Raw genomic sequence first — 134,658 nt, 5'->3', positions numbered from 1 at the left:
ATTGTACCTTTGGTTGGCTCTGTCTTATCCGGACGGTACATGGTACCGTTAGCCGAGTCCGGCGACTGAACTCGTCTTGGTCTCAGCTGAGCTCCCTCGTGGACTCGGCTGAGGACTCCGTGCGCGTCTTCTGATCGCCGCTAGTTAGCCCTTGGTTCTTGGCGCTCTCTCGACCTCGTAGCTGAGTTGCCTGGTCTTCTGGCTCACGCTAGCTCGGTACAACTCGGCTGATTGGTACAGTGTACCCACCCAGCCGAGTAGTACCGTCAGTTTCGCTTTTGGCTGTCTTGGTACCTTGTTCCACTTGGGTGCTCCACAAAACTGATGTTTCCTACACCACACTACACAGACCGTAACAACAAACACTCGGTCACACCACTCCCGGGTCGCGGCACCAGTTGTCGTGTAGGAATTCACGATTTTACGAGTCCTCGTCCCTCAGCCTCGACAATGGGACGAGTTCTACCAACAACACACGCTTCCCTCGAAAGGTCGGCGAAGATTGTTGGGATTAAACCTGAAGACCAGGCTCGATCCCTTACACCGGGCTGGAAATATGCCTTGTGTTGAAGTATCGGTCAGGTAGGTAGAGCCCACACACAGGCACCGCCAGCCACGAGCAACGGCTGGGGTGCGTAAATATAAACGCTTTCGCGCTAAACCCACTGTGGTCCCTCAGAAAGGAAGGGTACCGGGCCAGTCAAGGCCTTTGACAGGGGCGCCGAGGTGAAACCTCGGCCAAAGAGTCAAATGCACTGGGGGGCCACGCCACGCACCCAGGACAACGTACAAACGTACAGGGAGGACTCTCTACCTCCCAACACTCGGCCACTATCCACTCTTGGCCTTACCAGGGCGAACTCTCGGTCAATGTACCTTAAGCTCACCGGCAGACATACCCCGCGTCGGCCGAGCGTATCCAGACCCTACAGCTAAGCTAGCTAGACTTACCGTAGACGGACTTGACCCTGATGGCTTGGGGGGAATATTCTGCTCTGATTTAATAGTTAGAGGCGGTGAGGCCTCGACTATAATTAATCCCTAATGTCTATACAAATATCTAGTGTTGACCGAGCTTTCGGTCTGATCCTACAACCGGACGAGCGTTCGCCTTAAGTCCGGATTCCTAATAAGATGCAAAAGGGTATCCACTATGACTACCTGGAGAGCTCGGCGAGAATTTATTAGGACCCGCCGAGCCTCACAGTCACTAACTAGCTTTCTGTCACTCTGGCGCGGTAAATGTGAGTAGCCAATAGGAGACCTCGGTCATCTTCTCTCAAACTCTCGACGCCGTTAGACCACGGTCCGGTGGCTCCACTCCGCAGTCAAAACCCAATCTCACATGTACAATCCTCCACTCACCGGAACTTTTGTGTGTGGGCGCACAGTAGGGTGAAGATGATGATTTAATGATTGCTGCTTGTAGCATCTCGCGAACCCACGCTTGAATTGCCGCCCTCTGCTCCGGAGAGAGCGGGAATTGTTTTTGGTGAACAGGTGTGGCATCTGCAACTTCGATTGTGGCGTCCATGCCTTCGTGTCGGGAAGGAGGAACGTTAGCCAGTGTGGAACGAAACACTCGATCGCGGTATTTGCTGATGACAGGATAAGCGGGTGAGTTCTTCAGAGCACACCACGCGTCGTCAGCTTTCGATCTCGCTGTCTCAGACGCAGTAAAAAGACAAAACTCGTTGTCCTTCTCACCTAGTAGCTTGGCAATATCACGACTCTGAACAATTCGAGTTCGGCCCTGCGTACCATCGTGGCCGTGCTGAAAGTAAAATTGTATGAGTGCAAGATAGGAGAATGGTATCGAATTTGCGAGGAGCACTGTCCAGCGATGCGACGAGCTTTCTGCCGTGGCGCGCATGGCTTAAATGGCAACGCCTGCACCCCATGGCTACTGTCCGGTGTTGACCTTGGTGTAATTACTCGCTTGGACCAGTCGATTAAGGGATTGACCTCGACCAATCAAGGCATACCCAGTAATACATCTTGAGATTCAGGCACCTTTAGGACGAACGCCGTGAAATTATAGCGAGAAAATCCTGGAAGCTGTACGGACAGGGTGCATGTGCGTCGGGGGACAAATGAGACGCGGCCTGCTCCCACTTTTAACTTCAGGGGGTGGTTATGCTCCTTGACTTCAAGGTTGAGTTTCTCTGCCAGCGCGGGTGTGATAGCGTTGAAGGATGCTCCTGAATCGATAAAAGCGGCGACAGTGGTGTCATTCACGGATACCGACTGCTCCAAGTAACCATAAAGAGATTTTTTCTGACGACTCAGCACTGCGTCATCGCGCTCATAGGCGAAAGCGTGCTGAGTCGCAGAGGCTGGCTGTGGTGCTACCGTATGATCTTCGGTAGTGCAGCCTCTCTCGGCGGGGCGCCAGCCCGCCGAGATGCCTAGTTTTTTGCGCCAGTGCCCTTCCTCGGGCAGTCTGGCGACTTGTGGCCCTTTACGCCGCAGGTGAAACACGTTACTTCGGCACTTCCTGCGATCGGACTCTGGCTCACTGGCGGTGTTGGTCGGGGATGTGGGGACCCTCCTGCACTGGGCCCACGTCCTTGCTGCTGGCGACCACCCTGGCGGCCTATCGTGCTGGCGCCTGTCAATCCGGCCGAAGCGCGAGTACGACTTGGCTTTCGGGCATCTTCGAACCGCTGCGCGTGCTCAATAGTGTCTTGAAGGCTCGTCGGGATATTCTGGCAGATGTATGAGCCTGTGTCCGCCCGGATATTTTGTTGATAAAACCAACGTTTGATCACGTCGGGAATCTCGACGGAGGCTTGCGACAACAGGAGCATGAATTTCGACGTATACTCCTGCTGCGTCCCCGGCACTTGCAATTCATACATCTTCGTGAGCAGCTTGTACTCAAAATCACTGTCACGGAACCGAGCCCTAATATGTTCCTTGAACAAGGACCGTGTCCGAGGTGCTTCGCCGACCGAGGCTTTAAATTCTCGGTACCACGACATTACGTCGGGACCAAGAAAGGGGACCACCATATTAACAAACCGCGAGTCGTTACTTTCTCGCTCGGTCGTGTAGGCAGCGAAGTGCTCTTCGATTTGAAAAATCCACAACTCCAAGTCCTCGTCCTGCTGGCCGAGGAACTTGGGTGGGTTAGCTCGTTGCTTCTGCTGGTTTGCTCTCGACTGCTGTGCAAACATCTCGCTCTGAAAAGCGGTCTGCTGGACCATGAACTCCTGCATTTGCTGCTGGTTATTGAGAACCGTTTCCTGCATATTTTGTTGGCTCGCCAGCAAGGACTGCTGCTGCACCGACATCATCTGGAGCATCTAGGCCATCATCTACTCCATTGAGGGGGTCGGAGGAGCCGAGTTGAATGTCGGTGGGTTGGCCTGGGCTTGTTCCCCGGCAGGGACCTGCTCACTCCTTGCTCCTTGGGTCGGTATGCTCTGCTCTTGGGAATCTTGCTCGACGCCTATTGCTGAGTAGTCGTCGTTTCGAGGCGACCGTCGGGGCCGCATGTTGGGAGACTGATCTTCAGGGTATCGAGCGGTCTTCTTGCCCATCGAGGGAGTCGAGCGTAGTTATAGTCGGTTTCTTCAGAGTTTTCACTCTAATTTCGAAATTGTCACGTGCTCTGTTAGAAGACGACGTGGATGAGTCTACACTTGTGCGATAGTTGGAAAAATGAAGACTGATTGATGTTTAGAGTGGCTGCGAGCCTACAGCTGGAGCTACTATAAAATGTATAGTAAAAGTGAAAACCAACGCAGACCTGCGATTGAGCAGATCAGCGCCGAGGAAAAGCTCGTAACCTCCGAGGCCGTTGGCTCAGGAGTTGCGACGGCGTCTTGTCAATCCACGGGATTGTGCCCGTGACAACTTTTAAGAAGTCTCACCGATTTGAAGGCTTATTATGAGCAAAACCGTGAACAACGCAATATCGCGCAACTCTGTTCTTTAGCTCCTTGATGCTGGGGAATTCCATGCCAATGGCTAGCTCCACATCATCGCCTGCGTCCTCCATGACGTCTTGCCTGGAAGCGAAAATCTGTTGTGGAGCGGTGGATGTGCATCGGTTGCATGGGTGCACGATAGCTATTCTAATTTTAGGAGTGCCATAATTCTAAGTTCCGAAGTCCTGACTGATTAGCAAACGCCTGACCGGATTGCAAATTCCCAGTCAAACACCTGGCCAAATTGCAAATCCCCCCCCCCAAAAAAAAAAAAAAAAAAATCGGGTTTCAGCGCTCGCTGCACAGACACGCCCCCGCCTAATCAGAGGGTGTTGGAAACTGGTGAGTGCAATATGTGAGGCTCGCCCTCGCATAACTGAATGCTCAAATAGTTTGCTGCGACAAGTGCAAGACTCAACATAAAACAAAGTTGTCCTAATTCTGGGGTGTTCTTGTATTGTACAAAAGTATATGAACTTCGTAATTGCCGGATTCATTCTTTGTCGATTTCATATCTCTTCGAGGCTGCCGCTGTACTCGAGCGCGTACATTAACGACGCAAGGTAGAGCGAAAGTGCCAAATTCCTCGTCTTGTTCATTTACCGATGCATCCAAATTTGTTCTCTACTGTCGGGTTCGGTGTTGGCAAAGGTATTGCAGGCCGTGACATTCAGCAACGCATACTACTTACGACGACTTCGCTGCTGGCTTGCTACTAATAGACTTGGGCTTGGTGTTATTCGGAATCGTGAACACCGAGACGCCCAGCACATTCTTGACCTCCCACACGACGGTGATGACGATGTGCACGTACGCTGCGAGTGAGAGGAAGAAGAACTCGCGCACGATGAGCTCCTCGTTGATAGCGTCGTAAATCCCTTCCAGCATGCAGAAGGCACAGTGACCAGCCACGTAGAAGATCGGCACCAACGTCTTACGGAAGGGATGGTACTCCTCGCCACACAAGTGAGCCAGCATCAAGTGAAGCTAATCAGCGACGAACAATAGATGATCGTTAGAAGGCGCTAGTAGCAAAAATAAAGTGTTGACCTACCACCAACTTGCTGTTCAGCAGTCCAAGCATCCACAGGAACATCCGTGGGTGCGTAGAGAAAATATCCGAGGGTGAGTATAAGGCCCACAGTCCAGCCAGCGTGTTGAGAATAACAAACGGTAGGAGACGGGTGAATGCCACAAGAACCGAGTCTTGATTCAGGTGCACAGCATGCAACGCGTTCCGAACACTATTGCAAAAACAGAGCGATAAGTTAATGGCGATAAGTTAATGAAGTAACCCAAAAAGCGCCATGAAAAGAAGCGGGGGACATACTTGACCATCAGCGTGAAGCACGAGCTGATCATCGTCACGATGACGAAGAGCGAGTTGTTCTGCACTCCATCAATCGTTTCCTGGTTCCAGTAGTCGACACCAACTGATGCAGTGAACAGCTTCAGCGCAATGCCGATCAGAATCCCTTCCGTCGGCCCGTTAATGATCGGGAGTTCCAACGACCCGGAGTAGTACCTGCCGCAACATCATAACGTCAGATACGATCCTCTTCGTCAACATCATCAAACCACAAATCTTCCTAAACTCACTCTTCCCACGTGGCGAAGATGAACACAAAGTGCGCGCTGAGCACAAAGCCGAGCGTCCTCCAAGTCGTGCCCATCTGCAGAATGCTGGCCATAGTCATCGTGCCCACCGAAACGTTCAACGCGTCGCAGCCGTGGTCGAACAGCAGCCCCAGCGGCGACGACGACTTGGTGCGTCTCGCCTGCTTGCCGTCCAGGTTGTCCAGCGTCTGGTAGCCGAACAGTGCCGCGCCCGCGAGTGCCATGGCCCACCAGGGGGCGTCGCCCTCCAGCAACGGGCACAGGAACACGAACAGCGTGTGTGAGCCGCCCACGAGAATCAGCCCGATGAGCGTGATGAGGTTGGGCGCCAGCCATAGCGGCAGCAGCTCCACGAGGAAGTTGTTCATGGGCGTCAGCACGTGCTTGTACACGAGCGAGTTGTCGGCGCCGTGGTACTCGTACGTCAGCAGCTTCTCCGAGCCCTCCTGCGACACGTACTTGCCAAAGTACGTGGACTTGCCGTCGCCCGTGCTGCGGTGCCGCACGCGCTGCTTGAGCGCGTGGATCTGCGAGGCTTCGATGGCGGCGGGCGGTTCGTACGATGCCTTGGACATATTTCGGTGTTTGGCGAGCGGTGGGATCGGCGCTGCGGCGGTTGGGGGCGGTGAAAGGTGCGTTGGGTGCGCAAGACGCTGGGCTACAAGGTCGGCGGTGAACGAGCTCCGGGTGACCTGTGTGGGCAGAGATAGAGGCCAGCGAAACGAGAGCAAGGGTGTCGTGTCCTGCCACCGACAGCCACTGTATCGGAATGAGCGCCGACCGTCTCGACCAGGCACCGTTGGGAGCGGTACCGTAGGTTGATTAGCCTCGCTGAGCTAATATACCCGTGGTGCATGATACTTGTTCAGTACGATAGCTTGGCGTATCCACCGATACAATATCTATCACCAACTAGCCCCCTTGTTGGCTTTAGATGATCTGAATGATGATATCCTGTCTACATCTATATTTCTTGCGTATTTATTTCGAGGTGGTGATGACGCCTCTGCCGCTTAACGGCGCTTTATTGGCTGAAAACGCGTGAGACAGGTACAGTACTACGCTCTTCTAACTCCGAATTGTGTATGTCACACCACCCACCTTTTCCCTGAAAAAATCTCAACTCATCTTGCCCTTCTCCGTCCGTCGGCAAGAGGCAAGATGCGTCTCCGCTCCAGAGCTGCGCGCTCCAAGGCTGTGCGCCTCGCACCTCCTCCTCCAGCGCCTCCAGCGCCAATCTGCATGGAATCCGCAAAAATCACGGCGGGAGGGGTCGATCCGCCAATGGAAATTGACTGCGCGTCGGATTCCGCGGCCGACTATCCGTCCGTGCAGCGCCAATGCCCTCCCAGTCGCCGCGAACGCTCCGCATTGTGCACGCCAAGAGCTGCAATGTCCGCCAAGAAGCGGCGACTCGCAGGTGGAGAGGAGGACGCGGAGGAGGCCAAGAGACGCCGCCTACGCCTGCTGCAGGCGGCCTTCGGGCCCGAGGACCGCGTGGACGAGTCCAACTGGATCACGGGCGCGCTCATCGACCTGATGCTCTGGAAGTTCGCCACGTTGTACCCGGCCGTGCACTTCCTGCCCACCTCCTTCTACCACTTCCACCTGGAGGCGGCCATGAAGGCGGCCGACCGCTCTCCGTGGCGTCGTCGCTGTCGAGCGCACCGCTCCAAGAGGGACTACCAGGTGAAGGACGTCTTGGGACGACCCGTGGACTACGACGGCGACGCGCCGCTGGTGCTCATTGTGAACGTCGACTGCATCCATTGGAACTTGTTCCGCGTGCAGCTAGGCCCCACGCCCGAGCTGCAGCTCTTCGAGCCGATGGGGAGGCTCGCGTCGCGCTCCGGCATCTCGTACAGGTCGGTGCCCCGCGCGGTCACCGAGTGGCTGGACGTGTGCTACCCGCAGCACAAGTGCTGGATGCAGCGCGCGGTGAGCGCCATCACGAGCAAGCAGCAGGTCAGCGGGTTCGACTGCGGGGTGGCGTGCCTGCTGTACGCGGACAAGTGTGGGCGCGGGCACACGGGTGAGGAGATCAACGCGCAGATCGACCAGAACGCCATCACGTCCTACCGCAAGCAGCTACAGCTACAATTGCAAGCTCTGGGAGACGGCATCGACGGATAAACCAGCGCCCTGGCGACGGATATTTATGTGTTACGCGGAGAGCTGCAGAGCCGTAGGCATCACTGCGTTGTTGCCGTTGCTGCTGGCGAAGACGCTGGTGAATGAACAGTCAGGAGAGTCGTTTCGGGCTTCAACATACCTCCGAGACTAAATACGAGTCTTTGGTTCTTTATAGTGAAACGACGCGTAAAATCATGAGGTCTAGTGGCTGCGTAGCGAGTGGATACTAGGAAGCCTTGGTGGATCTGGAGCTTACAAGCAGGCGGCACTGCAGCATTATCCTCAAAGGGGCCGCGGCGCAGTCGCGCAGAGGACGCTCACATTCGTTCGCACGCAAGTTGTCCGGGTCGCTCGTGGCCTCAGTGAGCGAACCCTCGCGTCTGCGCACAAGTTTCTATAGAACTCGAGTTCAGCTCGTCACGCAAGCCGCGCCGTCCTCCTCTTGAGAGTTGAAGGCGGCTTGTGCAGCAGATTGCTAGCTCTTGACGAGCCAATCCCTGCGCCATTACTCGGTGCCTCGTTCAGTGATGCCATAATATGGCATATTATGCATGACCTGGGAGGCAGTGGCTGCGCGACTATTAAGATCCCTTGAAGGGGGCGAAGCGGCAGGCTTCGGTTTCGCGGTTGTTTCGGGGCTTTATTTTCAGTCGTGCTGGCGTTGGCTTCGACTTTACCGGCTTTTGCTCCCGCGGAGGGGAGGACGACTCCGGAGCACAGCAAAATCGGCATCTGGACAAGGCCTGCAGACAGCGCGCGGGATCCCATTTTCGTTGATTGAGACGAACCGTGCCCCACTTGCTCTTTTTTGGTTTCGAGGCAGTTGAGAGGACGAGGAGGGTGACGTGGTTGACCGGTTCGTGCACCAGTGGGGCCGTTGTGCTGATTGAGGGATTGAAGCTTTCGGGCCCCAGTGCTTCAGATCCAATTTGTCCGGCCAAGCGCAATCCCAAGGCGGTATTTTCGGCGATGGTCTGCATCGAGAAAAATGCCTCGCACTTCGTGATCAGCCCTTCGGTAGGCAGCACCAAGGGGTTTGATCCCCTAGCCAGCCTTCGGGTGAATTCTACCTGCATCACGTCGGGCAGGAAGAGGCGGCTCAGCGGGAGCAGTCCAGCTATTACCATGGGGCGGGATTCGTTCGCTCTACCTGGTACGACTGCTCAGCCGATTCACTACCAATACGAGTCGCGGTTGGCTGGGCTTTCAGATGAGAACGGCTGCAGCTATGGCAAAGCACTTCCGCATCGGACGGTCAAACGGTATGCCATACCTCTGTAGTCGATTCACCCAAATGTTTCCTTGACCATTAAATTGTCGTTCATTATTATAGATCCAAGCACATTTACAGCGATCGCTTCATCCCGTCTCGGCTTACGACGAAGTTGGACACTGGTTTTGGACTTGCGGCAGATTCGCCACGCCAAAACAGCAATCAGAATCGCGATAATGGCGCAAGCCGGACTCAGAGTGGCTCCGCGCCAGCCTCCGCGCCTGCCGCCGGCGTTGGCAGTACCGTGGACAGCAATCCTAAAGCCCAAGGAGCGTCTACTGGAACTTCCTCGCCGTACTCAATGATGCTGAAGCGCGAGTTGCTAGGCATGCACTCGCCAACGCGAACAAACTTTGGCGGTAGTCAACCCTCTTCTGCCTTGAGCGCGCCTAGTCACGATAGTATGAGCGCAATGTACGACCCACGATCCACGTCATGCGTTCGCACGTACAATGGCAGCACGGCGTGCATACGACCGAGTGGCAGTTCGTCCAGCAATATTCTGCGCTTTAAAGCCCCTCGGCAGTCCCTGTACGGCGACGTCAAGACATTCGTTCCCCACTCAGGACTCACAGACTCGACACAGCGATTCCTAGGTGCCGGCCTGCACGATGGAGACAATGGGCGCCGTCGTATCGGCCGCACACCCTTCAAAGTTCTGGATGCGCCATCCCTACAGGATGACTTCTATTTGAACCTCGTGGACTGGTCTGCCACAAATGTCGTGGCAGTGGGGCTCAGCTCTTGCGTCTACCTTTGGAGCGCCTGCACCAGCAAGGTCACGATGCTCTGCGATCTGGGACCTAGCGACTCGGTCACCTCCGTCAGCTGGAGTCAGCGGGTATGTCTCCTGTAATCTTGTCGCCCGCAACTAGCAAGAGTTTACCGATCCTGACCGTTGTGTGCGTTGATCCTGGTAGGGCACGCATCTATCGGTGGGGACCAACAGCGGTGAAGTGCAGATCTGGGACGTCAGCGCTGGCAAAAAGATCCGCACCATGACGTACGTCCGCCAGTACATCGAGCCCAATTCACAAGCATACTTGTATTCTGACCATGGCATCTTTGCGTGTTGAACAGCGGTCACTTGGCTCGTGTAGGGACTCTAGGCTGGAATGGCCAGTCATTGGCATCGGGTAGCCGTGATCGCACCATCCTGGTTCGCGATCTACGAACACAGGAGTCATTCCAGAACAAACTGGCAGGTCACAAGCAAGAGGTCTGTGGTCTGAAATGGTCATTTGACGGCCGGCAGCTGGCTTCGGGGGGCAACGACAACAAGCTACTCATTTGGAACGTGCAGTCGATGTCTTCGGGCTTGCGCAGTGATGCCACGATGCCGCTAGCACGCTTTAACGAGCACTCCGCAGCTGTGAAAGCTATCGCCTGGTCGCCACACCAACACGGACTTTTAGCTTCTGGCGGTGGCACTGCTGACCGATGCATCCGCTTCTGGAACACGCAGTCGCTGACGGCGTTGCCCTTCGTGGACACGGGCTCGCAAGTATGCAACCTCATGTGGTCCAAGAATGCCAATGAAGTCGTGAGCACGCACGGCTACTCGTTGAACCAGATCATCGTGTGGAAGTATCCGACGATGACCAAGTTGGCCACGCTCACGGGGCACACCTTCCGCGTGCTGTACTTGGCCATGTCGCCCGACGGTCAGACGATTGTCACTGGCGCTGGAGATGAAACACTGCGGTTCTGGAATGCGTTCCCGAGCACGAAAGCGCAGCGCGGTAGTCGCCTTGGGACGGACCTGATGCTGCCATTGAGTGTAGGTAGCGAGATCCGATGAATGAATGACAGGACAACATCTTGAACACTGGCGGCACATTTGCTCTGCCGAGATGACGAGGACAAAATATCTGAACATTTTCTTTATCGGTGGGTGTTTGGCATGATTGTTTCTCTAACTCCGCTTGCCGCGGCCTCCACGCCCACCACGTCCGCGACCGCCCCGGCCGCCGCCTCGTCCTCCCTTTTGCACGCGGCCAGCCGACTTGTATCGCTTCTCACCTCCTTCCTCGTCGTCGCCCTCTTCATCGCCGTAGCGTCCGCGCTTGGCACCCGAGCCGTTAGCTCCCGACTCCTTCATTTCAATGGTGGCGATACGCTGGGCCTCGTTCACGCGCTCCGACATGACCAGCACCGTTTCCTCCTCACACGGATACGCATCCAACTTCGTGCCCAACAGATGCTCAATACGCTGGTACAGCTCCACATCGTACTGCGTCACGAACGAAATAGCCACACCGGCGCGGCCAGCACGGGCCGTACGACCGACACGGTGGATGTAGTCCTTGCCGTGCGTAGGAATATCGTAGTTGATGACCACGTCGACACTCGGGATATCCAGACCACGCGAGGCCACATCCGTACAGACCAGAACGTTACGAGCCTTCGCCTTGAACTTGTTGAGCGCTCCGAGTCGGCTCGGCTGGGGCATTTGACCGTGCAGACAAATCGCCTGGAAGCCCAAGTTGCGCAACATCAGCGTCACCTTCTGCGTGCCGTTGCACGTGCTGGCGAAAATGAGCACCGACTGTCCGGCGACCTCGTTTAGGACGTAGGCCAGGTAGCAGTCCTTGAACTTGGCCGGGATAAAGAGGTAGTGCTGCTTGAGCGTCTCAGGCGTCGCGAACTTGTGGGTGATCTCGACCTTGACGGGGTCCTTGAGCGACGCGCGCTGCAGCTTCCTGACCTTGGAGGTCATGGTGGCGCTGAAGAGGTACGTGTTCCTGTCGGCGGGCATGAGCTGCACGATCTGGTTGATCTCCTCCTCGAAGTCCATGCTGAGCATGCGGTCGGCCTCGTCCAGCACGAGGAACTTCATGGTGCGCAGGCTGAAGCCCTTGGTGTTCTCCAGGTGGTCCACGAGGCGGCCGGGCGTGGCGATGACCACGTGCGGCTTGCGTGCCAGCGCCACCTGCTGCTGCATCATGTCGATGCCGCCCACGACGCAGGCGCACTTCAAGCCAATGGACGCGCCGAGTGCCTCGAACTGCTCGCCGATCTGGTAGGCCAGCTCGCGCGTGGGCGCCAGCACCAGCGCGTACAGGCGCTGCGGGCTCTGCAGCAGGCGCTGCAGGATGGGGATCACGAAGGCGCCCGTCTTGCCCGAGCCCGTCTCGGCCAGGCCGATGATGTCCTTGCCCGCCAGGCCGTGCGGGATCGCCTGCTGCTGGATCTTGCTGGGCGCGGCCCAGCCCACGGCCGCGATGGCCTCGCAGATGGCGGCGTCCACGCCCAGCTCCTGGAAGCTCTGGGAGCCGCTGAAGCCCGCGGCGTCCTCGTTGTGCGCGTCGGCGGGCGCCTGCGACGTGGCGGTCATGGTGCCTCTTGTGTCGCTTGGTGGTCAAGTGCGCGAGTGACTGGCGGCGTGACTGGAGCGCAGTTTGCGGCGCCGCGATTGGCTGTTATTGTTTTGGGCAAAAAGTGGTGTGGACCACATGGACGTTGGGTGGCCCACGCGAAATGGAGAGGTTGAAGTGAGGAGGACATGGCTACATTTGGACCTCCTAGCGGAGAGAGTGGCGCCAGCGCATTGGAGCGGCGAGAAAGCACCGGACTGATTTGGTGCTGAACTGCCTCGTCGCATTCGGCTCGACAGGACAACCGATGGGGGATGCATAGACCCGAAGCGAGCGAACGTGGGGTTTGATGTTCGCTCGAAACGCCAAAGCTGCTCGTCGTCGAGCCTCGCAACCTCAAAGTGCGCTCGCGTTTCCGATGCGTACGACGCGTGCGGCTCTTTTGCTGTCGACGAGCGAATGTTCTCCTTGGCGTTTGATCGTTCCCCACTACCAGTTTTGTCTTCCAAGACACATACGCACAAGCCTCCTTCTGCAATTTCTGATGGTTAACATCAACTTACCGACGTTCCACTTCACACGCCGACAAAATCCCAGGATTGATTCTCCTGTGCTTGCGTCGCCAAGACACTCTGATACGTCTGTAGCGCTCGACAAACACAATGCGTGTCAGTCGCACAGACTGACCTACATGGCTAACTTGCTTCTTTACGGCATCATCAACTCCATCCTGATCATCCCCACCATGTATGGCTACGCCGCCATTCTCTTCAGCCACAAAGACTTCGAAGACTTCATGCCGGCGCTCTCCAAGCTCGTCATCTACTCCAGTGCAGTCCACCAAGTCATGTTCACGCTCTTGAGCTCGCTGCCGTTCTCCATCGGACAAGTGCAGGACGCCGGTCTCATCTTCCTCAGCACTATGGCTACTTCCATCTGTAACTCGCTGGGCGACGACGTGCCAGTGGAGGCCAAGGTGACAACCTCTATCGTCACTATTGGCATCGCCACGGCATCGCTGGGTATCTGTCTCGTGGTGATGGGAAAGCTGCGGTTGGCCGCTCTCGCGTCGTACTTGCCGATGCCCGTGATCGGTGGCTATCTGGCCTTCATCGGCATCTTCTGTTTCTACGCCGGACTCGCTTTGTGTACGGGTCTGGTCGTCAACAACGTCGAGTCGATGCTCAACGTCTTCGAGAATGCGCACGATATTCTGCTGTGCGTACCTGGTGTGCTGGGTGGTGCGTTCCTGCTTGTGGTTTCGCAGCGATACGACAACTCGTTCATCTTGTCCGGGGCTATCATGATCATGCCGGTGGTGTTCTTCTTCATCATGCTGGTGGGTGGCATCTCAATGGACGAAGCACGCGACGGAGGCTGGGTCGACCCTGCCAAGGACCCTGCCACCATCTTTGATCTCATCGACCTCTTCGATTTCTCCCAGGTGCACTGGGGTCAGTTACCGAAGCAGTTCGGCACATGGCTCGGCATGGTTTTCATCGTGGCGTTTGGCTCTTGCTTGGATATCGCTGCTATCGAGCTCGACATGGGCAGCAAACTCGATTTCAATCACGAGCTCAAGACGGTCGGCTGGTCCAACGTTGTCAGCGGTGTACTAGGCGGGTACAGTGGCTCGTACATCTTCTCACAGACGATTTTCACCTATCGCTCGAAGACCAACTCCCGCATAGTCGGCGTGTGCGTCAGCATTTCCGAGTTTGGCGTCGTCCTAGCGCCCGTGTCTGTCATGAGCTACGTGCCGCGGTTCTTCTTCGCAGCCACGTTAATCTTCTTCGCCATCGACCTCATGATCGAGTGGCTCGTGCTCACCTACAAGAAGATGTCTCTGCGAGAGTACGCAGTGCTGTGGATGACCTTCATCGCCGTGAACCTCTTGTCGCTCGACGTCGGAATGCTCATCGGTGTGGGTATCGCGATCGTGAACTTCCTGTTGGGTTACGTGCGTTTGCCGGTCGTGAGTCGAAAACCCCTATCGTCTGGTGCGGTGCGCACTCTAGCGGAACGTCGAGTGCTAGACGAGAAGCGTGATGCCATCGCATACTTCGAGTTGAGCGGCTTTTTGTTTTTCGGCTCGTCGGTGCAGATCCTAAACTACGTCCAGAGGGGTGTATACGTCGTGAAGCAAGAACGGAACAGCATCTTGGGTGCTCGAAGTCAAGATGTTGGCTCACACTACCTTGGGGGTGCAGCTATGCCACTTACACCCGAGGGAAACAGGAAGCCAATGGTCATGTGCTTGGACGGGAGCCCTGCGCCCAACCCCGACGCAGTTGTTACTGAGTTCATCGTCATGGATTTCACTGCCGTCACAGCGATGGATGCAACAGCCGCGCGGGGTGCTTTCCTGATTTTGCAGAAGTACTGCAGCAACCACGGCATCACCGCGTTATACGCTGGGGCTCTCCCTGTGATTCAAAATCTGCTTGTGACGAATGGAATTGCGAAAAGCGGAACTATCTTTCCGAGAGCGGAGTCTGCTGTCGAGTTCTGTGAAAACAAGCTCTTAACAAGTGTAAGGAGCGAGAAGGCTGAATATGCATGGAGCCACGAGACACCGTCCACTGTGCTGCTGCAATATTTGTCGGCCGAACCTGACAAATCGCACGATCTGCTCCAGTATTTTCAAGAGCATGAACTTGCTATTGAGCACAAGATCTACAACATAGGCCAGCCCGCAAACAGCTTCTACTTTCTCGCTAGTGGTTGCGTTGCGATTTTTGTGAACGAGGATCCCGGGACAGTAAACGCGGGAAGTCGACAATCTTTTTCGCAGCACAGAAGCGTGTTACCCGGTTCCTTATTTGGCGAGGCAGCCTTCTTTAGTTTTCAACCGAGATATTCAACTGCGATCGCCACGGAGCCATCCGTCGTGTTCGAGATGAGTCGCACGAGGTACGAGTCACTAAAGGAGCGGTCCTCACCTCTGTGGGCCAGTGTCCATGACGTGGTGATGCAGAGTATGGCAACTTCGCTCGCCAGCTCTAGAAAACAGATCGTTCCGGGGCCTCTTGATGTCGTTGTAAAAGTCGACTCAAAAAGTTAATCAGCTGGCAGATTTTCCACAAGAGGTTAAACTTTCAATGTGCCGTGAATTACGGTTGCTGCGCTTTGGCTGGGACATATTTCTTTATGTAGGCATTTTATCAAGACACGCACACCGCATGCCCCTGAATAAAGGCTAACAGGCAGGCAGTATCGCGGAGCAGCGTGAGGAGCATGCCGTCGACAATAACAGCTTCTTCCTCAAGTTCTGCAAGCTGCCACATATCCGCATCATCCACTCGTCGCTCTACACCCACCGCTTGCCCGCGACCTCGTCCACCTGCATGCGCTGTGCGAACTCCTCGCCCGCCAAGGAAAGAGCGGATATCAGCTCGACCAGCAGCTCTGGAGAGGACCAAGCCAGCGTTCTCGATGCTGGCCCTGCTTGAAAAACAGGTCGGTATGCGGCCATCTTATGGTACATAAACTACTCGAGCGTGTCTTTCATGGTAAGAGTCTAGCTCTTGTTAGCTACCTGTGCACGACGTCTCGGTAGCGCAACGCACACTCACCTTCTGCTAGTCCTTGGACGGGCCTCCAGCAGGAGCGAAGTGCCCGCCAGGGCCTCGTCGCGCGCGGCCTGCAGCGCGTCCGTGATCTTGCGGAACCACTCAGTGCTAGCCTCGTTCGAGCCCACCTGCATCTTGACCGCCTGGTTCTTAAGCTTGGTGACTTGGGAGTGAATTCGACGTCGTTGACGCGCCACCGCCTTGATTGTCGACTCGCTCATGCAGCCCTGACATTTACCTAGCAAACAGTGCGACCCACGTGTCCTACAGTATTAAGACGGTCATCTACTGCACCCCGCAGCATCTACCCACCGAGCTGTTGTCGGCGACAACTTGTCGCCGCCGTGAGCATCTACGGCACTTCGCTGTGCCACTAATTATCATATTTCGATGCGGTCCGAATGCTACCTGAAAATTGGAAACATTTCGTGACGAATTAAAGGTTGTGGGGCTGCCAAACCACAAACTGGATAAAAATTGAGGATCACACCAGCAGCAAACGTGTCCCTATTTTTTTCGGAGGACAATATCTCCGCAACTATTGCGCATTTATAATAGCAGTGATGAAGACCTCGTAGCTCTTTCCAGTTGTGGATGTAACTCAAACTTCATCGGTGAAACATTTTGCAGCAGAGAATGGTTTGACAGCGAGGGGACGAGAATTATGATACATACCGCTGTGCATATCTGCGAAGCTTTCCCGAGCAAAATTCTAACGTTGTGCAGACTGTAATACGTACGTTGTGTCACATATTATGTGTACAAGTCGTGCTCTGCTTCGCGTGCATCGATCCTACAAAGGTACATACGCAATATGTATCCCCATGTGCAACAAACCAAGCTTGTGCAGGCAGCGGGGCGTTGTCTTTACAACAACTTGGTATACTGGCTCGACTAACACAAGTAAGATTCACGTCGGGTACTATAATGAACTGTAGAAGTGCATGTGCTGTATTTTTGCTGCTTGTCGAGGAAATGGCGAATGTCGCCTGTGTTCGGGCAGCCGACTATGACGTTTGCACGCTGCAAAGTAGATTACGAAGTGAGTTCATTTATGCAAGCATTTATCGATTCTCTCCTACTCGTGCCTGCTCAGCAAGGGAGGGCGGGCCCTGTATGGCAGCACCCTCCAGTTCCACAGCACCAACCAATGGCGCTTGAATACGCAGCGTCGCTGTTGATGCGGCGCCCACGCAGTAGTGTATGCAGTGGCAATGTTGACGTGGCCCTCAGGTGGCGGTTGCTGTGTCGGTCCAGCTGTCGGTGTCGGTGACAGCGCAGTGTCGTCGGCGCCATCACCATCGCCGCTGGGGTCGAAGTTGTCTAAACCAATACTCCACTCGGCGGGATATATTTGACTACCAGATAGTCAGAGTAGTAATTGTGAAAAGATAGCCGCAGCGATTCAAGCGCGAAAGTGTTTGTTCTGCTCGCGTCGATCAACGTTAAGCTTGCTGGTAGTGGTAGGGTGGTCCGTAGTTGTAGACAAAGGCACTCCAAGCGCTAAAAGGAAACGGGAGAATAGTACAACAATATGTCGAATCAACCTCTAGAAAACTGTATTGGTTGCGTTACTGGTTAAGGTGATATCACGTTCACGTTACCCTGTACTGGAGCAAAACGTGCAGTTGCCAATGATAGCGAGGGCGTTGACCGCATATGAATTTGCAGCAGCAGCAAACAGTTTTGTTTCCTCATATAAGCGGTTTTGGCAAGTATTCGGCCGGAGCAAAAAGAATGCAACGAAGTGCAGTGGAGGGAAGCGGATGGGTTCCCGGAAGAGGCAGAGTATCAATAGATCAGACAGCCAAGAATGCCAGGACGAAGATAGGAGCTGCTCAAGCGCAGTCAGAAAACACTTAGCCAGTTCATTTAGGAAGTGAGCAGCGTCTCCGATCCAGTGATCGACATACAGCACGGCGCTCGATCGCGAACTCACCCGCCACTTCCCTCGGACCAGTCTCTCGTAGTCCCTTGCGCCGCACCTCAAGTCTCGGCTCATACCTACGATGTCTCTCAAATGGAAACGAAGCACGTTACTCTACGGTGAAAACACGCATACAGGACACGCAGGGCTGCTGAGTAGCAGAGCATTTGGTGAGTCCAGTCACTATGAACTCGAATTCTACACCAAAGAGAGGTTTCGAAATTGCTCTTTCACTACCACTACCCTCAACCCGAGCTTGGTGATACCTAGTGAAAGCTGTGTCGAGTTTTTTAGTTTTCGGAGGTTCACTATCCTCACATTTTGCCTACCGGAGAATACTCAATAATAGTCTACTGTTCACTACGGTACGGTGGAGATGAGTGACATTGACAGAGTACTAAGCACACATCAGTGTCCGCGCGCTCGCCACATCTGCCCCAAGATCAACATCACCGGCGCAGCGCATTCGAAGCACCAGCGGCGTCGCTCTCCAGGCGCAGCACGCCATTATGCTGTCTCTGAGCGGGTATGGCGTTGCGTGCGTGTATCTCGATGCGCTTGACGCAGAGCGAAGCACTTGAGCTTCGCTCTGTGCCCGTCCAGTACGGGGAGGAGGATACATGGCTGGAGCTGGTGGCAGCCGGCGCCGTGCACGCACCCGAGCGGCCTCTGATCCCGGCTGTCCGGTTCAACTTACTCGCGTGCACGGACGCGAACGCTGAGCACGACTTTCGGTTCCCTGTGGACGGTATCTTCAGGCTGGTGAGGCCGCTGCGCCTACCGGCGGTCATCATCTCTGAACGCGGAGACCGCTTTTCCGTGGAGGAAGCCGAGTGCATTGTCGCGCGAGACTTCATCAGGGCGTCTGCGTGCTGCCACTTCTCCGTTACTTTGCCGTAGCCGCCCTTGTAGGGCTCGTCAGCGATAATTTGCTTAAGAAGAAGGGCATCATCGGCGTCCGTGAAGTTCTTGCGCTTACCGTCAACCATTGCAACACGTTCAGACGTGATGTGGTTCTGCTTGGAGAGCAGACCGCAAATATGGATGGTTGTGAGGGTAGTGAAAGTTGTCATCAGATTTGGCGTTTTCGCTGGGATTTTGTAGTGAAGGTTTAGGGGAAGTGGGTGGTGTTTTAAACAGCGCTTTTGGTGGTAGTGGTAGTGAAAGCGCCTTCGAAGCCTCTCTAATAGAAAACATGATTTTCATCACGTAGCATTGCTCTCTGAAAAAAAATACTTACTCGCTTGCATTGCTGGTCTTGCTTTTGACTACCGGGAAGTCAAAAATATCGTGGTCGGGATAAGTGCTCCCCTGCGTTCGCAGTTCCGGTGCATTTGTGCGTTCTGTTTCCCAAACGGGGATGCGCTGGCACTGGCGGGCGGATGAAAATGCTTGTCTCGCGGATGCAAGTTGGGATCGGCTATCCGATATCCGGTGCACTGTACTGTACGTTTATGTATGTTTCTCGTACACACCCATACAGCAGTCGGATTTTGCCCTCCCCCCCCCCACGAAGATGACAACCAGAATCAGTTCTTGGCAGCAGCCCCCACGTGACGAGGCGGATGCTTTGCCTTCAACTTCGGTAAGGCGGGTTTTTATCGCGCACCGCATGGCTTCAAGGCGGAGCCTAGATTAAAGGTGATCAGCGTAAACAATGCCTGATCCCTGATCGAGTGGCAGCTCCTGCAGCTTCGGATCTCCGAAGCCTCCGGCTCTGGTTCGTGAACGTTTAGAAAATGATACACTGAGTTGAGATGACGCGAAAGTAAAACCAAGAATAAATCGGCATTGAATATTTTGCTGCTCACAGTATTTTGGGTGCTCTCATTTACCATAAAAATAGTACATGCTCTGAGAATACATGAACAGCAACTGTTGTTGTTGGAATGCTTGACGTGGAAATTGGCACATACTAATAGTAATGTAATGCCATGTAACTTAAATAATAAGTTACCATATTAAATAATAAGTTACTATGGCATCACATTACTAATCAACGTGTTCAAATGCCCTATAATCGTCTGGTTCCGCACAGAAAGCTGTGCTTCAGCAACACGAAATTCGGGAATGCGAGGATACAGTTGTTCCCATCGCTCGTTGCACATGTACAGCGAGTGATGCGAACAAACGGGGCGCAGTCTTCCCCGATCCAATCGACCGGATTGGAAAACTTGCTGTGTCGTACACTCCCGAAGAGCCGGCATGTTGATTCTGACACATCGATGGGGACGATGAAAAGATCGTACCGTATTCCTTATGTGCTTGCTGACATGCATCTGCATGATTTGCAACTTGTCGTCCAAACATTGATCAACAGTAATCTTCGACAAATGCAACAGTAGACAAATGTAACAGTAGTCATCAAACGGAAAATTGTATTACGCGCTTACCACTCGTCGATCTCGTCGCATTTTGGAGCTCACGGGAGCCCCGTCCTTCCTCAGCGCGTTGATCCACTGCACCAGCTCCATCTCAGCGTCGGTGGGGAGGATGGTAGCGCTGCCGGTCGGGCGTATGTACTTTAGACTTGCTTGGCGGGGGTCGGCGCACAACTCTTCGAGTTGGTCGTGCTCCTTACGCCACTGGTACATTAGCTTTCTCTTCTGCTCTCTTGCATGGCCTGCCAGCTTAGGAAAGTATTTGTCTAGCGTAGCGTCGACTTTGTTGTTAGCAAAGAATCTTACTATCTCCAGCTTCTCACTCTTAGTGAAGGAGTCCCGAGTATGCTTCGGCTCCTTTCGGCCGGTGCCAGTCACGCGGCTGCGTCCTGGTGGTTTCCGCTTCATGCCGTCGGCTGTGCGCTGCTTATGTCGAAATTGCAAGTGAGAAATTTGTGGTTGAGCTGAGCTGTCAGCAAGCACATAAAGTAAAACTGTACAATCAACACTCGAATTTGATTGGCTACTTAGATTTGTCAGTAAAATGAATCAGTCAGCAAGCACATAAGGAATACGGTATAGCATGTCCAGTGCCGAATGGATGGCCTCTACGAAACTTTTAATCGATGAACCACTTCGGGCTATGCTCGTTCACGTGTACAGGCGCTCACAATGATTTTGCCAATGCGCCAGCAGTTCACTCCGCATTTTGCCACGCACACCCCAGAACACTTTTCAGCAGCTTTCGCTCAGCGTGCCTGGCTCGGTTTGCCATGGAATCCACACGTCACGGCAACAGCGTCTCTCGACTATCCCAGCTATCGAGGGTCTCGATCACGCAAGATAAACCGAGAAAAACCAACCTCGAGTCACCCTCGCATATGCTGCTACAAACCAATGGCAAAATGGCAAGTGCCGTTCACAAAGGCGGACAGCAGAACCTCGCCCATATCACGAACGCGGTCATGTATGGTATCATCAACTCCATCCTGACCATCCCCACCATGTATGGCTACGCCGTCATTCTCTTCAGCCACAAAGAGTTCGAAGACTTCATGCCAGCGCTCTCCAAGCTCGTCATGTTCTCCAGCGTCGTACACCAAGTCATGTTCACGCTCTTGAGCTCGCTCCCGTTCTCCATCGGACAAGTGCAGGACGCCGGTCTCATCTTCCTCAGCACTATGGCTACTTCCATCTGTGACTCGCTGGGCGACGACGTGCCAGTGGAGGCCAAGGTGACAACCTCCATCGTCACTATTGGCATCGCCACGGCATCGCTGGGTATCTGTCTCGTGGTGATGGGAAAGCTGCGGTTGGCCGCTCTCGCGTCGTACCTGCCGATGCCCGTGATCGGTGGCTATCTGGCCTTCATCGGCATCTTCTGCCTCTACGCCGGACTCGCTTTGTGCACGGGTCTGGTCGTCAACGATGTCGAGTCGATGCTCAACGTCTTCGAGAACGCGCACGATGTTCTGCTGTGCGTGCCTGGTGTGCTGGGTGGTGCGTTCCTGCTTGTGGTTTCGCAGCGATACGACAACTCGTTCATCTTGTCGGGGGCTATCATGATCATGCCGGTGGTGTTCTTCTTCATCATGCTGGTGGGCGGTATTTCAATGGACGAAGCACGTGACGGAGGCTGGATCGACCCTGCGAAGGACCCTGCAACGGTTTCCGAGTTGCTTAATCTCTTTGACTTCTCCCAGGTGCACTGGGGCCAGCTCCCGAAGCAGTTCGGTACATGGATCGGTATGGTTTTCATCGTGGCGTTCTCGTCGTGCCTTGACATTGCCGCCATCGAACTCGACATGGGCAAGAAGCTCGACTTCAATCATGAGCTTAAGACGGTCGGCTGGTCCAACGTTGTGAGCGGCATTCTCGGCGGCTACACCGGTTCCTACATCTTCTCACAGACCATCTTCACCTACCGTTCGAAGACCAACTCGCGTATTGTGGGCGTGTGTGTGATCATCTCCGAGTTCGCCATCGTGGTGGCGCCTGTGTCTGTCATAAGTTACGTGCCTCGATTCTTCTTCGCAGCCACGCTCATCTTCATCGCCATCGACCTCATGATCGAATGGCTCGTGCTCACCTACAAGAAGATGTCTCTGCGAGAGTACGCAGTGCTGTGGATGACCTTCATCGCCGTGAATCTCGTGTCGCTCGACGTCGGAATGCTCATCGGTGTGGGTATCGCGATCGTGAACTTCCTGTTGGGTTACGTGCGCTTGCCGGTCGTGAGTCGAAAACCCCGATCGTCTGGTGCGGCGCGCACTCTAGCGGAACGTCGAGTGCTGGACGAGAAGCGTGATGCCATCGCATACTTCGAGTTGAGTGGCTTTTTGTTTTTCGGGTCGTCGGTGCAGATCCTTGATCGTGTCCAGAAGGCCGTGTACGTCCGCAAGAAAATCCCGGGCTACGTTGAAGATGCTGGTGAAAACTATCTGGGTGACGGCGGCATGCCACTCACACCGGATGAAAACCGGACGCAGATTCCCCTGATCGAGTGCCTAGACGGAAGCCCTGCGGCCGATCCGGACGCTGTCCCGACCGAGTACGTTGTCATGGATTTCACTGCCGTCACGGCGATGGACGCCACTGCGGCGCGGAGTGCCTTCCTCATCCTTCAAAAGTACTGTAGTAACCACGACATTACTGTCGTGTACGCGGGGGCGTCTACCCAGATCCGACACGTACTGGTGAAGAATGAAATCGCCGGCGAGGAGAGCTTCTACTCGAGCGCAGAGTCTGCTCTAGAGCTTTGCGAAAGTCAATTGCTGAGCCAGAGTTCCGATGCAGTACAGGTTCGCACTAGCAGCTACCAGGACGAGTCTACGAACCTGCTGTTGCACCACTTCATCGGCGAAGACGAGGACGCTCAGCGGCAGTTCTTCCAGAAGCGCGAGGTACCTACCGGTCATGAATTCTTCACCATTGGGGGATCAACCGACTCGTTCTACTTCCTCGCCCGAGGTTGCGTCGAAGTCACTGCAGGAAATGGTGCTCGCAACAGAATTTCCCCGGGCTCTTTGTTCGGAGAAGTGGCCTTCTTCAGCCGCCAGCAGCACCAGTCAACCGCAACAGCAACAAACCCGTGCATTGTGTTCGAGATGAGTCGCGCCAAGTATGAGGCGATGCAGGAGATGTCGCCGGCGTTGTGCTCACGCGTTCGCGATGTGGTGATGGAGTCCATGGCAAACTCGCTCATCAGCAACCACAGCCCCGATGAAGTTGAAATTCGCGTAGCCCCCCAGTAGATAGAACGTCTAGTTAATTAAGAGTAATGAATGAGCACCGGCACACTTGTACCATCGTCCTCGCCTGATGTTCGATTCGTTTCTGGTCGCTATAGATAGGCGAGCAATTGAGTGTGGGCACAACCGCTGCATTCGCAACTTCGCTGCTCTGGGAAAATACAACACTAATACTACGCCGCACCTCCAAGCCGCGGGGTGGGCGAGCAGGTGAACCACCGCCAATACGCAGCAGATATGCTGGATCGGCTCGCAGAAATCAAGGGCAAGGCATCCCCGGCCGACCAAGTCGCCATCGATGTCCAGGTAGGCACTTTTAGCCTTCGAACCGCTTTCGTGACACGCAAAATGTGACCGAACTTCGAACTAACGGGCGCCCGTTCCTTGCTACTATCTGCCAGCCGTGAGTCTACCCGAGAGCAAGCCATTTCAATTCTTGCCAACGCGTCGGAGGTACTCATTTCGTATGCGTATATCATTTGGTTTAGACGGGGTGTCGTTCGACCGAAGTTCATGGAGCAGTTCTTCAAAGATGTCGAGGAAATGCAAATGGACCTCGCCAACATCAGGTACGAACGGTTTGCCGGACCCACAAGTTTGATCTCGCAGTGATTGATCCTGTTGCACCCTGCAGTCTCGCTTCGCAGCAAATTACCGAGTTGAATGGCAAGGCGATCCTCGCTACGTCCAACGTCGAAGAGCAAACCATCAGCACTCAGCTCGGCTTCGTGATCGAAACGACCAACAAACTCGCCGCCCATGCCAAGGGGTTGTTGGAAATGCTCAAGAAGGAATCTGCAGAGCGGAAGAAGGAGAAAGGCACGCCGCTTTCAGAGATCAGGTGCGCGATGAAGCTGGCGGCTTGGTGATGATGATGGTTGTGCTGACCGTAGCTGTGCCATGATGTAGAATCCGCGATAATATGTGCGCCACCCTCACGAAAAAGTTCATGGACTCTATGAAGGACTACCAGAAGGCCCAGCAGAAGTACAAAAGTGATATGAAGAATAAAGTGAAGCGACAGGTGCAGATCGTGAAACCTGACGCCTCCGAGGCTGAGATCGACGCTGTCATGCGATCAGGAGACCCCGGGTCGATTTATAAGAGCGCCATTCTGCAGGGCGGTGCGGCCGAATCCATCACCGACGTGTTTCTCCACTGTCAGGACAAATACCAGGACGTGCTCAAGCTGGAGCAGAGTGTTGCAGAGCTCCACCAAATGTTCTTGGACTTAGCGCTGTTAGTAGAGCAGCAAGGCGAACTGCTCGACCAGATTGACCACCAAGTGCGCACGGCCGCCAACTACGTGGAACAAGGCAACCAAGAAGTGCAAAAAGCCATCAAGTACCAGAAAGCTCACCGGAAGAAAATGTGCTGTCTGCTCGGTATCGGAGTAGCCATCCTGCTAGCAATCGTCATCATCGCACTGGTCCTCAAGAAAGCGTCGTAGAAACAAAAAGCATAACAACGATCGCGTGAGTAGCAAAACTATTAGCTGCAACATTGCTACCTCCTCTTTTTGCCAACGATCATTGTTCTGAGTTGTTGGCGTTTTGCTTCATTTCTCTCCAACGTGTCGGGGATAATCGGTCTACTCGATCGCCTTAGGTGCCTTGAAGACATCACCGATAGCGGACTTGAAGCAGTCGATGTTGTAATCAATGATTCCTTGCTTCATAAAGTTTTCAGCGCGCAGCAAACACACCAGAGCCAGATAGCTGCTCATGCAAAGTAAAACATGTCACAATGGGTGAGCTTAGCATTCCTCCGCATAAATAAGACTGTGCACGCCTTACTTGTTGACTTCACGGAGGTAAAGCACCATGCCATTGTTGAGCTTGATCACCGACGACGACTTGGAGTCGTACGCCAGGCCGTCTCCCTCGCCGTCATCTTTCATTCTGTCGAAAAGATCCGCACATCAGAATCTTATCCAAGTGCACTTCGGTACCTCGCAAACTCTACTCACCCATAAATGCAGGACACGTCAATGACCACATCGATCATGTCGCTGCACAGCTCATACGACTGCATGTCGACAGGGTTGCTGTCCGTTGCAATGTAGACCTTGCTCACGACGTCGAACAGGAACGACTTCTCCATGTTGCAGCTCTGAAAACAGACACCTCCATTTGTCAGCAGTCATCCCCTTCCAACAATCGCCATCAAGCTTAACGCACCGTGATGAGAATGTTGAGAAGATTCTCGAGCGTCGGCAGCTGCGGGATCAGCTTCTGCACGACCTTGCTGAACGCCTCAAAGATGGAGTGGTCGTAGATGCTGGTCAGGTAGAAGCTCATGTGGATATCCAGCTCCCCGTCGTTGATCTCGTCCATGATCTGCTGCTGAATCTCTCGCTGGCAGTCTGTCCGCACAACACACACCTTTGACTTCAGTATCTCGCAAAGATCCCCCCTCCCCGAACAACTCTCTAAGCCCCCGCCTACCGATCTTGTGGTCGTCCGACAGGAAGAGGTCGCCGTCCACCTTGTGGATGAACACCTCGAACAGAATGTCCGGGTTGTACCGGTGTGCACGCGTGACCGTGTCGTGCAGACGCGCCAGCGCCTCCGCGTAGGGCTCGTCCTGCGCGTCGATGACGAACACGATGGAGCCGCAGTTGCTGAAGATCATCTCCTCGTTCACGAGTTGGCCGCCGTACACCAGGTCCTCTACGGAAACCAGCCACCGTCAGCCACTGCCCCGCGTAGGTAGAATCCCCACCCTCCCCGTTCTACCTTTGAAGTCGTAGTCCCCCGGGAAGTCCCAGATCTGGAACTGCACGAACGAGTTGTTGGCGATGTACTTGATGTCGAGGCTGTTGGTGCCCTCGAGGAAGAGCGTCTCGTGGGGCGACATCTTGTGGAACACCACGCGCTGGATGCTGGACTTGCCGCTCCTGCAGAGGAAATTAGCGGTAGAACGAGGTAGAATGCAATGTCACGTTAGAAAAAAGTGGGTAGAACGCGCTCTACTTCGGCTGTATCGAACCTGCGCAGCCCCATGAGCAGGATGCGCGGCTTGTTCTCGCCCGTGAGCGCCGTCGCCTCGTCCCCGTAGCTGGTAGAACAGCACATCAGCTGCGGCGTCAGTCGCTGCAATGGTAGAACGCGGCGTAGAACGGCCCTACCCTTGGTTCAGGCCGTAGCCCTCCGAGTCTGCTCCACAGGCCATAGCGCCACAACCAGAGCGAGTTAGAGCGCGCCACAGGCGGCGCCAGCACCGCCGGCGTCTTGGGGACAAAATGATGCGGGTCACAGAGCGCGCGGGCGACTGCGGGTACAGATACAGAGGCGCACGTACAAGAGTTCTCCCAGCCCAGCTCCATGTTGATCCCCGCCGCAAAAAAGTTTTTTGTATTGTGATATTTGCGTTATAGCCCATTTCTAACGCATCTATTCTAAAAGATTTCTATTTCTAAACTCGGTCGTTCTCAGGTTCACAAACTTTCGGGGTCTTGTCATTCTGATTGGTTCTAAAATAGTAGACAGCTACTTTCTGGTTATCAACCGAAGTTTTTTTTTCTCTGAAGGACCGAAAAGGACGTCGCAAGCTTTGAGACTACGGATACAAATTGGGCCGATTTGTATGCCCAGAAATGCTAGTGCCCACTTGGGGATAGTAAAAAGACGGGGACATTCCAAATTACGTCCGTAATTTTGGACTAATTTCAAAAGACATCCGCAGAGAACTGTAATCACCATAAAAGAAGGTTTTGTGCACCAACGTACCTTGTGATAAAACTCACGTCTTCACCGTTGTCGCTGTCAAAAGCGTCGATGAACCGTTGGCAAGCGCTTTGTCAGCTCCCGGTTGTGTAGTTCTTAGAACGGTACCTTGGTCCCACGAAGGCTGCGAGTCATTTTACCGAAGGGATTGTAGAAGTAGTATAGTGGTGTGCATTTGGTCTGTGTGCTTGTTATATGAACGTCCATGGCATGAGAGGGAAGTCCGCGGTTGTAGGGTGCTCCTTCAGCGTCCTACTACTCCATCTAACAGAGGTTCTATCTCCTTTAGTGTACACCTTTTGTGCTGAAATGTGAGAGCAAGCTAGTGAGCGTCCAAGCTCAGCACGAGACAGCAGCAACAACCGGAATCACGGCACTAAACGACACTTGTTATATACTGGGCATATTCGAGACTGAGGCTCAGTTTCGATCTCCCTTGCCTATCCTACTTACAGATACTCCTGGCAGCGACTCTCTGCAGCATTCTGTAGCATTCTGTAGCCACACGATCTTTAGGTGCCAAAGGCCACGATTCCCAACACAAGATCTCACAGCGCTGACCAGCCCGTCGATGCACCAGCGTCATCCATATTTCAACACGCCCCTCTCAAAGAGAACAGCCTTGACCTCACAGAAGTATGGCAATGCACGCTGAGTCAGTCGACAGCTTTCATTCCAATCAACCGCGACAAAATTTCGAACCAAGCCTTCGCCAATGGCTTAGTGAACAAATCCGCAGGATTGTCCTCACTTCGGACTTTCCACAGGTACAAATGCTTCTTCTCAACCTGCTCACGAACAAAGTGCCACATCAACTCAATGTGGCGAGTTCGTCGAAGTTCGGATTTGTAGCCATTACAAACGATGATTGATTGTCGACACCAAGTGTCAGTTTGCTTTTCATCTCAGGCAGCAACTCATCCAGAATGTTCCTCAATGCGCTGCCCTCCATAGCAGCTTCATAAGCTGCAACATACTCAGCTTCTGCTGTAGATTGAGCTACAATTGTTTGTCGGCGCATCGCCCACGAGATCGCTCCAACTCCTAGTGTAAAAACAAACCCAGTTGTGCTCTTTCTAGTATCACGGTCGTTTCACCAGTCACTATCGAGTGGTCATCCAAATGCACTCCAATGTCACATGTATCTGACTTGTGATAAGTGATGCCCTTGCTAGTTGTACCGAAAACGTAGCGAAGCACCCTTTTTGCAGCACCAACGTGCTTCTCAGTTGGATGATCAACATGCCGACTCAATTGACTGACAGTATACATCAAATCAGGCCGAGTGCTGGTTACCAAGTACATTAAGCACCCCACGACCTCACGATATGCCACCTGACCCAAGTTGTGTTTGCACTCCGCACTATTTTTCTGCTCACACGATTCAAGACGTTGCGCTGTCTCCATCGGAATCGCACTGCTGTTTGACTCCTTAGCCAAACCAAATCGCTCCAATAACTTCTCAGCATAGTGCTGCTGGTCGATTGTAATTTCGCCATCTCTTTGGCGAACCCGAATACCCAAGTACTGATGTAAGAGCCGCAAATCTTTAATGCCAGTCCTCTTCCAACTCATTAAAGAAACTGCACTTGAACTCCTCAGAGTTTGATGCGCATAGCAAATCGTCTACATACACTAAGACAAATGCCCTCGTGCCATCCTTGCAGTAGAAATATAGGCACGGCTCCGACTTACACTGAATGAAAGCATGAGCCTTAAACCACTTGTCAAGCTCGTCATTCCATTCTTTGCCAGATTGCCTCAAACCATACAACAAAGCTTTGTTTACTTCGCACAAGCGTGCTCCACTAGGAAATCCCTCAATGTCCGTGATATACTGCTTGATTTTCAGATTTGCGTTGAGGTAAGCATTGTAAATGTCACCTTGCCATATCTTCCAGTCCAACTGAGCTGCTAAGGCCAATAGCAACCTGAACGACGAAAGCCGCACAACAGGAGAAAAGATATCGTCAAAATCAACACCTGCAATTTGTCGAAATCCTCGCGCAACCTGTCTAGCACGAAATCGGGTCACATACCCCATTTCGCCTACTTTTACATCAAAGACCCACTTAGTCGTAATAAGTGCTGCCCCTCGGGCAGTGCATCGATCTCCCTGATAACACCTTTTGCACGCAGTACCTCCATTTCCTTCATTATCGCTGCCTGCCATTCACGAGCTTGCTTCAACCGCATCGCTTGCCGAAATGTGCGAGGTATTTTTACGTCCTTCTCACGCCATCTCCGAAACATTGAACTCACAAATACCAATGTAGAGTTAACTACATAATCATCGAGGTATTTTGGCCGCTTTCGCTTACGGGGTTCGTAGCGAGGTCTCTTATCTTCATCATTACGGCGACTGCGCTTATCCAGTTCTCGACCACAACTCTTGCGCTTTGAATTTTGTACCGACACCGGCACCAAAGACCACAATTGATCTAACTCTGCAGTTTCGCGAGCTACCCTCTGCTCATCAGTTTCTGTTAACTCGTACATCTCAACTTCAATGGGTGTGGCTTCATTTTCGTGATCATCACTATCGCAGTTGGCACCAGTATTGTTTTGACTACCACCATCAATATTTGTAGTCGGACCATCATCAATATCACTCGGCACTTCAGAATCACTTCCAGCACTTAATTCTCCCTGCACAATGGACTCCCACGAACTGCTACTGCTAGAATTTGAATTATTTGCAGCTTCTGAACCCTCAGACACACTGCTAATATAGTCGACGTTGTCATCAACATCGCTGTCAGCACCGTCATGGACATTCTCCTCCTCGTTACCCGCGTTCTGACTAGAAATTGGCCCTGCTGAGCGTAAATGCATATGAAATCCGCCCGGACCAGGTCGGTTCAGCGGTCTCCTCACCGCCGTCGACCTCTGCGGCGAATCAGTGTCTTCTTCAGCCTCACTTTCATCGTTTTCAGAGCCAGATTCAGCATGTTCATCTTCCGAGTCCATTTCAGAGCCACTGTTAGCATCACTACTAGCATCCATGTCAACGTCGCTATCAGTATCATCTTCACCATCTGGTCCCTCCTCAACAGTGTCAAACTGTTGGCTCAGCGCCCAGCGAGAAATAGTTGAAGGCGAAATCTCTGCTCGATCTCGATACAAAATATCTTCATTCACTCGAACATCGAACACTACACGCGCAACATGATATTGCGGGAAGTATACCTTTGTACCTACGCGATCCTCTGCGTAACCCAGCGAGCACCCAATCTCACAATTGTTTGAATCTTCTTCCGCAGCTTACGAGGAATGTGTGCATACGCCAACGTGCCAAACATTCTAGTGTGGTGAACGTCAGGCCGCTTACCGAAAAACAACTCGTACGGCGTCCGTGACGCAATACTTCTGGACAGAACGCGGTTCTTCACGTATGTCGTGTTCTCTAGCGTATCAGGCCAAAGACTGTTGGGCAATCCAGATGCAACCAACATCGACTTCACCATACCACGCAGAGACTGTATCGCACGCTCTGCCAAATTTAATGAAGACGCACCAGGGGCAAGTTCTTCATATTCGATACCTATTAGCCCGTACCAGGCCTTCATATTGTCATTCGCGAATTCTCCACCGCCGTCAAAAACAACGCGCTTCACGTTGCGGTCCAGCTGGCGCTCAGTCCACGCAATATACTGCTGCAGCTTTTCGTTCGTCTCCTTCTTGTCTTTGAGAGGAAAGGTACGAATCAACCGCGAGAAACCATCCACAACCACGAGTACCTGATTGAATCTCGTTTTGTTGTGCTTGCCAGGGTCCATTAAATCAACGAAAATCTCATCGTTCGGGTCACGAATACCACAATCTAGCGAGTGCATGTGCTTCTTACGCTTCTGTTTCGCTAACTGGCAAGTCTCACATATAGGTAATTATCGTCCTTTCAGCATCATGCCATCTACGATGCGCTTGTCCGATATTGACTTCAAGTATTGAGCATTTGTGTGCCCAAGTCGGGCATACCAAACACGAATATCGGTCAGCCCATCCATCTTGGTGAAGTTCACAACTTCAGCACCGCGCGTCGCCTGCCGAGAGCCATCCTCCATGAACGAATTGTAACTACGGGAACGCCACGCATTATTCGGCTGCAGTATTGCAGATAACAGAAATCTATCACCTTAATACCGTTGTATGCGCCCGAAACCGGGTCCTGCACCTCTGTGAGACTTTACCCTCTCGCAATTTCTGCCGAAAACAAACTCCAACGAGCGCTCGGTACATATAGCACTCGATCCTAGGTAAACCTTTGCAACTGACCATTTTCAGACTTCGTCTCTAACTCAGCAACACCAACACCGACTGGACGCGTCAGCATGTTCTGTGGAAACCCACGACACGGACCCATTACCGTATCGAACTCCTCACAAGCTACGAAATACTCCATCGTGCCTACAATGTGTGCACTTGATGCCGTATCATAGTGCCACAACCCAGAGTCATAGTAATCCTCCAGCTCTTGGCGAGTAGTACGTCAACCTCCGACACCACTGGAGCCGTGAGTGCTGGTGCCACCGCGCAACTCACATTCTGATTCTTTGCACCTCCATTCCCAGTCTTCTTCTGGTTCTGACTGTGTTGCTTCTGCTGGTTCCTGTTACTCTCCAACTCGCACAGCGAATACCGTCGCTGGCTTGGATTCCAGCTCAGGACAAAAGCGCCTAATGTGCCCAAATTGATGACAATTATGACACTCAATCTGCGACCTGTCCTGCTTCTTCTTTTTTCACTTCTTCGCTGGACCTACACGCTGCTCCTTATCACTGTCTGTCTGCTTTGCCATTACCACTAGCAGGACCACGAGCACCAAACACGCCACCAGCTTCACCTTTAAGCTGTGCTTCTGCCACCAAAATCAAATCACGATTTTCTTCCGGTTTTGACTGACCTCCGATACCAAAGCGCACCATTTGTGCCAATTGCTGGTACTTTTCGTTCTCGGGCAAACTATTTAGCAAAGCGTCGACCATGTCGACGTCGTGAACGGGATACTACAGCACCGTGAGCTGATCCCTAATATTCATCATCTTACCGATATGCAACTGTGGCGAGGTGCGGGCAAATTCCCGGCTTTCCAGATCGAACCTTGAACAAACGTAGACCGCCGAACGTCGGACTAGAGCTCAGAAGGCTCAGAGTCTTGGGGTCTCAGCTGAAATACCTCAGCTGAGCCCAACGACGGCTCGGATGAACTTCCCGGCTCCGGTCCTTGGTCAGGCGCGGCGTGTGCACCTCCCTTGCGATCCCCTTGACGGTTCTTCCTAGGGCTACGCTTTGGGCCCAGACGTCAGCCAGCCACAGCAACCTTATTCCAACTTCAGATGTCTCCAGCGCTCTCCAAATGAAACCTGCTCCCCACTCAACAGGTCACAGCTCGCACGTGTCCAACCCAATCTGCCCCGGGTTTTCTCCAATACAAAACACGACACTCCACACGTAAGTTGTCCACCTCTTCCGAGACCTTGGACCTGGTCTCCGTAGCTTCTTCACTTCCTCCGGCGGCTCCTGCTGATGGCCGCTTCCACAGGTCTTCACTCGCCCCTCAGACCTAGAGTGGCCGCGAGAAAATTGGCTCGGTTTGAGCCTGTCCGTAGTCTGGGTTCTCGCTCTGCACCCAGTGTAACGGGGTTACACGTACAAGTGGCTTGCAGCCACTTGTGGATTTAACAGATAGGTTATCTGTTAAAAGTTTTGGATACTTCCTCACCTTGGTGTAAGACACACCAATGGATACATTGAAGTGGACCACCACAATGAGTGGTCCACACATACCCAAAGATCCTATTGGTAGAAAGCAGCATCTTTCTACCAATCAGAGATATGCATATTAGCGGGGCTCTGACAGCCAGCCGCTGCCAACCCCTATCATAGATGATAAACAGTTTTTAGCAGATTTTAGAGGAAGATCAATTTACAAACAATACAGTTCTCATTTTACCTAATCTAAGTCACTTGGAGTCCTATCTTACTTAACTTATATTTGTGTATTCAAATATAATTAACCTAAGTAATTACTAAGTACTTACGTTCCTCATACACGTTGCGCAACGTGTAAGCTAAAGTAGTGAGTCAAGTTAGACCCACTACAGTTGGTAGCACTTTGTAGTCCGTCCAACGACCGACTGCTTGACGTTCGTACGCGGTGTACGAACGCGGAGGCGAGAACCACATGAGCACGGAGGTGCCCATGGAGAGCTCCAACACGCCTGCAACGCATGTTGCACGCGCTGACGGCCCCCACCAGTTGGATCCAGAGTGGGAAACCCTCCAACGACTGTCAACAGTCATTGGAGAAGCGGCGATAGCTACGATGCCGCGTACGCTATCGCTGACGGAGCAACATGGTATTGCTCTGGGGTTCATCATGAAGGAGCAGCGTGATGCTGCTTCCTCAGTGACGGCGTCGTCAGGGACGACACCGCGTGCTCAACCATTAAAGTTGAGCGTAAGCAATTACGTGGGGAGAGAGGGCGAGCCTCTCCTCCGATGGCTTGTCGAGCTCGACACAGCCATAGCGGCTCGACGCATCGTCGACCCGCTGTCGAAGGTCGCGTTCGCCATGTCCTGTCTTGGCGGACGCGCAAGGAGTTGGGCGTATGGACGCCGACTCTCCGATCCTACGTGCTTCAGCACGTACGAAGTGTTCAAGAAGAGCTCAAACAAGCGTTTGAGCCCCCGCAAAACGAGTTCCGGTCGAGGGCGGAGTTCCTCGACCTTCAGCAGGGTAAGCATGACGTCCATGCTTACGCGCAGCGCGCACGATATTTGGTATCAAATATCGTGACTAACCCGATTGACGAGGCGACCAAGGTCGTCACGTTCATGAAAGGACTTAGAGATGGGCCCGTGAAGACCTATCTCTTCCGAGAGTACCCGAGTACTCTCGAAGCTGCAATCACCCTTGCCATGCAAGAAGAGTTTAGCCTGCGGCAGGCTAAACTCCATGTAAACGTACCGAGGCCGCAACCGCGCCCGGTAGCGAGGACGGGAGGTCCAGAACCAATGGACCTCTCGAACGCAACAACTGCCGGTTACCAGCAGCAGGGAGGCAACGTGCGATGCTTCCGTTGCGGAAGGATCGGTCACTTTGCACGGGAGTGCACAGCTCCCATGCCCCCTGGAGGTGACCGTCGTGGCGATGCTAGGCATCGCCGTGGACCAACAAAAAACGCGAACATCCAATAGGCGCGGGGCGCCCTACTGGTAATGCAGTCGCGCGTGCCGACATCAGGCACGCGACACTAAGGACTGCAGCCCCCAGTGAGACCAGCTCTCACTGCAAGAAACAAGATGACAGGCCAAACCTAGTCATCTTGAAGGTTTACTCGAAGAGAGCGAGTGACTCTCTTCGAGCTTTGGTAGATTCAGGCGCGTCGAACAACTCTGTTCGACTACGAAGCCTGCCGAAAGTGACCGCGAAGCAGACGGCCCGTCTGTTCGTCGACATGGTGTTCAAACACCATGGCATGCCGTCCGACATCGTGTCGGACAGAGATCCGCGCTTCACAGCGCACCTGTGGCAAGAAGTGTTTACACTTCTTGGGAGCCAGCTTTCCATGTCGACTGCGGATCATCCGCAGACGGACGGTCAAACGGAGCGCGTGAATCGCGTGCTCGTCGATATGTTGAAGAGCTACGCTCACTCGTTCCAATACTGGAGCGAGTGCTTATCGATGGCAGAGTTTGCCATCAATAACTCAGTGCATGCCTCGACCGGGCATACACCGTTCTACGTGAATGCCATGCGGCATCCACGTCTACCGAGTTTACTCGGAGTGATGGCTCCCACTTTAAGTGGGGGAGGATCTACGACTGCAATACAGCAGCCGCAGAAAACCGCTAACACTTGCACAGTGTCAGCTGCAACAATGGACAAACCACATGAGTCTGCGCCCTGCGCAGACTCCTCCACCAACAAGGCCAACGACCACGGGTCTGCGCAGGGCGCAGACACCGCAAAGAACCACGCAGAGGCCGGGCCTCTAGCGGAGAGCGAGCGGAATGACTTCAGCTCGGATGCAATCAGTTTCATCACCAAAAGACAAGCCGTGATTCGGTTTGTCCAAGACACTATAGCAGCTTCTGTTGATCAACAGAAGCTGAACGCAGACAACGCGGGCAGAGGCAACACAAATGAATTTAAAGTTGGTTCATTAGTTTTGTTAGCTACACAAAACCTGCCTAGACATGCAGTTTCGGATTTCGGAGCAAGCAAGCTTGCTCCGCGCTTCATCGGGCCGTTCACTGTGTTGGCACGGCACGGCAACGCATACACGCTAGACATACCGTCTAGCATGCGCCTCCATCCGACCTTTTACGTCGGACGGCTGAAGCCATACCTGCAGCACGAGCCATCTAGCTCGGCTGACCCGAAGCCTCGGCAGGAGCCGAGGCAGAAGCGGAGGACTTGGCCTCGGCGACGAGCAACCTCTCCTCCAGCGCGCGGACGCGCTGGAGCAACCCCTTCATCTGGGTCCCCAACTCGACCTGGATATTCGAGGCGGTCTGCGAGACCGCCGCGACCTGGGCCTTCTGGTTCGCCAGCTCCTGTTTCAGGGCGGCGAACTCAGCGCCCTGAAGACGCTCCACGGCGGTCACCCGGTCGTGGAGAGGCGCATACTGATCAGCCCGGGGCTGATCATACCCGGGGCGTGTTCCCACCCCCGCCACCGCCGATCCGTGACGCCCGCGGCTCAACCCGCTGGATTGTTGAGCGGATTGTTGACCATAGTATCCCGAAAACGGACCCTCAAGGGGCTCGTTTTCGTATTCGTTGGAGAGGATTTCCTCCCCATCAAGATACATGAGAGCCGCGGAACGTCTTGCTGGAGGACGTTCCGGAAATGGTGAGTGCGTACGAGGAGCAGTACGCGCTGGCGCAGCGGAAGTAGCACGAGCGCTGCGATCATCACTAACGCCCGAACCCTCACGTGCTAAGAACTTAGCACGGAGCTCTTTGAGACTCTCGGGCACACGGAACGACGTGTACCCGTTCAGGTCGCGGTCGCTCAAGCGGACCGCGCCTGGGAAGCACTTCGTGCACTGAAAGCCCTCGGGCACAGCGCACGGCACATTCGCCTCCTCCGCAGCAACGTGGAGTTGCTCCAACTTTCCACGCTTCGAGTACGTCTCGAAGCGATCACGCGCTTGCTTAATCCGATCACGGTAAGCTCTCGGCCTCTTGTTGAAGTTTTCAACAAAGGCGTTCCAACTTTGACAAAGTGCCTGCCATTCGGGCACTTTGCTGCGAGAAGAGGTCTTCTTGCTTTGAAACCATCGGACCTCATGAAAGAGTCCGATGTAGTAATCGCGCCTTTGATGCATTTCCGCATCAAAGTGCAGCTCGACAGCCACAGCGTCATCTTTGATGGCGCTGCATACGTACAACGGCACCTCATTCGGAGGTACCGAGTTCCCATACCGGTCCGCGATCTCGGACGCGGACGGCATCCATGGATCGCGCGCTGCAGGCGCAGCGCGCGGAGAGCCTTGAGCCTTGACATCACGCGCTGCAGCAGCAGCACGCGGAGTACTGAGAGCCCCAGCGGAAGCGAGTGGGGTATCGCTCTCAGTTCGCGAACGCTTCGAGCTCGAAGTGTCCGATTCGTCCCCTTCACGCGGGCGAACGTTCTTGGCGTGAGGGTCGAGCGATTCGCTCGACACTGAGTCTTTACGCTTTGAGGGCGAGTCCTCCTCGCCCTCCATGTCTTCATCGTCGTCGTCGAAGTCGACGACGTCGCCATACTTCGCCTTCTGGCGTTCGAAGTAGTCGTCGATGGAGAGATGACTCCCCACCGACTTCGAGGTCTTCTTCGGAGGCGCGCTCATCGTTGAATGAGCGCGGATTTCTTCTCCAAACGCGAAGAATTGACGAATGGTCAATTCCGAAGATTGACGTGCGGAGCCCCCGCGCGTCTAACCTTAAGGGGGGGGTGTAACGGGGTTACACGTACAAGTGGCTGCAAGCCACTTGTGGATTTAACAGATAGGTTATCTGTTAAAAGTTTTGGATACTTCCTCACCTTGGTGCAAGACACACCAATGGATACATTGAAGTGGACCACCACAATGAGTGGTCCACACATACCCAAAGATCCTATTGGTAGAAAGCAGCATCTTTCTACCAATCAGAGATATGCATATTAGCGGGGCTCTGACAGCCAGCCGCTGCCAACCCCTATCATAGATGATAAACAGTTTTTAGCAGATTTTAGAGGAAGATCAATTTACAAACAATACAGTTCTCATTTTACCTAATCTAAGTCACTTGGAGTCCTATCTTACTTAACTTATATTTGTGTATTCAAATATAATTAACCTAAGTAATTACTAAGTACTTACGTTCCTCATACACGTTGCGCAACGTGTAAGCTAAAGTAGTGAGTCAAGTTAGACCCACTACACCCAGGGACGCCCGCGCACCACGCCCAAATATGAGCGAAATTCAGCAACCTCACCGAAGACTTAAGCCTATCTCAACCCCGCGCGCTTGCTCCGCCGAAACCTCAGGAGAGTCGCTTACTCCCCGAAAATGTGAAATACGTGTCGGTAATGTCGTCCAGAACACATAATAATATAAAATAGCTAATTAAGCTCCTCCTCACACCGACGCACACCCAAAAGACTATATGGGGTTGAGTTTTGATGGAACCGGTCCTCGGCACCCTTTTACACAAGGAAACACTCCTTCGGGGCAAATTCGATTATGATTCAATTATTACACATGCAAACAAAGACCTATCAAGTGGGGGCGCACAGCGCCGTTCGGAGAGCACCCACAAAGGGTGCTAAGATCATCCTGAGAGCTGCCAGTGTGCCTAAGGCATTCGGCGCTTCAACCTGAGTTTTAGCCAATAATGGGCCGAACTCAGCAGAATCCAGCGTGGTCAGGTATGGGTTCAGCAGATCTTCAACGAAGCTTCAGTGATGAGTAGCTGATCCCCGGTGACTAATTAGCCGAAAGTGTGTCGTAATCTGGGTACAGCTGGTCCCATCCCGGCTGGTATATGAGTCCGTCATCATTGATGACGCGACCCTCCAGCAGCGCGCTTTCACCGTGTACCCATCGGCCACTCTGAGACCCCATAGTCTCAGGCGAGATTCCAACTGAGACCCCCGGCATAAGCGTCCTCAGTGTCCGCATCATCTGAGACCTGGGTCGCCAAACTGAGACTCCGGAGCGTCCGCTGAGCCCAAGCACATCCCGCTGAAACATCTGAGCCAAGACAAACAGATTCCAGCTCTTCCGGCTGAGACCACCCAAGCTCGGAGTAGTGAGATCTGAAACCAACTGGCTTCAGCTGAGATCAGCTAGTCTCAGTGATCCAAGCTGAGACCCGGGGATTTCAGTTCTTCCAGTTGAGACTTGGAGACTTCAGCGCCTTCACCACCAAAGCTGACCGACTCTCAGCCAAGCCGCAGCGAGTTCAGCTGAGACCAGATCAGCTCAGTTTGCCACGCATCCAGCCATCAACAGGTGTCTATCCGGGACATCTGAGCTCAGCGGGGTGACCGCAATCCAAACTTCACAGGAGTCAAGCCAATCCAGAGTCAACTTCAGTCATCGTGGCTTCAGAGTCGCAGCAGTCTCAGCGAAATAGCTGAGACTCCCAGCTGAGACCTGGGACTTCGGCCGAGAGCGTGTCCATGTTCTCCGAGCCAGTTCTTGTTGAAGTGACAGTTCCTTGAAGCCAGCTGTCCTCTCCCATCCACTAAGGGTCGTGCGTGGGACATAGCGTGCGTTGGCGGCAGGCTATTGACGGGTTCGCCGGAAAGATCCGAGCGAGCCTTGTCACTCAACATCATATCTTCGCCTTTGCCTGCTCGGGTGTGTCACAGCTTGTGCAGAAGTTGCCGCTGCTTGTGTACAGCCAGAACTTGGTTACTGGGAGCCTCGTAATATTCCAGCAACTCCTTCCACCTATCTGTGCCCGTCTTCTTCATCACCACACTTTGCGCCAAGCCAGGCGACACAGATCCCAGCACCATACGTTTGATCTGTGACTGCTTCTGCTTCCATTCCAAGCACGCCTTGTCGTCAGCATCCTCCTTCATAGCCTTCTCCCCGGAGGCAATCAATTCGAGGTCCTTCTCCTCAAAACAGCTAACCATCAGCGCCTTGTAGTATTCCCAGTTTTCTCCATTCCAGTTGATAGGAACGCCCTTCGAGCTTAGCTCAATCTTCCCGTTGTTTCCACTCATGACGACCTCCTCGTTAACACACGTAGCAAGTCTAACACAGCACGTTTAGGTTCATAACCCTGTTAAAATGTTAGAGCAAGCTAGTAAGCGTCCAAGCTCAGCACGAGACAGCAGCAACAACCGGAATCACGGCACTAAACGACACTTGTTATATACTGGGCAGATTCGAGACTGAGGCTCAGTTTCGATCTCCCTTGCCTATCCTACTTACAGACACTGCTAGCAGCGACTCTCTGCAGCCTTCTGTAGCCTTCTTTAACCACACGATCTTTAGGTGCCAAGACCACGATTCCCAACACAAGATCTCACAGCGCTGACCAGCCCGTCGTTGCACCAGCGTCATCCATATATCAACGTTTTGTAGTATGCAAAATGTACCTTGTATACTATACAATGGTATCGCTGCTATATGCACTCGTAACAATGTGACGGACCAGCACGTCAATATATTCGCGGGGTATACATTCGAATGTACTCCAAGTTTCCCTCTGGTCTAAGCGTTCCGTGGCTGGCTGGCTATGGCGGACAGTAATTTAACGCTACTTATTAGAGTGCTCTCCCGTTAAATACACATGACGAACGTATTCTGGAATTAGTTCAAAATTACGGACGTAATTTGGAAGAAAGATTGAGACAAAAGCGATGTCTACCTGGACTATTTCAGTTACGGAGACAGACCAGCTTTTTTACTTACTAATTTTAGTTGGACTATTTACACAATTACCTATTTCTGGTACCTCGAGAAACACCGTTTCTAATGTTTCTATGTCATTTCTAACGTTCCTAACCGCATTTAAGCACGACTATTTTATTTTTATTTGTACTGTATCTACAGAAAAGTAATACCATAGGTCGCACTGTATCTCACTTTCGACGTCAAGGCTACTTGTGCACACCAAGAACTAGACCGCAGGCCAGTTGCGAGCGTCCGAGGGAACCATTTCGCTAAGATGTATCTTATCCTGATCAAGTGCATTGAAGCTACCCTGTCCGACCCTATCATTTTGCGTCCACCCGCTAACTTCACCAAAGGTCGGACTGTCTCGATCTAGACAGTCCGACCTCGATCCGACCGTTCCGCGAACGTTCGCCTCTGAATGTGGCGATTCTGGTCGCCGCCGATTGGCCGCCTCTCTTCTGAATGTGGCGCCTGCCGCAATTAACTCCGCGGGTCGGGCATACAGGAATAGCCCGATGGCCTCGGCCCAGGAGGAGCTGCTGCGCCGCCACTTCGCACTCGTGGACGCCGCCTTCTGCTTCGTGGCGAAGCACCGCGCGGCTCCAAACGTGCGCAGCGTGCTGCGCGTGGCCAACAGCTTCGGCGGCGCGCAGCTCTCGCGGCAGAACCTCCTGGAGCTGGCGACCGTCGCCCCCAACCTACTGGTTCTGGAAACTCCCAAAACAAATGTTCAACCGCGATCAGGTTCCACAGGTAAACATTGTTTTTTGTGGATTTGGTTCTGTGCTGATTATTTCTCTCTTTGTCATATTTCTCTCTTTGTTATTTTGCAGGCGACGTTTTCAGTCCGACGCCGTCGAGTGACGAAGACGCTGAAGTTTTGACGTTCCCATTGGCCCCTCAGACCAGCCAGCGCGCCAGCACCAAGAGAAAAAAAATGTTCGACGCGGCATTGAAGAAAATTAATTTGGCCGAGAAACCCCAAGCGCAGACCAAGGAGCAAGAAACTTCTATTGAGAGAGCTACCGATGTTGCCAGTGGGTCAACTATTGGCGCGAAGAAGGCTACAAGCCCGATGTCAGACCAACAGGCTCAGCCTGAGAATGATTGGGGATCGTCCGTGCTGACGAAGTTGCAGCAACTGGATCTGTACAAGAACCAGATTGTTCATGTGGAGCGACGACGCTCGCGTGAGGCACAGTATCGCGATCTTGAACCTTTGCGGTTGTCGCCTCAAGTGAGTGCTGCACTGGAGAAGTGCTACAGCATTAAGCGGCTGTACTCGCATCAGTTTGAGGCGGTCGAAGCGATTCGTCGTGGAGAAAATGCGGTGTTGTCGACGGCTACTGCTAGTGGCAAGTCGCTGGCTTACAATGTGCCTATGCTGGATATGCTGCTCGAAGACCCCAACGCGACGTTCATGTATTTGTTTCCAACGAAAGCGTTGGCTCAAGATCAGCTCAAGTCTCTAAGACGGTTCTTGGAGGCTGCTGACCTGCCACTTCATATCGGAGCGACATTCGTAAGCCGCAAATCGTTTGGTATGGCAGCTCTACTGATGATATCTGATGGGTAGTGAATGTCGTTCAACAGGACGGCGACACCCCCATGAAAAGCCGGTCGATGGTGATCCGTGAAACTCGCATATTCCTTACTAACCCAGACATGCTTCACTTGGCCATTCTTCCGCAACACCGACAGTGGAAAACCGTGTTATCAAATCTCAGGTGGGTTATTTGCAGAGATCGATGTCATCCTTTCTCACACTTCTGACGTGGTATTTTGTTCGCTGTGGCAATTTGGACAGGATATTGGTCGTCGATGAAGCGCACATGTATCGCGGCGTATTTGGCTCACACATCTCCTGCGTCTTTCGTCGACTATTTCGACTGTGCGCGCTTTATGGTTCAAATCCGCAGGTTGTCTGCTGCTCAGCGACTACTCAAAATCCAGAAGCACACTTCCGTCAGTTGCTACCTTTGCTTCCACCCCATTCAGGCACTTCGACGGCAGACACCTCTCAAGTAAGTACAGAGGAAAGTATGGGGCCTCCCAATCTCCATTTCTTCCGCCAGCGACCACTGAAAGTGATCACAGAAGACGGGGCTCCGTCGGTGGAGAAACTATTCTGCGTCTGGAACCCGAAAGTGTCAAAGACAAGCGATGCTGGAAACCTGCAACAAGGAAATACCGAACGTCCACGCCCCATGCTATCAGCAACCGATTCGAAAACTCGTTTGGCGTCAGCAGCTGTTGGCAAACGCAAACGCACTGAAGAAACAGTGAGTTCACCAAAGCCTGGTGATGAACCTGAAAAGGTCGAGGCTACCTTGACTACCAGTGCGATTTTCCATGGCGCTCGTATCCTGGCTCGCTTAGTGGAAGCCGAGATTGCCACCCTTTTATTTTGCCGGGGACGAAAACTGACCGAGCTGGTGCTCATGAATGTCCATTCAATTTTGAAGGCTAACCCCAACACAGCGAACTTGCTTCATCGTGTGAGCTCTTACCGCGGTGGATACACTCTGGACTCCAGGCGACGTATTGAACAGAGGCTCTTTAGCGGAGACTTGTTGGGCGTGGTGGCGACTAATGCATTAGAGCTAGGTATTGACATCGGCGAGCTGGACTGTACCATACATCTTGGACTCCCATCGAGTATTGCATCGTTATGGCAGCAGGCAGGTCGAGCAGGCCGCCGTCAGGGGCAATCCAAGCAGAAGCAATCAGTCGCCATTATCGTGTGTTTTGACGCGCCCCTGGACCAGCATTTTGCGCAGAAACAACACGCGACGAAGCTCTTCCAACTGGAACCAGAAGCTGTGAGTTTGAACCCGATGAATCACCGAATTATCGGTCAACACTTGTTGTGCGCTGCACGGGAATCTGCGCTTTACTCTTCGCAGTCGGGGACGGCGTACATCGACTCTTACGTCTTCGGGGTGCTGAATGACGATGGAATTGCTGAAGGCGGTGGGAAAGTGGTGAGATCTGAGATTAATGAGATCCTTCAGCCTCTTGTGAAGGAACGCAAGCTGATGGAGTGCTCCGAGGTGGATGGACACAAAAGCTATCGAATTCATTCGTGCATGCCGAAAAAATTTCGCGCAGTTTGCATACGCAGCATCAGCGATGAAAATTACGTTGTGGTGGTTCCGAGCAACGATGTCAGCACGGATGGAGCCGATGGGGAAGTGTTGGATGAAATTCCCGGCGACAGAGCCTTCTTTCAGGTATATCCTACAGCGGTTTACCTACACCAGGCCCAGGAGTATCTGATCACCCGCCTGGACAATGTCCAGCGAATAGCATTCGCGAAGAAATGCCTTCAGCCGCTCACATACTTCACTACATGCCGCGATTTCACTGATCTGGAGGTTGTGCGCATACACCGTACCAACCAACTGGGACGTGGTGAGAAGAATGCGCAAATTGATCCTGTTTTGATTTGTGTGGGCACTGTCTCTATACTGACAAGGGTTTTCGGATCGACGATGCTGGAGAAACGTACTATGCGGGCATTAGGTACAAATGAGTTCTCTTTGCCGCCCATGCAGTTATTTGGGGAAGCGGTATGGCTTGAATTTCCAGCTGCGCTTCGGAAGCAAGTGGAAGCGAGAGGTGGGGGGTCTTGGACTGCAGCACTCCACGGCGTTGGTCACCTGTTTGTGTCTTTGGTTCGTCTGTTCGTTCTGTGCGATGCCGATGATGTCGGCACTGAGCACGTGAATGAGTTCGAGCAGCGTATTAAGTATGTTGATTGTGGCAGTCTTCATCAGCTGCTTGGGTTTTGACATGTTTCGTTTGTGCGTGAATTTGTGTGTGTTTTTGCATCCAGACCAAATCGCGTTACGATTTTTGAGCGAAGAGAAGGAGGCAGTGGATTAGTGCCCGAAATCGTCAAGGTGCTCCCGAAGGTATGCGTGCTTTCACCCCAGTTTTGCGATAGCTACTTACGGCAGCTTTAATGGAACTGTACACAGCTCATCGAAAAGGCATGGACAATTGCAAGCGAGTGTCTGTGCTCCGATGGCTGCCCGGCGTGTATTCAATCAGCTGGATGCTCAGAGTTTAACCATGTCCTGGACAAGCAAGGGAGTCTACAGATACTCAATGTTCTGCACAGTATTGTTGGTGATTCCTCTTGAGAGCGATGACAAGTCTGATCGGGTCAAGCTTGCTGTGGGTAACCAAAACCCTGCTCTACATGTTGTCTCTGCATCAGGTACTAATTGCGAAGTTTTTTATTTTTGAGCGGATGGGTAGGTGCGTGTTGCGTTTTCTTCATCGCCACACATAGTTCGCGAATGACAGGATATTCATACCCCAGCCGCCAAAAACTCTCTCCGCGCCTGGCCTGCCTTCCTCCATACCTGCACCAGCAGCGATGACAAAGGGTAAAATATGATCAGGTGTCGGGTGAGAGAGGCCTGCTGCAGGTGCCGCTTGCCAGTTAGTGATGAGCTCGGCGCGTTTATCCATGCTCAGCTTGGGCCCTGATGCTAAGGTGTTATCTAGCCATTCCTGAAATGCTTCAGCGCCCTTGATTAAACGGTCAGTGGGGTCGTGAACACCGCGAGCGTTGTGCGTAGACTGACCGGAGCAAATTATCAGCGTGTCGTACTCGCGGAAAGCTGCCAGGGACTTTCCCAAGTTGAAGTGAGTTTTGCTGTCCAGGTACGAGTTGATCGACATGGTAACGACGGGAATGTCGGCTTGAGGCCGAATCAACATCATAGGCACAAACACCCCGTGGTCGAACCCGCGATTTACGAGCTTGGCCTTGATGTTGTTGTTATTTTGCTCCAGGTGTTCCATCACCCTCCGAGCGAACTCGGGGTCGCCGTGAGCCTGGTAGGCCATGTCGTAGAACTCGGTGGGAAGGCCGTAGTAGTCGTGAATCATGTCAGGCTTGGCTGACTTGGAAATCTCAAACCCACTGCTGGCCGCATCGAAATGAGCAGAGACGATGAGGATGCGCTTGGGCAAGTGCTTGTCGTTCGGGTATAGCATCTCGAAGATGCTACTCAGCAGTCGAGCGGGGCGACACCTGCTGTCCATACCAGCATTATTCGAGGGAAGTAGCCACAACGCGCCGGGACCGTGCGAAACAGCGAGGACGGGATGGCGGAAAGGAGACATCCAGACTATCATAAAGAGATGTGGTGCGATCGGGGTGGAGATTTGAAAACTAAGACGGTCGGAGGCGACTTCGCTGGTCGAAATATCTCTGTTACTCCTCTATGTACAAGACTCGTTAGGATCAGCGGGTAATTTTGGACGAGAGCCATCGGTTTTGGGTGCGATGGATGATCTAATTTCGAAGTGTGACTATACGGAAAAAGTGTTGTTTTCAGTCTGCTGCTATTCATGATGTTCATAACTGCGTCACTCACGGTTTTTCATATCGAGTCACCATGTACTGTAGCAAAGAATCCCCACGATAGCGTAAATCTGTTGAAGTCGGCTTAAAATGTTGGTTCGCTGTCGACGCCATCGCTTTTCGGTACAGAAGATTTCCCCGCCGATTGGATCTAACGACCACAGAATAATCAGCAATCAGCAACCGCCTCAATCAGCGCGGTTGAAAGCGCTCGCATCCAGTTTTCGGAAAGTGAGATTCGCTCGTTTTTCTGGCATCGTCTATCAGCTACTAAGTACTTCGATACTATATCTGAAGTAAATAGGGTTGATAATTTGCGGTAGATAGCACGCCTTGAAGTTATCAGCCAAGATTATCGAGGGCCGACGTCTATTGATGCTGAAAGTTATTATTTGCCTAATTGTCTCGTATGATTGCCTTAGTCCCCGCTTGTCGCATCCGCTCGGCCCGTGCTTCTCGAATCTGTACCATCCGTGCCATCCGTTCTTTGGCGGCCAACTTGGCCTTGGCGAGCTCATAATATTTCTCATACTTCTTAGCCTCGACGCGGGTCTTGAACTTTCCAAGCTCAAAGGCTTGTTTGGGGGTTAATCCGTTCTTAAACAATTCATTAAACTTGTTTTGCTGAAGGCTGACCGTCGGAAGCTTGAGTTTCTCGTTCGCCTTCGCCGCTGCGAAAAGCTCTTTCCGGAACGCTTTCCTTTCTTTGAGCAGCTTGGCCACGTTCCCGAGCCTCGCACGCTCTCCATCACTTGCGAGCAAGTCGTCGGCTGCCGGTTCGTCGCCCCGAAGGAGTCTCATACGGGGCTCTACGATGGTAGGGACCTTCACCGAAAGCTTGGCCTGAATCGATTCGCCCCTGGTAAGGATAGCGACGACAAGCGATGTGTAAAATAGACCACGCATGATTGAGAGGCGATGAAACACGGGGCTCGAGCACTGGAAAGCGAAACGCGAAGTGGTCCGCTCGCGGAGGAAAACCTACGTGGGGGATAAACGAATGGTGGAGGCAAGTTTGCGTGCACACGGCACGTGTACGTTTGATAAAAGGGCGGGTGAAACAACAAACGTTGTTGACTTGACTGTGAATACAGTATAAACTTCGAACAATTAAGTAACAGTAAAAAGTAAATCGGTGGAACAAAGCTCATGATAACGCGACATCCAAGCATAAAGGCAATCGAGATCGATTACGGACTGTATGCCACTTACATGTATTATAAAATTATAGTATGTCGATAACTATCAATAAACTGTTTACGGTGGTAGCTCAAGTATCTGAATAATATAATATATAATCTACATATTATGTCGTGGCCACATTTCTTCTGTGGGTTACTTAACGGGGTTTTAATAATTAAAGTGGTAGTACAGTCAAACCTGTTTATATGATCCTCCCTATTTGAGCCTTGCCATTTATTTGATGCAAGCTTTGTTGCTACCAAATATTTTACTTAGTTTTGTATAACCGCTGTTTATATGTATACAAGGTATATGAGTCACATTTTGGAGGACCAAATTAGGTCTAACCTGTTTATTTGATTCACACTGTTCACGACCACACACTCTTCAAAGCCCCCACTGCTCAACGCCCAACGCCCAACGCAAGCCCCCTTCCCTCGCAATGTCTCCTCGCACCTGTCTGACGCTAGAACAAAAGCTCCAAGTGCACCTAAAGCTCAAGCAGAATCCTGGCATGAACAACCCCATGCTCGCTGAGTGGATCTACGCGACGTTCAAGGCCCGGGTCAGCCGTGCCACACTTGCCCGACTGCGCAACCTGCCTTCTTCCTACTTCAGCCACGTCGACCGGAGTGCAACCAAGCGGCGCCGAGTGAAATTCCCACAGTTCGAGCGGGAACTGAGGGAATTTTTCTTTCAGAACGATTATAAAACAACAATGGCGGACGACGTGCTCCTGCTGAAGGCGCATGAGCTGGCGGAGCGCTTAGGCATCGATTCCACGCAACTCAGGTTTAGCAACGGCTGGCTCCAAAGCTTTAAGAAGCGCAATGGTATCCGCTCCCATGTGCTACACGGAGAAGGTGGAGCTGTAGAAGATGATGCAGTGCGTGATGCCAGGCTAGAGCTACAAGAGCTGGTAGCACAGTTTGCACCCGATGATGTGTTCAACTTCGATGAAACGGCGCTTTTCTATCTCCTGGCACCTAACCGAACGTTAGCAACGACTATCCGCAAGGGCAAGAAAAAGGAAAAGCAACGTTTGACTGTGGCCTTCTGCTGCAACGCCACTGGTTCCGACAAGCTCGACCAAATTGTCATTGGTACGGCCAAAAACCCGAGGTGCTTTAAAAAGGGAGCGGCAATTAAAGGTAAACCTATACTGTACAAGTCCTCTGGATGACATCCGTCATTTTTGACGAATGGCTGCACCACTTCAACATGAGAATGGCGGCCTCCAATCGCAAAGTCCTACTTCTAGTCGACAACGCTTCATGCCACAAGATTCTACGAAACCTGACTCATGTGACCGTCCACTTCCTCCCTCCTAACATGACATCCGTTGTCCAGCCGCTAGATGCAGGTAAATATTTCATCAGTATTGTGGTAAGGCCAAAACTAACCAACTCTTTTACAATTTTTTTTATTATTATTTAGGTCGTTCAAGGCTCGGTACCGAAAGTATTTTGTGCGGTGGTGTTTGGATGCGCTTGAAGCTAACATTACACGCAAGCTCAACGTACTTGAAGCTGTCCAATTCTCTATAGATGCTTGGGCTGGTGTGACGCCAACGACGATTACAAATTGCTGGGTTAAAACTCGCATTTTGGGCGGAACGATGCTGGGAAGGGTCCGCGCTTACACGAATTACATTGAGGCGGTATCCGGCAATGAGATGGAGGAGTTGACAGCGATTTTATCGAAGTGGGAGGGCGCTGTGAGCGCTAGTGAGTATCTGGCAGTGGACGAGGACGTGCCTGCGCACGAGCCAGATGTGATAGTGGACGAAGCAGCAGGAAGTGATGCAGTTTCGCAGGACGAGCAGGAGGAGGAGGAGGAGGACCAGGAACCCACAATTCAACCTGCCATCGCTCTGAGACACTGCATGGAGCTGTCTGCATTTCTGCTTCAATGCGGAGAGCAGACTGATAGAGAACGAAGAGCTTTACAGACCGTGACCGCTTTGGTTCGGGAGACCACGGTGAAGGCAAAGCGGCAGCGAATTATGCGCGATTTCTTTACGTGCACCACATAATGTTTTTTAACTGAGTCCATTTTATATGAGTCATTGTTGTAGATGGCCACCAACGGGGCCTCATATAAACAGGTTTGATTGTATTATACCGGTAATGTGTGTTTGTTCAAATTGATTATGGATGTTTATTCGGGTATTGTAGTACATTGTAGTACATGTCCAGTCTATTGTACGTACCGTGTATAGCTACAGGTACATGTACTGTGACCGAGACGATCCCTATTTAGTGTAGACACAGGCAGCTGAGTGAAAACGCGCACTACCACTACGTGTATACCGGTATACAGTAGCAGAAACGACGTGACGACGTTTGTACCGGGTGGCATATTGCACTTCGAATCCCTGAAGTTTCCTAAGCTCGTTGTATTTTTATTATTCGGTTCTTCATTTCTTTTTCTAAAAATTGCACTTACATCAAGGGTTATTTTGTTGGCAACAATAAAAAGTTGTTTAACTAGTTCATTTCGTTAGCTACGGCTGGTTGTAAAATCTAAATTATTGACGAGGTATTCAAATTCGACGCCAAGGTTGGGTAAACTTACAGGTTGAGGTGCATCAAAGATCAATTGCTGCAGGACGTGAGCCATTTCATGTCCATCCAGCTTGACTTCAGCAGAATGCTAAAACATATTTTGACAGTGTCGGTGAAATAAGCTGACCAGACTTTGCGTTCTCGGTTGCCACTAAAGTGGATCTCGTTGTGAAGCTCCATGTTCCATGAAACACCATCGCTGTGTGGACCCTCCATATCAGCAAAATAGTCTTGTGCTTGTGTTTCCAACTAGTTTTAACGTCCTGTGAGTGCGGAAAAAGCAACAGACAGCCGAATCCTGCATTAAACGCCTTGCTCCATGGTAGCCGAAACGATCTCCACGTACTTGTCAGAGCGGTTGTTGACAAAAACTTCTGAAGTAAGTACTTGTAATACTACTATTTACTTAAGTACAGTTGTGCCAAAAAGAAAGAGCTATACTTGCTTACTATTACTTGTTTATTATATTGTGCCTTTCACAATTTTTGCCGTCATAATTCTGGCGTTATTCTATTCCCTTATCGACCCCAATTATGCCTCGAGCTAGCTAATTCCCATGTTAATTCCGGGTTGTCGCCTGGTCTGGTCCCAACTACGGAGGAAGAACCCGTTCCGTACTCACCGGCCAAGGCTAGACAAGAATATAGCTTTGGAGATGTGTGTTCATTTTTCAGTGAGCATTGATGTCACTTAGCAATAGGGACGAACATGTATGTCCGTTCCAACAGGTTATCAAATAATTATAGTGCACCTTCGATGAAGTATTTTTTGATGTTATGACCAATGGGGACCATAATATTTCGTCTTTCAGGGAGAGAAAATTTGTTTTCGCTGCACGAGCTCAGCAAATACATTGAAAGCGCATCAACGTATTTACACGGTCTAGACGCGATGAATGCCCATGACATTGAGAATCCGCGTGTACGCAGTGCGAATATACTTGAGCTGAAAGACAGACAAGGCCGGATACCAAGCACCTCAGCAGGTGTGGGAAATACACCCCGGTAAACCTCTGGTGTTGAAGTGCTGCAGATAGCAAGGTCCGACGCAATTTACCAAACGCTGGTCAATGCATTTATTGCGAGAAAAAAATTATCCTCTCTTGAATGCCGCTGGGTTCCGTGCTTTGACCAATTTGGCTAGAAACTTTTCGTATTCTTGGATCTCGTTGCCCCTGATTAATCCGAGGTTCTTGGCCTGTTTCGGGGAGTATCTTTTCTTAAGCAAGCCCAAGAACTTCCTGTCCAAGACGCTGAACGCCTGCTTCTTGATATGCAACTCCGCTTTAATGACGGCAGCATACTTGTTCGGGACCGTCCTCCTCAGTTTTAGCTGCTTGGCAAGTTTGCCCAGTTCCGAGGTTTGCGCGCGCTCTTCAGTTGCGAATAAATCGGCGTCGGCCGGCTCGTCGAGTCGAAGGAACCTCTTGCTGGATTCATCGATGAACGTACTATCGGCCGACGTCTTGAGGACGAGCCTTGCGGTCTGAACGGAATCGCCGGGGGCCGCAACAACAACATTGCCGCTGGTGAGGACAGTGACTGCAAGCACCCCGTAGAATAAACCTCGCATAGCAGATGAGGGAGGAGATAGACTTCAGTGTTGTAAGGCGAAACGCGAACTGACGCTCAGCCCTGTACCGGAGGGAAGCTGTACTGTACGTACAGTATACATGCACCGTACGATGAACGAATGGTGTGGGGGTGGGTGGGAGAGAGACGACCGCCAGACACCATAAACGAGGGAAAACCTGCAGAATTCAAACCGTTCCGCTGGAGGCAGAGCTTCATGATAAAATGACCTCCATCCTTCTCCCTATACCGGCATGGTAGTGAAAGGGAGTCGGATGGGACTTCCAAGAAACAAGATGTCCTCTTTTTCTTTTCTAAAATGATTAAACAGATGTGTTACTCGTGTTTACAAATTTAATTCGGGTACACACAACCCACGACAACACGGGTGCCATGCATTTTGAGCCTACTGCTGTAGGCTCACAAAAGAGCTAATGTCTTGGTTAATGAAGTAGAATAAGGATATTCCGCCTCGTACGTTGCTTTCGCATGTCAATTCACCTTGCATCATTGCGCTACAGTGTACAGTAGTGTGTGTGGAATTCGTGATCACACGCATTGAAATCGCAGTCGTATGCTCGATATACGTGTAGTTACTGTACAGAACTTACTGTGCTCTGCTAGTTAGTATACAGTAGTTAAACGACAAAATTTCAGATGGTTCACGTAAACAGTGTTTGCTGGAGACAGCTGATTCGACCAGCAGTGTTGTGGAGCCCACAATGTGGACCACGAATTGCTTTATAAGTAACGTTATTGTGCTTCCAAAAAAACGGCAAATCCGATGTTCAGAAGTCGGATATAGCGAGTCGGATAGAGGAATTAAACTGGCTAAGTAGATTACTCCATTCTGTCCTGCTATTAATAGGTAAGTAGAAAATAAAGAAAAAAATAGCACACCGGATTTAGAAGCACATCAGTTCTATTTTCAAAATTTTACGATTTTGTTTTACGAGTTTTCATTTTTTTACGATTCGCAATCTTGCAGAGGGGGGAGGGGGCAGAGAACCTCTATGTGTGTTAGTAGTTAGTAGTTAACTATACTGTAGAGTCCTGAAGTTAGAATCGCGATTGCAACGTTGACGTAAATGTTTATTGAGCCTTGAAGGCTGTCTTGGTACTCATGCTTGGGGCTTGAAGCCCAATTTTCTTGGTGGTGCTTGGACAGTAGAAGTCGATCACCATTGTTTCGTTGTGGTTAATTCAATCCTCGTACTCCTCTTCCCAACAGCCCGTCGAAGTCGACACGCTTTCAAGAAGCAGCTTGAACTGGTTGGGGCACTCGGGAGGGAATGCGGACCCCTTGATCAAGTGTCCGGGGGTTAGTAAATACGTTCCTTTAACATGACTAGTGCGGTTGCTTTGAGCTAACACACGCTGCGCGGGGACAGGTTGCAGAGGGCCCGGAGGCCGGAACCGATTACACAAAGACTGCAAATTGCGAAGTGGCCTACAGTCTTGTACGACTCACTATGAAGTGGAAGAGGGATCTTTGCAAGAAACCGATCTTCCAGCGTCAAGCTTCACTGAACAGTTAAGCATAGACACGACCCTCTACGACTCGTGTTTTTTTTACGAGTCTAGATTGACGACTCGTAGAATTTTAAGATTCGTTGCGTTTTACGAGTTGCTAAAAAGCAAAATCGTACGACTTTTTTTACTGTGCCATTATGCCCACTAATAGCACTTTTCACTCGACAGCTTCCCATATCGTCGGTTTCAGATTGATGTCGGTCGCACGAGCCACTTTGGGATACGTCGGGTTCGTAACAAAACCACTCCAGTCCTTACCTCCAGCAGGGGTAAGGAGTCTTAAAGTTTTACATTTTTTAGGTATCGAGTCGTAGGATTTACTTCATAGGAATTGTATGGATTTTATCTTGTACGAGTCGCAAGATATTACTTTGTGCGACTCGTAGGATTTACTTTGTAGGACTCGTATGATTGTGCATTGTACGAGTCCCAAACTTTTAATTTGTACAAGTCGTAGGATTTTAGTTTGTACGAGTCGTAACGATGCGAGTTGTACACTTTAAATTTGTATGAGTCGCACTGTTATACGAAACCCGACATAAATGTGGATATTTTAGATGTACTGTGGACTGCGAAATCTTATAGGTATTCGAAAACGTTGCAACCTATACTACCGTTTCCTCTGAGTCATGGCGACGCTGGGCGCTGCTGCTGACCCAGATCGAGCTGATTTGTGTTGCGGTAAGCCACCTTAGTGTGCGCGGAGGTGTCGAGCAATTCCATAACGTGCATTCCGTGGTCAATCGCAGCAGGATTACCCCGCAAAGAAGACATGACACTCCGTGCAGGAGGCGTTGTGGTCGGCATTAAGGATTGATCAATGATTACATCTTTGGTCGGTTCTGCATCTCCTCACAGTCTAGCTCGTTTCAGTTTCCTATTTTGCTTTTTTCCTCGCCACTTATAAGTAGGTTCTCTACCTACTTACGTTTTGACAAGCTACTTAGCCAGTTTAATTCCTCGGGTCGGATATAATTTGCAGCTCAGAGATAGTGGCGAAGGTCCTAGATGCAAGTACCTGTACGATTTAGCTGGCTAAACCTTGGCCAGGTTGACCAAGCAGGACGAATTTGCAGTTTTTAAACGGCAAAAACGACTGGATAGCGCGATATCGCCGACGCGGCTCTTATTTCTAGTAGATACAGGTCACATACACGGTACCACAAGCTCCCGGCTCGACGGGGGGGGAGGGGGGCTTGAAAATGATAAAACCCAAGGTTACGGTCGGTTGGTAAAATACATGTACAATAATAATGTGTACTTGCTCGTTTAAATCTCTATTTTATATCTTCTTCAAACTAGTAACTTTCTTGTTGTAGTATTTCTCTTGAAAACAAACAGTTTTTAAACGGTAGGTAAGACAACCGCAGACTGCATCGCTGCATCTCGAACGCGTATCCACAGCGCAGGCGCGGACTCCTGCATCGACTCGAACGCTTCCCGACTCAACTCAAACACAGTGCACGGCTGCGTCGCAGTAGCGGTTGACTGCCGCTGCTGACGGTTGATGAAGTCCGCTTCGCCAAACAGAGAGCCGCTGCTAATCAGTGACTGCGACGTCGCGATGCTGCCTCTAGCAAGAAAATAGCAGTGGTCTGCAGACTGCCCAGAGGCGTAAAACTCGTGACCCGTGGGAACTTCGTACCTCTTGAAGAACTGCCCAGCGCCGCACAGAAGCTGGTGGTCGTCACACTCACCGATGAAGTCCTGGAGGACCAAACTCGCACGTTGTTCGTTGATACTGCTAGCACGCGCAGACGCGCTCTCGGAGCTGGTCACACAGCCCAGTAGTTGGTTCTCGCAAAATTCCAGCGCGGGCTCCGCGCTCAAGTAGAAACTCGCCTCGTCCGCGACGTCATTCTTCACGAACAAATTCTGGATCTCGGGGGCCGCTCCAGCGTAGATGACGACGATGTCGTGGTTGTTGCAGTACTTCTGCAGGATCAGGAAGGCGCTCCTTGCCGCCGTCGCATCCATCGCTGTGACATTGGCGAAATCCATGATGACATACTCTGTTGGTGGTGCGTTCGAGTCTGCAGCTGGGGTTCCGTCAAGACACTCGATCAAGGGAACTCGGCTCTCATCCGGCGTGAGCGGCATGCTAATGTCGCCGAGGTAACTCATCCCCGCGTCTTCGGCGAAACCTGGCAATTTCTTGCGGACGTACACAGCCTTCTGTACCCCATCGAGGATCTGCGCCGACGAACCGAAGAACAGGAAGCCGCTCAGCTCGAAGTAGGCAATGGCACCACTCCTATCATTGAGGAGTTTACGCTCCTCGAGAGACCGCACCGCGTCCGACGAGCGGGGTTTACGGGCCACAACGGGCAAACGCACGTAACCCAGCAGGAAGTTCACGATGGCGATACCCACTCCAATGAGCATACCGACGTCGAGCGACTCGATGTTCACAGCGATGAATGTCAACCACAGCACCACGTACTCGCGCAGTGACATCTTCTTGTACGTGAGCACGAGCCACTCGATCATGAGGTCGATGGCGATGAAGATGAGCGTGGCTGCGAAGAAGAACCGCGGCACGTAGCTCATGACAGACACGGGGGCTAAGACGACGCCGAACTCGGCGATGATGACGCACACACCGACAATGCGGGAGTTGATCTTCGACCGGTAGGTGAAGATGGTCTGTGAGAAGATGTACGAGCCACTGTACCCGCCTAGTACACCGCTGACAACGTTGGACCAGCCGACCGTCTTGAGTTCGTGATTAAAGTCGAGCTTGCTGCCCATGTCGAGCTCGATAGCAGCGATATCCAAGCAAGAGCCAAACGCCACGATGAAAACCATGCCGATCCATGTGCCGAATTGCTTCGGGAGCTGACCCCAGTGCACCTGGGAGAAGTCGAAGAGGTCGATGAGATCAAAGATTGTGGCAGGGTCCTTCGCAGGGTCGATCCAGCCTCCGTCACGTGCTTCGTCCATCGAGATGCCACCCACCAGCATGATGAAGAAGAACACCACCGGCATGATCATGATAGCCCCCGACAAGATGAACGAGTTGTCGTATCGCTGCGAAACCACGAGCAAGAAAGCACCGCCCAGCACACCAGGTACGCACAGCAGGACATCGTGAGCGTTGTCGAAGACACCGGCCATGGACTCGACATCGTTGACGACAAGACCCGTGCACAAAGCGAGTCCTGCATAGAAGCAGAAGATGCCGATGTATGCCAGATAACCACCGATCACGGGCATCGGCAGGTACGATGCGAGAGCGGCCAACCGCAGCTTTCCCATCACCACGAGGCAGACGCCCAGCAACGCCGTAGCGATGCCAATAGTGACGATAGAGGTTGCCACCTTGGCCTCCACTGGCACGTCGTCGCCCAGCGAGTTACAGATGGAAGTAGCCATAGTGCTGAGGAAGATGAGGCCGGCGTCCTGCACCTGTCCGATGGAGAACGGCAGCGAGCTCAAAAGCGTGAACATGACTTGGTGGACTGCACTGGAGTAAACGACGAGCTTGGAGAGCGCCGGCATGAAGTCTTCGAAGTCTTTGTGGCTGAAGAGAATGACGGCATAGCCGTACATGGTGGGGATGGTCAGGATGGAGTTGATAATACCATACATGACCGCGTTCGTGATGTGGGCGATGTTCTGCTGGTTGTCTTTGCGAGTCGAATTTGCCACCCTGCCGTTGGTATGCAGTAGCATGTGCGAGGGAGATTCGAGGTTGGTCTTCCGGGTCTTCTCGTGCGTAATGGAGACCATCGAAAGCTGCGATAGCCGAGAGACGCTGTTGCCGTGAATGATCGAGTCCATCGTCGAGCCGGGGGTGACCAACGCGACAGCCCCTGAACACGTGTGCAGTACACTGCAAGAAGCAAAATGAACGCTGGCTAGGACCTGAAGGGGCCGAGATTCACAGTGACGCCAGTTTGGTTCATTGAAACGAGCAGAAATCGCGAGTGCCATCCGTTGCGCTGTCCATCATCGCACTGATCGGGACCATGACGTACCCAGCAAAACGAGCGGTTGCCGACACTGTCCATCGTGCGGATTGCGTTGTTGATTAGAGCGAGGATGTTGTCCACATCGCTCCACGTATCTCGCTCCGTCTCATTTTCGTGTTGTCTTGCATTAACCTGCTGCTTCAACACCATTGATTGAAGATTGAAGACAGAGCCGGATGATTACTGTTTGTTCGGATACTTCTCGGATCTGTTGAGTTTGTAAACAAAAGCTCCTTAGAAGTTCTGAAGCAACAAGCAGTCCCATGTGACAGGCAACTGCGTGCGGCTTTCGAGAAACAAACGCTTACTTATTTAGCGCGCAGCTGTCCAAGCAGTGACAAGGCAAGTTGTGCTCAGGGAGGACCGTACCGCTGTTGATTCCCAACGCTGCATAACACTCACGCGATCTTCTTGCGTAGCCATCCATCCGGTTTTACAGCGATAACCTGCGTGTTTGTTCTGTCCGGTCCAACACGTGGCTACACGCCTATCCTGCCCAGTGCGTACATGTACAGTAGTGGTATGCAGCTAGGAAGCACAAGGCCATTCGATTGCCGTGATCATGCCTCGCGAGAGGAGGCGATGCCATAAACTTACAAAATCAGGATCAGGAGGATACGTGCGGTGCGCGGCAACCAACGATCAACCTAGTAGTGTGGTGGTCCAGCAACACGTGCCGCAAACAACTCTTTGAGAGTAATTCGGTTGAGCGGACATTCTAACACAGCAGAAATACTTGACAGACACATCCGTCGCTGGTCTTCGCTGTCGTATGGGTGCTTCCTAGGGTCAATCTCGTTGCCTACAGCTCGGTCATGAGGCGTTTGAAGGCGTCTGTTAACTAGTCATTCTGAATCACTGATTCGCCGCCCGCTCTTTAGCAAGTGAGGCCCTGGTTTCTCCAGGAAATCGTCACGTCCAGTTTTTCCCTTTCGTTGAAAGTCGAAGGTTCGACCACCACAAGCTCACCAGTCGTTGTCACCTAACTGTAGTGACGAATGTCACTCACCTGCGTTGCTACAGCAGCAGTCTCGAGCGTACCGAATTCCAGCGGTTCAGGCTCCACGCTACATGCATCGCTACATAATGTAGCTCCTGGTGGAAGGGCGTTACGACAGCAACACTCATGGATAGAACTGCGATAATCTGAGCGTGTATATCCCGTGATGTATGGAGAAGTGCATCCCGCCCCGCGAAGTGTCCTGGCCCTCAACTCCCCCATTCAGTCTTGACCGTCGAATCCAAACGCATTGTGTGTGTGTGTGTGTGTGTGTGTGTGTGTGTGTGTGTGTGTGCACGGCTTCACACGGTCCGAGTATCTCGCCGCTAAGTATCCCCCCGTGGGTTACGAAGCGTAACCTGAGACCGTACCCGTTACAAACTTGTCACCGTTGCGCGGCCCATCACCATTTTGCCCATTTTCGTGGTGGTCCTGACATAGTGAGGAGAGGTCCACTTCCACCTCCACCAGCGCACAGGTCCAGTCCAGTCGGTCTCACTAGCCACGCTGCACCACACCTGCGTCCAAGCCTGCAGCGCCGCCAATGTACTCGCCCGCGCTCTCGGGCGCCGTGAAGCGCCGGAGCAACTCCAACTCCGCGCCGCGCGCTCCGGCGGCCGAGCGCGCCGTCCAACGCGCCACCGAAACGGCCCGGAATGACGCATCGCAGCAGCGTCGCCGCCACCGCAGCTGGGTGGACGAGGGCTCGCCCTGCAATGGCGAGGCCATGGCGCTGCTGGTGGGCAACGACCCGCAGACGGACAGCCAGCCCTCCACAGGCGGCTGGAACGGCCGCCAACTGGCCAAGCTGACGAACGCGCTCATGTACGGAGTCATCAACTCGATCCTGACCATCCCGTGCATGTACGGCTACGCCGCCATCATCTTCGGGCACCCGGACTTCGCCAGCTTCATGCCGGCGCTGTCCAAGCTCGTCATGTTCTCCAGCGTCGTGCACCAAGTCATGTTCACGCTGCTGAGCTCGCTGCCCTTCGCCATCGGCCAGGTGCAGGACGCCGGCCTCATCTTCCTCAGCGCCATCGCCACGTCCATCTGCAACTCGCTGGGCGAGGACGTGCCGCTCGAGGCCAAGGTCACGACCACGGTGGTGACTATCGGCCTGGCCACGGCCTCGCTGGGCGTCGTGCTGGTGCTGCTGGGCAAGTTCAAGCTGGCGGGCCTCGTGTCGTACCTGCCCATGCCCGTGGTGGGCGGCTACTTGGCGTTCATCGGCCTCTTCTGCATGTACGCGGGCCTCTCGCTGTGCACGGGGCTGGTGATCAATGACTTCACGTCCATGCTGCAGATCTGGGACCCACACTACATGCTCCTCTGCGTCCCGGGCGTTCTGGGCGGGATCGTCCTGTTGCTGGTGTCGCAGCGCTGTGAGAACTCGTTCGCGCTGCCTGCTGCGATTCTGCTCATGCCACTGCTCTTCTTCGTGGTGCTGGCGCTGTGTGGCGTCTCGCTGGATGAAGCGCGCGAGTTCGGATGGGTCTCGCCGGCCTCGGACCCCGCTGGCTTCGTGCAGATGTTCGACCTGTTTGACTTCTCGCAGATGCACTGGAACCAGGTGCCGAAACAGCTCACGACGTGGCTGGGCATGACGTTTGTCGTGGCCTTCTCGTCGTGTCTGGATGTGGCGGCTATCGAGATGGACATGGGCAGCCAGCTCAACATCAACCACGAGCTCAAGTCCGTCGGCTGGTCAAATTTTGTGAGCGGACTGCTGGGCGGATACACTGGATCGTACATTTTCTCGCAGACCATTTTCACCTACCGCTCCAAGACCAACTCACGTCTTGTGGGTGTGTGCGTTATCATCTCCGAGTTCGCGATCGTGCTCATTCCGCTCTCCGTCATGAGTCTCGTTCCGCGATTCTTCTTCGCTGCGACGCTGATCTTCATTGCTATCGACTTGATGGTGGAGTGGCTTGTGCACGTGTATCACAAAATTTTGCCGCGCGAGTACGTGGTGTTATGGCTGTCTTTCATCGCGATCAACATGGTCTCGCTCGAGCTGGGAATGGTGCTTGGCATCGGCTTCGCCATCATCAATTTCTTGTTTGGCTATGCTCAGGTTCGCGTTGTGAACCGTCGATCACGCTCCTCGGCTGCTGTGCGAAAGCTCGCAGCGCGAACGTTGCTTGGCCAGAAGCGCGACGCCATCGTGTACTTGGAGTTGTATGGTTACCTTTTCTTCGGCTCCTCGGTGCAGATTCTTGAGGACGTGCAGAAGGCTGTCCACATTCGCAAGCCCCGAGCTGCTCTCAAGCAGAAATCGAAGAGGAAAGTGGACATTGACCCACAGTTCGTCGACGACTCCGGTATTCCACTCACGCCTGTGTCAAAGCGAGATGTCCCCATCGAGTGTCTGGATGGTAGTCCTGCGCCTCACCCGGACGGTTTGCCGACCGAATACGTCGTCATGGACTTCACCCGCGTCTCTGGTATGGATGCTACGGCTGCACGCAGTGCATTTATGATCTTGCAGCAGCACTGCAAGCGCCACGAAATCACTGTCATTTTTGCCGACGTTCTCCCGGAGATCCGCAGTCTGCTACTCAAGAATGAGATCGCAGAAGAGGAGAATTTCTTTCTCAACGCTGAGTCTGCCTTGGAGTTTTGCGAGAACCAGCTACTGGTGAACACGCACCATGCGCAGGAGCTGACCAATCACCACGAGTCCATGAGTGTGCTGCTGCACCGCTTCATGGGCGAACCTGACGACTCGCCGCTATTCCGTGGTGTCGACCAGTTCTTCCGTAAGTATGAGGTACCTGCAGGTTACGAGTTCTACCGTGTCGCGTCGTACCCGGATCGGTTCTACTTCCTCGCCAGTGGCCGTGTTGCGCTCTTCATGAACGACGATGGAAGTGTGGCCCCCGGCAAGTCCATGACTCTACTGGAGAATGTGATGCCCGGTGCCATGTTCGGTGAGGTGGACTTCTTCGGCCGCCAATACCGCTACATGGCTGCGACAGCGCTGGAGTCCTGCACGGTGTTCGAAATGACCCGGGAGACGTATGAAACGATGGATGAATTGGCACCTGCTCTCTGGAATCGCCTCCGCGACGTTGTCATGCAGTCCATGGCGCTGTCGATCACCAACACCACATCCATCAACACTCTGAACAACGCCAACGGCAATCTCCCTACTGTTGCTTAGAACTTCAAAATCAATACATAGAATTTCAGTGCGTTGCCATGAAGTTTCTTACCGAAGAGGTCAAAAAATCTATTCTACTGGTTTGCTCAAAAGCGGAAGTTGCGAGCAAGGTCGCGAAGGGCGTTTTGCTCAGCCCACTGGCACTTCAGGACCACACTCTCAGCACTAGGGTCAAACACGACAAACTGAAAATACGTAAATCACACGAGTACCACAATCTGTAGTTCAGCTTGCTTGGCACTTACCATGGGGGCAGTAGCGGCGTAGAACAATCCTGCACGCTCTTCGTGACATAAAGAATTGCCAAACAAGTCGGAAAATTGCTCCTGCTCGAGTGTGTGGTGCACCGGTTCTTGTGAGTGATACTCTGCAGACGTGTAGAAAGTAAAATCATGTGCCATGCCAAACAGCTTCATAAATGCCAGACGGCGTATTCCGTCACACGCCACTTCCAGTTCGGGCTTACTTGTGTTGTCACGGACCATGCGACCAACCTGCCGCAATTTCGTTCTGAACATCCCAACGACCGAGTCCAGTACACGCTGCGCGTCGACAGTGGCAATGCGGCATTCAGCTCGATATCGCGCGTTAAGCACTCCTGTCCGCTCCGCCTCAGCTTTTTTCAGCCGTTCTAGCTGAGCCTTGCACGCCGTTAGCTCATTCACGATCGAATCTGTCCGCCCCACATCAGGGCCACGGTCCTGCAGCCGAAGCTGCGCCCGTGCAGCTGCCAATTGGTTCTGTGCCTGGGTAACCTCGCGCTTTGCCTTCTCCTGTGCTGCCGAGACCTCATTCTTCGCCCGCACGCGTACCTCGTCATTTTCAATTAGCATGCGCTGCAACCGCTTTCGTAGTCCATTGTTCTTCTCCTCCAAAGCAGCCTTTTCACTCCGCTCCTTTTTCAGGTCAGCCATCAGCGCAGTCACATTCACAGGCTGCCCGTTGTCGTCCAGCATGGTCACAGCCCGCTGTGCACTGCAAGTAAAATACAACGACAGATAAACAATCAGCAAACCCAACCACCCCTCCTTCACCTCAACTCAAATACTCACGGTCTCGCTCGTTTCCTCGGTTGCTGGCCACCGTTCGCCGGCGCACCCGCCGTAACCGGGATAGACGGCGGCGGAACTCCCGTCTGAGGCGCCGACGTCGTCGGTGGATACCCCGCAATGATCCTCCCTGGTTGTCCACGCGGACTCGCCCCATTCTGAGGCCAATACGCCGGCGAGGCCGACACGGATCCCCCTCCACTAGTCACCGTTGCCGGCACGGACTTCACCGAAGCCGCGCCCCAGGGGTTAACAGGCGGAGACTGCGCCCCGTGAGGAGACCGCGTGCTCATCTGTGCTCCAGCCTGCCCGTTATGTTGCAGATTGGGGGCGTCGCCCCTGGACGCCGAATACTCGGGCCGCTCGATCTCAAACACGAGCTCTCCCGGCCGCGCGGCCTTGAGTTGCTGGATGACCGCGAGGAACTCCTGCCCCGTGAGGTCCGCGCCGTTCACGGACAGCAGCGTGTCCCCCACCCGCAGACTCGAGTCGCCGCCCTGCAGCGTGGACACCTGCAGCCGCTTGTAGCGGTCGTGGCGCACGCCGAAGCCCAGCTTGTCGCCGCGCTTGGTCACTCGCACCGTCATGCGCCGCACCCCGTCGCCGCGCGGCGCCTCCACGCGGAACTTGTTGAGTTGCGGCTGCGTCTCCCGCTGCTGGAAGCCGCCGCCGCTGGGCGACGCGGTGCCGGCCACGACCGTCGACTGGCGAGACGGCGCCTTGGTGAGCGAGAACACGACGGTGTCGCTGCTGAGCGCCGGGGAGCCCGAGGACGCGGCGGGCTGTGCGCGCGGCGGGAGGTGCGCCATCCTGCAGAGGCTCAAACAGTGAGACTGCTGTGCTGCTTTGGGGTGAGTTTTAGCGCTACAGGTCGTGTCTAACTTCTATTTTTGGATTTGTGGCTGTTTGTACGCGCCAGTTTTGAACGTGTGTGGTGTACATAACGTACTCAGATCTGAGGATTCGGGCATTTGGGCATTTGGGCCCATTTTGGGGAGGGCAGTGTACCCACTCAAAGTCGTCGTGGTCATCAGGAAAACATGAGCATGAACGTTTGGACGGCGGCGAGCGACGGCGACTTGGACAGCGTCAAGGCGTTCCTGGCTAGCGGAGGCGATGCCAATGCCAAGGACGAGTACGGCTACACGCCGCTGTAAGTAAATAAGGTTGGGTTGGATTGCGGTGGAGAGGTTGTCGGCTGACGAGTTGTGCTGCTGGTAGGCAAGCGGCGGTGAGCTACACCCACATGGAGCTGGTGGTGTTCCTGCTGGCGAGCGGCGCGGACGCCAAGCTCGGTGGGCGTGGCGCGTTCTCTTTGGTGTTGCTGGAGGAGAAGACTGACGCTTGCTGCGCAGGTGACAACGAGATGGACACGCCGCTGCACCGCTGCGAGACGGTCGAGTGCGCCAAGCTGCTGCTGGAGCACGGCGCGGACCTGAACGCGCGCAACGCCGAGGGCCAGACGGTGAGTTGAGTGGCGGGAGGTTTTGATGCCGGTAGGCGTTGCTGGACTAATCGGTGTCTTATAGCCGTACGATGTTGCCATTGAGGACGAGCACGAGGAGCTCAAGACGCTGTACGAGAACTTGGGCGCCGAGAAGTCGGCCTCGATCCCCGAGGAGCAGGAGGAAGGCTTCCCCAACGGTGTTAACCTGGAAGGATAGACGGCCGGGTGGCAGCTCTATTGTATTTTGAACAACAGGAATAGACCTCCTTTTCGATAGTGTCGAGTTCAGCGAACGCGAGTTCTTGGCGTCCCATGGACTCAACTGCACAATGGGGCGCAAAACCGGCTTACAACAATCCGCTCGTGCAGGGTGCCAAGCTTCTTACAGGTACATAACTCTTTCCTGATGCTTCCTACCACTACATTTGTTTGATTGTGTTCACTCAGCAAGAGGTTGTCAACACTACCCGCTGTCAAACGGTTCAGGCTCATTATATCATTTTAGTATCATCGTGAACAACTTTCCATTGGAAACGCCAACATGTATTCATGCACGTGCAGAGGCTTCTCACTCCTTCTGCGTTCGACAAGGCAAAAGCTCAACTGACAGAGCGCTTTGCATCCCTCCTGCTGCAGTCGACCAATTCTGTCCAATCGTTTTGTACCATGGTTTTGGCTCATCCCAGCATGGCTACATTGGTGTCGAACACACCATTCTTGGTGACGAGACGGAGCTCGACCACCGAGCAGGCATTGCGCACCATCGCCAGCACTACGTCTTGGCTCAACTTCGCCTCACACAAGTCCATTAGCGCTCCAACGTACTTCAGACTGTAGCTGGTAAGCCCACCGGCGTACGAGCAGGACGTCTCGTAGGCGCGAGTGACCTCTTCATGGCATCCAAAGTTCTGTGGCTCTTCAACTTGAAGCAAAGCCGAACCAGTCTGCTGCTCGTACAGGGCGCGGATCGTCTCGAACACCTCGTCCGCAGCTTCCCGAGCCTGAATAATTGCAGTGAGTTCCTCGGCAACTACACGCCGATCTTTGCCAGGCGCAGCTCGCAAGTAGCGGTAGAACTCGACGACAAGGTCCACGTCGCGGGCGTCCACCGCGCTTTCAACAGCAGACTGAACACCAAGCGTACCAGGAGTTTTAGCCAGCGACTCGGTGTCGTCGCCGCCGGACTCGTCGTCGTTGGGGGCCTTGTCGTACGTGGACTGGTAGTTGCCGACAATTTCGTGGCTGAGCTTGGAGACTCCAAACGACTTGACGTGGCTCTTGGTGGTGGCGTTCTTCACTCGGTGGAACTGCGTGGTAAGCGACTCCCCCGACAGGTCCGTGAGGTCGCTGTCTTCCATCCAGTTGACCGAGTACAGATCCCCGAGACACGAGCCAATGCGCTCACCGTCCACTTCATCCAAAGGAGGGCAGTACGCGGCCCACGAGGACTCGTATCCGTTCGCCGCCGTCGTCACGTACGCGTTGATGCTCTTCATAAAACTGTCCGAGAACATGGAGCCCGACTCGCAGGCCTCCATGTAGAACACGAGCTCCTTGTACATTTTCTTGTCGTGCATGGTTTTCATCGCCTTCTTCAGCCTCGCCGCCGAGAGCGGCTTCATGTGCGGGAAGTACACGCTGCCGCGGGACCCGTGGTCCACGAAGTTGACGAACACTCGGTCCTCGGCCGTGCTGTTGAGCACCTTCTTGCCGAAGGCGCCGGAGCTGTTGCCCGTGAGCACGTTGAGGAACGTCTCGGGCGTCACCTCCACGCCGCGGTAGTCGATGTTGCAGCCCTTGTACACGTCCACGGGCCGCGAACCGTTCTTGCTCGAGGGCTTGTTGAAGACCTGGCCCGGGTACGGGTTGCGCTCGTGCCAGGCCACGTCGTCGAACATCATGAGCACCACGTTCTCGGCCGGGATGCCGTGGCGCCGCACGACGTGGTAGGCGTGGCAAGCGTCAGCCTGGTGCCGGTAGTTGCTGTACCCGTTGGAGCCGGCCACGATGACCGCCCAGTGCTCGGCGACCACTGCGGGGAGAGCGCCGAGCAGCGCGAAGAGCAGCACGAGGAGCGGCGGCGCCATCGTTCGGGATCGGGAGATGGCGAATGGGTTGCGCCCCTCTGGCGGCGAAGGGGATTGTTCTCCGCTTCAACCAAAGTGTAGCCATATCCAGATAGAGAGGGGAGCCTGACGCCGACCACCTTGTTGCTAAAAGCGCTGGCTCCTAACCATGCCACACCATGCCATACGCCCCAAAACGATGGCATCGATGATGCGGACTCCAGTGTCGAGCTGGAGCGACCGGCTCCGGGACGCAATGCGGCATTAGCTGCCGCCGGCACTTTGGATGTCTGAGTTGTTCGGCAGGTCACGAATATGTATGTCACAACTGTGGTGCCAGCAGCCTGCCGACAACACTGGGAGACTCCTCACCGCGAACTAAGACAAAATGGCCAAGTGCATAGTCGAACTCCGAAGCAACGGGTAAAGCTAGGGTCTGAACGCAGTGAAGCAAACGTTGCCAACGCGCACAAGCAAGATACACACACAAGCTGGCATTGGTGGGCATGCTCGTGAGAAGCATCGAATGGAATGCCCACCAATGCCAGCTTGTGTGTGTATTTTGCTTGAACAAACGCTCGTGAGAAGCATCGAATGAAATGCCCATCAATGCCAGCTTGTGTGTGTATCTTGCTTGTGCGCGTTGGCAACGCCTCACACACTTGAAGAGGGGTTCGTGAAATGGTGTGCGTAGGACTATGGCTTCAAAATGCTTCCATGCACGTTGAAGACGTAACAGATTACTGTACCACGGCAACCTCACTAGCACATGAGCAGTGAATACACAAGACACCACTCATGACCTATCGACAGCGGTGATGTGAGAGGCAACGAGTTGAAGCAAAAATGACACGACGACGGAAATTTACATCTTACAATCGTTTTCGTTTGCCCTGTCGTGCCGTGTGCGACGCGCGGAATTTCGCTTGCACTTCAAGGATCAACGCAGAACTTCACTTATCAACGCTGAAGGCGAGGCACTCTAAATCGTTAACCGTGAACACAAAAACGTAAAGGTCCTGTATTGGCAAGGCCGTCGCGGCGATCACAGGCGTGCTTGCTGCTTGGCAACTTCTCCTCGAGGCGAAAAGCTGTAGCCACACGCTGAGATCGGGCTGTGTGCTGAGATGCCGTTACGAAGCGACACCATGTGAATTACGGCCAATGGCGAGGCCGGAAAGTGTCCTAGAGAGTCGGTTACAACGCGTCTGACTATCTGAAAGGATCCGCACCTCAAAATCCTGCGGCAACAAAATACTAGCGATAATAAATACTATGGGTCAGTTATTGTGTGTGTATTTAAGTCTTTTTCCCACTTCACAATATGATACAATGCTACACTCGATATATTTATGTTGTCACTAGAAGTCGTCACGGTGGAACAGCGCCCCGGCGCTGCACTTTGCGTCACGACGGGACCCGGTTGGCGGGGTCTAAATTTAGGGCTGGCGGCCATACTGAGCCCCAGTGAGCAGCCGTTATTCCGGAATTTCGATACGCAAAGGAGCTGGCCAACGACGGACGAAGGTCATCACTTCCTGCGCCATCAGCCCATTAGCGAGCGAGCGCGCGCGGGCCAGCGCCGGACCCGCCCCTTACATATCTCTCCCTCGCTCCTTATCTAGCTCCGACCGTCGCGCAGGCGTGTATATAACCCCCGAGCTCTGGCGATGCGGAGACGCAGGCCGCAGCAGCTGCTGCTGGCGGCGCTGGCGGCGCTGCTGGCGGACAGGATACAGGCCCAGAGCGCGTCCGCGTCCACCGCGAGCTCCGTGACGGCGGACACCACCGAGGCCGACGACTGCTCGGCCTGCTGCGTGTCCTCCTCGTCCTCCTCGTCCGTCTTGGCCGGCGGAGACCCGGACCTGTCGCTGTTGTGTTGTCAGGAGCAGCAGCCGCGAAACCTCTTTGGGACGGTGCACGGCGAGTGCAGCGGCCTGCCGTGCTGCGAGTACAGCGGGCGCAAGGCGCAGAACCACCAGGCCTGGTACCCGTGCGTGGCCTTCCCGACGTGCCAGAACGACACAAACAAGCAGGCCTTCTGCAACGGACAGGACCTGTGGTACTATACGGAGGGCTACGACTGGTCCTGCACGGACGAGTGCTGCTATGGACTCGTGCTGGACTCGAACGTCTGGCGCGGCTACGAGAACAACTACCCGGGACAGACCAACGGCACCTTCGGCGTCACCATCACGCCCACGGATTTCATCGACGTCTTCTACCCGGACGGCATGGACGGAGAGACCTACACCGTGCACCAGATTATGCTGGCCAACCCGCCCGGATACAACTTTACGGAGGGCTGCTCGTGCTACTTGGAACGCGTGGCCAACTCGACCACAAATGCGAACCGCGAGAGCACGACGTGCGAGGTGTCGGCCTTCCTCGGAGGAAACAGGACCTACCTGACTGTGGACATCACCGAGAACTACCAGTCGAACGAGACGTTCGTGTTTTATTTTGATGGTGTGATGACGCCGTCCGGCATGAATGACAGCGCCAGCACGTCCAACGTGACGTACACGACGATGTCGAACCTCACGCCTGTGTACTTCATCTTCAACGACTCGGAAAACACCGCCTTCGACACGTACGTACGCATCACGGAACTGACCAGCGCGTCGCTTTCGAGCGGATCGTTCCTCCCGGAGAACATTTACCCGGGCAACTCAGGCAATGCCAGTCTTACGTTCTACACAGATGCCAACATCCCGGAGGGTAGCTCCATCAAGATGACCTTCGGCTCCAAGTGGGGGTTCTCTGCCGACGCAGTATGGTCATGGGAGGTCTACCCGCTCGTAACCACGAGTGAGGACGATTATTTTGCCTTGGCGGCTGCTACTTCAACTGATACCGCGGGCGACAGTACGAACAACTTCACGTCGGCGACGTACTCGTCTTCGGATAACTCATGGACGCTCATTGTGGAGGAGGCGATCTCGATTGGCTGGGTCAGTCTTGGCGTGGACACTGTGAAGAATCCGTCAGTGGCGTACTCTGGATTGGACGCTACTTCCATCCAGATCCGTGACCCGGAGGAGCTGCTAATTATCGAGGGCACATTTTCGGCCATTTCGGTGTACTTGACGTCAGGCGCGACGGCGAGTCCGTACAACTACGTGACTATGGTCGTGCTGGTGGGATCGCTGGCGTTCTGCAGTGTGGCAATCCGGAAAAACGGACTGTCGTTCTCTCTGGGTTCCATTTGGACGGATATCACAGCTATTTGCACCGTGTTGGCGCTGTGCACGGCTATCGTGAACAACTTCATCTGGTTCTTCACTCGTGGCAGCACCTACTTCTACATCCTGCACGCGTACCTGTGCTTCACGTTCACGATGCTCACGGCTGTGTGCTTCCACTGGGGAACAGTGCTTAGTTTGCGTCTCCGAAAACTTCCAAAGCGCACCGCAGTTGTGGCGTTCGTCGTGCTGAACATGCTCTTCTACGCGTTCCAGATTGGCTACCTGCTTAACTACCAAACGCTAATAGCGCGTGTGTACGATTCCGAGAATGATGTCACGACGCTCGCGTATCAGCAGTGCAATGAGAACGCTGACACGTCCGCCACCGTCTTCTCGGAGATCCAGGGATACCTATGGGCGTGCTACGCCCAAGATGACGACCACTTTTTCCTCGTGTCGACGTCCGTCACTTACGGCATCTTCCTGGTGCTCACGTTCGTAGTCATGGCTTTGGGCGTGATGGTTATGCGACGCGGTAAATTGCTGCTCGGCAACGCTTCGGGCCCTCACCAGGTAGTGCTGGTGAAGGCTTTGCGACTCTACTACGCGCTTATCGGCATCGTGACGCTGGTGTATCTCCTCTCATGGGTTGTGCAGATTATTTCGCGCACTACCCGCGGTATCGCGTACCCGTGGTTCTACATCTTCACGGTGTGGCTTCCGTGCTCCATCCCCCCGTGCTGTTTGATTTTCTTGCAGTGGAATGCTACTGCCCAGTCCTTGCGTGACGCAAATCGTGACATGGCGAGTGATTGCAGTCCTCTGTCGGAGTCGGGCTACGGTGAGATTCGAACGCCCAGTTTCACGTTCAGCACGTCGGACCGATGGACTGAGGGCTCACTGGAGAAGATTGAGGAAATCATGGCCGAGGGTGCAGCTACCGCTGACGCTGTCTCTAGTAGGCGTTCGCTGATGAACTCCACGATCTCACCTTCAGACGATTACGTTGGTCTCTCCATGGCGCTTGAGATGAACGAGGACTTTGCTCACGGCTGTTTTATCGCGATTCAGCGACTGGAAGTGGAGGAAGGACGAGACAGCTCTTCGGCGTGGCGGCAGATTAGCAACACTGACACAGTGATGGCTAGCGTCAAGGACCTCGCGCCGGTTGCACTGCCTCACCAGCAGCGCTACCTGTACACGTTCCTGTCAGTGCCTCGTATTCCAGTCAGCACTTCAGCCGAAAAGATTCGTATGGTGGTGTATGCGCTGAACTCAGCTCCTGCATCAGTCAACCACGAGGATCACTCGGAAATGACAGCAGCCGAGGTATTAGCAGCGATGGAGCGTACACAAAGCAGTCGCGACTTCGACGACGACGATGGCGACTACAGTCAGCACACCTTGGACTCGTCGCTTGTGGAGATGGAGGCGTTCGGAGGCTACCAAAGCTCACAGGTTATTGACGAGCTCTTCGAGATGGAGTCCCCAGGGTCCACGGAAGACTTTACAGCGACAGGAGAAAGCAGGTCCGAGTCCAACTCAGGATCGTCCATAGTGCCTCACACGTACAGGGTGGTTGCCGAGTTCACAGTGTCGACGGGCACACTCGTGGCGGCAGGTGCGCGCACGGAACAAACGGTGCTCACCGCCACGGAGGACTCGTTCAAGCACTTCGGCCCCAGCGCAGCCCCACCAAAGCTGCTGGTTAACACTGTTATCCCCAAGGCAGCGGGCGCCAAGTATGGCTTCAACGGTGTCGAGGGTGGCCTCCACGCAGCGACACCTGCAATCAGCAAGCAGTATCACATCCGTGAGCAGGGCTTATTGGTTGTTGAAGACCTTACTGAGAGCCGCTTCAGCAACTGGATCCCGCGACAGATTCTGGAGGTTATCATCCGGCATCGCACAAAGGAGCTCCTGATTGCCGAGACCGACTTGGCACGCTTGGAAGCATATGATCGCCAGAGACAAAAGGGATCGGACCGAGGTATTTACGAGAACCTGATCCAGCAAATTCAGGACGACGGCGACTTGAACCGCTGTCGCGAGTGGATGCTTCAACGGTGTAACGAGCGCAAGGAGTATGTAGAGCTCCTCCGCCAACTACGACGCGTGTATGTGCTTCGCGACAAGCGCAAGATGTTCTTCAAGGCCAGTACGGAGAAGAAGAACTCACAGCTGCGATTCCTTCCGATCAACCTGCACCTGCAAGAGATGTGGGTGGGCAATGCGGATGCCGTGGCCCAGACGAGCATCGGAAGCAGCGGCACCACGGATATCAATGCCAGCGCCGCTGTGTACGATATCGTGACCGTGGGTGCCATGGCAGCTCACGTGTACAAGTTTAAGAATGGCGGCATCTTCGGACTGGAGGAACAGCATGCCAAACTCAAACCGCGTGTGCGTGAGCCGCAGGGCTCGGCTGCTGCACACCACCAGGTACCGCTCTGGACTGAGGACGAGCAGAAGGCCGATGATGTGGAGTGGGTACTAGGCAAGCGTATGGATGTGTGCTTTCCTCAAGCTGTGGCTGCGTTGGTGACGGCATTCACACGCAAGGTGGATCTGGCGTTGCAACATGCGCGTCCAGAGCAGGGTAAGGCGATGCTGGAGCAGCTGAGCAAGCTGGGCTTCCTGTTCGACGTGGAGAGCTTGGTGTCTACTCACGGTAACGAGGCAGGTATGCTGGAGGATATGGCTGGTGCTGTCAACGAGCTCCGAAATGTCCGCTTCGTGCTGGTGGACGAACAAGAGGAGATTGGTGAGACGGACGAAGAGGGTTGCGGCGGTAAATCGCCTCGCTCCGTGTCCTACCGTGTTGACGATGAAACCAAACTGATCCCGTCATCTGCAGAACCTTCGGAAGCAAGCGTCAGTAGCCGTGGTGCTGCAAGCAGCGACGGTGATGAAAAGGGTATGGAGTTGAAGGTGAAGCAGCGGCAATCCATGCACCTGGAATCACTTGAGTCTGCAGCGTCGTCCAACTCGACAAACTCCACGAACTCGACAGGTATTGGCGGTGTGATCGACGTGGATGTGTTCACGAGTATCGACGATGCTCTTTCGGAGACGAGCTCAGCCCACGCGGGCGATTCCGAGAGCTCCGATGGCCCCTCGTCGTCCAGAGAAGATCTGATGGCATCGCAGTCGTCGTCATTTAGCGGTGTTGGCCAGCGGTTGCTGAGTACGTTCATCAAAGCACGTAACCATCGACTGCTGGGCGGGCCGGGTAGCAACTGGGATAATGTGCAGTCGCTGGCTCCGTCATCTGTGGACAAACTGTTCTCGTACACAAACTTGGTGATCCGCGTGAAGTTGCGCTCCGGAAAGGTGAAGCTGACAAGAGCTCTTCGCCATGGTGGACCTATCAAGGTGTGTCCCGTGCTCTTCACGCAAGGTATTAACGAGAAGCAGACACTGGCAAACAACACTGGCTCCTCGGTAACACGGCTGCAGGATGTGATCAACGCCACGAGTCTCAAGACGCTTCGCAACTACTGCGAGCGGTACTGCAACTACACGTCAATGCGGCAAATGCAAGCACTGCAGAAGCACGAGCGAAGGCGCGATAACTCGACTGATTCCGAGCCAGGCGCTCCTCCAAGTACAGTCGTTCCCCCGACGGGACCGTCACGCGACGAGGTATATCGCATTCTTGGCGAGCTGGACAAGCTGATCGGCACTGCGGGAAGGCAGGCACGAAAGAAGCGCCCGGAGATCCTGCAGCTAAGCTCAGACTTGTGCCGCAGCATATCCGGTGGTCGTGTGACGGTGTGCAAGTCCGCCAAGGATCGTACGGGTATGTCGGTCACGCTGGAGCAAGGTCGCATTCTCGTGCAGCACCACGGTCTTCGTGAGCAGAAGAAGGCAGGTATCGTGTCCGTCATGCGTTCCGAGGGCGTGCGTATCGAAAATGCGCTCAAGAACACCGGGCGGAGAGTATTCGCGTTCAACGCGCTGCAGCGGTCGCTGCTCCCCGAGGAGTACCGGTGTCCGCCGCAGACAAGTGGACGCAACGTGTCGTAGACCCTCTCATGAGAGAGGACAAATTTTGCAGGAGTGTACAGCGAAAAACACGGCAGCAGTGGGCGCCATCAGCTGGCTGGCAGGGCGTTGTGGTCGAAGGGATGATTATAAGCGCGCAGCTAGCTTTTGTCGTAGTATTTTGAAGGGGTGGAACGGCAGCAACTCGCAGTCCGCCGCGTTTTTGAAGAGTCTTCGTGTGTGTCGGCGGCTCCTTCCTCCTTCTACTGCAGTTCCGTGTACTAATTGAAAAAGCCAATGAGTAATGCTAACTTACATCACCTCGTAAACTCGCGGCTTCTCCGATCCAGTCAGTGTGTGCTACTGACTGAAGCTGTGCACGAACGACGAGGTCTCCACCGCCTGCTTGATCGGCAGCAGCCACGTCCAGTCGGCGCTTGTCGTGGGTAGCAGCCCCATGTTGGAGCACTTGTACACGCCCATGGCCGCGCCCACCAGACTGCCGGCCATGTACACGGCCTTGGGCTGCGTCAGGTCGATCACGCCGTCGTTCACCGGCGCGAAAGCTGCAAAGGAGAATGAAAAAAGAGTAAAAAGCTGTCAGCATTGCAAGCAGCTGAGGACTGCAGCTGGGCAACAGGTTGGCAGCAATTGCTGCAGCTGGGGATCGCACCGTTGCTCATGTTGAAGAGCGACTTGGCCGTGTTCATGATGATCATGCCCGTGATCATGATGCTGAAGATGTTGATGGAGTTGCCGCTCATCCACATCATGAAGGCCGTCTGCAGCAGGCTCTTGAACGGGGCCATGCCGATCTCCATGGCGCGCTGCAGCAACATCAGCAACAGCAACAGCAACAATAATACTGTAAGCGACCATCACTCCGACACCAACACCCAGACAGCCAATAGGCGGGCGGGCACCTTCTTCTTGAGCTCCGACGTGTTGGTGGCCGCCGCCTTGGCCACAGCTCCGTTCGAGTCCTGGCACAGAGACAGAGAGCGAATTAGACGGGCAAGTAGAGGGAACAGGGAGCCGGGAGGCGCCTACCTTGTCGGCGGACACGCCCTTGCAGTAGCCCACGGGCTCTAACCGGTGCGGCAGGTCGCTCTCGCGGCCCTCGTTCAGCTGCAGGTGCCACTTGCGCTGCTCCATCGCGACGTCCAGGGGCGAATTGTGGGGGAGCTTTTGACTCTGACAGCTGGCGGGGATTTGAGTTGCGGGGAGCAATCATTCGGCGACAATCACGCAACATAACTGAGATTGTCCTCCGGTGTCCTTCAACTGTCCAGCGCGACGCTCCTGGAGATAGAAAAGCACAGCGACACATAGGGGATGGCAGACTGCAAGCAGCCCAGGCTGGGCTGCCCAGCAGCCTTGCTGCAGCCGCTGGCAGAGAGCGGTGGATATGCGCTTCCAGCCGAAGCGCCGCATGGTGATGCCCGCCAGCATTGGACGCCCCACACGGGAGCTTTGCGCTGGCGACTGGGATCTGCCAGCCCACACCCTGCCCAGTATCAGACGCCGGCTGCCGGCGACCACGGCGTTCTCCGGCGGACGTCCACGCGCGTTTGACAAGCAGTGCGCCGAGTTGAAGCAGATGTCGCTCAGGGATTTTCACGCCTGAAAATCCATCACCAGCGGATTATGACACGCGAGGCTGGCTGCGAAGGTGATCAAGCGCAGCCTGCATGCAGCCTGCAACACGAGCACGCTTCCGCGCGAGGTCTACTAGACAGCAGCGTGAAGCGCGGCCGTCGCTTTGCGGATGCAGTGAGTTGCACTGGCCAAAAGTGAACCCACACGCGGGCGGACGGACGGTCTCAGCATCCGTTGACGCGGAGGTGGCGGAACAACGATGGGCGTTGCCTCGAATCTCCCTCGCCAGCATTGCCCTACAGCTCTATAAGTTCCCCAGTCTGTCGCTTGGGCCGGAGCTGGTTGCACTCGGGCGCTGACGTGGCGGCACTGCACGCTGCATATCCCTCTGCGACGGCGCTGGCGTCGAGCCTCGCAACCGCGCGACGGCGACACTCGGCTCGATCTGCGAACGAACGGCTAAAGACGCGGCGAGCTCGAAAGAAATGCTTAGGCTCGCGGCGGCAGATGCAGAGCGCTCAGCGCTCAACACTGCAACGCGCCGCGCTCTCCGCCATCGCAGCCGCTGCCAGCGGGCTACAATATCCCAGCGCAGATACCTAATCGGTAGCGGCGCCCCACCGACATCTGTGCGTGCTCTCGTGGGCGCCACGACTGGAGGTTCCATACAAACTCTGAGACAGAGGCCGCCGCCACTTGGGGGTAAACGATACAACCAGCCAGCTCAGCCGTGCACTGCATCAACCAGCGCTCACTCTGCAATCCGCCGAGACGAAGTCAAGCCGTGGCAGACCCTAACGCCCCCAGACCCTAACACCCTACACCCTACACGCTCCATACCCCTGGAGCATGGTGCTCAAGCAGAAGAAGGACAAGGACAAGGCCTCGCCTCCCTCCTCCTCCACGTCCTCGTCCTCTTCCTCGTCCTCCTCCTCCTTGATGGCGGGCTTCGTGCGCGTGGAGGAGGACGGCGAGAAGCAGCGCAAGCGCTCGCTGTCGGCGTCGTCGCCGTGCTCCGTGGCCACGGCCGAGGGCCGCGCCAGCGCCAAGAGCAAGGTCTTCTCGCGCTGGCTCTACGGCGTGCTGCGCGGCGACACGCTGCTGCTCTACTGGCGGCGCACCGACTACAAGCGCAAGACGCCGCCGCTGGACCAGCTGCAGCTGCAGATGCAGGCCGCCGCGCCCAACGAGAGCGTCTTCGGCTTCGACCACGAGTGCCTCTACGTGCGCGCCAAGGCCTCGGGCCGCGTCGTGGCGCTGCGCATCCACCAGCGCAAGGAGATCGTGCGCTGGGTCACGGCGCTCTACTACCAGAGCCTGGGCAGCGACGCCGCCGTCGTGGAGCACAAGAAGACGCTCGCCAGGCATAACAGCAGGCACGACGTGCTGCCCGCCGAGCCCACCGAGCCGCGCAAGAAGAGCGTGTCCTTCCGGGACGAGCCGCAGGTGCGCGTGCTGCCCCACGAGGCCTACGACCCGGCCGACCTCTTCTACTCGGAGGACGACTACGAGCAGTTCCTCATGGACAGGCCCTCGCACCTGTCCAGCCTCATGAGCGCTATTTATTCCAAGACGGCGGCCAAGCTGCGCGTGGCCAGGAAGCGGTAGAGCTGCCGCCGAACGCCTCTGCTTAGACGACCGCTGCTAGGATAAAACGTGCTCTTGATGTAACCTACTACTTGTACTTCTGGTGCGCAAGATCTTGCTTGTTCGTGGCGGGATCATTATTAGTCTTGACGAGCTGGCGTTCTCTGGCGCCGAAGCTCGATTAGAATCAGTCGAGAAGATCATTCAGTATCTCGCTTTCGACTAGCGAGTCGGCCAACTTCAAGGAGGACAGCGCGTTTGTATGCAATCAGGGCTGCAGGTTTTGCGGTGATATGAGCATCGCTTTGGACAACACACCGTGAGCGCTTCATTGATCTCTATCACGGAAATGAGGCAAAAATTAGCAAACCTCCGATGCGAAGATCTCTACCAAGCGTGACGGGTTGTACACTGTGTCTAGGATTTGGAGTCATTGAGATAAAGCTGTACTAGTATAATAATATATAATGCGCGCCCGAATCGAAAAACAGCAGACGAAGAATGTGGCCAGAAGGAGTTAATTGCCCCGACAAAGAAGCTAGAGAACTACAACTTACGACAACGCCCTGGATGGTCCAGCATTTTTTCTTGCAGTACTGACACACCAGTAGAAAAAAAAATAACGTTGCGTATTGTACACTCAATTGTATACAGTAGTTCCACTGGATTTGAGTAATGGATGTGTTAGTACTTCATCTTTGTCCGCTTGAACAACAATCGACTTACTAGAAGTACATTCTTAGTACTATGTATTAATACTACATAGTTGTAGGCAAAGAGCAAATAAAATCTCTACCGTGCACTTTTAAGTAAAAAAATAAAACGATAGCAATTCTTCGTCAGACAAAAAGAAATTGCATCACTTCAGAACAAGGTTTGGAACAACCAAGGGGAAGGTTTGAAGGCGCAAGTATTGTAATATGTACTGCAGAGCCAGCACGGCAATGCTTTTTTCTTCTTCTTGGTTTTGAATCGAGGATCGTGCTGTCAGTTAGCTAGGCGCTGACGAGGACAATGCAATAAATGTTCTAACCGGTCATTAGACACGAACTAGTACAATTTCCCTGGCGCCAAACCAAGCCATAACGACTACTACAGTCTCTTCACTAAATGAGCAGTTTGAACTGCGGTGTAAACGATTGTGCTGCTGCTGACGATTTTTGCACTTCAACTACAGAATAGCAGCCCCCCCCCCCCAGCGCTCTGATGATACACTTCAACTGTCCTAGCACTAACGGTAGCTGAATAACAGGTATTGCAGATTGCAAGTTGTATCGCAGCTGATAGCTGTGTACAGTATATTGCTGCCTGGTTGACGTCTTTCAATATTCAGTACCGTCCAATACGTTTTTGACCTTCAGTGATCAATTCGCTTAGTGCGCTTCTAAAGCCCCCCCCCTCTCTCCCTCACACACGCACACACCAGATATGTGTGAGGCTGCTGATTGTTCCCCAGGAGTTTCGCTCTTAAAATTAGCGAGCAAAAAATGCCAGGCAGTTCGTTGCGTGGAGACCCACTTCGACGCGCCGCTCCAAGTCGGCGTATTGCCCAGCCCGTCTTGACCACTGCCAAGTTTCAGCGACGTGCACGATGTCCAAGGCTCGGAACAGGATCGACCAGATGAGCACTGCTGGTATGCAGCAAGTATTTGAGTTAGACAATCCATTCAACGCGCCAACTGTGTGTGTGTGTTTTTTGTTATTGTTGTTGTTGCTCTCAGACTGGCAGCAGTATCACCAACTATTGTCAAATCAGCAGCTCATGAAGTATTTCGCCGACGAGGTGCACCGCTTTTCGCGGTCTCCAATGAAGCCTGACGACGTACTTCGACGGTTCAGTCTTAACGGTGACGGGCATCTCGATCTCCGCGAGTTCCAATTGGCAGTCACTCGATTAGAGATTGTTGCTTCAACTCCTGATGGGTCCTACGATGAATCTCAGCCCGATCGAGATCTGGAGAGGGCCAAAGAGCTCTACTTGGTGTTCTGTCCCTCTCAGACTCGAAAACTAGGTGCGTATTGGTGCCCATACGAAGGAAAAGTATCGGGGTAGCTGTGCTTACGATGAAACTTTGTACCCTGCAAACGATCATACAGACATTGATCTTTTCTGTCGCATCATGACCGAATGGTCTCTGCAGCTCATGCGAGCAAGTTACCAGCAAGACCAGACGTCGCAGTTGACGTCCTCGATGTCTTCGTTGTCGGTGGATAAACGCATTCAGTACTCGTCTCCTCGTGCACCGCTTGCAACTCCCTATGCTACTCAAGCCACGCTCAACGCCAGTAGCACGATTGGTGGCGACAAGAGTAGCCACAGCGAAATGGATGCAAACGGTCGTAATATCCGACTCATGGAAGGAGAAGCGCTGTGGCAGCGGCTTTCGATATCCATCGCGCAAAGTAGTGAGAAGCTCCGCCAGATTTTCCTGAAGATGGATGTGATGAGCTCGGGCAAGGTCAGCCCGGAGGAGCTGGAGCTGGCGTTGAGTCATATTGGCGTGTTTTTGACTACGCGCGAGTATGAGAAGCTGTACATGGCGCTGGGCGAGGACGTGAAGGAATACACACGCGATGCTGCCACGAACGGACGGTGGCGTGGTCGCGGCGGGAATGGGAACGCCTTTGCCATCAAATACGCCGAGTTTCTTTCGTTGTTTCAAGAAAACGATGGGTTGGATCACCGAACACAAGCACTGCCATCGAACTCTCGGCAGGTTTCTCCTCCGGTCGCCGGAGTCGGCAGTGCCCGGCTTTGGGATATGCTCGTGTCTGCAGTCGATAAGTTGCAACCACTTTTCCAACAGTATGAGCGCATTGGGCAATCCAACCTACCACCAGAGACTTTCCGCGACTGCTTGCTGCGCTGTGGCATCACGCTGAGCAATGCCGATTTTGCTGCTTTGAGAGTTCGTCTCCTACCATTTTCGTAAGTAGAGAAATGTTTGTGAAGCGCCTATCACGAGAGCTCACTTTACCTACTCATCTTACAGGGATTCTGCGTCTGGTACAATTGCAATAGCTTCACTGTTGGGGTCCCTGAAGGCAGCCGATCGCACTTCTATGAAGTCAAAGGCATCCCCTGGTGTTCCCGGTGCTTCTGTCGGATATGTTGGCCTCTCGCCGATTCGACTTGGTAGGAAAACGGTGCAACCAACTGTATACAGCCCTGTCAACAGTGGCAATGTTCCGTACCCAGCAGGCAAATCCACTCAAGAGAGGTGCGTCCAGCATGATGCATTGTACCTGACGAATGAACCGCTAACACCGGTTTGTTTATCTGCTTCTTAGAAATGCCGAGGCAAGCCGCACCATCGTCAAAATCTGTGACGAGCGCCGACGAGAGAGTGAGCTGCATTTCCCAACAGCGACCACAAGCCCTCGAGCAGTTCACAGTGGCGACAGCGAAGCTTATCTTGAGCACCAGCACCGACGTCAGGACCCTTTCTTCTCCACCGGAAAGCCGCCTCCTGCTCTGGAGGCGCGCATTCTATCAAAACTACAGCAACTGAAACAACTTGGTCAGCTATCGGCGTCCTCGCCTCAAAGTGTGTTTCCCGGTGACCGGTTTGGTCACATTTCTCGAGGGCAACTCCGTCAGAGCCTCGTCCACTTGAACCTTTTGGTGCGGTATGCCGATGTCGAGGCGCTCTTTTGGACGCTCGATACTCAAGGACGTGGGTATATCCTGGCACAAGACCTGTACGACCACCTGAACACCTTTGCTACCCAGCAGAATACAACACTGTCTTCTCAGCAGCTCCCTGGACTATCCATCGATGGGTCTGCACAACGGAGCCGCCTGCCGCGCTCCGTTCAGAAGGTCCTCGAGAAAATGCTTGTTGAACTGCCACACCTCATGACCATTTGTGAGCGGATGGATACCAACCAGACTGGGATGGTCTCAGCCAGTGAAATGCTCCAGGCTACTCACGAGTTGGGCATCATGGCGTCTATCGCAGACAAACATGCTGCTATCGAAGCTCTTACGCGTAAACAAGTTGAAACACCAACTGACCAGATCCCTTATCACTCGCTCGAAGACCTCTTGGGTGCGATCTGTAGCGATTTACTATCGCCGAAAAAGCGGAAGAAGCATCTCTCTACTACGTCAGTGTTGTTAGCCCCGTACGAAGAACGCACTACGCCGATGAACGTCGTGTCCTCGTACAATCAGGACACCCGCACCAACGACGCTCTTTGGAATTGTCCGCGTCGACGGATGCACCAAGATCATCCTGCAGCCAGGTCGTCAATTCGAATCGCTGACGAAATCAACAGTCCTGACAATGAACAACATCAAACTCCAGTCCGACCGGCAAGGAGGTCGACAGCAGTGGAAGACGCCAAGTCTCGGCAGGAGCGCAGACACCGCATAGCTCTGGTCGGTGTATTACAGGATTTACTTGAGCGCCGTAGCGACCTCAAAACTGCACTTGACCTGCATCGACGAGCAGATGCTCGTGGTCAAGTCACCAAGAAAGACCTCGTCGAGATCCTGTTGACATCGCGCTTGAACCTACATTTCCCAGCAGGTGCCCCAGCAGCTCAAGAGCTTGTGGATGAGTTGTACCCCACGTTAAGACCCGAAGGTGGTCTTGGATTTCTGGATGTCTTACGACGGATTAGCGAGCTGCTTGGTGAGGTTACCAAGGAATTATCCATGGCCCCACCAACATCGGGGAACGGACCTCCGTCTACCTTCTCGACTAACCCGTACCAACACCCACAGCGACCGACGGGACGAAGACTGAACAACAGTCTTGATATGCACAGCTCTGTTCTTCCTACGACGACGGGGTCGTTCACAAAACTCGCTTCATTCCCTAACGGGGACGCGTTTTCCGGGAGTGCGACCACAGTTCGACGCAAATTGTTGCAGGAGAGTCGGCTGAAGGACCTCTTGCATTCTGAGTATGGTCTTCAGAGCGCGGCAGTGCTTGTACGTCACGCGTTCAAGGGTCTTGCTCCTCGAGAGATGGTCGTGCCTATTGACAATGGAGAATTCGAGGCTACGTGCCGCGCTAGTGATATAAAGCATGTGTGTTACCGGCTTGGGCTTGACCTGGACCTGCATGAACAACAGTTTGTGGCAAGCAGTATCGACAAGGAGGAGAGTGGCTTTGTGTCTTCTCCTGGACTTCTTGCCTTCTTCGCCAAGCTCGCACGGACGGAAGACTACAGTGCTCCATGCTCTTTCGGCAAAGAGAAAGAAGAGGAAGTATCCGATATGCGCCGCTCTGTGACGTTCTGCGAAGACGGTCAGTACTACGAGAGTATCGGAAGCAAACGCGCAAACCCAAGCACACATTGAGGGTCGAAGCACTCGAGACGAACGATGTTACAATGAACTGCCTACTCTCAATAAATCTATAATCTTCACAACACTCTAGACAAACATTGCAAGCTTCTAGCAATAATGACTCGAAGCAGCAAACGATGGTTCAGTATCAATAAATGCCGCAAATATGGCTGGTCGCCTATTTTAAAGTTCATGGAGCTGCTTCTGCGTCTTGTTCTTGTCTTGCATTGCAAGTTTCTTCATTAACGTTTTCAAGGCTTTCCATTGTCATGGCGACTGTGCCGTCAGGGCGAGGTTTGCCTCGACTTAAATACACACCAGCATCCACCCAGCAACTTACATTGACCAAGGATGCAGCGAAGATGAATCGCGTGACCAGTGGGATTGGTGGAGCGCTGGAAAGTGTGCAGATGCGAATCGAGATGCTGACTCGTGAAATCAAGGCAGACGAGAAGGGCAAGAAGGACTACGACGAGCAGCTCTTCCGACTGAACGAACGACGGAAAGACTTCGAGGCCAAATTGAAAGAGTGCCGCGACTGGAATGCTCTCTTTGAGAGCAAGATCAAACCGCTGGCCGGTAAATACACCGAGACGACGGACAGCATGCAAGGGCAGTACAACGATGCCAAATTGCGCCATGCTCAGGGCATTATCGTGCTCATGGAGAACTTCGATTACCACCCGGAGTTCAAACGCTTTAGCGACACCTTCACTGCTGTGCCATTTAGACCGAAGTAGATTGTGTCCCAAGTGCTCTCGACAGAAAACACACAGCGAAATGATAATACAAACAGCTTTCTTGCAAGTTGAGGTGAGTTAGATAAGTCAAATGCACGGGCTGTCAGCTCGTTCAGTGGCTACACTCTACACGTGGTTGGAGCGCGCAACGATCATCTCGAGCTCAAACGCAGCAGGCAGACGCCGGTACTTGCTGTCTCGAGCTACCCAGTCCATATCGGAGCGAGAGAAGACAACACTTCCAGTCTCGTGGCCTGCCAGACAAGTTTCACTAAAGTAAGTAACTCGCGGTGTAGTATTAGCCAGGGAAATACTTCGTACCAGGATTGAGAAAGTAAGTGTTGAACCAGATCTTGAAGTGTTTGCGCCGCATGCACCCGTTGACGCGTTCGCGGTAGAACTCGATCATGACGCACCCTCGAATCTCTTCTTGCAACTCGAAGTCATTGAATCCGATCTCTTGGTGAAGCAGTGTCTTTGGAGAACCATCAGAACTCAGCGCGAACACACGCAAACGTAGCTTCGGTAATTTAGCCGCAGTCAGCGTGTTGTGCAGTGTCAGCTTCTGGAGCGCAAAGGTTGGCTCTTTGATGGAGCCCCTGGGCCCAGGAGACGACTGTGCACAAAGGGCAGCATAATAGTTGACCCACTTTTTCTGGCTCACGACGGTAAGACCGCGGAGGTCGTGCACGCGCTCGCGATTGTACCGATCGATCGCTTCGGTCGCGGAGGCAGCGAAGCCCATGCGCAAGAGCAGTATACACGCCATCATACCTGCTCTTCCCTTTCCAGCCTGGCAACAATAACCCCAATTCAGTCAATGTCAACTCATCTTCATCTCTTGTTGGACTCCAGCAGGAATGTGTACCTTGCAGTGCAGCGCGACGACGTGTTTCTCGTTGGCATCGAGCCACGCCGCTGCTTCTTCACAGAATTCGACCCTAGTAGTAGTTGCATAATGCACAGGAAGTAAGCCAATTGAACTGGTACAGTTGAGCTCTAGCCATGTAATGGTACGTACATCATCTGGAATGCCGGAACGTTGTGGTCTTCAATGGGGAAGCTCTTGGCTCGACCCTCAAAGATATCTGGCGAGTAACTACGCCACCGAAGCAGACCGTTAGTTAAGAAACACTAAAAAGTTTATAATCGGCAGCAGCAAGGGTTCTCCACTTCACCATCGGCTCGGTTCGTCGCAGAAGTTGAAGACGAAGTAGTCGCCTCCGTGACGTTCGTCCAGGAACTGCTGCACCTCGGACCGCGGGTTGCGGAACAGGAACTCGACCCCCACAGCTGGGTAACCTAAAAGTTACCACGTCACATATTTTTTAGTCTGAAGCTCTTAATTAAAACAAAGTGGAAAGTGCAGCCGTTATTTTTCAGACCCATGACGATGACCCGCGGGTGCACGTAGCCCAGGTCTAGGTCGAAGCCGTCCTGCTGGAAGCGCCGCTTGTTCTGCGAGACGAGAGCGCGCGGCACGGCCAGCACGCGGCGGCAGGCGGAGGAGCGCGGCGCCATAGTCTCTGCTGTCTGCTGTGGTCTGCCTGTGTTCTCGGTGGCGGCTGCAAGTCTCGAAATGGCCGAGTAACGGCCGCCGACTGGGAGTTTGTATGCGCCGGAATGCGCCCTGTCTGTGGCGAAAGGACGCAGCTGAGAACTGACTTGCGATATTTACAATAATTCCTAGCTGCAAAAAGCAGGTTGTCAAACGGAGGATACGCTGCAGCAGGATTAACTCGATGGACAGCAACTTGGAGGAGTAATCGAGTTTCCGTTTATGTTGTTTATTTCCTGGGCGGTAGGGACTTTGCTGGATTGAAAAATATACGCAATAGGCTGGTCGATCTCTTTGATTGATTCACGATCGTGGTGGCTGAAGAAGACTGAGTGGAGTGTCTACCCCCTGATTGGCTCTGCATGCTGTAAAAGATGGTTACCGAGCGGATCACGCGGGTAGCTGCAAACTCGAATACAAGCGACAGCGCACATTGGTCCAGGACAGGTAGATCAGTCTATGCATCGCTGGCCCCGGCTGAGCCCGCACTCAGAAAGGCAAGCTTGGAGGGCAGACCGACCGGGACTGGCGGAAGAACCTGGCCGTGGAACTGGCGAAAGCGATTGTTCCAAGGCCTCAGAGCACTTGGATCCACGGTCAACTTCAGTTTCCTCAACTTTGTGTTGCCCTTGAGCGCCAACCACAGCGCTCGGAGGGTCGAGCTGTTAACACCAGTTGGTTCCTGGTCTGCCGCGATGGTTAGCTCCAGCAAGTGCTTCGCCAGACGACTCGTTGGGTGTTCCAGACGCTTTGCGAATACCACGCCGTGGTCAGATCCAATGTCGTCAACCTTGTTCAGCGACAGCGCAGAAATTGCTGATCAGTTTCGCCATCAAATAGTTCGTACGTGGCGGTGTTTCAAATTAATATCACACGGGTGAAGCGACAGACTCATCAGCTTGGGGCACGACTTCAGGATGGCTGCCATCATTAACTTGTCGTTCATCGGACAGAAGTATAGGAGGTTGAGACTGAGTAAGGACCACCCGATCTGGCTGAGTAGTTTCTCCAACATTTTTGAACTGTAAAAAACAACTGCATCGACAGCGAGCTGACTGACCCAGCTGCTTGTTTACCGGCGTCTACTTCACAAGACACCAGATTTTCTCGCGGAACCAATGCTTTTCGTGGAACTACACACTTTCCTTAACCTGGGAGGACCACGTCAACCAAGTTGCCTTGGTTACCTGTGCTGTCCGACTGCAGCTCCGTTTTGGTATAAACTGGTAGCGAAACGACACTACATTCGCCATCGATCGCTTGGACATTATCTAACTGCAACAACGTCACCACACCCAGCTGTCATCTCGCTGTCGAAGGTTGCTCTAAGCCATACCGACCGTTTTTTTTCCTCGACAACGTCCACAAACGACGCAAAATCTGCTTTGTAAACATGTGAGTACGAACTATCCAAGCCGCGGATGGATGGATAGGAGGTGCGGCTCGAAGTTGGCGCAATAAGTAGCGCCTTTGGTAGTAACCCCATTTGACCCATAGCATCGTCACCAAGACCAAAATTTGCCACTGGTGTCCGAGTTAGTGAAAGCGTGGAGCAGAGCGCGTAATATTGTCAATTCTGACTATCCATGAAATAAAGGTAGGCGATCGAGTGAATTCCCAGCGATGGCTCCAATGGCTCAACCAATGACCTAGTGAAGAATGTTGCGAGGGCTTTACGGCTCACAACGTTGTCTGATCCTCCAGGTCCACGGTATATACTCACACCCGCATTGGGCTATTCGTGATGGATGATATCACTACGTCGACGTCACGTCTATTCGATGTCCTTCGTGACTCCCTGTTTGGAGAAATGGCATTCGTTAGTCGTCAACACCGCACTCTTGCTGCAATTGCAGCAGAGGCAAGCACCATCCTCGATATGAGCCGCAAAACGTTCGATGCTTCGTTTTTTGTTTTGTATCTGTCATGGAGGTACATTGATGTCACTTAACGTCTTGGCTAACGACATCGATGACCTTGTCGGAGATCGTCTCTAACCACCTCCCTACTTCGATGCCCTGAGTTGGTACACTCAGTGCTGTCCCCAGCCGTTAAGGTGGGGAGGCCCCGAACCCCGAAGAGTTCTCATCACTGCTGCGCTCCAGCCAGTGACCCACGTCACTAGCTGCATAGGAGTGAATATTCTCCCAAAGCGAGGTGGAGCCGATGACTCGATTGGGTGTGCATTGCATGCTTCGTTGTGTGTCCATCGCTAGGTTGGCTAGCGCATCGGCCATTTTGTTGTAAGTGCGTAACTTCGCCAGTACAGCGGGATAAGATGTTTAGTATTTTAGACCTATACTGTTACTTTTCAAGCATACGACGACCGTGGTTTTTGAGGTGCCAAATCGTTGTTAATTAGAAGCATTAATCGCTCCCCGAAGGTGGAACAACGGTGCGTGCCACGCTTACTTATAAGTCAGCTTTAAGTAAAACAAAATCTGGTGTTCACAGGTAAAGTCGCGAATTTTCTAGTTCAAAAACAAATATTCCAGATTATGAGTATAGGCAAGATCACACGCAATATAATATATTATATTTCAGAAACTAAAAATCTCTATATTATAGAGGGCTTTAGTTTCTGGAGTTGGAACTACGTAAAATCCAGATAATATGATATAATCTGGAAATAAATTACGGATAAAGTAGCGGACGCTACAATTCTCTGAATGTATATTATACTAGAAGTATTATACATTCAGAAAACTGTAGCTATTTCGACCTCAAGTACAAGCCAAACGTTTTTGCCTTGTACTTGAGGTCCTACTTGACCCAAAGTAGTGCTAGTTTTAACCTTTTGCCTCCATCCTGAAAGCGTAGGGCACAATCGTACCCGTACGCGCGGCCTCCGATAGTTTATTATGAACGTTTGTATTAAATTACATGTGGATAGCAAAAACGATACACGAATACGAGCCTACATTTTCGAGGTATTTTGAGGGAAGTTTGGTTAGCCAGTTTTGATGCGATCCTTGCTTCAATTATCTCGAAGTTGTGTCCGGCCTCCAAGCGATTATAAGAGAACTGTAGCTTCTGGAGTTGGAGCTACATAAAATCTAGAATAATCCGAAATATGCTGGAAATAAATTACGGATAAAATACCGGCGGATAGTCCAATAATTCTCTTGTTAGATTCTTGAGAAGCACAACAAACAATGTGCCATCACCTTATCCGAAGTTCGTGAAAGAAACCCAACGATTTTTCCAATCGAGTCCTGGCCAGCAGAGGAGGGTCTTATGTCTGCACATTTCGGTTGTTCAGAAGGCAGTCACGCACTGACATTTTTCCCTCCACCTTCGCATTTTGATGGTTGCCATCAATTCACTGGCCGAATGGTATCTCCCGTCAGCAGTGCTAACGTAGTCGGTGCCACCGATGCTGGCATCACCTGCGGAGCGCACAAGGCATCCCCAACGCTCAAATGTGGTGCCGAAAGGCTAGTGAGCGAACTCGACTGATAATCAATGGCCACTATCATGTCGATCACTTGTGCACTCGAGCCTGATGTGCCTAGAACATTAACGCCGGATTTACCGGCCGTACATAGCGCAAAGTCCACTCCACCAAAAGAAGTCTGGAGGAGAGGTCCACTTGGACATTGGATGGATTCGCCGCTGAGAACTGTGCTTGACACCACGCTGGCGTTATTGAGAGCAGACAAAATGAGATCGAATGGCGAGACGGACGACAGGCATTCCACTGTCCGGGAAATGGCGGGGTCTTCCGAAGTAGTCATCATGTATCCCGCGCCGTCCACAATCATGTATGTACGTAGCGTATCACCTTGACTGACGGTTGTAAAACCGTCGTAGCGAATACTGGTCTTGTCATCAGATACGACTGGCCTCGCAAAAATGATAAACGCGTCTTGTCCGTGAACGGACAACCCATTACACCCAAGGGTGACACGAAGCTGTAACGGTGGGGCGTCCAACAACGAGGTCTGGAACGGGTGCAGGTCAGCTTGCTCCATTGCACCTCTCGAACTATGCGAGAGCGGCGCATGTGCCACTCAATGGTGAGTGTGATAACTGCAGCGATGGTCGATTCGATTGACAGTTGCATCTGGAAAGCTGGCTGTGGTCGGGCGCGGGGATTTAGAAATGAGTTGCTTTGGTTTTAGGGTCGATCTATCTCGGATGGGGTTGGGGTGGGGTGAACCACACGTACATGCAGTACATGCATGAAAAACATTTTATCAAAACTATCACTATCGTGTTTTTGAGGTTTTTCAGCGATGAACACAGGGCGAAAGCGCGGCGTCTTGGCTTCCTATAGCGCTATTCACCTCATCTAAACTCGAAGTAGAAGAGAAGTCACGGCCGATTGTCCGAGAAACAAGACCCGACTAATTTTTTTTGTAGTTTCAGAAATCTAAATTCCTGGGCTTTCCGATAATCCAATCAGCGACCTCTGAATCGTGCTAGAACATTATAAAAAGATTCCTACAAGATCCTAGATTGCCTTTATGAAAATGTCACCAATCAAGAGCTTCCAGTTTTTCCACGAGAGCAGCGACGTTTTCCATCTCCTCAAGAAGAGGACCGCCCTCGGGGACAGGAGGAGTACCAATTGCACTCACGGGAGGCGCGGTTTCTTCTTCACTCGAGCTGCTGTCGCCTCCTGGGCCACCGATCCAGTCTCCGTCGCTGCTGTCAGACATGCTTTCACAGGAGTTCGTTTTGTTTTTGCTCGATTTCTCAGCTCCGTAGAAACTGCACTCCTCATCATCAATCACCAACTTTCAAGGCCAATTACAACACCCCACAAAAACGTGTTAGTGCTACTTTTGATAAAATATCTATATTTTTATCAGAAGTATGCAGTCGCATCATCGAGCCCCTCGCACAAATTTTGATTGGATGAGGTGACCGTACATCCCCTTCTCTGCATGTTTATTCCTGGGTGTGGATTTTCCTGCACAATTTGCTACGGTAATCGCTCCAATATTCTCCATGATTACATTACTGCTCCTTTAACTCACCTGAGCTACCGATTGCGCGGTACATCTAGGAGGCTTTGTCATTCTGACAAACATACGACAAGGTTACGGGTTCCATGAAACGATTAGAGATCGCTCCTGTTCGAGCAATCAGTTCGTTGGATTGCCTGACGCAGACGTACAGTAGAACATGTGTGCACAGGGATAGGATAACGTGCACGAGGGACTGAGCCAGGGGTGGCAAAACTATATTGAAACATTTTTATTAAAAAAAACTAGATAAAATATTTTATTTGGCAAAAGTATATTTCCTCCTGATAACCCGATACCCGATAGGATAGGATATGGTACTGTAACAGCGCGAATAGTGTCCCCTTATTAGGATAATAATAATAGGATAGCATGTACATCAATCAGAGCTCGCAATCGGGTACCCGAGCCCGGGTAAAATGCTTACCCGGCCGGGTATACCCGAACTTCGGGTAGGGTGCGGGTACCCGAGTCTATCTGTAATGTTGCATACAGTACAACCGCTTGCCTTTGTTATAGATATAGCCCGCTTCTCCGTGCTATTTTCATCCCAAGAAACGACAGCGATTGTACAAGACGCTGGGAGAGTACCAGTTCTTTCAGTGCTTCGCCAACCCGATCGACTGTATCATCTACTAAACCGTGTGCAGGCCATACTCGCTCGCACAAAAAGCAGAAAACAAGTTCCGCTTCATTCATTGTGGGTGCTGCATACTTGTGCTCTTCGGACGAGAGCGATGGCGGAAATGCATCATGCGTAAATCTTGATGAGCAAGAAGAGTTCGACAAATACATGAGCTGCTCCCTAGGTAGAGACGACAAAACCAACCTCGACATATTGGAATGGTGGAACTCCACAGGTAAACCAGCATATCCGAAGCTTGCGATGGTGGCAAGGGCGATACTGTGCATTCCGGCGTCAAGCGCCGTATCGGAAAGCAGTTTCTCCCCTGCGGGAACCGTAATGTGTAAATCGTGGAATTCCCTCAATCCATCGATGCTAGATGATATTCTCGTAGTGAGGTCTAATAGCGATCTCATCGACTGAGAGTAAAGATGAACTCACCATATATTGCACATTTTGTTTTGAATGGCTCTGTTTGTATATAATGGGCCGGGTAAAGTTCGGGTACCCGAACGGTGCTGTCGGGTGGGTGTGGGTACCCGGAGTGAACAAGAGGAGCGATCGAACGGGTGCGGGTAACCCGAAAATCGCCATTTGCGAGCTCTGATGTACATAGGAGTAGGATGATGATTTACGTGTTTGCGTAACCAGTTACGCAAACACGTAAATCAAACTGGTTGCGTAAAATCGTAATTCATCATCATCATGTACTATAAATAAGTAACGAATATAAACCATGCATTGTTTTATTACGCTGTACAGCGTAAACAGAAAGGTATTTTTTAGCAATTGACGTGGGAGTCCTCTGTCATCTCATTGGCTCACGTCACAAAAGATCCGTATCTATAGAGACCAACCTAGCCGCCCCAAACAGCACAACAAAAATCCAAGTGCGATCGTGCGCCAAAGCTTAGTTCAAGTGTGGCGACTACATGATTTATAATAATATAGTAGTAATAGGGCTTGTCGCGAAAACATCCTCATCCTGGATGTCCATTGTCTTGTCAATATCTCCAATGTGCTCCCCGTTAACTCATACTTAGTATAAGTATAGATCTTAGACACGGGATACGACTGTCTTTGTGCGAGGGTCCCTTGCCAAGTAACCAGGTGTTAAGGCTTTGGATCGGATATGTTAGAGGAAGGAATAGCAAGGGATAGAACAGCGGAGGGCTGCGTGAAGGTGCTGAAGGAAGAGGTCTTGGAGGAGGAGAGGAGGAGGATGCCCGGAGGTGCTTGTGTATTAGCGGTCTAAGACGGAGTGAGGGCTGGTAGTCCCTGGTGGGGGAGATAATCCTCCTTATTCTGTAACTAAATAAGTGGTCGAAATTGTACGGGGCCGCTCTATGAACGAGTCCCATGTTCTCCTGCAAAGCATCAGCACGTCGGAAATGCTCAACTAGGTCGTGGCCGTTCATCCAGTGATGAACGGCAAGTTGCCAACGATGGGCCATCTACCACCAGCTGTACTGGGATGGAGACGATCCTTATTCAGTGTAGACAGATAACCGAGTGAAAAAGCGCACCACCGTTTACAACTGCTACTACCACCACCAGAACTCGTTCTACCGTCCAAGCCACAGTTTCCCAATCTTCTCGCTCTTGTGACCAACGTATTCCAAGCCAGCATCTGCCATGGATATCGGGCCTCCTTCACCGACGCTACCGGTACTCGTTAGCGCAAGTTTGGCTGACAGCCGCAAGCATGGTCCCTATCAACATGTGGCGCAGGTCGCGAACACGATCATGTACGGCATCACCATTTCTGCGGTGGCCATCCCAGTAATGTACGGCTCTGCAGCTATCATCTTCAGCCACCGAGATTTCGCTGACTTCACGCCAGCGCTGTCCAAGCTCGTCATATTTTCGAGCGTAGTTCACCAAGCCGTGTTCACGCTCTTGAGCTCATTGCCGTTTGCCATCGGGCAGGTCCAAGACGCCGGCCTACTTTTCCTCAGCGCGATGGCCACCTCCATTTGCAACTCACTTGGTGATGACGTGCCAGTAGAGACCAAGGTAACAACTTCCATTGTTACTATTGGGATTGCTACAGCGTCGCTAGGCGTTTGCCTCGTGATTATGGGACGCCTCAAGCTAGCTACGCTGGGGTCGTACCTGCCTGTGCCCGTTATTGGTGGGTACCTCGCCTTTATCGGCATTTTCTGTTTCTATGCGGGGCTTGCACTGTGCACGGGTCGAGTGGTCAACAATTTCGAGTCTATGATAAATATTTTCGACGATGCCCATGCTGTCCTACTTTGTCTGCCTGGAGTTCTGGGCGGCGCACTTCTATTTGCTGTAGCATTTGGCTTCAACAACACATTTATTTTATCGGGGATTAGCATGATGCTGCCTGTAGTGTTCTTCTTTATCCTGATAGTGGGCGGAATCGCGTTAGATGACGCTCGCAGCGCGGGGTGGGTGAATCCAACCACGGAATCGGTCACACTCACCGATCTGGTCAATTTGTTCGACTTTAATCACGTGCACTGGGGCCAGATACCACAACAGTTCGCCAAATGGGTCGGCCTGGTGTTTATCGTGGCGTTTGGCTCCTGTCTGGACATCGCTGCCATTGAGCTCAACATGGGAAAGAAACTCGACGCGAATCATGAACTCAAGACCGTTGGCTATTCCAACATTGTGAGCGGTTTGTTGGGCGGGTACACAGGGTCCTATATTTTTTCCCAAACCATTTTTGCATACCGGACGAAGACCAACTCGCGCGTCATTGGGGTATGTGTGATCATCGTCGAACTTGCAATCGTGGTGTCTCCTGTGTCAGTCATGAGCTATATACCGCGCTTCTTCTTCGCGGCTACAGTCATCTTTATCGCGATTGACCTAACGGTAGAGTGGCTCATTCTCACATACTGGAAGATGTATTTGCGAGAGTATGCGGTGCTATGGATGACATTCATAGCAGTGAACATCGTGTCGCTTGATTTGGGCATGGTCATCGGCGTCGGAATTGCGATCGTCAACTTCATACTAGGATACGTACGTCAACCAATTGTGAGTCGCCAGACCCGTTCGTCAGGTGCACCTCGCACTCTCAAAGAACGTCGCATTTTAGACCGAAAGTGTGACTCCATTGCGTATTTCGAGTTGAATGGGCTTCTCTTTTTCGGCTCGTCAGTGCAGATTCTCAATGTTGTACAGAAGGCTGTCTACATTCGCAACAGTATGGTCTTCGATAGTGATTCTGGGTCGAATTATATCGCAGGTGCAGACTTGCCGCCAGACGACATCAGGCCTTCTTTAATCGAGTGCTTAGACGGAAGTCCTGCATCTGACCCAAATGCAGCTCCGACACAGTTTGTCGTCATGGACTTGAGCAACGTAACCGCGATGGACGCCACGGTTGCACGGAGCGCCTTCCTCATCTTGCAAAAATACTGCAACAACCACGAGATCGTCGTCGTTTTCGCCGGGGCGCTTTCTCCAATTCAAAATTTGCTGCTGATGAATGGCGTGGAAGATGAAATGAGATTCTATTCGACCCATGAGTCAGCGCTAGAGTTCTGTGAGAACCAACTTCTTGCTGAGGATAGAGAAGCAGAGCCAAGGTGGGCAAGTAGCCACGACGATGAGCGCTTGAGTCTGATTTTGCAACAGTTCATTAGCGGGTCCGACGATCTGCACAATCTGTGCGGTGTCGAGCAGTATTTCGAACGGCGCGAGGTTCCTGTAGGACACCAGTTCTATGCAGTGGGGCAGTTCGCAGAGCACTTCTACTTTCTTGTCAGCGGTTGCATTGGGCTGTTCGTGACGGATGATGCCACTACGTCGACGTCACGTCTATTCGATGTCCTTCCAAGCTCCCTATTTGGAGAAATGGCTTTCGTTAGTCGTCAACACCGCTCTCTTGCTGCGATTGCAGCAGAGCCAAGTACCGTCCTCGAGATGAGCCGCAAAATGTTCGATGCACTAGAAGAGCAAAACCCAGCACTATGGTTCCGCCTGCGCGAAATGGTGATGCAGTCCCTGGCTCGATCGCTGACCCGTGCGCTGGTTGACCACTGCTCTCACCAGCACCACGCCGATAGCTCAATCCACGTTGCAGAAGTTAAATCGCGCACCGTGGCCCAAAACGGCGACTCCAACGTGGTTTAGATGAACGCGGAACGTATTTCGATCAACCGAGTTGGTACGCCCACAGTTGCAAGAAAAGCTTTTCGCTTCTCCAGGGGGTGGGATAGTGAGTCTCCCGCGCGTCCGGTTAGGCTCAACTCTGAAAACAAAGTTGAACGCTACAGAGATTGAATAGTCAAATGAGATAGACGAAGAGAAATAGGAAAACCTGAATAGTACTCAATTATTTCCTTAGTTTGATTCGAGTTACGCATCATGTCGACATTGCAGTCGGAAGTTGGACAAATCGATAAAAATCACCATTTTTGTTTTGAGAAAACCAGAGGTGCAACGGAGAAACGGCTTAGTACAGTGGAAAGACAATCACTTAGAGAGCCAGACACAACTTCGAGATAATTGAAACGAGCAAGGATCGCATAAAAATGGCTAACCAAATTTTCCTCAAAATATCTCGAAAATGTAGGCTCGTATTCGTGTATCGTTTTTGCTGTTCACATGTAACTTAATACAATCGTTCATATTAAACTATCGGAGGCCGCGCGTACGGGTAGGATTGTGCCCATGCTATCTATCCGAACGCTTTCAGCCTGGAGACAAAAGGTTAAAACTAGCTGCTCAGTAGGTAACCACCACTACTTTGGGCCAAGTAGGACCTCAAGTACAAGGCAAAAACGTCCATAATTCGAAACTGGACGCTACATTTAGAGAACTGTAGCTATTTCGGGTTTATAAGTATTGGACTATCCCCCAGTATTTCATCCGTAATTGTCCGTAATATACCGGACAAGAAGGCAAATGGCACAGAGATCTACCGGACAGGACGTCCTACGAATTCCGAATAGCGAAAATGGTATTCCATACATTTTTTCATATAAAGCTCGATCGGTTACGCACGGCTCAGAATTTACAGGATGCGTTTCCTGCACAAGATTCACGCGACTTTTCATTCCTAAACGAGATGGAGAGGGCAGAGCGCGGCGGGTTGTCTGACCTGGAAGAAGAAGTCACTGATGCGCGCGCAAGCACAATCTCTGTGAAGTCGCGTGCTTCATATCAGGGTTCTACAATCCGATTTCTCCAGTGGATGTTTAAGAACAAGCCGTCGCTGATCCCAGTTGCGTTTGCCCGCGAAGTTGTTTTTAACGAGAGCGGTATCGCTGATAAAACATCAATTAGACGTGCATTGGCTTCGGCTCCTGACAATCCTCCTATTCATTTCGATCAGATAACGGAACGTGACTTCATGACTTGGATTGTGTCGCTAAAAAAGCCCAATGGATTCTATCACAGTTTTTCTACGTACGCTGGTCATCGGTCAGCATTTTATAATCTTTTCCAAGATTATCATCGCGTGATGACTAGGGATTTTGCTCGTGAACTCAGCAGTCACTTCAAGGGATTTCAGCGCAAGGTTGCTGAAGCAATCGGGCAGGGGCGTGGTCAAATCAAAGTTGGAAAGGACCCAATGCCTCTGAGACTGTACAAGCAAGTTGCCATGTCAATGCTTACTAGTTCTTCGCGGGATATGATATTTGCTAGGACATTTATGATAATGTCTTGGAATTTGATGTCACGAGCTGCGAACACGGCATCTATATGTTATGGGCATTTGGAATGGCGGGAGGATGCTCTTTGTGTGTATTTTGCGCACATGAAAAACGATCAACGGGGATCCCGACCTCGAGATCCACGACACGTATACGCGAATCCAACCTCTCCAGAAATCTGCCCCATTCTCGCACTCGGTAATAACTATGTTTGAATGACTATGCGCACAATCATTTTGTAGGTCTAACTAAAATTTTGATGTGATAGGCATGTATTGGGCTTCATACGGTGTTGACGTCTCAGATACTCATCTATTTCCTGGTAATGACCAGTATGAACGCTTCAGAAAAGTATTAGGACGCGTACTAAAGACACCATCTATTGCTACCGAGCTTGATCGCCGCGGTACGGATGCCAATGATATCGGAACGCACTCTATGCGCAAAGGGGCATCTACATTTTGTTCGTCAGGGTCCACAGCATGTCCTCCAGCGGTTGCAGTTCATCTAAGAGCTGGATGGGCCATGGGAGGGGTTCAAGACCGGTATTTAAGGCATGATGCAGCTGGAGATATGTTCGTTGGACGAACAGTTAGCGGTCTACCGATTTTGAAGTCTGATTTCGCTATTTTACCTCCTCATTTTACTAATGGCGACGAAGCAGTTCAAAAGGCAAAGCGGCTTTGCTTCCCAGGATTGCCTCGGCCTGCTGAATTTATTGCAGAATTTGCGCTAGCCTCGGTTATCTATCATCTGGACTTCCTTCGCCAACACCTCCAAGAAAATCATACCCTTTCCAGTCACCATTATTTGCTGATTCTGACTTAATTGCTCATTTGAGCTCGATTGTGAAGACAGATGGATTAGACAGTGCTATTCAACCTACAGGTATACCGCCACACGTTACAATTCTCAACCAAGTTTGTGCAGCCCAAAATTCTCTTCAAGAATTAATAGATGTGTAACGGTTACACGTACAAGTGGCTGCAAGTCACTTGTGAATTTAACAGATAGGTTATCTGTTAAACGTTTTGGATACTTCCTCACATTGGTGTAAGACACACCGATGGATACATTGAAGTGGACCACCACAGTGAGTGGTCCACACATACCAAAGATCCTATTGGTAGAAAGCAGCATCTTTCTACCAATCAGAGATGCATATTAGCGGGGCTCTGACAGCCAGCCGCTGCCAACCCTTTCATAGATGATAAACAGTTTTTAGCAGATTTTAGAGGAAGATCAATTTACAAACAATACAGCTCTCATTTTACCTAATCTAAGTCACTTGGAATCCTTTCTTACTTAACTTATATTTGTGTATTCAAATATAATTAACCTAAGTAATTACTAAGTACTTACGCTTCCTCATACACGTTGCGCAACGTGTAAGCTAAAGTAGTGAGTCAAGTTAGACCCACTACAAGATGGCCGAAAAACAGATATGATTAAAATTGTCGACTCACATGACGAGCTATATGAGCGGTTGATGTCTGGTGTCACTACATTATTGGAAGAGCGCGCTGCTCATGCTGGTGTTCCGACTTGTAATAGCATTGCAGACTCGATTATGAAGCGGCTAGAAGAAGCCCGTTGTTTGGAGTTATTACGTTCTAATCAGTCAGCGGTCAGTAATAGTGAACAACGTGAGACCTTGGGAGGTGATCCAGGGGCAACAGAGCAGCCTGCTAGTGTGAGGATTGAAGGCGATTCTTCGTATACTGTACATCATTGGGGAGGCAACATGCATTTGTTCCCTGAGGACATGAAATTACCAAGTGGCACTGCAGAGCAAGCGTGGGTATACTGGTGCTGCGGTGACGCAGCCGAAAGGCTTCCTCCTTTTCGGCGGATTGAACCAAATGACTTGGTGGATCGTAACCAGCGCAAGAAACTCTGTGAGCTGAAGTTTCTGATGAGAAAAATTGAGCTTCGAGCCCTTAGCCTTGGTCTATTGACGACTAATTTGTCATTTGTAGAGGCTGCCGATGTGTTCCAGCACTGCAAAAGCGCAATCGAACTGCCAATCGAGACGTCGAACAACAGAAAACGTCGACGAGGCCAACTTGTTTGGGTCACAGTAGCAAGCATATTGCGAAAGCAGGCGAAAACAGCTAGACTCGCCCAAATAGAATCCTCCAGTGAGCGTCAGTGACTCACTCCTTCATGCACATTGGTTGTTCTCCTTCTTTGTACTTTGATTTTGATTAAATACATGTATTACAGTTTTCACCCATCTGCGTCGTGGAGACTGAAATCCTTGAGGAACCAATTCACCAACTGCCGTCCTGTAAAATCAAACAGCCGTCCGGTAAATTCCGCCCAAGAGTAATTGTCCGTAATATACCGGACAAGAAGGCAAATGGCACAGAGATCTACCGGACAGGACGTCCTACGAATTCCGAATAGCGAAAATGGTATTCCATACATTTTTTCATATAAAGCTCGATCGGTTACGCACGGCTCAGAATTTACAGGATGCGTTTCCTGCACAAGATTCACGCGACTTTTCATTCCTAAACGAGATGGAGAGGGCAGAGCGCGGCGGGTTGTCTGACCTGGAAGAAGAAGTCACTGATGCGCGCGCAAGCACAATCTCTGTGAAGTCGCGTGCTTCATATCAGGGTTCTACAATCCGATTTCTCCAGTGGATGTTTAAGAACAAGCCGTCGCTGATCCCAGTTGCGTTTGCCCGCGAAGTTGTTTTTAACGAGAGCGGTATCGCTGATAAAACATCAATTAGACGTGCATTGGCTTCGGCTCCTGACAATCCTCCTATTCATTTCGATCAGATAACGGAACGTGACTTCATGACTTGGATTGTGTCGCTAAAAAAGCCCAATGGATTCTATCACAGTTTTTCTACGTACGCTGGTCATCGGTCAGCATTTTATAATCTTTTCCAAGATTATCATCGCGTGATGACTAGGGATTTTGCTCGTGAACTCAGCAGTCACTTCAAGGGATTTCAGCGCAAGGTTGCTGAAGCAATCGGGCAGGGGCGTGGTCAAATCAAAGTTGGAAAGGACCCAATGCCTCTGAGTCTGTACAAGCAAGTTGCCATGTCAATGCTTACTAGTTCTTCGCGGGATATGATATTTGCTAGGACATTTATGATAATGTCTTGGAATTTGATGTCACGAGCTGCGAAAACGGCATCTATATGTTATGGGCATTTGGAATGGCGCGAGGATGCTCTTTGTGTGTATTTTGCGCACATGAAAAACGATCAACGGGGATCCCGACCTCGAGATCCACGACACGTATACGCGAATCCAACCTCTCCAGAAATCTGCCCCATTCTCGCACTCGGTAATAACTATGTTTGAATGACTATGCGCATAATCATTTTGTAGGTCTAACTAAAATTTTGATGTGATAGGCATGTATTGGGCTTCATACGGTGTTGACGTCTCAGATACTCATCTATTTCCTGGTAATGACCAGTATGAACGCTTCAGAAAAGTATTAGGACGCGTACTAAAGACACCATCTATTGCTACCGAGCTTGATCGCCGCGGTACGGATGCCAATGATATCGGAACGCACTCTATGCGCAAAGGGGCATCTACATTTTGTTCGTCAGGGTCCACAGCATGTCCTCCAGCGGTTGCAGTTCATCTAAGAGCTGGATGGGCCATGGGAGGGGTTCAAGACCGGTATTTAAGGCATGATGCAGCTGGAGATATGTTCGTTGGACGAACAGTTAGCGGTCTACCGATTTTGAAGTCTGATTTCGCTATTTTACCTCCTCATTTTACTAATGGCGACGAAGCAGTTCAAAAGGCAAAGCGGCTTTGCTTCCCAGGATTGCCTCGGCCTGCTGAATTTATTGCAGAATTTGCGCTAGCCTCGGTTATCTATCATCTGGACTTCCTTCGCCAACACCTCCAAGAAAATCATACCCTTTTCCAGTCACCATTATTTGCTGATTCTGACTTAATTGCTCATTTGAGCTCGATTGTGAAGACAGATGGATTAGACAGTGCTATTCAACCTACAGGTATACCGCCACACGTTACAATTCTCAACCAAGTTTGTGCAGCCCAAAATTCTCTTCAAGAATTAATAGATGTGTAACGGGGTTACACGTACAAGTGGCTGCAAGCCACTTGTGAATTTAACAGATAGGTTATCTGTTAAACGTTTTGGATACTTCCTCACATTGGTGTAAGACACACCGATGGATACATTGAAGTGGACCACCACAGTGAGTGGTCCACACATACCCAAAGATCCTATTGGTAGAAAGCAGCATCTTTCTACCAATCAGAGACATGCATATTAGCGGGGCTCTGACAGCCAGCCGCTGCCAACCCTTTCATAGATGATAAACAGTTTTTAGCAGATTTTAGAGGAAGATCAATTTACAAACAATACAGCTCTCATTTTACCTAATCTAAGTCACTTGGAATCCTTTCTTACTTAACTTATATTTGTGTATTCAAATATAATTAACCTAAGTAATTACTAAGTACTTACGCTTCCTCATACACGTTGCGCAACGTGTAAGCTAAAGTAGTGAGTCAAGTTAGACCCACTACAAGATGGCCGAAAAACAGATATGATTAAAATTGTCGACTCACATGACGAGCTATATGAGCGGTTGATGTCTGGTGTCACTACATTATTGGAAGAGCGCGCTGCTCATGCTGGTGTTCCGACTTGTAATAGCATTGCAGACTCGATTATGAAGCGGCTAGAAGAAGCCCGTTGTTTGGAGTTATTACGTTCTAATCAGTCAGCGGTCAGTAATAGTGAACAACGTGAGACCTTGGGAGGTGATCCAGGGGCAACAGAGCAGCCTGCTAGTGTGAGGATTGAAGGCGATTCTTCGTATACTGTACATCATTGGGGAGGCAACATGCATTTGTTCCCTGAGGACATGAAATTACCAAGTGGCACTGCAGAGCAAGCGTGGGTATACTGGTGCTGCGGTGACGCAGCCGAAAGGCTTCCTCCTTTTCGGCGGATTGAACCAAATGACTTGGTGGATCGTAACCAGCGCAAGAAACTCTGTGAGCTGAAGTTTCTGATGAGAAAAATTGAGCTTCGAGCCCTTAGCCTTGGTCTATTGACGACTAATTTGTCATTTGTAGAGGCTGCCGATGTGTTCCAGCACTGCAAAAGCGCAATCGAACTGCCAATCGAGACGTCGAACAACAGAAAACGTCGACGAGGCCAACTTGTTTGGGTCACAGTAGCAAGCATATTGCGAAAGCAGGCGAAAACAGCTAGACTCGCCCAAATAGAATCCTCCAGTGAGCGTCAGTGACTCACTCCTTCATGCACATTGGTTGTTCTCCTTCTTTGTACTTTGATTTTGATTAAATACATGTATTACAGTTTTCACCCATCTGCGTCGTGGAGACTGAAATCCTTGAGGAACCAATTCACCAACTGCCGTCCTGTAAAATCAAACAGCCGTCCGGTAAATTCCGCCCAAGAGTAACTTATTTCCAGATTATTTCAGATTATCTGGATTTTATGTAACTCCAATTCCAGAAATTAAAAGTTCTCTATATGTTGCGTGTGATCTTTCCTATCAGAGTAGGAACTCTGAGGGTTTTCAGATCTGGATACTAGTTTTTGAACTAGAATATTCACGACCTACCCCGGAACACCAGATTTTTTTTAAGCTTACTTAAAAGGAAGTTTTGTACAATGGCATGCGCGTGAAGGACTTTATTTAATAAAGTCCTTCACAGGCTGACAACAGGTGGTGCCAAGTACAAACAGTACCCCATAAGGGGGAGTAAATGTCTGCGGCAGCAACTATTTTTTTCGAGCCAGCATTCACTCAAAGCAGCAACAGATCAAGATTTGTACGCCCACGCCCCTCAAACTGCGCAGCAGAAGGCGCTGCGAGGTCTGCGCGCAGTTTTAGACCCACGGAAACAAGCAGCCGTCCTGGTCTGCTTGCTAGACGAGGAAGACTCGGGTGAAGACGACACAGACATCCAGGATGCTCCAAGAAGTCGCCTGGCGATGCACTTGTTGGAACTAGCCATAGTGGTAGGGGAGGAGCCCACCGCTATCAATGTCTCGACCCTGCGAGCGCTCTGGATGACACTCAAGAACAACACGAAATTGAAGAAGCTGCAGTTGATCGCGCCGATCAGCGCCTTGAGTCCACGGAAGGTCCGCTTTCGCCACAGCCAGGTTCTACGAGAGATGCTGGCTCACGTCAGCACTAGAGGTCGAGGTTGTAATCGAGCGTAGCGAGAACACTTGTGTGGGAGGGTGAAAGTTCAAAAGTGAGCAGTGTTGTGTTGCATCGGGGGAGGCCTCAACCAAAAACCCTTACGGTTAACAGTGACCACTCTGGCTCGGCACATATCCATCCTGGAAATCTCCGCGGCGTATTTCCTGGATCTGCCCTTCTCCCTCATAGTCACAACCACTCACAACTTTCACTACTTATTCTTATCGATTTCTTACTGGAATGGCTACCCTCAACGGCTTAACTTCAACTCTCTGTCCGTGAGCCACTTCACCGTTGAAGTCTCGTAGGTTCACGGTCCAGTTCCCGTCGACCTGCCGTTCTCCTCAGTGCGTCCAGCTCCAGCGTCAATACTGGAGGCAAGCGTGCATCTGCTCTTCAGCAACTTGACGAGCATCCGCTCTGCACCTCTTCTACCTTTGACCCTCCAAGACGCCAACTTCAACAAGTACCCTCTAAGTAGTTATAAAAAATACACATCCCCCTCAACTGCCATACGTTCCCTTACCACCTTGACTAGTACCCCTCAGTTATCATAGCCGCACATTGCTCGCCAGCACCTCCGCCTGCCTGTCTCGCTCCTCTCCTCGCCCTTGCGCCGCCCCATGGCGCCACCTCCGCTGCCGCCGACGCCCGCGCGGCCGCCCGCCCCGGCTATTCGTGGCCTCTCGGCGCGCCAACCGCCGCCCCTCCAGACGCCCGAGTGCACCACGCGCACGCTGGCCTTCGACTCGGCCGCGCTCGCCAGCGCCGCGCCCAGCTCCGCCGCCTCGCGCGCCAAGAAGCGCCGCCGCCGCGTGGCCGAGGCCGCCGCCTTCATCACCGCGCGCAGGCCGCTGGACACCGCAGAGGAAGAAGAAGGAGAAGAAGGAGAAGAAGAAAAAGAAGAAGAAGACGAGCAGGTCCACCAAGAGGAGACCAAGAAGGACACAGACGTCCACATGTGGACGCTTAAGACGGCGGAGGACGCCGTGAGACACCCCACACACCTGCAGGAGGACGCCCTCAAGCCGTCCAGGAAGACGCCGCCCAAGGACCACAAGCAGCTGACGGAGGACAGGCTGCGCGCGCTCGTGCGCGCCTGCGCGCGCCAGCACCACGCGGCGTCCGCGCTGTTCTACGCGGACAAGCTGGTGTCCATGTCGGCGCGGGACGAGGAGGACGCGCTGCTGTTCGCGGACGCCTGCTACCTGAACAGGGAGTTCCACCGAGCCATCCACGCGCTCAAGACGGCGCGGCTCGTGGACGTGGAGAGGGGCGCGGAGCATGCGTCCGGGAAGCTGGTGACGTTGAAGGCGGTGTTATTGCTGGGCAAGTGCATGGTGAGGAGGAAGTTTTTTTTATTATTCTTGTCTGGAGGTTGGTGCTGATGTTGAAGTTTTTTTTCTTTTTTTTTTAGCTGGCGATCAAGCAGAAGGAAGAGTGTCTGGAGCTGCTGGGGTCCGTGCTGCCCGAGAGGGAGCAGGACGTGGTGCTGTTCGCTAGAAAAGTGCAGTTGGAGGTGGCGGGGGAGGAGGACGGGATCAATGTGGTGGCGTCGCTGGCGCTGCTGATGGGCGAGACGCTGGATGCGATTGGCAATCGAGAGAACGCCACGGTGTACTTCCGCATCGCGCTGCGGTGCGACGTGCACTGCTCCGAGGCGTTTTTTCACCTCTTTGATAAGCAGTTGCTGTCCGCGCAAGAGGAGAAGGACCTGCTCGCGTCGCTGGACTTCTCGGCTGATGAAATGCAGCTGCTGGAGCTGCTGTACCAGACGCACGTCGGGAAGGTAAGGTCGATTGCTGCTGCAGTTGTTGGATTTTGCTCTGCTTGATTGAGGCTTATACTTCTCATGCTTGATGTTATCGTAGTATGACACAACCCCGTCGGTGGAGAGTAAGTTTTCTGAGGTGGAGGAGAAATTCGGTCTCGCGGACAATTTAGACCTGGTAAGTGAACGAAGCAAGGTTCACCTTATCTGCGTGAAGAATGCTAACATTTCCGGATGATGTCGATGTAGAACGTCACTCGAGCCGAAACGTACTACTACCATCATGATATCCAGCAAGCGCATGAAATTTGCGAAAGGTAAAAGCTGTTGCTACTTGTCTTCTTGTCTTTCTCCTGCTTTGTTGATTCATTATTTAATGTTTGTTATTGTACCAGGGTTCGTGAGCGAGATCCGTTCAATTTCCGCGTGATTTCGGTATACGTGGGTACGCTAGTGGAGCTGGGGAAAAAGCGGGAGCTATACCACTACGCGCATCAAATGGTGGACGTGTACCCGACCAAAGCATCAGCTTGGTACACTGTAGGGTGTTACTATCTTCTCATCCAGAAATATGAAGCTGCACAGCGGTACTTCCAGTAAGTATGGGAAGCGTTGAACAGTGTAAAATATTGCGAGCGTAAAACTAACTTTTTTCGACTTGTTTACTGGTTTGCAGTAAAGCGACATCCCTAGAAGCAAGCTACGCTCCTGCCTGGATTGGATTTGGAAATTCGTTTGCGGCACAGGATGAGAGCGATCAGGCCATGTCATCATACCGGACAGCTTCGAGTCTCTTTCCCGGTTCGCATCTGCCACCTCTATATATCGGCATGGAGTATCTTCGTACCAATAACTTGGTCCAAGCGCAGGAATATATCCAGCAAGCGAGCATTATCTGTCCCACAGACCCTTTGGTCTATAATGAGCTGGGCAGTGTATATTACAAGCAGAAGGACTATCCTCAAGCAATCGAGATGTTCACCAAGGCTTTGCAATTGTGTAAGGGCCTTCCGGAGGTGAGAACCGTGGTTTACGCTACGCAAGTATCAATGTTTTCTCGTTATCCTCGGGATTAACTTTGCTTTGCATTGTACCAGCGACTTATGGAGGCCTGGGAGCCGACGCTTTTCAACCTCGGATACTCATATCGTAAACTTCGGTACGTGCAGTACTCTGGATTGTGAGCTTGTCCAACTTGTGCTGACCAAAGCATTCGGGGTGCCAACAGGAAGTTCGACCAGGCAATTCACTACTTCCAAAGCGCACTCAGATTATCCCCGCGAAACGTAAGCATGATGAATATCGGGATGTACCTGTATTGTGGGTTTAAACTGACAATTTGATCTATCGTATAGGCATCAATTCTTGCTGCCCTCGGCTTTACTTATCATATGAAGGGCAATCTCGAGCAAGCTATTGAAAACTACCATTCGGTGAGTGCTTTTTTTTATTGCGCTCGCTTCTGGTAGATTCTATCGTTGACCTATCTGTGCTTGTCGTAGGCTCTAGCATACGCCCCCGAAGATACTTTAGCAGGATCGATGATCACCGTGGCGTTCGAGGAATCTCTGTCTGGTGGTCCGGGGTCTTTCCCTGAATTTGCAGAGCCTGCCCCAAAAGATGCCCCCAAGACAAGTGGTCTCACCCCGATGAGTGCCGCCCTCACGGCTCGTCGATCACTGGGGCTGAATGACAATACTCAGCTCACTCGGCGGTTGGACCATTCCTACAGCAGCATCGAGCGGAGTCGGCAATCGCTAGCCTGCTCAAGTTTGGACTTCTCTGATGACAGTTCTATGAACATGGACGAAGACTGACATTTGCAAGTGGCATAGCGTTATTTGCTACGTCAATGGAAGACGATTCTGGCTATTGTACCTCATCCTTCTATGCCCAGTATTGCTCTCCTGTGATGTTGTTGTAGTAGTATGCAGCGCCGGTGTACTGATCGAAGAATTTTTGCCACGGATCCGGCGGAACGGCATCTCCTGCATCTTCCGCTCCTGGTGCAGTCTCTGCTGTGGCATCTTGGTATTGCTGGGCTGGTTGGGCCATTGCTTGGTTGCCATAGCCCATCATGGGTGCGCCATACATCATGGCCTGGCTGAACGCCATCGCCGCCGCTGCTTGGTACGCATAGTTGGCCGCTGCTGCCGCTGCGTAGTTCGGCTGGATGGCCATCATCTGTGGGTATCCCTGTTCGTACGCTTGGGTTCCGTAGTACGCAGCTTTGTTCTGTTCGTAGTAATGGTACTGACCGTATTGATCATAGTAGCCGTATTCATCTGCATAGCTCGCAGCCGCTGTAGTGCCGATGGGGTTACCATTCGCATCCACCTGGTTGGTGACGGCGTAGTCGACATATCCAGCTGCTGCTTCCTGCTCACGTTCCTGTGTCAGCCCAGTAGCTGCCATCACAATTTCCATCGTCTTCTCCGACGGTCCCGACGGCGTTGCCACCGGTCGAGTCCAGCTCGCTTCTTGCGTACGGATGTTGTAGAAGTACGACGCCTGGGCGTTCTCATCCCAGTACTCTATCCACTCGTCGGCCTTCGCTTCCTCCGGGTTTTCAGCAGTATCTGTCTCGGCTTCGCCAGCTTCGATGAGTGCCTCAGCCACCTCAGCTTCGGCCGCCTCGATGGTTTCCTGCATGGCCTTCGCACGGTCCTCGCGTTCCTTGTCGATTTTCCTCTGGATGGCCTTCACTCGCTGCCGGGCCAAGTACCCACGAGCTTGCGACTGAATCTTGTTGGCGGACGCGTTGCGGAGAGCGATCCGCTCCTTCTCCTTTCGAGCGCGCTCGAGCATCTGGACTTCGAGCTCTTTGATCTCCTGCTCTCGCGCTCTGGCTTCGTCGTCCATCATCGCCTTGAGTCTAGCAAGAGCCAATTCCTTCTGCTGCTCGGCTTTGAGTCTTAAGCGCTGCTCCTCATCGTGAATACTCGCCATCGCCGCCGACTGTGCTTGTTTCAGTTTTTGAAGTCGCTTTCGAGCCACATGCTTCAAACACACCGCCTGAATCTTCATGCGAGCCTGGTCCTTCTGAATCGCCAGAGCGGCCAGCTTTAAGTGCTCGGCTTCCTGCCGCAGTGTCCGGTTCTCCTTCTCCTGTTCTTCCTGCTTGCTTGTCGGTCTCATCGGCAGCATAGTCGCCATCTTTAAAGCAGCCAACTCCTCATTCTCTTGTGTACGCATCGCTGCTTCCTTCTCTTGCTGAGCTTGTTTCTCCATCTCCAGCCTTTCACGCAGACGTTGGGCCTCGATTTTCTTCAGTCGGTCTTGCTCCACGCGAGTGTCGATGTCGCGCTGCTGCATCAACGTCTCAAGTCGAAGACGAGCAAGTTCTTGAGCTTCCTCCTTGTGGCGAACTTCCTCTTCTTCAAGTTGACGAGCCAATTCATTTCGTAGCTTCGCAGCCTCTTCATTTGCTGCACTCGCCTGGAACATCAGCTGCATCTTCAGCTTTAGGAGCTCTTCTTCTTGCTCTTGCCGCAGTCTCTCAATCTCGTCGTGAGCTTTTTCGGAGGCCATCATGGAAATCCGCTTCTCAAACTCCCGTCGACGCTGTAGCAGCATGCGTCGAGCCCCAGCTCGCCGAATAGCACACTGAATAATGATTGCAGCCTGATTTTGAGTGATGCGGAGCTGCTCTTGCTGCCTTCTCTGCTCCACCTCACGCTTGCGATGCAAGTAGTGACAGCGAGCGAGGAATCGTCGAGCACAACTTTGAATTTTCGTGGCAGCACGCGACCTGGTTTGATGAACCAATCGCTCAAGTGCAAGCCGAGCTTCCTCACGGTGCTTCCGTTGAAGCTCTTGCACCATTTCCCGAGCTCGTTTACCCCGGAACACCTTTTGAATGCGGAGTGCTGCTCGAACTCTGGTGCGTTGTTGCGACGCTAGCTTGGCACGTTCTTGATCGAGCCGGTGGCGTTCATCCCGGGCGAGCTTACCCCTGGCAATCATTTGAATTCGTGTAGCCGCCTCATTATCTTGGTGCTGCTGGGCCTTTTGTGCTTGAAGTCGCAGATGAGTAGCTAGTCGTCCATGGTAACCACGCCAGAACGCCTGGATCTTCAACGCGCTGGTATTCATGAGTGTGAAGTTCAGCCATTTCAATCTCTCATAGCGAGCGCGTTGAGCTCGACGACGCGCGAGATATCCACGGAACAACGACTGGATAACCACCGCACTAGTGAGTCTTCGGAACCTCTCCAACTTCTGGGCCTCCGCTCGTCGTTGCTTGTCGAGTAAATAGTGTTTTCTTGTGCTGGTGCATCGCCAACACGTTTGAATTCGTATCGCTGCGGTGCGTTCAAGCGCTTGTCGCTCCTTGAATTGCTTCTCCGTTCTCAACATGTGAACACGACGGCGTGATCGACAGACTCGGGAGAAACATTGGATTGTCAGGACGGCACGAATCTGCTCTCTCAACTTGAGCACTCGACATCGAGCAAGATAGCCGCGTGTGTGTCGCTGTAGAATAACTGCACTGCGTTCTCTCAACCGCTTTGTTGCACGACTTTTTCGTTCTCTTCGAGCGAGATAACTGCGAATGCAGCACTGCATGATGATCGCACTGTCGTTTTCCAGCTTGGTGCGTTGAATCACGCGCAGTAGTTCACGTCGCTGGAAGTTCCTGAACGTGCGTTGAATGCGACAGGCTGCAAGTGTTTCGCGTTGAGCTTTGAAAAGTGCTCGAGCCAGCCGCTTCCCCGTGTATCCTCGATAGCAGCGTTGCAGCAAGCTCGCAGCTTCGTGCTCCAACTTAGCCTGACGCTTTCGATTTACGAAGCTTCTAGCCATCCGACCTCGAACTAGTGCCTGAATGTGGATGATCGCGATCTCTTCTTGGATTCGAAGTCTCAGCAACCGAGCGAGGTCGCCTCGCACTACCCGCTGGATCTCGATAGCGGCCGAGTGCAGTTCATTCCGCGCGTCTAAGATGCACTCGGTCTTCCAACGCACGAACTTGCGGCGAGTGACCCTGCGCCTCCACTTATTCATGATCGCCGTCATTTTCTGGCTACCTTTGCACTTGAGGAACATGTTGGCCTTGATCTTGTTGCGCTCGAACATGAGGAACGCAGTCCACTTACGGAACGCACGAGAGAGATGCTGCGACTGGAGTCGCACAAAGAGCTGGTGAACCTTTTCCATGCCCCAGCGATGACAGAAAACTTGCGCCTTGAGTGACCTGACAGGACAATGCTGCTGGACCCATTGCAATCCGTCGCGCACCTTCGAGTTGAGTTCCTGGATGCCGTACTCGGAGAGTGCGAGCTCTCGTCTGAGCTCCCCAATGTCCACTTTCGACCCTGGTCGAAGACATGATGGCGTCGAGCGAGCTACAACGAGCGACCGACTTTGAGGTTGCAAGTGGCGCTTGGCCTGCCGAGCCGCGAGTTTTAGAGGAGGTAGCACTTGTCCAGGAGCGCCATTATTTCGGGCAAACCCGATTCCAGGACTGTTTGTGCTGTTCAAACTTGTTGGTCCGCTTCCGCTGACGCCCATTTGGTTCGCTACATGAAGAAGACGCTTGCGAGCGCGCATGAGGTCGATGAATTCATCGAAGTTGATCTCGCCATCGTGATCCACGTCTGCTTGTTGGATAACCGAGGCTAATTCAGCATCGTCCATGTCTTCGCCCGACGCCAGCAGTAATTGTCGTAGTTCATCCGGAGATATTGATCCACTGTTGTCGACGTCGAATTCCTGGAACTCCTCGTAGTATCGATCCGTCATGGATTGCTCGTCTTCCATTGAGTCGAGCTGGGAGTTATTCCCAAATGCAGCATCCAGACGCTCGTACTCCTCCAGTGTCAGGTTTAAATGAGAAGCAATCGCAGCTTTTTGCCGCCGCTCTTCATCGAGATCTTCCAGAGGAGTCACGGGCTTCTGCTTCCGATCTTGACCATCGGAATCGTAGTCAAAAGCGTAATGCATCGCTGGCCGCCGCCTCATTTCTGGTCGATGTTCTCCTACGTGCTGCAGCGTCGTACTCTTCCTCGCCTTGTTTCGAGGACGCTTAGTCGGGGACAGGTATACAGCTGCAACATCGCTATCAAGCATTTCTTGGGTAGAGGGCCGAACTTTTGCCGAGTCGAGACGCAGGGCCTTCCTTCGTAGCTTCTGCTTTGTGGGCAAGCCGACATGTCGTCGTCGTTTATGATGTCGGAGCTTCTTATCAACTGCGTGGCTGGTGCTGAGGTTCAACGCCTCCAATCTTGCGGGCGGGGCGTGTCGTCCCCGACTTGATGGCCCACGAACACTTCGATAACTCTTGTTGTTATCATCTTCACTACTTCTTGGACGTCGTCGAAGGTCCGACGGAGGCAGCAAGCTCTTCAAACTCTCGAGGTCCAAGTAGAACATTGAGCTGTCACTGGCTGAAGTTGAAAGACTGGACAACGGTGTCGGCATAGCTGGCAGCGGGTGTACGTTGGTGCTCTGGAATAACCACGGCTCGTGCTGCTCCACATTTCGAGGAGGGACTCGTCGTCGACGACGAGCGAGCATTGCTTGTGTCTTGGCATTTGGAATTAGAGGCGCCGGAGGAAGAGGAGCAGGCGACGATAGTGTACGACCATAGCGGCGATCCTCTTCGTGGTTGTTGTTGGTCATTGCACCAAGCACAGTCGATCGATCGACCTCGAGCGGCCGGTTCGCTAATGGCATCTCGTAGAAAACCGCCAGCAGATATTTTGATACAAAGGAACCACCAACAGAGCCAAATACTACATGTACATGTAGTAGGAGAATGTTTCTTCCACTTTCAAGTTGCATCAACTGCTTGTGAAGTTACACCTGCTTCCTATGCTTTCCCTTCGAGTCAGACGCTGGATCGACTAATGGGTTTCCATGCTAAACATACGCGTCCGCCTTGCGGCGTTGATGATTTTCGCTTTTGACATCACTTTGGATGCTCGTTTTGGGAACTTCTTGTCGTGGTCACGGGAGTCCACGTCGAGATTTACTCTCCGGCCTCCACAGCGCTGCTACGGATTCTGGTATTGGTGAATGAGGCGACAGACAAGTGATAGGTTCCCACCCTTTCACGGATCGAATGCAAAAACGTGAACAACGTTGTTATCTCCAAATTCCGACTCGTGATTTTTCACTAGATGTCTGTGAATCGAGATTCACGGCGCTACGAACGAGCCGCGAATATATGCTTCCCAACACCTTTCCAAGTGCTCGAAGAGCTATCTGGTAGCGCATCCACGGTATTCCAACCTTGTAAATGAATGCAGCCAGTAGCTGCTGCTGCTGCAGCTCCACATCCCGCTCAACTAGGGGTGTATCTCGCTGGGAAATATTCATTTCAGCCTGGAATCAGGCTGCAGCCGCTCGCTCCACTTTCCTCACAGTCAACATGGGCAAGAGAACTGTAGGAGAGTTTTATCATCTTCAGGACACAGGTCGAAGACCTGGTCGATGGACGGGAAATTCAGTCATGAACTCGCACCAGCTTGATTCGTTGCCATGGGCTACTGACTGCATTTTCAAACTTGAGCAAGCCACTTCCTGGACAGACATGATAGACAGGTTTACGAAGGAGTGCACGCCGGCACGTAGCATTTCAAACGTGCGTGGAAATTGATGCATATGACTACTCTATCTAGTTGGTCTCTCTTTCAAAATCGGGAGGGGGTCTACTCGGCACCAGGACGAAGCACCTTCGTGGGACGCACTGCTGCAGAAGCAGAGCCCTTGAGCACGGCGTGCTTGCGCTTGCGGAGCTGCTTGGTGCGGCGCTTTTGCTCGTTCTTCTGCATCCGCCGCTGGGCCGCGCGCTGCGGGTCAGACACGGCTTCAGTGCGACGTTGAAGCTTGCGGGAGGCTCGGCGCGCAGCCATCTTCCTCTGCACAAATGAGTACGCCTCCAAGAACGGCGTGGCGCCGAGCTTGTTCTCCAGAAGCTGCAGCACCTCCTGCGCCAAAAGTGCGCTCTCAGGCGGCGTGACAGGCTCCGGAGCCGGGCCACTTCTCCGGTTCTTGTTGCGGTTGCGCTGCTGTTGCTGCAGCATCACCTGCTCCTGCTGAGCCTGCAGCTCCTCGAGCTTGCTTGTCGCGCGGTACAGCGGGTTGATGATCTGGACGACGTACTTCTGCGCGAACTCAGCATCGTGGCCGTGAAGCAGAGCGGCAAACAGCTTGAACACCACGGCCTGGACTTCGTTGCTGCAGTTCGAGCCGCGCGCAACATACGAGAGGCGCGTAAGCAGCCAGCCCATAGGAGTGCGCGACTTGGCACGTTCCTCCTCCTTCTCTTGCTCCTCGCGGTGCTGCAGCTCAGCTTCATCCTCCTTCTCGTCAGTCTGCTCCTGCTCTGCGTCTTCTTCTTCTTCAGCCTCCGCCTCGGCAGTAGCGTCTTCCTCCAAGTCTTCACTGTCCACGGCGTCAGCAGCAGCAGCCGTCACATCTTGCGGGATATCCGAGTTCTCGAGCGCCTCGCACAGGAACGGGAGGGCGGTGAGCACTTCGCTAGCCAGCTCTTCGTTCAGAGCTGGTGCTTCCAGCAGCTTGCAGAACGCGCTTGCCCAGCTGAACAACCGGCCAGGACGCTGGAGGTACAGCGCACCATTGCGCAGGCGGTCGAGGATATCGCCTGGAAGACGCTTCACCGGAGCTGCAAAAGCAAGCGTGTTGGCTTGTCGACGGCGCAGATACGACGTCAACAAGCGGGTCGCGCCAAGACGCACCCACGCGTGAGGGTACTGCAGCAGCGGCAACACGACAACGTCGACAAAGTTCTTCGTCGGCTTGGACTCCTCCAGCCACATCTCGTACGGTCCAGCAAGGTGATCGCTGAAAGCGGTGAGTGCCACGCAGACATGGTACGTCGGCTGCCACCGCACCTGGCTGTTGTCCTCCACGATCTGGAGCTCGCGCAGACTGCGCTCAAGTGCCGTGCGCGTCGCGGCCAGAACCTGAGGAGCACTGCGCTCGAAGAACTCGGGACGGGTCTCCAGTACCAGCGTTGTCACCTGCGCAGCAGCTCCCAGAAGCTTCACTGCATCTGCCGCCTCGGAACTCGCAGCTTGCGTCCACCACGTGCCCACCAGCAGGATGCTCTCGTTCAGCTCCTTGTTGCCCAGACGACGCACCAGAGTGCTCAAAGCTGCACAGGCAAGGTCACGGCATTCAGAAGCCTCGTCATTCGCCAAACGCAGCACCAGCGGCAAGAAGAAGAACTGAGACCGAGCGTTCACCAGGTCCTGCGGCAGCTTCGAGAGAAGCGAGCGCAGAGCCTCAAGCACAGCAGAGCGGCCCGTTGCATGTCCGTAGCTCAAGTTGTCGACCAAGAACTTCAGATGCCGAGACAGTCGCTTGTTTCCAAGAGGATACTCGAGCAGGAAGGTCTGGTAGATGGTTGCGCAGTTTAGGCGCGCACCAGGAGCATCGCTCTGCACCAGCAGCTCGCCAACACGAAGCATCACGTCGTACACCTCGCTCACCACAAGACGCGAGTTCACGATGGCCTTCAGCAGAGCGAAGGTGGCATTCTGGTGGTCTTGCTCGTCCAGATCAGCACGCAAGAAGCTCAAAAGCACACGCAGCTGCGGTTCTGTGAGTCGGAGACCATCGGTCTTGGAATCCTTCGCAGCGTTACCGTTCACCTGAGCGAGTTCGAGTCCATGTTGCTGTCTCAGCAGAGCAGTAAGCGTACGGTAGCACGTTTGCACCATCTCGTTGCGAGTAGCAGCTCCTGCCTGCTGCAAAATCTTAAACAGGCGATCGAGAAGCGGTGAGCGAGCTACACGCAACGCCGGGAGTTCTTCCTGTCGCGGAAGGAGCGATCCAAGACACTTGAGCGAGGTGATGACAGCGCGGTCGTTCTTCGACTCACCCGCACAGCGCATCAGCAAAGGCACTAGCGGGTCGACAAGCTGAGCGGGAGCGTTTGAAGATTTCTTGCCGTTCTCGTCCTGATCCTTCGCGTTGCCGTTCTTGCGCAGGAAGGAGAACACCAAGAAGACAGCAAAGTTCAGCAGTTCGCGGAGGTGAGCCGTGCTCTCGGCCAGAAGTGCAGCAATTTCCTCGCGCTTCTGTTTCTTGGTCTTGCTCTGCTGCTGCTGGCGCATCTTGTCGAAACCAGTGACTTGCTGCTGCATGGCGACGCGGACAGTGTCGCGGGCATTTACTCGGGTCGCAAGCAGCTTCGTAGCAGCCGCACTCTTCTCTGACACGAGCCACGAAGTCACCAGAGCAGTGCTGCTGCCTCCCGATTCGTACTGCTCCTTTTCCCTCTCAGTAGTAGGGCGCAGACTATCGAGACTAGAGTTGAGAACGTTGTACGCGTACAGGAACATGTAGGACGACTCCACAGATGGGTTCTTGGCCAGTCCAATCGCCACGCGCTTCAGGCCCTCCTGTAGCGCTGCCGTAGCTTGAGCGCCTGCGTCCGTGGCCTGGAAACGCTTCACAAGCGCGCTCACCACTTCGTGGATACTCGGGTTGGGCAAGAATGGCAACGATCTTGCCAGCAACTCCAGCGAGTCCAAGCTTCGTCCACCGCTAGCACGAGCCTCCTTCATCTTGGACTTTTGTGCCGACTTGCGCTCCACGCCGCCAGCAGCAGCCTCAGCGGCTTCACCGATAGTCGTCATGCCCTGGAACAGCTCTGCTGCCAGGATTTCCATGAGGCTTGGCACACAGGCATCCAGCGGTGAGGCAAATTCGGTCTCGTGCTGAGCCTCCTGCTGTTTGTCCTGCACAAGCAGCAGCGATTGAGGCTTGCGAAGAGAACTTGCTTGTCCGTCCACGTGCATGATCTCCGGCAACTTCTCCAGCAACGCGTGTACAGTGAAGGACAACACGTGAACCATGTATCCATCGCGCAGAGTGTGGCGAAGTTCCTCAACAATCGGTAGAAGGAAGCGGGCACCAAGCTCCACAGCAATTCGGACGAGCGTAGTGCGGGCGGACACACGGACAGCTTCGTCCTTGCTCTTGAGCAAGTTAGCAAAACGGAGCAGCAGCTTCGGCAATTCACGCTGGAACGTCTCGGCGCGCAGTCGGCGCAACACCTTCACCACCGCCAGCGCGAGGGGCACGCGCACCGACACAGCTTCTTCCGAGACTGAGGTCGAGTCGCCATCGTTGTCCTGCGACTTTGAGTTCTTCTTTGACGCAACTCCCTTGAACAGGTACGAGTACAGCATCGGAAGAACCTGCGTCTCCATGTTGTCCTGGACCTTTGAAGAGCCATCCTCATCCTTATCAGCTTCGTCCTCCTTCGTTTCGTCCTTTTTAGTACCGGCCTTGGACGACTGCCACTCAGTAGCCGCACCTGGCGCCTCGAAGTGAAAGTGGTCAATCACTGCACAGATGGACATAATGATAGCGCCCTCCATTTCAACATGTCCGTCGATTGACTTCAGAAGTCTGCGAAGCAGCGACAGGTAGTGCGACCAACCCAGAAGACCAGCGGCACTTCCCACGCAAGCTGCAGCTTCAGCACGGAGAGATTCCTGGCTCTTGGCGTGGGTCTCGTAGACGAAGTGCATCACCAGAGGGAGGATGACTCCATTCACAGTCGAGTTAGAGAACCATTGAGGCTCGTCATTCTCTTCACCGTCGTCATTATCCTGGGCTATAGCGGCCATCGAGTCCATGAGAGCACTCAGACGCTGCAGAGCACGACGTCTGCGGTGAGCCTGGATGTGCGTAATGTTATAGAAAAAGTCGGCTTCGGGGTCCTCTTGGTTGCGCGCCAGTATCAAGTCTGTCGGAATGAACGCAAGCTGCTTGAACTCCTTGTGCTTATCCGCCAGTGATCCAAGCAGCGTCACAAAGCCGCGCCGCGCATTTTCGTCGGTCGAGCGCAAGCTTGATCGCACGCAAGGCATCACCAGGGACTCGAGCGCATTGAGCAGAGGAGACTTCGCCGCATCCTGTCGCTCGTTCTGCTCCACTGCAACATCTGCGGCGAGTCCCAAGAAGGCCGTAAGCGCAGCAAGCGCACCGCTGCGCACTGAAAACTCGGAGTCATGCATGCACTGCAAACATTGCGCCACCAGCGGCGCCAGCAGATGAGTTTCGTTCGTAAAACCAGCAAAGCGCGTGGAGTTCAACCGGTTCAGCGCCACAAGCCGGCGCTCATAATCCGTCTCCTCGATATGCTTGGCATCGTAGGCATTGAGTTCATCCAGCAGCTCTGCTACAGGAGCCAGCTCCTTCAGCGTACGGTGTCCACCCAGAGCTTTAAACACCAGCACGAGTTTCAGACGAGGATCGCGGTCAGCGATGCAGTTCGGACCAGGAGCCAACAAGCGCGCGAGAGCAAGCACATGCTTCTTAGGCTCCGAAAGCTTGGGAACCAAGTGCGCCAAGACCTCCAGCAGGTTTTCCTTATCCTTAGTCGAAGTTTGATGGTTGCGCAGCAAGAATGGTAGAAGCAACTGGAACAGGTCGTGTGCAGCAGTAGCCACATCTCCCTCGGAGACATCCAGGTGATGCGAGAGACGACACAGGAACGTGAGTTCCTTTCGCGATGATCCCGCATACCGGTCACTCGCATAACGCGCGGCCTTGGCTTGGAAGCGCTGCACAAACTGCTCCAGCACGAACGGAATATGGGTCACCAGCAGTAGCTTCTCTTTCGTTTTGGATGCAGCCATTGACTCGTCTCCCGACAGTAAGTGTTCGTCTCCATCAAGCAGCGAGTCCATGAACTGCAGGATCGAGTCCAGGATCTCAGGAGAAATGCCACGAGAGGCTGCGGACGTGCTCGAAGACGCCAATCCAGCTGACAAACACGAGATGACATTTAGTACAAGAGGCTCCGGAACCCACTGACGCACTCTATCAGCGCGGCCCATCGCCACAAGCAGTTCCAACAGCGCCGATGCCTTGCCAGCACCGACAACAGCGTTGGGCAGGTGAACAATGGCCTCCCGTGAGGTTTCCAGCACAGATTCCACCCACGGTTGGAGGTGGACAAGGGTATCAAACTGCAGTAAAGAAAACATAATAAAGGTTAACGTCGTCAAATGCGTAACACAAACGAGAAAAAAAACTCCGTACCGTGTCAATCAACTCTGCCAGTCGACGATATGTCAACATGCGGATCTGCTTCTTCATCGAAGCAGAAGTTGCCAGGCTATCCACGTTTGGTGAAGTCTCCTCGGCCTTACGCTTTAAGCCGACAGCAACTGCAGTGTCATCTCCATTTTCTTCGTCCTTCTCGTTGTCGTCGGCAGCTTCCACATCTTCGTCATCACCAGCAGCGATACTAATATGGAGAATTGCCACCAGCACGTCAGCGATCTGAGGAATAAAAGCAGCCAATTTCACTCCGAGTTGGTTGATGAGATCCTCCAGCAAGTTCAAGAAACCCAGAATGCGCGAGGGCTGCACGCTAGAAACAGCAGACACAGGCGTAACTTCACCGACTGCAAGAGCGCCCTTGGAAGCTTCAATTTTAACATCAAATGCCCGCACCACCAGTTCCACAAAGCTGGCGAGCTCAGGAGCCTCCAGTGCTGCCAGGTACGCTAGGATAGCCGCACGTCGAGCGGCCACAGTGTCGCCGTTGTTACGACCCTTCTTGCTCACGCACTTGGAGTACAGAAGCCTCAGCAGCACAGGCAGCAACTCCGGACGGTGCTCGCGCAGCACAATACCCTCGCCATCTCCCACCTTAAAACTCGCCAGCTCCTCGCGGAATGAAGACGAGTCGGTCAGTCGGTTCAGTTGCGTCTTGTAGGTCACAAGAGCCTTGCTGCCGAAAGCGTACAGGCACTGCAAAGCCAGCTTCGACACGATTTCATCCGACTTCATCAATAGATCGAAGAAAAGAGCATGCAACAAATGTTGCGCATATGCTCCCTTCATGTTGTGGAAGGTGGCGAAAAGTTTCAGTTGGTCCACAAACTTGCCACGCACTTCCTTAGTAGTCAAGCCCTGAAATTCAACCGGTTTGCGCCAGGCAGGAGAGTCGGCGTCGCTGGTCTCATCGAGCTTGGCAAGGGCCTGGTCAATCTCTTCGAGCCTCTTGGAGTCAAGCTCGTCCGTGTAAATGGCACTGTATTGGTCGCGCAAGAACGTAAGGAAGAGCGGCACCATGAACTTCGTCTTGGCCTCCACAAGGTCGGCAAATTTCATCAAACCCTTCCACAGCAGAGAGTGGTGAGTGGCAGCATCAGTCACGCTTGCAGCCGAGACCACACCCTGCTCCAGCATGCACACACGATGGAACTCTCCAACAACCACACTTTGGTTGTTGAGGTCACTATCTTGCTTTCCATTCTGGTCTTCGTGACGGACGGACGCAACCAGAAGCTCCGCGCTTATGCTTGGCCAAAAATCGTTGAAGTGCAAACGCGACGCAGTCTCCATCGCGTCAGCAATATGCGGCCATATCGTGGAGAACTTGACGTGATACAAACCCAGCAACTGGTTCACGGCAATTTTCTTGTACAGCTCTGGAGTTTGTGGTGACTGGCACAAAATCTTCACGCGCGTCAGCAGGCGCACCACCTCACGCTCAGTAGCCACTGAAATGTCTTTGCATGCAAGCTCCAGGTTGACGCAAATGTCCGGAAGATCACACGGGCCGCTGAGGGAGCCGCTGTCAGATTCGATAAAATTTGAGCGCTTGAATCGAGCCAGCAACTGAAGTGCCACCAAACGCAGAGCAGACGCAGGCGAACGCAGCGTTGCCAGAAGGGGGTTAGCCACACGGGGAAGAGTTTCAACTGTCAGCACTGCGTGCTGCTTCTCCTCAGGCTCCATTTCAACGAGCATCAGCAATGTTGAGAGCGTCGTGAATGAAGACTCCTTGCCGAGGAGCGCCTGCTCTACATACTTGGTTGTAAGCGCCGAACCCTTACTCTTGCTCTGGTGTTTGGCAATCTGCTCCAACTGCCACAATTCAGCACGCAACGAAGCAACCTCGATAGCCAACGTGCACGACTTGTCTTTCAACTGCTTATCACACTTTGCGATAAGTGGCGTAGTGAAGGCAGTCAGCTTGGCATCGTTCAACTGCAACAACTCCAACGCCTTGCAGAACTTCCAGCTCAGAGCCAGACCCTCCACGTCCTTTTTGCTGTCGCTCTGCTTGAAGATCTTCTTGCCAGCGTCAAACAGCACCTTGTCGGCGCTTCCATCAACATCCTCAAACGAAAGCAGCCAGTAGCGACGGTTGTTCTGTGATCGTACAATATACGCGCTCTGGCCCTCATTGATTTCTCCGGCGTTGTCGGCAACGTAGTCACCCAGCTGACACACCAGCGAGCTGAAGGCCCCCACATCCGTCTTGAGGAGAGTCTTCAGCGCGAACTCCAAGGCGCTGGGGATCAAAAACTCCACGACAAAACCCACGTCGACGTGCGCGTTGTGCAGCGCCTTGTCAACGAACTCCAGGAGCTTCTGGCGCCAATACTCCTGCTCGTCTTCGTTCGCTGCCACGGCGAAAATGGCCTTCACCTGCGCCGAAACCACGTCGTCTTCGGCGGGGAAGAGCCTCCACACCGCCTCCAAAGTCTGCATAAGCACATCTCGCAGCGCATCGTTGTGCGAGGTCAGCACCTGGTTCTCCGGCGCCACCAGCGCCGCGCACACCTTGTGCACGCCGGGCACCCGCACTTCGTACGCGTCGCTCGCGCCCGTCAGCAGTTTGCCCATGCGCGAGATCAAGAACCCAAGCAGCACTCGCAGCACGCGGCTCAGGTACAAATCGTCAGCCTCCGAGGGCGTCTCCTCCTTCTCGTGGCGGATGTTGGCCACCTTGTTCACCACGAGCACCAGGCACTCGAGCATCTCTCCGGCGTGATCCGCGTCTGTGTGTTTCATCATGAGTCCGCAGGTCTGATAGACAATCTCAAACACCGCGTCGCGCTGCTCCAGCTGCTCCTGCGTCTCCTCCTCCTCCACCGCCTTCTTCGGCCTAAACGCCCCCAACAAGTACAGCAGCACCTCGCGCATGCGCGAGTGGAACCCGTGGTTCACATTCTTCACCAGTGCGAAGAGCAGCTTGGCCGAGCCGTCCCTCAAGACCTCATTATCTCGTCCCGACCCTTTCACGAGGGCCGTCAGGTACGCGCCCAGGTACTTCCGCATGGCCTTGGGGGACTCCAGCCGCCTGAGCAGCACGGCCAGCGTCTGCGCCGCAAAGTCTCGGACGAACTCCCTCGGGTGGCCCAGCAGGGGGAAGTAGCACTTGTGCACGGCCTCCATGTCCGCCAACAGCTGCACCCGCAGGTGCGTGAAGAGCATGGTGAGCGTCTTGAACGCCTGGGTGCTGAGCTCCGGGTCCTTGGTGTCGATCACCGCCACGACGTGCGGCAGCACCGATGCAAAGTGGGGGTAGAACTCCTTGCGCAGCTCTCTGCCCAGCGCCGCGACCAGCCTGAGCACCGGCACGAGCCGCTGACGCAGCACCACCGGGTCGCTCTCGTCCTGCTTGGCCTGCTGCAGCTCCGTGCGCAGCGAGCGCGCAACCTTCTTGAGGTGGTGCAGCAGCTGCGGCGTCGTGGCCACCAGCGGCTGCAGCGAGCGGAACAGCAGCTGGAAGGCGTCGAGCGTCGTGAGCTCCGCCTGCAGAGCGAGCTCCTCCTTGAAGGACAGCGCGGACGCCTCGTCCACGGCGCCCGTGGTCTTGGCGTGCAGCGACAGTTCGTGCTGCAGGCCGCTCACGCGCTCCTCCACGCGCTGGAAGCGGTGGCGCCGCTTCTTGGCCGGCGGCGGAGCGTCCATCGTGGCTGGAGCGAGTGGTACAGTGCTACGGCGGACTGTGTCGCTTGGGGCTTGAGCTCCAGTCGATTGGCTTTGTTACTATTGGTGGTGGGCCCGATTCTGCGCAGAGAAGGGGCGGAGCAGACGTTTTGACCAATCGCAGGAGGAAGAGAAGATGGAGGTGAGACTTTTTTTCCGATTTTGAAGAAGGAGTTTGGAGTTTCATAGCGGGGCCGGTTCGTGGTGGAGGTGGCGAGGTGACGGAGAGCAGAGCACGACGAATCTGTCAGGTAACTTGGCACATTTTCTACCAAGTAAAAGGTCATCGGCACTTTGTGTCACCGACCAGCAACTCGAAGCCCTGCGCAGGCGACGCGAAAATGTAGTACCTGTAAATCATACTCGTGGCATTATTTACATGAACCTCGTTTGGGGCCATCGACTGGCCTACACGCCTCCATCTAGCACGTCCTGGTAGTGGAACGGTAGTACCGAAACTTATCTCCATCATTGTACTGCCCCTTGCAAGCGTACTCAAAATTTTCTTTGCGGGCTTCATAAACGTCGCAGCACTTCAGGTTGCCCTTCCTGTGAGGAACGATCGCACTTCCTGTCGCGAGGCAGGCCTTCTGGGTGAAGTCGGCGGTCAAGAAACCAGAGGGCTCGTAGCCGTTGCCAAAATCTACTCCAGCACACTGTAAAAGAGCACCGTCACTGATAGCAGAGGTCAGTAAAGACGGCATGTGAGCCCAGGTCGACCAGTACTTACATGGGTGTCAGCAGAGCGGCAAGGGCAACCATGGCGATCTGGACCTTCATTTTGAGGAGCGTGCGGAAGTCTCTGCTTGAGGTGAGGTAGTTTTAGAAATGACCTGTAGCCACGGAGCAAGCACAGTAGGTAGAGTAGGGGCATCACCTACAAGAACACTTTCCATGTTCGGCATTTTACTGTACGTATAGCAAAAGGGGGGCCCTCACTGTACAGCTGTATCGTGTACTTATTTCGAAGCATGTTAACCCCTCCAAATCGGGAGAAAAGTCCTTCTTGAACTGCATATGCAGTTTAATTATACTACTCCGTCTCAAAATTGATGTCCCATCCCAGTCTTTTTTTGTCTCGAAAATGATGTCCTCAAACTGTATTTGATTTAGCTATGATGAGTAGTCTGCTCCTGTATTGCTGCGACACAATTACGGCTGTTTTGGGGGAGCACTGAAGGCTCAGAGGCAGTCTTCCCTCCCGCTGAAGCTTCGGTGAGGAGGCTTGAACGTGTTGCCTCCTGTATCCTGAATGCACAAGTCCATCGACCCCTGCAGGCTTAAGAACGCGGCATTATTGTCGATGGCGGCAGCTCCCAGTACGCTGCTGTAACGGCATCAATGAGCTCATCAAAGTGAGCTCCCGCCTTCGCGGCGTGCTTGAAACCTCCATTGGACTGGGAAAGTAGGAGAATGGGCGGAGCTGGACGCTTGGTACTTGGTGTTTGTATATAAAGACGGTCCGGGGAACCATCATGAGATGTGATTACATGTACCGTATAGAACTTGTTGATTCCGACACTGATGTTTGGGTAGGGTAGGGGTACAAAATATCCTATCAAATATCATGTCAACCCGTAATACATCATAGCCAAATGACGTATTATGTTTTGCAATGCGTTTGTCGTTTTCACCTAGTGTTTTGCCCGAGTTATAATATCTGGCGCCCGATATAAAAACAGATGGTCACTAACTCGACCAAGTTATTTTCACCAGCCTCGATCTCGATCTCGATTTAAGCTATTTGTGGTCAAATTGCCGATCCAAAAACGCAATTCGGACCGATTTATTTTAAATCGCGATGGCTGTGTACGGATTATAATGCCGTGCTTTATATTTATATAATATGCAATTGGACACTTACATCTGGACATTTGACGAGTGGTCGGCAGATCGCGCTGCCGATCTGTCGAAGCACCGCAGTTTCCGAAAACCTTCATCGTGCACAAGTGCAGCATGCCCTCTCCCGACTACCGTTGACGAGCTGTTTTTCTTATGCATGTGTATGGAATCTGTATGCAGTATGTTAGCGATATATTTGGGCCTAACGTGCGAACACTGCAACGTTGGTACAAGTTGTTTTTGACCGATGGTGTGATTGATGAAGGAGATCGAACTAACCGCTCGTCGCGTTAGCCGAGTGCTGTGGTTACCCGTGTTCGAAAGTACGTGAAAGCCCACCCTAGATTTTATTTAGAGGAGCTACAGCGGTTCATACGAAACGCTTTCCCTAAAATATAATGGTAGCGTAGTATCAACATTAGGGTACATGGCGGGGAGCTGCTCGCGCCACAGAGAAGCGGAAAGCCCAGTGTTGCAGGAGCCGCTCGTGCACTCACAGACGAAGCTAACAAGCCGTTAAACACGTCCAACAGAGCCGTACCGGAGTAGCAGTAGCCGGCGACGTTACCTCGGTGTCCTGAGAACCAACGATGCGCCCGTTATGTTAAGTAGGAAGAGGTGGTGCGACTTACCTACGCCTGGAGGTCGATTTACTGTACTACCGTCTGGCATTTTTATGTCTTCGAATTACTTTATCTCAGTGATCGATCTAAGCCCTAAATCCGAGCGACAAAATATCTGCAAACCACAATACAGACAACGACGGATAAATCCGGACTCACTGAATGACATCCTCCATACTATAGGTCAATCTCCGCTCCCGACACAAAAATTCGGAGAGTAAAAATTCTGTGATTGGATTGGTTGATAAACTAACCTATGGTACAGAAAACGAAGTTGAAACCGTATGGAAAAGCTAAAAAAAAACGTATTTTTAGACAGTTACCGAGGAATTGTTTTTTGATGCTGCGAATTATCGTCTTTGTCGGTATGGCGTTCCACGCAGCAATAGTGGCATGAATAGCACGAAGACGTTTTTCTTTTGCCGTGCCTCCAGTAGCTTTAGCACTATTTCCCAGCTTCGCTTGTAGTGGCCCCATGACACCGACATCAAGCGGTTGGCACAACGTTGTACTGTTCGGTGGCAAGGGGATCACTGTAGCGTTCGCCTGCTCCGCCACAAGCCCCTGTCCTTCTTCGGATACATGACAATCGAAATTGTGAAGAAGAAGGACAGAGGGAGCATCTATTTCAAATTTTAAGAGTTTCTCTAAATAAATTTCCCAAACAACCTTGTCCGTCCAAGCATTTTCTTGAGCCGCGTAAAAGTGTTCATCTGGGTACTCCTTGAACTCGTTTTCTTCAATCCTGCCGCCCGGTACTCCACGAATGATAAATAGGATAGGCAATTTCGCTCCTAAAAAATAACCACACAAAAGGTAAACAACTTCATAATAAATAATATGTTCAGAAAATAAACGTACCATCATCGCGAATTGTGAGCACAGCGGTCATACGACCTGCGTGCTTGCTATTACCCAGAATGCGAGCCGAGTCCTTTCGGCCCTCCATGGCCCATCTCTTGGTAGGTGGCATGTCAAACAGAATTCCCGTCTCAGCAACGTTTACTGTAATGGGTCTAACTTGACTCACTACTTTTGCTTACACGTCGCGCTACATGTATAAGGAAGCGTAAGTACTTAGTAATAACTTGAGTTAATTATACTTGAGTACACAAGTATAATATAAATCAAATAAAGACTCCAAGTGACTTTGGTTAGGTAAAATGAGAACTGTATTGTTTGTAAATTGATCTTCCTCCTAAATCTGCTAAAACTGTTTCTCATCTATGAAATGTGTTGACAGCGGCTGGCTGGCAGAGCCCCGCCAATATGCACGTCTCTAATTGGTAGAAAGATGCTGCTTTCTACCAATAGGATCTTTGAGTAGGTGTGGACCACTCATCGTGGTGGCCCACTTCAATGTATCCATTGGTGAGACTTACACCAAGGTGAGGAAGTATCTAAAACCTTTAACAGATATTTGTTGCAGGGTACTGAACCTTGGTACACTGTACCAGTTCCGAGGTACCCGAACCGGTTAACCGAACCGGTCCAATACGACCACACGTTGATTAGACGAGTAGGTTGATTGGACGAACAGTGTAGAATGATGGTTGATTAGACGCACTAGTTGATAGGACGCACGCCCGCGTGTCTTTAGCACTAGCCTAGGGTGTAAGCTCCAACAATCCAATCACTTCTGAATTTCGATTCAACCCCCCAAGTGACCTTCCTCGCCTCGCCCCAAGCCTCGGCGGTGTCTACGACCTAGTCTCCAAGTGCAAGATCCCAGTACGACCTTCTTCAGGTTATGAGCCCAAGCACCATGTCCTCTGTCCAAGACACCAAGATCTCCATCGACAAGTTCAACGGCGACAACTACGCCACGTGGAACCGCTACATGCGTGGCGTGTTCCTGACCAAGTCGGTGTGGAGCGTCGTGAACCGCGAGACGAAACCAAGCTTCGCGGACACGAGGGCCAAGGACGACTACGTCAAGTCGAGCAACATCGCGTTCGGACTGATGTTGCTCCACATGGATGCTGACTATCATCATGTGGTCGATGACTGCGAGGAAGCGTGGGTGGCCTGGACGCGACTGCGTTCGCTCTACGGGGGGTCGCAGAAGGCTGGACGCATCTACCTGAAGCGCCAGCTCTTCAGCATGGAGATGGCAGAAGGCGGCAATGTGCTTCATCATTGCAATGAAGTCCTCAACATCAGCGCCAAGCTCAGCAACATCGGCGCCAAGATGGAGGATGAAGACGTGGCGATCTGCTTGCTCAGGAGTCTGCCCAAGAGTTACGAGAACGTCGTTCTCAACTTGGAGATGAGCAACGCAGAGCTGCGCACTCAAGATGTGATCAAGGTGCTCACGAATGAGCACATCAAGCGGCAGGGCGAGAAGACGGCTCAGGTGAAGATTGAAGACGCTGCGAGGGCCTTCAATGCCGAGCGTGAAAGTCGCCACTGCACGTACTGCGGAAAATCGGGGCACGTCGTGGAAAAGTGCTGGACCAAGCAGAAGGAGGAGAATCGAGGTGCACGACGTGGCCGGTCTGGTCGCGGTGCGAACAACGCCCAGTGGCGTGACGACAGCGATGAGGACTGCGTCGCGTTCGCGGTCTCTATGGAGTGTGGAGTCTCCAGGACCAACAAGTTTCAAGGCTCATGGGCGATCGACAGTGGTGCCACGCACCACATCTGCAACGACAAGGCCAAGTTTGTCGACATCAAGGTGTGCGACGAAGGTGAACTCACGGTCGCCAACGGCAACACGGCCAAGATCATGGGAGTCGGGACGGTCATGCAGCGGGTCACTTTGCCCAGCGGCAAGGAGCGCGACATCCGCATTCAAGATGCACTTTACGTGCCAAGCATGAACAAGAACCTGCTCTCGGTGCCGCAGATCAACCGAAGCGGACAGTTCAAGGTGGTGTTTGATGGTGCTGAAATGCACATCGCACAGAAGACGTCGAAGAAAATCGTGGCTTCCGCGGACCTGATCGACGGTCTCTACTGGCTCCGAGTCCCAAGCTGCGCTGCGAATTCGGTGTCCAAGGCGTCGGTCAACGCGGTGGATCTTCATGCGCGTTTGGGTCACGCGCCGAATGACGTTCTTCGGAAGATGGTCTCAAGTGGCATGGTGACGGGTGCGAAAATGCCGACATCGTCGAAGAAGTCAAGCCAATGTCGTGGGTGCCAACAAGGGAAAATGGTGCAAAAGCCCTTCCCAAGCAACCCGAACAAGCGCAAGTACAAGCCGTTTGAGTTCCTCCACTTCGATATCTGCGGGCCCATGGAAGAAGAGTCGTTGGGTGGCAGCCGCTACTTGCTGCTCATCACGGACGAAGCCAGCGGCTGCATGTCGGGATTCTGTCTGCGAGCCAGGTCGGAGAGCGAAGGCTGCTTGCGCCGATTCATCACCAAGGTGGAGAAGCAATTCGATGCCAGGATGAAGTTCGTGCGCCATGACGGAGCCAAGGAGTTCGCGACCAATTCGCTCTTGGCGTACTACGAAGACCACGGCATCGAAGTGCAGCCCACGGTTCGGTATGCGCACCAAACCAACGCGACGGCTGAACGCGCCAACCGAACCATCGTGACCATCGGCCGCAGCATGCTGCACTACGCCGGATTGGACAAGACGTTCTGGGCGGAAGCAGCGATGACGGCGATTTACATCAAGAATCGTCTGCCGTCACCCAAGTCGCCCGACAAAACTCCGTTCGAGATCGTCTACAAGTCCAAGCCCAACGTCAAGCACATGCGGATCTTCGGGTGCAAGGCCTACGTTTTGACGCCGAAGGAGAAGCGACTCAAGTGGGACCCCAAAGCTCGTGAAGGAATTTTCATGGGTTACGAGGAGCGTTCCAAGGCGTATCGAGTTTATGACATCGAGGCGGGGCAGGTGGTCATCTCTCGCGATGTCACATTCGATGAGTCAAGCTTCGACGACTCCAAGGCTGAGGACGGTGAAGTCCACCGACTTACCGACGTTTTCGACGACATGCAAGTCTCCGAGGACTCCGGCACAAGGGTGTTCACGCAGGCGGGGAGCGCAAATCGCGTCCGGACAACCAAGATCGCGACAATGTTCGGCGTCCTCGTCGCAGTGCTGGACTCGAAGAAGCAAGTGCGCCTGGACGCTCGGAAGACGAAGACCAATGTGAATCTACGTCGGCGCAAGAAGAAAAATCCGAAGAAGATGATGAAGACGGCTCGACTCCACCCATGTTCTGGCGTGCAAGTGCGAATGCTGTGGAAGCAAGTGACAGCGCGGAGCCGAAGACGTTTCAAGAAGCTGTGAACGGACCAGACCAAGTCCAGTGGCGCAAGGCAATTCGCGCCGAACTCAAGTCAATGCGGCTGCGAGGTATTTTCCGCGCTGCCAAGCTGCCCAACAACCAGCGCGCAGTCGGTACCAAGTGGGTGTTCAAGATCAAGCGCAACGCGGACGGATCGATCGAGAAGTTCAAGGCTCGGCTCGTCGCGAAAGGCTTCGTGCAGAAGTATGGCATCGACTACACCGAGACGTTTTCGCCCGTGGTCAAGTACGTCACGCTGCGAATGATCATTGCGGTTGCCAAGTACTTCGGATGGCCGATGGACCAGCTCGACGTGGTGACTGCGTTCCTGTACGGCTTGATGAAGGAGAAGGTGTTCTGCAGCGTGCCTGAAGGCGTGGAACTGGACGACGGTTTCGACTGCGTGGAACTGCTCAAGGCGATTTACGGGCTCAAGCAAGCTTCGCGAGTTTGGAACGAGACCTTCGACGAGTATGTGCGCTCCATCGGTTTTCGCGTGTCAAGCTACGACCCCTGCCTCTACGTCAAGGTCGTCGACGGCGAATGCGTTCTGCTGCTGGTCTACGTGGACGACGTCTTGGTGACCGGGAGCTCAGCGGAAATGATCGCGGAAGTCAAGCGCCAACTCAAGTCGCGGTTCGAGATGACCGACAGTGGCAAGTGTTCCTTCATCCTCGGGATCGAGGTGGTCGACAACGCGGATGGCAGTGTTACGCTCAGCCAAGCTCGCTACATCAACGACATCCTGGAGCGCTTCGGCATGCAAGACTGCAAACCCGCTGCAAGCCCGGTCGACATCAGCATGAAGCTAGTTTCAAGCGACGCCATGACCAAGTTGGACGCGCCATTTCGCGAGGCTGTCGGTGCACTCATGCACTTAATGACATCGACTCGCCCGGACATTGCGTTCGCTGTCGGCTACGTGTCACGCTTCATGGAGAACCCGCAAGTCGAGCACTGGATAGCGGTCAAGCGCATCTTCCGTTACCTTCAAGGGACCAAGTCGCACGGAATCCGCTTCTCGCCGGGCAAGGACATCGACTTTCAAGGTTACTCGGATGCCGACTGGGCTGGTGATCTTAGTGATCGCAAGTCTACGTCGGGCTACCTGTTCCAAGTCGCCGGCGGACCGATCTCGTGGGGTTCCAAGAAGCAGTCAAGTGTGTCGCTCTCGACAAGTGAGGCCGAGTACATCGCACTGAGTTTGGCGATTCAAGAAGGCAAGTGGGTGCACAAGCTGCTGTGCGAGATCCTGGTTGCTGCAGGCGGAATCACGCCCGAGTTGAAGATTTTCGAAGACAACCAGTCGTGCATCAAGATGACCAAGAACCCCGTCAACCATGGCCGCGCCAAGCACATCGACATCAAGTACCATCACATCCGCGACGAAGTCAAGCGCGGCGAAGTGATCGTCGAGTACTGCGAGACTGCCACCATGCTGGCCGACATCATGACCAAGGGACTTGCCGGACCACGCCACAAGGACTTGACGGCTGCGCTCGGCGTTCACGCGTGTTCGCATTGAGGGGGCGTGTTGCAGGGTACTGAACCTTGGTACACTGTACCAGTTCCGAGGTACCCGAACCGGTTAACCGAACCGGTCCAATACGACCACACGTTGATTAGACGAGTAGGTTGATTGGACGAGTAGTGTAGAATGATGGTTGATTAGACGCACTAGTTGATAGGACGCACGGCCACGTGTCTTTAGCACTAGCCTAGAGTGTAAGCTCCAACAATCCAATCACTTCTGAATTTCGATTCAACCCCCCAAGTGACCTTCCTCGCCTCGCCCCAAGCCTCGGCGGTGTCTACGACCAAGTCTCCAAGTGCAAGATCCCAGTACGACCTTCTTCAATATTTATCTGTTAAAATCACAAGTGGCTTGTAGCCACTTGTGCGTGTAACCCCGTTACATGCTCGACCTCTGGCCACACCACTACCTCCACCGATCATCTCCGTGGGCAGACCGGTTCCGCTGATCCCCGGTATCACGTTCATGTCGCCCATGGTGCCACTCATCGGGATCACGAATTGGCTCGACGCCGTCGTCCACGCCTGGCCGATGTTGAACATCCCCTGGGCCACGTTTTCCATGGGGTAGTCGATTTCGGTCGCCTTGTCGACCGCCTCCTCCAGCGTCCGTGGCTTCGGGTGCTGTTTGACAAGTTTCTTCGTTGTCTTATCCAGGCAGCGATAGAACTGCGCCAGCCATACTCTCTCACTGACTCGATTCCTGCCCACGACGTCTCGCAGGCCAGCTGCGAAGTCGGCATGGGTCTCGCCAGGCATCATGCGCCGCATGCTGTCGCGCCACTCTGCTGCAGACTTATCTAGTTTCTCGCCATAGCGCCGTAGCAGGGCCTTCTTCAAGTTGGTCCACATTCTCTTCCGTTCGGGCAACCTGCGATCCATGTCGACCCACCACTTGGCGCGTTCTCCATCAACTTGTTCCGAGGATGAAGTAGAGCGACTTGTCCGACCACTCACCGCGTCCGGACTCCGCGGCGTCTTGGAGTGCCAGATCGACACGATCGACCCACGTCGACACAGACACCTTCGGTGAGGGGGTGAACGTCGGCAGTACAAGGTCTTTCACGCTCTTGCGCCGTGTCCGGCGTTCGTGTCGCCGCCGCCCTTGTTCTCGGTGCCGCTCATGCTCTCGCCGTTCTCGCCGTTCATGACGTCCACGACCTCGTCGCCCGTGTGAGTCGTCGTCCGAGCTATCAGAGCCGTGTGCATGACTGCTCGCTGAGTCATCGCTGCTCTCAGAGTCGCTGCTGCTCGTCGCACGTCGTCGCCCACCACGAGGACGCATGTCGTCGTTCGACCCATCACTGCTACTGCCGCGACTTCCGTCGGAGGGTGGAAGTCCGTCTCCAGTCGCTCGTCGTCGTCCGGCCCGGTCGCCAGCACCTCGTCGTCCAGGCCGCATCGGAACTTGGGCGCCCTCGTTACGCATCCGCTGCACGCCTCCTGGAGGCACCGGCCGCTGCTGCAATGCTTTGCACCTCCGGTTGCGTCGGCGACACCACCGTGGTTAGCTGCTGCAGAGCAGCAGTCACCGCCGGGGCTCGCTCAACTTGATCCACCGCTGCTTGAAGGCCTTCGATCCGGCTCGTGAGCTGGTGGATCGCAGCCGTCACTGCGTTCCAGTCACCCATCGTCGTCGTGCGCGGTGCGGTCGCAGTACCCACGCTAGTCGTCGTCGATCCAGTTGTTGTTGTCTCCGTCGCCCTCGTACTCGTCGCTGGAACCGAGGGCTGTGACTCGCCCTCAGCCGTCCTGCTTTCCGGCGCCGTCCGTGTCTCGCCGACTCCACCACTACATGGCGCAGCCGCCGCTGGCACGAGCCCGTCGACTCCCTCACCACCTCCCGTCGCGACCGCTACAGGCTGCATGGTCGCGACCATCGTCATGAGCTGGCGCAGCGCCGCCGCAATTGCGTCTGTCTCCGTCGTCTACTCCGTCGTCCCCGTGTTCGTGGGTCTCGACTCGTCGTTCGGAGGGGGATTCGTCGTCTGCGGCTCTTCAGCAGGCGGTTGATCCATCCGCGCTGGTCCCTGCGCCGCTTGCTCTCCGCGGGGCTGATTCTGCAGCTTATCTCCAAGTGCGACGTCGCCGGTGTTCTTCTGAGCGCCCATCTCGTCGCCTCTGGACTCATCGCTCTCATTGTGACGGTTCTTCATCTTCGTCTTCAGGATCCGCTTGGACTTGCCCGACTTGGACGCCATCTTCGCTCTCGCCGGCGACATTGTCGTCATGTCCCTCGTCACTGCACGTGTAGCTTCGTCCGAATTTGTAGAATTAGGCCCCTGTACGACCACAATGAAACAGGCCAATGGTCTTGCTCGGCTGTGGAGCAAGTCGTATAGCTGCTGCTGCGGGCCGTCTCCTACTTCGGGAATGTCATGAACACCTGCTGGCCGACGACAATATCTGATTGCCGCGCCCGATCGTCTGTGTGCATGGCCGACCGAATTTTATTAGGGTTTACGAAACCTCTGCTCAACACTAACCAAAGTGGATACTAACTCCCCTCACTCGTCCTCAGTTTGCACGCAGGTGTCGCCAGCGATGCCAGTCCCACCGACGCTTCCGTCAACGTCTCGTCGTTCGTCCGCCTCTCTCTCATTTCTCTCGCCTGTGGATCTGCTGCTCCGCTTGGTGTGCGCGTCCGTAGACTCGTACGCGCGTGCGTCCGAGTGGTTCTCTGCTGCGGCCTCGGCTGCAAAATCCGTCGTGAGCGGTCTCCACTCGCTGTTCTGGACCCGCTGTCCCCGTTCTTCAACGTCGACTCGACACGAGTCTTCGCTGGCATCGCGTTCCTGCCTTCCTCTGTACCACCCTTCACGGCTCGGACCACTCAGGAGCCGTCCGCACTCGCCACCACAACCTCTTGGACCGCTCCCGTGCAGCCCATCGCCACACTGCCGTAGCTCGGCTTGGACGTCTGCTTCACGTCGCCCGTCGTTACCGCCTCCAGCGTCCCGCTGTAGTCCAGCACCGCCTTCTACTGCAGATGGGTCCACCGTTTCAGCCCACCTATCCCAAAGGTCTACTTCGCCGCCCGTCCTATGCTATTGTTTTACCCTCCAGACCGCGTACTTTTTTTGGGACAGGTACTTCTATTCGGACGGATCTGGAAGTCCGTGTACTCTATTTGGAAAAGCTTTTGCTTCAATTCACAAACCAAACTGATCAATCCATACTTATTGTTAGCAGTAGGTGTCATCAATGATGACTCTATCAACCCTGCTATACCTCTACCGTACTGTTAACATGCTTCGAAATAAGTACATGATACAACTGTACAGTGAGGACCCCCCTTACCTCCCCGCCTGCTATAAGTAGTGATGCCCCGACTCTACCTCCTGTACTTGCTCCGTGGCTACAGGCCATTTCTAAAACTACCTCACCTCAAGCAGAGACTTCCGCACGCTCCTCAAAATGAAGGTCCAGATCGCCATGGTTGCCCTTGCCGCTCTGCTGATACCCATGTAAGTACTGGTCGATCTGGGCTCACATGCCGTCTTTACTGACCTCTGCTTTCAGTGACGGTGCTCTTAGACAGTGTGCTGGAGTAGGGTATGACAACTGTTGAGGTGAGCGGATGGGAGCAGATGGGAAAGGAGACTTGATTGAGAGAGGGAGAAAGAAAGAGTAGATTGAGATGTTAGTGGTTGAGAATCTATTGGCCTCGTACACTATAGCGTACACTATAGTATTTTTAAAGTCAGTAATATCAGGTATGATCATCTTAGAGAGGGTTCAAGTACCTCGGGTACAGTGTACCACGATAGGAAGAGGCACTATCTTTAACAGCCTCCCTGCATCTTTCTATGGTTATGGTCATCTGTAATAAAACAGGATTGTGCAGGTTATGATCATTGCACATCTCAAAAATTGACATTGGTCCGTGAGGACAGTCCCGTAAGATAACATAACATGTGACGAATACTGCGGATGTAGACCAGCCGCTTAGCGCTAATATTTAGCTAAATACCGGGTTAGCTGATCTAAGACTTCGCCGGCGTGGTTTTGCTGCGTTTGGAAGTTTGGACGACGGTAAGTTAAATATGGCTAGAACTAAGCAAAACGCAAAGAAAAGTACTGGCGGAAATGCTCCTAGTGTCCAACTGGCAACGAAAGCTGGGCGTAAAATTGCGTCTAAAAAGACCAATGTGACCTCTGACGGCGAATACGTCACGACTGTGCAGAAGTGGTTTGTAGCCAAAATTGTGGATCGACGCACCACCCCTGATAAGGGCCACGAGTATCGTGTCTTTTGGATCAACAACAACAGCAAGAACCGCAAGTACCAAGTCCGTACGTGGGAGCCCAAGAAGTTCCTTTTGGAGGATGGCTTCAAGGAGAACATCGACCTTATCGACCGCTGGAAAACCAGCAATGTCCGTGACCTGGAGTCCTTCTGCGTGGACAGCGAGGAGGACCAAAAGCTGATTGCGGCAAGTACGGCAGGTCGTTGCATGTTCGAGGCTCTCAAGACGGCTGCAGCTTTGGCAGGACGCCCGGACATCGTGACCGACAGGGACATCAACATCTTCGCTTGTGAGGCGCTGCACGGGTTCGCCACCGACATCGACAAGGGAATCAAGTGGAAAATATTCCTCGCCTTCCTACGCCAGCTTCGTGACGCCGGACGCGATTTCATCTTCAGGGCCATTGAGCGTGACAACTTCGGACCGTGTGGAAAGCGTGGCGCGCGCGTGCTTGGCTGGATTGATCTCAATGATGGCATCTACCTCGTCGCCGCGTACAACCCCGAGTGGGTCGGCCACTGTTTCGTGCTTAAGGTTGACGGGAAGCAGCGTGCTGTGTACGACAAGGGTAGGCGTCTGGCCATGGATGATGAGAAGCTGAACTGGATCAACTTCTTCGCGTTTATTCGTCCGTTCATCGTCTTCAAGAAGAAGTAAGGTGATAGGAGTCGGTAGGAATTTCCGCGGGTTTGTCTTGCCGATAATGAATTCTTCCTAGCAAATTGCCTTTGTGCAAGGATTTTATTGTACATATGCCTGTATAATTCGGTACTAGACCAGGGAAACCTCAATGAGGAGAAAACCTTGTGCGAACAAAAGATAAAAACCATGTGGGAAAAATAAAAGATCGCAAGAGTAGGCACGCTTCATGCATTTAGTGTTATTCTCGGCACTAATCGGAATGACCAGCCAGGGATTGCATCCTGAGTTTGGTCCTTAGTTCTCTGAACTGATGCTTGTCCAAAGCTTTCGTAAAGATGTCAGCCACCATCTCTTTGGTATTGCAATAGGCGACGGTGAACTCATCCCGCTCAACTTTTTCTTGCACAAAACAGTATCGAACATGAATGTGCTATGACCTCCCGTGGAGTTCGGGGTTGTAGCAGATTTTGATGCAGCTCTGGTTGTCCTCATGGATAATGTTGGCTTGCGTCGTGGCAAAACCTAACTCATGGAGGAGCAGTTTGAGGAATATCATCTCTTGCATGCAGTGGCACAGGGCAATATATTCTGCCTCTGTTGTTGAGAGAACCACAGTGTGGTGCTTGCGCGAAAGCCATGACATTGGACTGCTTGCTAGCATAGTCACATCCACCGACGGAGCGTCTCGTGTCGGGGCAGTTGGCATAGTCAGAGTCACTTTAAGCCGTCAGGGTGTCAGCGAGGTTCTCGGGTGTGATGCCGAGTGAACCACCGAGGAGAAGACCATAGTCCTTCGTTCCTGATAGATATTTTAGACCTCTTACGACTGCTTTCCAGTGCTCCATTCCCGGATTAGCTAGAAATTAGCTAACCTCACGCATGTAGAACGCCATGTCGGGTCGAGTGCCTACCATGAGATACATGATACTGCCAACGGCTTCGCGATACGGAATATTTTTCATCGCATCTTTCTCTGCCTTGCTGCTAGGTTGGCTGCTTGCTGAGAGTTTAACGTTCCGTTTTGATGGAGTTGCAATAGGGTACGGAATATAGTCGCTGAAACGGTCAAGGACCTTCGTAGCGTACTTGTGTTGGTGGATAAATATCGTTCGGTTCTTACGGTCACGTTGAATGGACCAGCCGAGTAAGTACGTCACCTCCCCTAAATCTGTCATGGAAAATCGCTTTTGCAGGGCTGATTTCAGCTCACTGACGAGGGCTGGAGTTGGCGCAATGATCAAAAGGTCATCAACGTACACTGCAATGTAGCAAGCGACACCGTCAACCGTGCGTTTGAATACACAGCTGTCCTTTATGAGCTTTTGGAACCCGATACTCTCTAGGAAGGCAGACAACGTTTTGTACCAGACACGGGGAGCTTGTTTCAACCCGTACAAGCTCTTCAGGAGTTTGCACACTAAGTGTTCCTTACCCGGGATTTTGAAACCTTCCGGTTGAGCCATGTATATCTCCTCCTCGAGCAATCCGTTAAGAAACGCCGTCTTTACATCCGTCTGGTGAATTTCAAGATCGAGCAATGCTGCGATTGTGAGAAGGAGTCTGAGTACCTCCATCCTGATAACAGGTGAGAAAATCTCGTTGTAATCGATGCCATGTTCCTGAAGGGAACCTTTGATCACTAGACGCGCTTTAAAGCGGTCAATTTCGCCTGTGCCGGTATACTTTACAACAAAGACCCATCGGCAGATTAAAATCTTCCTTCCTTTCGGAGGGGGTACCAGCACCCATGTTTTGTTTTCCATGTGGGATTTGTATTCCGATTTGGCTGCTTTATGCCACCGATTAGCGTGAGTCGACTTCATTGCCGCTCGATACGTGGTGGGCTCTGTCACATACCGAATAGCTAGTAATGTGTACAGTAATTTCCATCGCTGCTCTTGCTCCTGTAAATCTTCCTCTGCGTTGAGGGTTACATCCGCGTCGGTCGAGCCGAGTCGGGGTTTCTTAGGCGTAGGAGCTGATGGAGGATCATTTGTCGTCTCCGCGCAAAACGTGTATTGCGAGCGTTTAAGAGCCTCCCTGAGTGGGGCAGTGTAGGCAGCGCTGCAGCAGGTGTCATTGCAGGTAGGGGTGCGAGACGTTCCGTTCACATATTTAGCTGTTGCTCTTGTGATGATTGCTCAGGGTTTGTAAGGTTCGCTAAACGAAGGAATTCGTCCTCTTTGAAAACCACATCGCGACTGTAGACAATAACATGGGTATTCACGTCCATGAGGCGGTATCCTTTTTTGTGTTCAGGTAGACCGAGGTACATGCATAGGTGGGTACGTGCGTCAAGTTTATCACGGTATTGTTCCGTGATGTGCACGTAAGCACTGCATCCGAAAACTTTGATGTAATCCATGGATGGTATGCGGTTGTACCATAGATCGTAAGGCGTACGGCCATTTGTCTTTGAGCTCGGTGTCATATTGATCAGAGTGGTCACATGACAGACGCACTCCGCCCATAGTTGCTTGGGTAGGTTGCCATCAAGCAAGAGGGCTCGAACGCGCTCCATGATGATTCGGTTGCGTCGTTCGGCTACACCGTTCTGTTGAGGAGTGTATGCATTCGTAAATTGCGCGTGTGTTCCGTATTTCAGGAAGATTTGGCGCCCGAGTTTTTCATACTCCTTTGCATTGTCAG

The 134,658-nt window shown here is 52.9% G+C and overlaps 38 protein-coding genes across 42 annotated transcripts; 19 read left to right on the top strand and 19 right to left on the bottom strand.

The window, feature by feature from the left end:
• Positions 1–4,622: 4,622 nt before the first annotated feature.
• IUM83_17236 (CDP-alcohol phosphatidyltransferase) lies at positions 4,623–6,127 on the bottom strand (the record flags this gene model as incomplete). Its single annotated transcript, XM_067942173.1, has 4 exons — positions 4,623–4,922; positions 4,990–5,179; positions 5,266–5,460; positions 5,535–6,127. The coding sequence occupies 4 exons, from the start codon at positions 6,125–6,127 to the stop codon at positions 4,623–4,625; spliced, it is 1,278 nt and encodes a 425-aa protein (XP_067790955.1).
• An 817-nt stretch (positions 6,128–6,944) lies between these two features.
• IUM83_17235 (ubiquitin-1-specific protease) lies at positions 6,945–7,685 on the top strand (the record flags this gene model as incomplete). Its single annotated transcript, XM_067942172.1, has 1 exon — positions 6,945–7,685. The coding sequence occupies one exon, from the start codon at positions 6,945–6,947 to the stop codon at positions 7,683–7,685; it is 741 nt and encodes a 246-aa protein (XP_067790953.1).
• Positions 7,686–9,370: 1,685 nt separating this feature from the next.
• Positions 9,371–10,759, top strand: IUM83_17234 (WD repeat-containing protein srw1; the record flags this gene model as incomplete). Its single annotated transcript, XM_067942171.1, has 3 exons — positions 9,371–9,799; positions 9,879–9,961; positions 10,039–10,759. The coding sequence occupies 3 exons, from the start codon at positions 9,371–9,373 to the stop codon at positions 10,757–10,759; spliced, it is 1,233 nt and encodes a 410-aa protein (XP_067790954.1).
• A 114-nt stretch (positions 10,760–10,873) lies between these two features.
• IUM83_17233 (DEAD/DEAH box RNA helicase) lies at positions 10,874–12,295 on the bottom strand (the record flags this gene model as incomplete). Its single annotated transcript, XM_067942170.1, has 1 exon — positions 10,874–12,295. The coding sequence occupies one exon, from the start codon at positions 12,293–12,295 to the stop codon at positions 10,874–10,876; it is 1,422 nt and encodes a 473-aa protein (XP_067790951.1).
• Positions 12,296–12,966: 671 nt separating this feature from the next.
• Positions 12,967–14,311, top strand: IUM83_17232 (Sulfate Permease (SulP) Family; the record flags this gene model as incomplete). Its single annotated transcript, XM_067942169.1, has 2 exons — positions 12,967–14,235; positions 14,294–14,311. The coding sequence occupies 2 exons, from the start codon at positions 12,967–12,969 to the stop codon at positions 14,309–14,311; spliced, it is 1,287 nt and encodes a 428-aa protein (XP_067790952.1).
• Positions 14,312–15,751: 1,440 nt separating this feature from the next.
• On the bottom strand, positions 15,752–18,847 carry IUM83_17231 (Dynein light chain; the record flags this gene model as incomplete). The annotated part of the gene is made up of 3 exons (XM_067942168.1): positions 15,752–15,779; positions 15,851–16,085; positions 18,472–18,847. The coding sequence occupies 3 exons, from the start codon at positions 18,845–18,847 to the stop codon at positions 15,752–15,754; spliced, it is 639 nt and encodes a 212-aa protein (XP_067790949.1).
• A 2,189-nt stretch (positions 18,848–21,036) lies between these two features.
• IUM83_17230 (Sulfate Permease (SulP) Family) lies at positions 21,037–23,409 on the top strand (the record flags this gene model as incomplete). The annotated part of the gene is made up of 1 exon (XM_067942167.1): positions 21,037–23,409. The coding sequence occupies one exon, from the start codon at positions 21,037–21,039 to the stop codon at positions 23,407–23,409; it is 2,373 nt and encodes a 790-aa protein (XP_067790950.1).
• A 295-nt stretch (positions 23,410–23,704) lies between these two features.
• Positions 23,705–24,856, top strand: IUM83_17229 (putative syntaxin; the record flags this gene model as incomplete). Its single annotated transcript, XM_067942166.1, has 4 exons — positions 23,705–23,712; positions 23,895–23,975; positions 24,041–24,247; positions 24,316–24,856. 4 exons carry the CDS (start codon positions 23,705–23,707, stop codon positions 24,854–24,856), a joined length of 837 nt encoding a protein of 278 aa, XP_067790899.1.
• Positions 24,857–24,997: 141 nt separating this feature from the next.
• IUM83_17228 (Ras-like GTP-binding protein) lies at positions 24,998–30,970 on the bottom strand (the record flags this gene model as incomplete). Of its 2 annotated transcripts, XM_067942164.1 has the most annotated exons (11): positions 24,998–25,124; positions 25,203–25,307; positions 25,376–25,518; positions 25,587–25,771; positions 25,854–26,078; positions 26,145–26,305; positions 26,398–26,466; positions 26,537–26,679; positions 30,012–30,289; positions 30,466–30,540; positions 30,652–30,970. In XM_067942164.1, 11 exons carry the CDS (start codon positions 30,968–30,970, stop codon positions 24,998–25,000), a joined length of 1,830 nt encoding a protein of 609 aa, XP_067790898.1. The 2 variants fall into 2 exon arrangements, with proteins under 2 accessions (XP_067790898.1, XP_067790897.1); XM_067942165.1 differs by lacking the exons at positions 30,012–30,289; positions 30,466–30,540; positions 30,652–30,970 and adding an exon at positions 26,710–26,734 and having other exon boundaries at positions 26,537–26,564.
• An 8,011-nt stretch (positions 30,971–38,981) lies between these two features.
• Positions 38,982–39,350, bottom strand: IUM83_17227 (Multidrug resistance protein ABC Superfamily; the record flags this gene model as incomplete). Its single annotated transcript, XM_067942163.1, has 1 exon — positions 38,982–39,350. The coding sequence occupies one exon, from the start codon at positions 39,348–39,350 to the stop codon at positions 38,982–38,984; it is 369 nt and encodes a 122-aa protein (XP_067790891.1).
• Positions 39,351–40,544: 1,194 nt separating this feature from the next.
• IUM83_17226 (putative ATP-dependent helicase YprA) lies at positions 40,545–43,564 on the top strand (the record flags this gene model as incomplete). Of its 3 annotated transcripts, XM_067942161.1 has the most annotated exons (9): positions 40,545–40,773; positions 40,863–41,551; positions 41,623–41,756; positions 41,837–41,873; positions 42,105–42,311; positions 42,495–42,636; positions 42,715–42,851; positions 42,936–43,443; positions 43,533–43,564. In XM_067942161.1, 9 exons carry the CDS (start codon positions 40,545–40,547, stop codon positions 43,562–43,564), a joined length of 2,115 nt encoding a protein of 704 aa, XP_067790888.1. The 3 variants fall into 3 exon arrangements, with proteins under 3 accessions (XP_067790888.1, XP_067790889.1, XP_067790890.1); XM_067942162.1 differs by lacking the exon at positions 42,105–42,311 and having other exon boundaries at positions 41,837–42,053; XM_067942160.1 differs by lacking the exon at positions 42,105–42,311 and having other exon boundaries at positions 40,545–40,782; positions 41,837–42,053.
• A 16-nt stretch (positions 43,565–43,580) lies between these two features.
• On the top strand, positions 43,581–45,002 carry IUM83_17225 (putative DEAD/DEAH box RNA helicase; the record flags this gene model as incomplete). The annotated part of the gene is made up of 6 exons (XM_067942159.1): positions 43,581–43,780; positions 43,868–43,946; positions 44,013–44,108; positions 44,644–44,706; positions 44,839–44,883; positions 44,994–45,002. 6 exons carry the CDS (start codon positions 43,581–43,583, stop codon positions 45,000–45,002), a joined length of 492 nt encoding a protein of 163 aa, XP_067790892.1.
• On the bottom strand, positions 44,314–45,042 carry IUM83_17224 (Extradiol ring-cleavage dioxygenase; the record flags this gene model as incomplete). Its single annotated transcript, XM_067942158.1, has 1 exon — positions 44,314–45,042. The coding sequence occupies one exon, from the start codon at positions 45,040–45,042 to the stop codon at positions 44,314–44,316; it is 729 nt and encodes a 242-aa protein (XP_067790959.1).
• A 766-nt stretch (positions 45,043–45,808) lies between these two features.
• IUM83_17223 (uncharacterized protein) lies at positions 45,809–46,213 on the bottom strand (the record flags this gene model as incomplete). The annotated part of the gene is made up of 1 exon (XM_067942157.1): positions 45,809–46,213. The coding sequence occupies one exon, from the start codon at positions 46,211–46,213 to the stop codon at positions 45,809–45,811; it is 405 nt and encodes a 134-aa protein (XP_067790894.1).
• An 823-nt stretch (positions 46,214–47,036) lies between these two features.
• IUM83_17222 (uncharacterized protein) lies at positions 47,037–48,141 on the top strand (the record flags this gene model as incomplete). The annotated part of the gene is made up of 3 exons (XM_067942156.1): positions 47,037–47,697; positions 47,766–47,972; positions 48,032–48,141. 3 exons carry the CDS (start codon positions 47,037–47,039, stop codon positions 48,139–48,141), a joined length of 978 nt encoding a protein of 325 aa, XP_067790893.1.
• A 71-nt stretch (positions 48,142–48,212) lies between these two features.
• On the top strand, positions 48,213–48,629 carry IUM83_17221 (uncharacterized protein; the record flags this gene model as incomplete). The annotated part of the gene is made up of 1 exon (XM_067942155.1): positions 48,213–48,629. One exon carries the CDS (start codon positions 48,213–48,215, stop codon positions 48,627–48,629), a length of 417 nt encoding a protein of 138 aa, XP_067790896.1.
• Positions 48,630–50,253: 1,624 nt separating this feature from the next.
• Positions 50,254–50,733, bottom strand: IUM83_17220 (putative secreted RxLR effector protein; the record flags this gene model as incomplete). The annotated part of the gene is made up of 1 exon (XM_067942154.1): positions 50,254–50,733. One exon carries the CDS (start codon positions 50,731–50,733, stop codon positions 50,254–50,256), a length of 480 nt encoding a protein of 159 aa, XP_067790895.1.
• Positions 50,734–53,609: 2,876 nt separating this feature from the next.
• On the bottom strand, positions 53,610–56,048 carry IUM83_17219 (Sulfate Permease (SulP) Family; the record flags this gene model as incomplete). The annotated part of the gene is made up of 1 exon (XM_067942153.1): positions 53,610–56,048. One exon carries the CDS (start codon positions 56,046–56,048, stop codon positions 53,610–53,612), a length of 2,439 nt encoding a protein of 812 aa, XP_067790938.1.
• Positions 56,049–57,783: 1,735 nt separating this feature from the next.
• Positions 57,784–60,408, top strand: IUM83_17218 (Sulfate Permease (SulP) Family; the record flags this gene model as incomplete). Its single annotated transcript, XM_067942152.1, has 2 exons — positions 57,784–59,549; positions 59,796–60,408. 2 exons carry the CDS (start codon positions 57,784–57,786, stop codon positions 60,406–60,408), a joined length of 2,379 nt encoding a protein of 792 aa, XP_067790939.1.
• An 86-nt stretch (positions 60,409–60,494) lies between these two features.
• Positions 60,495–62,266, bottom strand: IUM83_17217 (uncharacterized protein; the record flags this gene model as incomplete). The annotated part of the gene is made up of 4 exons (XM_067942151.1): positions 60,495–60,593; positions 60,654–60,775; positions 60,875–61,383; positions 61,461–62,266. 4 exons carry the CDS (start codon positions 62,264–62,266, stop codon positions 60,495–60,497), a joined length of 1,536 nt encoding a protein of 511 aa, XP_067790940.1.
• Positions 62,267–62,503: 237 nt separating this feature from the next.
• IUM83_17216 (Ankyrin repeat-containing protein) lies at positions 62,504–63,121 on the top strand (the record flags this gene model as incomplete). Its single annotated transcript, XM_067942150.1, has 4 exons — positions 62,504–62,610; positions 62,679–62,752; positions 62,813–62,922; positions 62,987–63,121. The coding sequence occupies 4 exons, from the start codon at positions 62,504–62,506 to the stop codon at positions 63,119–63,121; spliced, it is 426 nt and encodes a 141-aa protein (XP_067790941.1).
• Positions 63,122–63,581: 460 nt separating this feature from the next.
• IUM83_17215 (Vacuolar-processing enzyme) lies at positions 63,582–64,991 on the bottom strand (the record flags this gene model as incomplete). Its single annotated transcript, XM_067942149.1, has 1 exon — positions 63,582–64,991. The coding sequence occupies one exon, from the start codon at positions 64,989–64,991 to the stop codon at positions 63,582–63,584; it is 1,410 nt and encodes a 469-aa protein (XP_067790942.1).
• Positions 64,992–66,640: 1,649 nt separating this feature from the next.
• Positions 66,641–72,187, top strand: IUM83_17214 (putative type I inositol-3,4-bisphosphate 4-phosphatase; the record flags this gene model as incomplete). Of its 2 annotated transcripts, XM_067942148.1 has the most annotated exons (2): positions 66,641–67,662; positions 67,746–67,785. In XM_067942148.1, the coding sequence occupies 2 exons, from the start codon at positions 66,641–66,643 to the stop codon at positions 67,783–67,785; spliced, it is 1,062 nt and encodes a 353-aa protein (XP_067790943.1). The 2 variants fall into 2 exon arrangements, with proteins under 2 accessions (XP_067790943.1, XP_067790944.1); XM_067942147.1 differs by having other exon boundaries at positions 66,641–72,187.
• A 318-nt stretch (positions 72,188–72,505) lies between these two features.
• On the bottom strand, positions 72,506–73,300 carry IUM83_17213 (ER membrane protein complex subunit 4; the record flags this gene model as incomplete). The annotated part of the gene is made up of 4 exons (XM_067942146.1): positions 72,506–72,711; positions 72,819–72,972; positions 73,069–73,128; positions 73,196–73,300. The coding sequence occupies 4 exons, from the start codon at positions 73,298–73,300 to the stop codon at positions 72,506–72,508; spliced, it is 525 nt and encodes a 174-aa protein (XP_067790945.1).
• Positions 73,301–74,593: 1,293 nt separating this feature from the next.
• Positions 74,594–75,352, top strand: IUM83_17212 (uncharacterized protein; the record flags this gene model as incomplete). Its single annotated transcript, XM_067942145.1, has 1 exon — positions 74,594–75,352. One exon carries the CDS (start codon positions 74,594–74,596, stop codon positions 75,350–75,352), a length of 759 nt encoding a protein of 252 aa, XP_067790946.1.
• A 1,570-nt stretch (positions 75,353–76,922) lies between these two features.
• Positions 76,923–81,373, top strand: IUM83_17211 (PROTEIN R09H10.6; the record flags this gene model as incomplete). Its single annotated transcript, XM_067942144.1, has 6 exons — positions 76,923–76,965; positions 77,053–77,343; positions 77,429–78,260; positions 78,325–78,552; positions 78,623–80,592; positions 80,922–81,373. 6 exons carry the CDS (start codon positions 76,923–76,925, stop codon positions 81,371–81,373), a joined length of 3,816 nt encoding a protein of 1,271 aa, XP_067790947.1.
• A 126-nt stretch (positions 81,374–81,499) lies between these two features.
• IUM83_17210 (putative phosphatidylinositol-3,4,5-trisphosphate 3-phosphatase) lies at positions 81,500–82,894 on the bottom strand (the record flags this gene model as incomplete). The annotated part of the gene is made up of 6 exons (XM_067942143.1): positions 81,500–81,627; positions 81,695–82,166; positions 82,242–82,314; positions 82,395–82,472; positions 82,552–82,675; positions 82,759–82,894. The coding sequence occupies 6 exons, from the start codon at positions 82,892–82,894 to the stop codon at positions 81,500–81,502; spliced, it is 1,011 nt and encodes a 336-aa protein (XP_067790948.1).
• A 7,270-nt stretch (positions 82,895–90,164) lies between these two features.
• Positions 90,165–92,645, top strand: IUM83_17209 (Sulfate Permease (SulP) Family; the record flags this gene model as incomplete). The annotated part of the gene is made up of 1 exon (XM_067942142.1): positions 90,165–92,645. The coding sequence occupies one exon, from the start codon at positions 90,165–90,167 to the stop codon at positions 92,643–92,645; it is 2,481 nt and encodes an 826-aa protein (XP_067790878.1).
• An 8,354-nt stretch (positions 92,646–100,999) lies between these two features.
• On the top strand, positions 101,000–103,069 carry IUM83_17208 (Cell division cycle protein 16; the record flags this gene model as incomplete). The annotated part of the gene is made up of 7 exons (XM_067942141.1): positions 101,000–101,716; positions 101,794–102,165; positions 102,248–102,325; positions 102,397–102,464; positions 102,543–102,743; positions 102,824–102,948; positions 103,017–103,069. The coding sequence occupies 7 exons, from the start codon at positions 101,000–101,002 to the stop codon at positions 103,067–103,069; spliced, it is 1,614 nt and encodes a 537-aa protein (XP_067790877.1).
• A 52-nt stretch (positions 103,070–103,121) lies between these two features.
• Positions 103,122–103,964, top strand: IUM83_17207 (Cell division cycle protein 16; the record flags this gene model as incomplete). The annotated part of the gene is made up of 5 exons (XM_067942140.1): positions 103,122–103,163; positions 103,245–103,306; positions 103,376–103,433; positions 103,503–103,580; positions 103,650–103,964. The coding sequence occupies 5 exons, from the start codon at positions 103,122–103,124 to the stop codon at positions 103,962–103,964; spliced, it is 555 nt and encodes a 184-aa protein (XP_067790882.1).
• Positions 103,965–104,034: 70 nt separating this feature from the next.
• Positions 104,035–105,723, bottom strand: IUM83_17206 (Abnormal spindle microcephaly-associated protein; the record flags this gene model as incomplete). Its single annotated transcript, XM_067942139.1, has 1 exon — positions 104,035–105,723. The coding sequence occupies one exon, from the start codon at positions 105,721–105,723 to the stop codon at positions 104,035–104,037; it is 1,689 nt and encodes a 562-aa protein (XP_067790881.1).
• A 323-nt stretch (positions 105,724–106,046) lies between these two features.
• Positions 106,047–108,111, bottom strand: IUM83_17205 (Abnormal spindle microcephaly-associated protein; the record flags this gene model as incomplete). The annotated part of the gene is made up of 2 exons (XM_067942138.1): positions 106,047–106,102; positions 106,959–108,111. The coding sequence occupies 2 exons, from the start codon at positions 108,109–108,111 to the stop codon at positions 106,047–106,049; spliced, it is 1,209 nt and encodes a 402-aa protein (XP_067790880.1).
• Positions 108,112–109,802: 1,691 nt separating this feature from the next.
• On the bottom strand, positions 109,803–118,854 carry IUM83_17204 (putative U3 small nucleolar RNA-associated protein; the record flags this gene model as incomplete). The annotated part of the gene is made up of 2 exons (XM_067942137.1): positions 109,803–115,106; positions 115,180–118,854. 2 exons carry the CDS (start codon positions 118,852–118,854, stop codon positions 109,803–109,805), a joined length of 8,979 nt encoding a protein of 2,992 aa, XP_067790879.1.
• Positions 118,855–119,280: 426 nt separating this feature from the next.
• Positions 119,281–127,969, bottom strand: IUM83_17201 (uncharacterized protein; the record flags this gene model as incomplete). Its single annotated transcript, XM_067942134.1, has 6 exons — positions 119,281–119,304; positions 119,520–119,547; positions 119,603–119,646; positions 122,007–122,131; positions 122,199–122,295; positions 127,580–127,969. 6 exons carry the CDS (start codon positions 127,967–127,969, stop codon positions 119,281–119,283), a joined length of 708 nt encoding a protein of 235 aa, XP_067790884.1.
• On the top strand, positions 123,103–125,586 carry IUM83_17203 (Copia protein; the record flags this gene model as incomplete). Its single annotated transcript, XM_067942136.1, has 1 exon — positions 123,103–125,586. One exon carries the CDS (start codon positions 123,103–123,105, stop codon positions 125,584–125,586), a length of 2,484 nt encoding a protein of 827 aa, XP_067790886.1.
• Positions 125,640–127,109, top strand: IUM83_17202 (Integrase catalytic core protein; the record flags this gene model as incomplete). The annotated part of the gene is made up of 2 exons (XM_067942135.1): positions 125,640–125,830; positions 125,948–127,109. The coding sequence occupies 2 exons, from the start codon at positions 125,640–125,642 to the stop codon at positions 127,107–127,109; spliced, it is 1,353 nt and encodes a 450-aa protein (XP_067790885.1).
• A 210-nt stretch (positions 127,970–128,179) lies between the features above and the next one.
• Positions 128,180–128,748, bottom strand: IUM83_17200 (uncharacterized protein; the record flags this gene model as incomplete). Its single annotated transcript, XM_067942133.1, has 2 exons — positions 128,180–128,524; positions 128,596–128,748. 2 exons carry the CDS (start codon positions 128,746–128,748, stop codon positions 128,180–128,182), a joined length of 498 nt encoding a protein of 165 aa, XP_067790883.1.
• Positions 128,749–129,045: 297 nt separating this feature from the next.
• On the bottom strand, positions 129,046–129,318 carry IUM83_17199 (uncharacterized protein; the record flags this gene model as incomplete). Its single annotated transcript, XM_067942132.1, has 1 exon — positions 129,046–129,318. One exon carries the CDS (start codon positions 129,316–129,318, stop codon positions 129,046–129,048), a length of 273 nt encoding a protein of 90 aa, XP_067790872.1.
• Positions 129,319–134,658: the final 5,340 nt, after the last annotated feature.

This window comes from Phytophthora cinnamomi (genome assembly GCF_018691715.1).
Source record: "Phytophthora cinnamomi strain GKB4 chromosome Unknown Contig43, whole genome shotgun sequence".
In the NCBI taxonomy this organism is placed as follows: Eukaryota; Oomycota; class Peronosporomycetes; order Peronosporales; family Peronosporaceae; genus Phytophthora; species Phytophthora cinnamomi.
The sequence above is the reverse complement of the archived record's forward strand: the minus strand, read 5'-3'. Positions and strand labels throughout refer to the sequence as shown.